The sequence below is a fragment of the Echiichthys vipera genome (genome assembly GCF_963691815.1).
Source record: "Echiichthys vipera genome assembly, chromosome: 19".
NCBI lineage: Eukaryota > Metazoa > Chordata > Actinopteri > Perciformes > Trachinidae > Echiichthys > Echiichthys vipera.
Genome location: NC_139844.1, coordinates 21,142,699 through 21,286,877, shown reverse-complemented (window position 1 = coordinate 21,286,877; position 144,179 = coordinate 21,142,699). Strand labels below are relative to the sequence as shown.

General features: G+C 41.8%; 6 protein-coding genes and 1 pseudogene across 9 annotated transcripts; 4 read left to right on the top strand and 3 right to left on the bottom strand.

The window, feature by feature from the left end:
- Positions 1-15,803: 15,803 nt before the first annotated feature.
- On the bottom strand, positions 15,804-16,930 carry rps29 (ribosomal protein S29). Its single transcript, XM_083933713.1, has 3 exons — positions 16,842-16,930; positions 16,239-16,338; positions 15,804-15,910 (listed from the first exon to the last, which is right to left on the bottom strand). Exons 1-3 carry the CDS (start codon positions 16,901-16,903, stop codon positions 15,902-15,904), a joined length of 171 nt encoding a protein of 56 aa, XP_083789839.1. The 5' UTR covers positions 16,904-16,930; the 3' UTR covers positions 15,804-15,901.
- Positions 16,931-18,585: 1,655 nt separating this feature from the next.
- mgat2 (alpha-1,6-mannosyl-glycoprotein 2-beta-N-acetylglucosaminyltransferase) lies at positions 18,586-22,496 on the top strand. The gene is made up of 2 exons (XM_083934394.1): positions 18,586-18,717; positions 20,456-22,496. Exon 2 carries the CDS (start codon positions 20,715-20,717, stop codon positions 22,125-22,127), a length of 1,413 nt encoding a protein of 470 aa, XP_083790520.1. The 5' UTR covers positions 18,586-18,717; positions 20,456-20,714; the 3' UTR covers positions 22,128-22,496.
- Positions 22,497-27,145: 4,649 nt separating this feature from the next.
- Positions 27,146-35,923, bottom strand: wdr20b (WD repeat domain 20b). Its single transcript, XM_083934352.1, has 5 exons — positions 35,837-35,923; positions 33,840-34,161; positions 30,806-30,988; positions 29,189-30,667; positions 27,146-28,901 (listed from the first exon to the last, which is right to left on the bottom strand). The coding sequence occupies exons 2-5, from the start codon at positions 34,086-34,088 to the stop codon at positions 28,845-28,847; spliced, it is 1,968 nt and encodes a 655-aa protein (XP_083790478.1). The 5' UTR covers positions 34,089-34,161; positions 35,837-35,923; the 3' UTR covers positions 27,146-28,844.
- Positions 35,924-37,150: 1,227 nt separating this feature from the next.
- On the top strand, positions 37,151-41,447 carry hsp90aa1.1 (heat shock protein 90, alpha (cytosolic), class A member 1, tandem duplicate 1). The gene is made up of 11 exons (XM_083934469.1): positions 37,151-37,300; positions 37,968-38,114; positions 38,225-38,591; positions 38,717-38,850; positions 38,955-39,257; positions 39,378-39,543; positions 39,700-39,890; positions 39,996-40,143; positions 40,266-40,534; positions 40,649-40,982; positions 41,077-41,447. Exons 2-11 carry the CDS (start codon positions 37,968-37,970, stop codon positions 41,184-41,186), a joined length of 2,169 nt encoding a protein of 722 aa, XP_083790595.1. The 5' UTR covers positions 37,151-37,300; the 3' UTR covers positions 41,187-41,447.
- A 403-nt stretch (positions 41,448-41,850) lies between these two features.
- Positions 41,851-48,103, top strand: LOC310961975 (heat shock protein HSP 90-alpha-like; annotated as a pseudogene). Its single transcript, XR_014593861.1, has 11 exons — positions 41,851-41,986; positions 43,610-43,759; positions 43,968-44,327; positions 44,432-44,556; positions 44,680-45,011; positions 45,093-45,255; positions 45,352-45,544; positions 45,946-46,093; positions 46,205-46,473; positions 46,588-46,921; positions 47,858-48,103. The product of XR_014593861.1 is annotated as a heat shock protein HSP 90-alpha-like (transcript).
- A 1,761-nt stretch (positions 48,104-49,864) lies between these two features.
- On the top strand, positions 49,865-74,497 carry ppp2r5cb (protein phosphatase 2, regulatory subunit B', gamma b). Of its 3 annotated transcripts, none has more exons than XM_083934212.1 (16): positions 49,865-49,931; positions 50,482-50,541; positions 53,172-53,337; positions 64,542-64,741; positions 67,725-67,835; positions 67,944-68,036; positions 68,211-68,341; positions 68,445-68,504; positions 68,735-68,843; positions 68,960-69,013; positions 69,428-69,598; positions 69,706-69,833; positions 69,942-70,043; positions 70,716-70,788; positions 70,960-71,076; positions 71,601-74,497. In XM_083934212.1, the coding sequence occupies exons 1-16, from the start codon at positions 49,905-49,907 to the stop codon at positions 71,733-71,735; spliced, it is 1,737 nt and encodes a 578-aa protein (XP_083790338.1). In that variant the 5' UTR covers positions 49,865-49,904; the 3' UTR covers positions 71,736-74,497. The 3 variants fall into 3 exon arrangements, with proteins under 3 accessions (XP_083790338.1, XP_083790339.1, XP_083790340.1); XM_083934213.1 differs by having other exon boundaries at positions 49,870-49,931; positions 53,175-53,337; XM_083934214.1 differs by lacking the exons at positions 49,865-49,931; positions 50,482-50,541; positions 53,172-53,337 and adding an exon at positions 59,331-59,497.
- A 20,383-nt stretch (positions 74,498-94,880) lies between these two features.
- dio3b (iodothyronine deiodinase 3b) lies at positions 94,881-95,678 on the bottom strand (the record flags this gene model as incomplete). Its single annotated transcript, XM_083934698.1, has 1 exon — positions 94,881-95,678. The coding sequence occupies one exon, from the start codon at positions 95,676-95,678 to the stop codon at positions 94,881-94,883; it is 798 nt and encodes a 265-aa protein (XP_083790824.1).
- Positions 95,679-144,179: the final 48,501 nt, after the last annotated feature.

Below are 144,179 nucleotides of genomic sequence, written 5' to 3'. Positions count from 1 at the left end.
ATCAATAAACGCAGAGAGGATCCCAGTGCAGCAGCAGCAGCAGCAGCACACGGCCACGGAGTGGGCAGGTCATGCTGCTGCAGGCAAACAGACAAGGAATCTACAGGGAAAGACATCAGCACCAAACAACAAACACAAGATCCCTTTCTGCGTGACTTTCTTAATCCTGTACTTGTCATTGCTGTGGGCAATAAACCATTTTGCTGCAACCAAGTGATTTTAACCTCTCAAGATCCCTGGAGTTGTGGGGGGAAAAAATCTAAAGTAATAGTCAAAGGAACATGATGCGATGGGAATAAAACTATGCAGACTGTGCAGTATACAATGCTACATAAGAACACTGTCTAAAGCGCTTTCCTTCACAAGAACACGTCATCACCACTGAAATTACAGCTGCGAAAGGCTTTTCAGCTGACTGCTGGACAGGAATTCTCTTAGCAAAGGTATCCATAAAGGGAGGCATTCACTTCATAAGAACATAATAAGCAGTGAGTGCTGAGGGGTCAAAATGGCAGTTACATGCGGAGATAGTGCGAGGCAGTCGATGCCGCACGACAAACGCTTGTTGATTTGCATTATAAATGCAGCTTTGAGTGGCGAATGACTGTCAAAAGGCTGCTCAACCACAGGACAAAAATGTGGATCCGGAGAGGCAGTGGTTTGTTATGGTTTTCTGAAAGCAGAAGTGCAGGCGGCAAAAGTTAGACGACTCCAACACTGCATTAGGCCTGTTTGTCAAAAAATATCCGCTCAGCACCATCCTCCATTTCACTCAAGAGGAAAATGGCCCTCTCTGCAATGATGGCATAAGGACTGTGTGTCATATTTAATGCCAGTCATTTTCTGACATGTTGGTTGACGAGTTGTTGCGCATAATAGCCAGAGGCATAATGGTTATGGAAGGAGTGGGGTTAATAAAAAAATAAGTAAGAAGGGCTGGAACCGGTATGAGCAGGAGCGCCTGCTCTCTGTGCCCCCATCTGAGCTGCTGGCTTTTACACCACTCTCTCCCTGATCCTCTCTGGCTGCATCATTCGCACATTCATCCTGAAAAATAGAGCTGCATCTGTCACATTGACGCTCAGTGAATCGTCCTCCGTCTGAATTACCTCCTTCAAATATTCCAAAAAGGGGAGAAGGGGTAAGAAAGAAAAAAAGGTTTGTATGAAAAAGCCTCGACTATTACTCCAAACGCCAACCAGAGGTGTTGTCACGGAAACCGGCAGCCCCCTTTTAAAAATTTAACATGCAAGACAGTTAATTTTCACACCTGCATTAGAAGTGCTTGCGCCTAAATGTGAGCCAGAGAGATAGCGAGGCCGAGCGGCAGCAGAGTACGGTGACTGGGTGGCAAAGACCCAGACATTTCACGACTCCTGCGAAGGCTCAGCGGAGAAAAATAATTAACGGATACTAATAAAATCAGCGGGTGGCAGCTGTTCGCTCACCATCGCGAACATCTGTTTATTATCATATCAAACAATTCATGAGGTTAGAACTCAGGGGGAGCAATTCTGCAGCGTTGCATAACAAATTTTTGCGTTGTGAAAGAAAAAAAAATGGAAATCGCATATCGATCAATCACCCCTGCCTCCGCTCCTCCTGTCATCTCGTCCTGAGACTTTGACGTCGAGCATACTGAAGACGTTCTTAAAATATGCAATAATGCTCATTAAATATTTCCTCTCACTCACTTCCTCTCGGGGCTGTCTCGGGGAGATTCATGAATGGAAAATGTTAGCGCGGGTCATATTCAGGCCAGGCATTGTGAAATCAAAAGGTTAACATCCAAACCGGTGTACAAAAGAGGTTGACAGATGTGGTTACGAGCGGATATTTCCATATTGTATAAAGGAGTTACGGTTATGTCTAGTCTCTGGAGGCCTAGAGTCTGAATACATTCATACCTGTAGCACGGTGAATATACGGCGCTATGCTCCATATGTGCACGGCCGTAATGTGGGGATTATAATAAGAGGCCACCCAGTAAAGTACAGTATATGGTGTGATTGCCCAGCCATGACCTGTGTGAGAAATAAATTACAATGCTGACGGAACATCACATCCTCTTAGCCCCGAGGAGAGCTGAAAGACGGGGTCCTCCGTGACACCATTCCTCTGCGGATTGTTAAATGCCACTATTTGATCTTTTCCATTTATGAGTAATATTTTCCCCAGCTGCCCCTAAGCACTGCTGGGCTAAGCTGCGTATGGCAGGCCACTCAAATACTGAAACCGCAGCTGACCTTCAACCGCCGTATTACGCTTCCTGTGAATTTCCGCTTCAGGTTGTTTAACCTGCTCAGTTGCTTCCTTCAGTCTCATTGTGTGTGTGTGTGGTTTTTTTTATTTTCTTTCAAATCAGGCTCAAAACTATGGCAAAATGGCACTCCTTCACCTTCCACTTAGTTCCTCAAGCCAGCCTTGATGACAGACTCACAGCTTCCTCTGGAGCGTTCCCACGCCGCCACCGACAGCGCGTATATAAAGACAGTGGGAGACGTCGAATGCGGAGCAAAAGATCACGGCTATCTGTTTAAACATCTTCTGTGTTAAGTCTTTGATTTGTCTTTTTGTTCTGCGAAGGTTGCTCTCCCACTGTGCCTGCCTTACCGCTGGGTTCTCTTCTCTACCCCAGCTGTACTCTCCACTTCAAATGGCATGGCGTATTCAATTAGATATGCCCAGAGCCGACAGCCTGATCGAGGCTGCTCCTTACCATTCTGCATTTCTCTTCTTCTTCTTTTTTTCTTTCTTTTTTTTTAACTTTTCTTTCAGCTGGAGAGCTCCTCCCCGGAGAGCAGCACAACACCTCATGTCACCTCATCTTCCAGGGCTTCATGCGTCCCCTCTCTGCCACTTTCAGTTTCAGCTGTGGTGCAACACTGCCCCCACAGGTGTGTGTGTGGCTATTGCAGTATATTTTCCATGGATGATGGAGGGCAGATTGTGATTTACTGACTGCACTTTTTGGCTTGTGTGGGTTGGTGTCCTATCTGATAATGTGAGATGTTAAATCCCAGCCCATATTTATTCATAGAGGCTTGCATGTTTTCTGAAGGGTCGAGTGCAGCTCAGTTTGAATATCAATTTCCTTTTTTTGTGCTTTATAATTGTCATTTTCTTACTCTGATGTGCTACTATGACAAGTGGGTCACGACAGTCACCAGATTAGACTAATGCATTTGGTAATGTTATACTGTAATGTTTGTAATGTACTGTATTTGTATGATTGTTCTGTCCATGGATAACAGCGTGGGGCTACCCCATGGTCGAGATCGCCACAAAACATTAGCTACAGAAGTAGCACATCGTGGGGTCTGACGTGGAAACCTTTTCTGCCTAGAGACAAACAACTAAATCCGATTGGATAACTCTATTTGCTCTATTTTCAAGGTTTTAAGACAGTTACACTGTCATTTCTGAGGCAAACTTGATAAAAAACGAGGCTAAATATAATTAAAAAATTAACTGCAATAAATTAAATATGACATTTAAAATGCTGATATATTGGGCCTTCTCTGATGTCCTCGAAGTCCTTAAGGGTTCCCCTCTGAGCTACAGTGTGTATGTCAACCCATATAATGTATGTTACCAAGTTAGCTAACATTACTTGCAGCTATTTCATTTGAATGAAATGACATAACGGAAATAAATGCATGGTAAATAAAACTTTAATACTTTAAGTTGTCTGTGAACATGTCACACAGCCACATCAGATTGTGGATGAATAGATTTTGACAACAACTCTCTTGAGCCCACTACTAAGCCCTGGTTGAGGATGCAGAGTCCCTCTGGCAACTCAAAAATATATTTTTAAAAGTCCTTTATCCCGAGTGCCATCAATATTCTTAACTCAACAAATGATGGGTACTCCACAAACATGGCAGGTATCGATGTTGCTGCCGCTATCCGGCTGTTCCCTCTGACGTAACACCCTTTCAAAATAGGAATTCTGGGTCCAAACGCTCCGTTGAAACAAAACCGACAACAATAACCTAACGTGAACAATTATGATCACCTCTTTCGTCAGTTTCATCCTCTTTTTCATCGATAAGAAAGAGGTAAAATGACAATTACGTTTTTTTTTCAAAAACTCAGATCGGTTCAAACAAAAGGGAACACTGCACTGAGCCGTTGGCTTGGACCGGCTTGGACCTGGAAATCATATTTTGAAAGGACGTTACGTAGTGGATTGTACAGACGGATTGCCGTATGAATTGTTGTTTTGCTTTTAACTAACTGTCTTACTGACTCTCTTTGTTACGTGGTACAGTTTGTCATTTCTTATGTCCTGTGAGCCGAAGACATATTTCCACCCCGGTGGACGATAAAGATCTATGCTATTCTTTTCTATGTAAGACTCCATCAGAAACTCATTTCCAACCACATTCTTACGTTAATTTTATGTCCCCAAGTTTGGAGAAGCCAGCAGGAGGAAGCAAAAGAACATGCTGCTGAGGATGGAGGTGGCAGAAAAAGGTATTTTAGCCACATGAACCACATAACAAACTCAATATGAGTTTACGTTAACCAAGCTGTTATCTATGCTCTCTTCAATGCTACCAGACAAGAACAGCCATTTTACCTCACAGAACTCAGCAGTTGCTTGTCAACCGCTGCCTTGATCGGTTAGTTTGTTTGTGTTATTGTGACTTTGGTGACTTTCCAAACTATCCCTTTAAAACACCAAAGTCGCACAATACCACAAACAAACTATACATTGAGGCAGCGTAGAACCGCAACTCAAGCCAGTGTTCACCGTGCTAGGACACATAAATGGAATGAGGAGCGGAATTAGCTAGCTAGCCATTCATTTGTTCAATGCCACTAAATGAGTAAAATGAAAATCCTTCCTCCACACACTCTTGTCACGGCGTAGGAAACACAATGTATTCGGTGTAAACACACTTTCCAACATACAGCCGATCATAATGTGCAAGGTCCTCCGTAAATGCAGGAGTTTCCGACTGGCATTTACTATTTACTATAGGTAATACACTGAAGTACCTTTTACAACCCCACTCTAAAGAAATATCCAATCTGTCCCTTTAAAATAGCATCAGTGTCTTTATGATATGACAACCAACAGTCTGAGGATGTATAAGGAGATTTTGCTCCCATGGTAACCCAGCCTGAAGACGCAGAGAGTAGTTCTGCCGTGTTGCCTTGAAATTCGTTGTAAATATTTATGGTTCTCAGCAGCAGAGTTCTAATGCTTTTGCTGAGTCTTTTCTGTAGTAGCACCAGTCAGGTCAAAAATAATTTCCACTTCTTTGAGGTAAGCTTCAACCAAGGTAAGGGATCGTGAGGCGGATAAACATTACATTTATGCTCCCAACTAAAGGAACCATGGGGGTGTAGTGAGGAGCACAACTAAGACTAGGAGGAGGCTGGGTTACCAAAAAAGTGATGGTTTCCTCTCTTTTGTTTCACTCAATTTGTCAGATTTTAAATGGATGCAGATATTTACATATATTTATTTTTCAAACACAATATATTCCGACCCCGAGGCCGACTGCGGATGCCTCAGTGAAATGAATTCAACAACCCCATGCTAATTTATTTTTCTGTTTTTATTCTATTTTTTCCTCAAAGTTTATTGATTCAATATAAACATTACTTTTCTGACATGTTCCATAGTTGTACAGAATGCGGATAACATAAATTAAAATGTACAAAGACAGTAAAACAAAGAAAAGGGAATGAATGAATAACAAAAACAAAAACTTATTCTCGTCCATTGAGTAATTGCAAACCAGATTTTACTGAGCTTGTGTCAAACCCCAAAGCTCAGACATTGTTTTATTTTTTTTGGTGTCCTAGCCTTCTTCTATAGCATGGGTGTCAAACTGATCCAGTAAAGGGCCGTGTGGCTGCAGGTTTTCATCCCAACCAATCAAAAACACACCTGGTCCAACAAATCAGCTGTGTGAAGACAGTTCAGGTGATTGAATAAGTCGAGTCAGGTGTGTTCTTGCTCTGTTGGAATGAAAACCTGCAGCCACACGGCCCTTGACTGGATCACTTTGACAGCCATGTTCTATACCCTTGAACACAACCATGAAACCATTTTGTCCAAATTTCAAACTGGGACATCCTAAAGGTTCATGCCATTTCTCAATCTGCGTTCTCCTCTGTACTTGTGTTCTTGTGGACTTTTGAAACGTCATCAGTCGCAGCCCAAGTACTGTTCCAATTCAATAGTCTGCATCTCGCCAAGTACGGTCCAAATGCCCGGATGTGACTTCCTCTGCCCATTTTATCGAGGATGCATCGGAGGTGACTTGTGTGGACAGCCAGGTATCCCAGAATGCATTTCACTCTAACATCAGCCAAGATGGCGCAGGACAACACAGAACTTTGAGTATTTGTGTCCCGAAAATCAGATTTAAGATTTGTTTAGGCGAGAATATAGTTTGAATCTGTGGTCAATGTATCAAGAGCCTATTTTAAAATTATCTTCGACTATTTCGGAGATGTGTGGTCCTGGGGTAACCCTGACAACCAAGACGAGCTGAGATGGTGACTGTTATGGAATATTTCCTTATCCCTAAACAGCTTGGGTTGTCAGTGATCAATCCTTCTGTATTATGGTATTATGACTGTCTGTTAGATAACTTCTGAGGTCAGTTAGGTCAGTTAGTCTGCCCTGTAAAGTCTCTGGGGCCGGCCAAGGCCATGTTTTTCTCTTGTTAGAACATCTCATCATTCTGTCTCGACCCACGTTCCTAGTATAAGAATCTGACCTTTACTGTTGAGTAGTAGAATTGAGCTGGCTTCACACACTACTTTGTGTTGACAAAACTTCTGTTTCTCCTTGATCAAGAATTATTCAACTTCTTCGGTACCAGACATACAGGACTCTGGCATTTTGTCTTCGTTCTGGCACCACAACAAATTCTCCTCAACAGTGACGTCATCAAGGCCGCTGCTGTTCCACTTGCAGAACGTCCATACTGCTTCCTCCCGTCCCTAGGTGAACTCGCCAAGTCTGAACTACTAAGTCCACAAGTTCCGAACTTGGCGTACTTGGTATTGAGAAACGGCTTCAGTCTTTGGCAGGTGAGTCTTTGATGTCAGCAGCCATTTTGACTTGTTGTAGCATGGGGAGCACTGATGTAACTAATAACACTAACGATGGCTCTGATCCATTCACATGTCCCAGTAAGCCAAGCCGGTGAGCCGTAATGCAGCAGGACCCCCGAACTAGTTAAGCTGAATGGAAGCAGCAATAAATCGTGGTATTAACTTCACCTTTGCGTCTCCTGCTGTGACATGTCAGCCGGGAATGCTCTTACTTTAGCTGTGAGTCCTTCATGTGATAATACTGACAATTTATAATTATATGTAACATCAGCCTTAAGACGGCAGACTGCACATCTCTGCGGTGTAATATGGACTTCATATAAAGCATGCATTGGGCGCGGTGCTAGAGCAATTTCTCAGTTTCCATAATCTCCCCTGAAATCTTTAGAGAAATGAATGTTTGCTGAAGCCACCTAAAGCCTAAATGGAGGCGTTAGAGGAGGAGAATGGTTATTCCATAGTGGTTTGAGTATTAGGCCCTGTTTGACTGGAGCAATTGAGTCAGCCAGGTGCTCCATACTGGACTGTAATAAAGCTCAGCATAGTGCACAGCTCTCCTCTCAAGGGAATACACAGAAACGGGGGGAGAATATCCTAGAAAACACTGTAGTCTGGAGGTGTTTGTGGCTCCAGATATATAACTGTTTTCAAGTAAACTGGAATAAATGTATTATTGATGATTTTCTTAACCTCTCCATTTAGTATTGCCTGAAGAAAATGAGGGTACTGTCAACAAAACATCTGTAATTATCAATACTTAGAGCTGCTTACACCACAGCCTCTTGGTCAATGCATAATTTCACACTGCGCCTGCTTTTGCTGTTGCCTCTTTCGTTTTTTCAATTAAGCGTTCCATTTGTTATTTCTGTCCCCTGCCGTTGCACTCATTTTCCATTTTTTATTTTCTTTTATTTGCCGCCGCTCTGCCAACACCGAAACCCACTCAGTCGAAATTGAGGGAGACTGTGAATGAGCGCCGTGTTTGCTCACCGCTCTTTTGAGGAACCTTGGAGCGAGAAGTGCCTCTCGGTGTAACAATTGAAAGCAGGTAAACCCAGAGGAACCCGGAGGTTTCCATGCCAACCGCGTGCTGTAACATGTTCAATTCACTTATTTTCCCTATAATCTAGGAGATGGATGGAAGGCCTCTGTGATGTGCCGAGCAGTCGGTGAGAGCAGCACCGAGACTCTGAGGCCCCGAGCCATCAGTCGAGCCCTCCCTTCTGATTTACTTGGACAGGTGTTTTAGTAAGGTTTACTTTCAATGTTGTAACCACAAAGTGAGCGCACGATAATATATTTATAAGGGAGCATGTGCGAGGCTGACATGCACACATGGGTGCACTGCGCACTGAGTCTGTTGGAGGAACGATTGATTTTTCGCCTTGTGTACATCTCCATTGCTGCAACACACAAACATCCACTGAGATGCAGTGGCCCAATCGTGTCATTGAAGTGCAGAGGAATTAATAAAGGTTGTTACAAGATGTCAGTCAATGAAACAGGGTGAAATGCCCAAAGGATGCCATTTAATGGGCTTTTTGGCCTCTTTTAGCTAATTGTTTTGGTTTAATGGCCCACACTGCATTTACTGATTGATACTCTATAAACTGGAAGGCTGTGGTTAGAAAGGAGTGGGCATTTAAAAAGCAGCATGAGTCTGAGGAAATAGGCTGTTCTATTGCTGTTACTATTAATGCTATTGAGCGAAATCAATAACAATAAGAGACATAATATAGATGCACTCATTGATGGACTTTAATCAAATATCATGAGTGGACAAAACATGGAACATTGCATTCTGGTTTTATAGTCTTCAACAAACATCCTCCAAATATGTATTGACATTGCATGCTCTCATCTCAAGTGACCCCACGTGCGCACTTCGTTATTCTATCTTAATTAATTATATTTGAGAACTTCCTGGCCTGACAAATGGGTCACGCCACCCTGGTCTATAACATGATTTGTCACGAAGTCAACTATTTTCTGGGAAATGTTTTTAGTCCACTATTTCATGGAATAGATTCTTGAAAACTGAGGTCACACAACTGCTAGATGGCTACAATACGGGATTACTGGTTTATTAGGATATACTATTGGGGACAAGTCGTATACACCATATAATATTGAAAGGTTGTCAGGATTCCTGTTTCTGCCAGTCTTTTCTTTTCCTTTTGTGCTTGTGTTTGTCTCCCTCTGTCTGTTGTTCCCTGCACGTGTCTCTCCTCTTGGTGTGTATCTGTCTCGAGCTGGTAGGCGTGGTTCCACCCAGCTGTATCCAGTTCCACTGATGACCTGCTGCTTAAAAGGTGGGATGTGGGACACATTCGGCGCCAGGCCATTTTTCCCAATTTGGGTAGTAACTTCTCGTCGGTTGGCTCCCGTATTTTGTTTGTTTGAACCTTCACTCTTCGTAGTTTGTTTGTTAACCGTTGTTTCTTTGTTACCTTGTGTTATAGTTTCCCGCGATCCCGTTCCTGTCCACCCTCGACCGTCTCGTCATGTTTTGTTTGTTTCCCCTGTTTTTGGATTCCCTTGTTTCTGTGGTCTTAAATATTCGTTTAAACCGTTCTTTGTGGCCTTGTCTGCACTTGGGTCCGATTCATCGTGTTACTCCCCGCACCGTTCATGACACACAGGACATATACACCATATTAAAAAGTTGTACAATGGGCAATGATCCAGCATTTTTGGAGCTTACCCTGTACTGCAGACTAAAATTCACAATATTTCAACCTCAGCGGCTTCAATTTGATCTTTTTTGTAAAAAAAAAAACGATTTGCCTCTTATGGGAACCCCATTTATATGCAAATGCTATGATAAATTGCATTAAGCCTGTTTCTAGCAGCACGCAGCTGATTTCAGCAAATAAGCTCTGATAAGTTTAACTTTAAAGATATAATCAGTAAGATTCCATCCAGTTAATTATCTGTTAAGTTACTATTTATCAAAGAATGAGTTAAAGCAATGGTGATTGATCATATGACCCACTAATGAAAGCACTTCTTCTTGCCTTTTTGCTGATGGTTACAATATCTGTCTCCGTGGCAACATTCCCTCCCTATATGTGGATATGCTGCCATGTTAGTGACACTGCTGACAGCGGTTAGTCTACCGGCCGAGATGGTCGCTATGCTGCGTTTACTTGTAATCAGATATTGTGAAATTCTAACTTCTGAGTCAAGCTTGTAGTAAGGGCAGAAGTGTATTAGGAACATGTGTGGGTGGATTTAAGAGTGTTACATATAAGCGACAGACGCGGAAGTAGAGATTTGAATGTGTGTCAATAATGTTTACAAAAGAGCAAAAAGAAAAAAGTCAACATACATAGTGACTGTGAACGTAACAAGATGGAGGCTCTGACAGAACAGGCCCGCCTGCAATCACATCTTACCGCCAAGGAGGTCGCTAGAAACAACGTATCTCAATTCTTACGGAGTATGACTTTAACGCTAAAGAAGGTGCCTGGTGAAAAAAGTGTATACAGATCTATCTTTTCAAGCCAGAGCCAAAAAAAACTAATGAAAATTAAACTTAAATTTATCAAGTGGTAAGACACACAACTTCAAATTAATACTAATGTTTGTCTGATAGATGTGTGAACATCTAGAAGACAATAATTATGGTGTTTGCCACCATAATTATTATCATTGTCATGTTCTGTCACTCTGTCACCTTAGCTTTGCCTGTTTCTGGCTGTTCTGCTGTAATAGCTGCCATAACTTGTAGGTCATATTCACATTCAGTGACTGCTATCACTATAGTCGCTGTTACTTTGTGGTTGCTTGCATCTCTGGAAGTGTGTCTGTCTGTCAGTCTGCCTGTCTTTGCCTCACTCTGTCGATCTGTCCATCTTTTCTCTCTTTCTCTCTCCTTTTCTTGCTCCTTATAGGGAAGGTTTTCTTTGCCACCGTACTCAGGAATTGTTGGGTCTATGCAAATCATAAATAAGTCATATAGTGTGGTCTATACCTACTCTGTAAAGTGTCCTGAGATAACTTTTGTTATGATTTGGCACTATAAATAAAATTGAACTGAATTAAACAGGCAAATGTTTGCTAACAGGTCATTAGTTTGTCCAGTGTAGCCAGAAAATAGGATGCTGGTTGGAAGTCACTGAGACCAAGTAAACATTAGGAGATGGAAACCCTGCTATACTACAACTAATTGGGCGTGCTTTACACCTAGCCTCATGTTGTGCCTCTTATTACTGTTGCAACTGAGTCACAGCGTTAAGTATGGACACATCTGCATAGAGACAGGAGGTTGAACAGCTGGCCCTCCGGTGTAGTCAGAACAACCTGGAGCTGAACACGCTCAAAACTGTGAGGCTTACAGCTGACTCCCCCATCTCCACACTGAACAGCACTGTGTTTGCTGTGAAAAGGATGTTCTTCCAGCGCCAACTCAAACGGCCTTAGAAGCTGAAGAACACTGCAATAATCCAGTATCTTCTCTGCACGTCCATCACTGCCTGGATTGGATCAGCCACCAAACTGGACAGCAACTGACTTCAACAGACAGTCAGGACTAGGGATAGACCGTTATGTGTTTTTAGGGGCGATGCCAATACCGAGTTTGTTTTCATCAGCCTTAGCCGATGACCAACACGGACTGCTGATTTTTTTTGAGCCGTTATTTGAAGACGATACTACTTTTGCTCCCTGAATTTACGTCATAGAACTGACACAATGATGATAACAAATGTCACGAGTCTGGATTGTGGTGGTTAGCACTGTCGCCTAACAGCGAGAGGGTTCCAGGTTCGAATCCCAGCTGCGGCCCCCCGTGTCTGCGTGGGTTTTCTCTGGGTTCTCCAGTTTCCTCCCACATTCTAAGACATGCCCATGTTAGGTTAATTGATGACTCTAAATTGCCAGTAGGTGTAAATGGTTGTCTGTCTCTGTCTCTATGTGCCCTGTGATAGACTGCCGTCCTGTCCAGGGTGTACCTCGCCTCACGCCCGATGTCAGCTGGGATCGGCTCCAGCCATCCCGCGACCCAGACAGGGACAAGCGGTCGAAGATGAATGAATGAATGAACGTTTATTGAACTTTAAAAAGGCGTCTCCAGCAACACAAAGCTGAAAAAACTTCCAGCCAACGCAGCACCCCGTATGGGCCAAAGTAAGATACACCTAAAAAATGCAAATATCTGCCGGCCGATGTCTACCAGTAGTCAGGACTGCAGAGAAAAACTCAGTGGTGCCAACCTTCCCTTCATCAGGACTTAATAAATAAATATCAAGAGTCAGGAAACATGCAGGAAACAGACCCTTCACACCTCGTTACCAAAATTACCAGTCACAAGAACAGGTTTTCCTACAGGTGGCACTTCAATCAGCACAACAGTTCAACATCCATTTCCTCCCGTTATAGACTGAATGCAAAATGCACCAACTTTAAACCTATATAGTCACTGTCATTATAAATCCTGCACACTATATAGACATTGTTAAACATAATCAATCATTCAGTATTTCCTTGCACTATTTGCAAAGTTTAAAACTAACAAAGGCACTAGTATATGGAGTTTTTATTGCTTTCTTGCTTTTGGTTACTGGTGCAAAATGGTCCTGTCTATTCTTTGTCCTGCTTTGGTGTCCCCGCTCTCAGCCGTTTCCGTGAATGTACATTTAGAATCGGTGAGATTCCTTCGTGAGATGTGTTCACGGTCGGTAGTTTTGTCAGGGGTGTGCTGAGGGGGCAGCACAACACAAGCATTAATACACCGGTGAGGGGGAAAAACAAAACTGAACATCAAAGACAACACCTTTCACTTTCAACCAGTGGACTGATGCAACATGGAGCACTTGTGTGTTCAGCTCCCTCTGTACACCCAGCTGCAGCCTCTGCCAGCCTGCACACACCCAGTGTCCTCGCACACTCTCCTTAATGCATGACTTAGTGTTATGTAACACACATTTTATGTACATAGACAATGCCCACGTTCGATTCCTCACATTATGTATGAATGGGTTTTGCTCACTTTGTACGTACTTTAGATGTACAGCGCCTTGTTATGAAAAGAGCTACTACTCCAGTTGTGCACACTCTTTTCGTTTCTATGCATCTTATTATTTTTATTGGCTACGGTTTGTTCCTGTGCTGAAATTGTAGGTGGTGTTCATATAACCTTCACTTTGCTGTGCTCTTATTTATTCTTTGCCACATCCCCAATTTCCCCAGTGGGATTGTTAAAGTTTCATCTTAATCCCGCTGAGCACAAAGAGATCTGTTATTTATGATAAACAGGACTTTGGCAGACAGACATTATTCATTCGTTGCCTTAAAATTAAACAGGACCAAACCTCCGGATGATAAATCATCAGAGTTTCAAGGCGTGATCTAAATATACAACGAAGATGAACGTTTGAAATTGTTGTTATTTTTAACAGCATATCTTCCTGGGTAAAAATATTTTTCAATGCTCTTTCAACCTGTCTGGATGAGTCATTTTAATCAACCTGCCTGAATCCTCCCATTAGTCACACATTTAGTTACTGACAAGACCTTCAATTAAGCTTCTCTGACTTCCAAATGACGTGTAAAAATAAGTGATTCTATGTCTGCATGATGTCTGAAGGTATAAATGGCATTTCCCAGTGACATGGCTATTTTCATCGACTCTGGTCTTGAATAATGAACGTGAGGTGCTGCTGCCATCTAGTGCTCCACACTTCACCTTCTGTTTTAAAGACATGAGAAAAAAAGAAAGACTAATGTTGTCAATCCTGACCAAAGTCTATATAAAGATCTGCGTAGAATCCCACCGTGGAGTGCATTAATGAAAACGTGATGGGGGTGCATTAAACTAATTCTGCGCGCTCCTCGGTCTGCATTTGATAGGCATAGGTGCTTGCGCTGAGCTTACTCATATTTAAAGTTTGGAAGCTGAAGATAGACGGCACTAAGCAATTAGCCACACAGCAGGGGACCCATCAAATTTCATTCATTTTGAACAAAAACGATACCTCAGCGTGTTACCAATTCCTGGATGGAAGAGGGGCATGTTGTTTCATGCGAATACACGCTGACTTTTAGAAATGACTCAGCTGCTCTGTATTGCAGTGCCATTTATAATTATGTACAGCTGCAGGAATCAATTGAGCTATTTCAGTCCTTGTTACACAGAACTACACACACTCACCGGCCACTTTATTAGGTGCACCTGTCCAACTGCTCGTTAACGCAAATCTCTAATCAGCCAATCACATGTAGACATGGTGAAGACCAGGGCTGCTCAACCCTACTCTTGGAGGGCCACTGTCCTGCATGTTTTAGGTTTCTCTCTGCTCCAACACACCCGAATCTAATGATGTGCTCGTTATCAAGCAGCTGAAGCTCGTCACAGGTTTGAAAATCTGCAGACTCAAGCTGTTAGAGCAGGGAAAAACCTAAAACATGCAGGAGAGTGGCCCTCCAGGAGCAGGATTGGGCAGCCCTGGTCAAGACGATCTGCAGCAGTTCAAACCAAGCATGAGAATGGGGAAGAAAGGTGATTTAAGTGACTTTGAATGCAGCACGGTTGTTGGTGCCAGACGGGCTGCTCTGAGTATTTCAGAAACTGCCGATCTACTGGGATTTTCATGCACAACCATCTCTAGGGTTACAGAGAATGGTCCCAAAGAGAAAAGATCCAGTGAGTGGCAAATGTCTCTTTAGAGGTCATTGATGAATGTGAACACTTGATCACAAGATAAATAAAGTTAAGTTTCCACCAAGTAATTTGCATCTGAGCCATCTGGTTTAACGGGTATTCTCATGACAATTTAGAGCTTTCTTTTTCTCCTTATTGATCTTGAAACAAGTTTATTCAATAACAATATTTGACAAAAAGACACCATATGGATGTGATGCTACTTAACAGATCTGTGTTACAGCTCTTCCTTAAAATTACCTGACAGGGGATTTAGTTTCAGTACTCAAGTTTAGACTGTACACCGTGCTGGCGTATTGGATTTATCTACATTTTACACACTTGCATGTACCGACTAGTAGATTTCCGCTAATGTGGAAACTACTCAAATGCCACAGCTCCAAAAACTAGCTGAATCAAAAGTCAAGGTTGTTTATTATTGCAGGGATGTTGTGCTCATCTGGACAATAGTGTAAACTGAACAGTTAAGCTGTATCCACCAGTTTTAACTGACCGGTTATGTACAATGGGTACCCCATATGTATAAAAGTAACATATGGTCTAAACCAGGGCTGCCCAACCCTGCTCCTGGAGGGCCACTGTCCTGTAAGCTTTAGGTTTATCTCTGCTCCAACACACCTGAATCCAATGATGTGCTCGTTATCAAGCAGCTGAAGTGTCACAGGTTTGAAAATCGTTAGACTCAATCTTGTTAGAGCAGGGAGCAAAAAACATGCAGGACAGTGGCCCTCTGGGAGCAGGATTGGGCAGCCCTGGTCTGAACCCTTTTTTAATGCATCTATGAATGCGAGAACAAAGGTGAGAGTTTGTAACCAGTTGACAAAGCAATTAACTGATGGACCCTTCATAGAAATTGCTCATGTGCACATATCACACAGCTTTGATAAGCAGGATGCTCTAGTTTGTGCATGAAGACTCTCCCTCAGTTTTAGTGGCTCACCTGCAGTAATTGTTATTTCTAGGATGTGACTTTCATATAGTCATCTACCTTGTGTGTTGCTGACAAATGAACATGCATAAAGAGAAATAATGCAATAATAAACACAAAACATTTAGTTTGGACAAAAGAACACATTTATTTGCAGTGCTAAATCATCCCATCTCGACCAGCCTTCCGGAGATCACTGGACGCATCCGAGGGTGTGACATTTAGTCCAGCTGCATGAAAAACAAAGGTATCAAAGGGTTAATTAAGGTGACATGACAGGATAGTCAGCATTGTTGATTCAAATTCGCCCTAACATCCAGTGACACACAGATCAAGTGAACCATGGGTGCATTACTGACTTAAAGATGCTCAATTCCTGCAAAGATACACAACAAAATCTAACACTTGAGTAGCTTCAAATATAAGTTTAGACAAATGAAATCTCAGAGGCGACATAAGGTTTGTTTACAATGAACATGTACTTGAACTGAAGCCAACAACATGTCGAGTCATACACTGACATATCTGTTAACCACTGCTGAAAATGAGACCACTTGCCTTGACGAAGCCGATGTCTTTAGCGTACTGCCTGAAGCACTGGCGGCACATGTTGAGTCCGTATTTACGGATCAGGCCGTGTCTGTTTGAGCATACCCGGCTGGAAGAAAGGGGAGAAATTTGGTTAGTGAGTTCATCTTAACATGAACGGGTAAAATAAATCAACAGTTCTAATGTATTCAAACTAAGTAAAAGGGTGCGGAAGTTCACTCAAACTCCGCAAAGCCGGTTATCGTTTGCTGTATCTGTGAACCACCACCATCCCTTTACTTTAATTCAACTTCACCAGCGTTGTATAGCAGTTTTACACCGACACAAGTTACTGAAGCCAACTACAAAACTCACATTGTAACCAGTTATTTACTTTCTGGTGGTTCAACTAGAATAGTTTCGTTGGAGAAACGCTGAGCGGCTAAACACAAAGCTAGCGCTACTGAGTTAGCACGGTGCATCCTCCGCCCGCCGCCATATTGGCTCAGCAGCAGCTCCCATGCGGTGAACATTTAGCGGTTAATTCTCTAATATTTGAAGCTGCAAACACATCGAAACTGCCCCGGTTAAGCACACACGTCGATATTTGACACACTCAAAGGCAGGACTGACCAGGATCTGGATCCCTGACCGAATTTTCTGGGGTGACTCCAATAGAGCTGCTGATGGCCCATCTTGTCTCTCTCGCTCGAGTGTCGGAAAGGAAGAAAGAGAGACGCGCATGCGCAGATGAGGGTTCTCAGATGAAGTGTTTCCGGTCGTGGAGTTGTTGTATGGAGCCTCCTAGTGGCAAACATAATAATAAATAACAACATAAAAATAAATAAAATAAAATAAATAATCTGGCAATGCTGTCCAGAATGTTCCTCAATATATAAGAAGTCTTCACGGTTGTTTTTGTCTTTAAATACTTTATACACTTCTCACAGGGAACAGTGGTGATTATCATTGTCTGTTTATTATTTATGTAAGACCCAGGACTAGGTAGAGAGATTATATCTCCATACTGGCCTGGGAACGCCTCGGGATCCCCCAGTTAGAGCTGGTTAATGTGGCCCGGGAAAGGGAAGTTTGGGGTCCCCTGCTAGAGCTGCTGCCCCCGCGACCGATAATGAGATGTATTCCTTTTTTTCTGGCATTGTCATGTGATGTTTTTTTAATTTTTTTATTTTATTTAAATGTGTGTGTGTGTACCTCTCTAACATATTTGGTTGGAAAAATGTTGTAAATTCAAATCAGAGCGTCTTCCGTGTATGGAATGGATGTATTCTTGAGTCTATAAGGTACATAATACAAATTACAATAATGTACGAAAATGTTGGTTTTGTCTATACTAGGTACTTATACTATATTGATGGGGTTAAATATAATAGCATTACTAAAAGAGACAATTTTCTTTGACTAAAACTAGACTTTTTCAAAATAGTCATGGACAAGTTTGACTAAAATAAGACTTAAATGCTCAGACTTTTAGTCGACTGAAACTTGACTAGACTAAAAAGAGCATTAACGTGACTAAAACTAATAAAGACTTAAATGACAGCTTGACACAAAGACAAGTAAAACAGGCCGCCAGACAACACACACAGACAACTACTTCCAGTTAAATATTGACCAAAGGAAATGCTCACACACACACATCCCCCTACACTCACACATCCGTCAAAGGAAAACCAGTTGAACACGACGATTAAATAAAAATGAAAAATATACTCCAGATTTGCTATTTCTATTATTAGTATGAAGGATTTCCATTTTTTAAAAACTCAAGCCATAACCAACCAACTATTGAATCACTTAAAGTAAGCAACTGATTGATTGATTTAAATGTAGAAAACTAAATAGTAATATTATTATATTATTTTGCATATTTTGTTTTGTTGTATATATTATTATTGTTTATTGTTTATAGCACACTGTGCGCTGTATATACACACTATGTATATATTGCATTCTATGTATGTTATGTACAAGGTGTTTTATTTGCTGACCCACTACTGCTGTAACAAAATAATATCCCAGTCTGGGATCATTAAAGTAATTCTATTCTATTTTAGTGATCTATAAATATATAAAATAAATATATAACTAACTTAGATATATTCATATACTGATGCTCTGGTTTCTATCTTTGGTGACAGCTGCTGGAGAAGCATGTAAGACACGTTTATGGGTGGATTTACCATTTATAAGTGTATTTATATAAATGCTAAGTATTTAAATGTATAGTTAATGAAATTAAAGTGAAATGAGCCAGAGACAGACAGCAGCAGGAATGGTATTTAGGGTGTCGTGGGTGCCCCGCTGCTGGACCGGTGCATTGTGGGACAGCGGCAGGCAGCGGTTCCGTATTTGGGTTTTTTTTTTTTTTTAACAGCTAGCTGATAGTTACATTTCCCTGCAGCCTGCATGAAGGAATGGGGGGAGATGGGACGCCACCGTACTGATGTCTCCCGCTGAAAGAACCGCACCGCTTCTCCCGTTTTAGGTGAGTGACGCGGTTGGGAGCACGGCTGTGGTGTTGTTCGCCATGGACGCTGTTGTTGACGAGGTTTGGTCTGTGCGGGCTGACTTAGTTGCTAGCCGAAGCTAACTTACTGTTAGCATGTGCAGGATGCTGCTCGCTGTCATGAAAGAGCGAAGCTGCAACGGGTTTTTTTTTTTTTGAGTTGCTACGAGTGTTTTGATAGCTATCAGTAAAATAACGGGTGCGTTTATCCCGTGTTAAAATGTCTTGGCGTGCCTGACAGCGGCTAATTTAGCCCAGGAATAACTCACGGTTAGTAGGCTTCCAATGAAACATCGCACTGTTACAGTCGGAGGAAGAAAACACGACAAATGAGTGCATTTAAGGGGTTCTTGTAAAACAAATATGGAGGATACATTGTGCTGTACTTCCAGGTGCAGAACAAACGTCTCACTTCATTTGGCAAGCTTCAACTGCACGGAGACCATTGATGGTTGAATATGTGTGCAATGCAAATGTATATTTAGTATATATAGGTTATATCTTTGCCATTTAACCAGCCCCAAACTATTATTCTCAAACATTTGCATGTTAAAGTAACATGTTTACTGCTAGCATTTGGTTTACTTTGAGTTCCACAGTAGCTTCCAGACATGTATTCATTAATATTAGTATTATTTTACAACATTCACTATTTGAAATAATGGCTTTTGTGTGTTTTAAGTCTTTTTAAATCTATTTTTTGCTTGCTCATTTTACTGTTTGGGTCTTATTTCAACTTTTTGTTCATGTGAAGCACTTCCTGACTGACTGAAAAAGGTGCTAAAACCAATAAACTTATTATTATTATTATTATTATCATCTCAGAATAGATATCAAATGCGGACTGCTTTAGAGGTGCACAGTGACCATTCAGCTGAATCTAATCTCCAGGCAAAATAAAGGGGTCAGTTAGAAAGCCTGAGGGATCACTCATTTTCTAATAGAAAAAGACTGTTCAGCAGATCTGAGCAGAAAAGGCTAATCAATATTGATAATGCAGTTAAGAAAAGAGATTTATGCAGGAAGTTAAGGCAGCACAGACCTATCTATACTCAACACTGATGATATAACTATGGTAGATAGCAGGAACAGAGGAATGAGCCCCCAATCAAAGCGAAGCATGTATAAAATCATGTTTGCTTGATCGTTTTCACAGCGACCGTTGTCTTATGTGAAATGAAATCCTCCCTATTGTTGTTAGTGTGCATCCCGCAGGGCTCATAATGATCTGATCTCATCACGTTATCATTTTACAGATTTCTGCTGTCCACATTGAACTCTAACAAAATTAGTTATTGAATTTCTTTCTTCTTCTTTTTGGCCCCTGATGCGTATTTGCCCGTTCCGTAGCTTTCCACTGCATTTCAAGGTCTTCATTAGCAAATGGAGTTTGCTTGTGGAGCTGAAACAAGCAGTTGGTTAGTTTATGCACAGAAAACAAATCATTAATAATTTTGAGACTTGATTAATCATACCATTTGTTTACTCAAGTGCTAGTCCTAGCCCCCGAAAAGAGGATTTTATTATTTTTCTGTTTTATATTGTTCTGTTTGTGATTTGCATACATGTGCCATATTGTGATTTACTGCATAGTGCATACTGATATCGGAAATAGTAATAATTAATATTGTGATAGTGAATGCAGCCATATTGCTCAGCCATAACTGCACGAATAACAATGCACCTGACCTTATTGATTTATTTATATTCCATTCAGGTGGTTCATGCACTCTGCTACCCTGCTGCGTCCCAGCAACCGTCATGCCTTATGGAATATTCATCCGCCATCAATGACTTTCCAGTGGGACTCATGTTTACAACAACAGTTCATTTTGCCAACAATTAGCTTCATATCAGCTTTTTTCTAATCAGGCTCCCTTTGCAAAGCACACCATCACAATTGCAAACCTGTGCTTGTTCCCCCGCCCCCCACTGCAATCAACTTCTCTCCCTTTGCAAGAGGCTGAACCCCTATCATGAGATTCCGAATCTACAAGAGGAAGGTGGTGATATTGACTGTGGTGGTTGTCATCTGTGGCCTAGCTTTCTGGAGCAGCGGAAGGCAGAAGAAGAGCGACAGTGGTTCGTCCCCCAAGGAAGTGGAGACGATAAGGAGGAGCAGCAGCATTGGCAGCAGCAGCAGCAGTAGTAGCATCAACAATCATATCCAGGTGCAAGCCACACCTGCAGTCAGCAGGGCACCAGCTCCACCCCTTGTTGTCATAGCAAATGACACGCACCAAGAAAAAGCAAAGGACAAAGAGAAGATACCCAAACCAGAGGCAGACAACACCACTTTAGTCTACCGTGGCATTGTCTTCCAGCTCAACTTCGACCAGACAATAAGAAATGAGGAAAAGTTTAAGGCAGCGCGGCATAAGGATGACCTGGTTGTGGTGGTTCAGGTCCATAACCGGCCAGAGTACCTTAAGTTATTAGTGGACAGTTTGCGGAAGGCCAGAGGTGTGGAGAGCATACTGCTGATATTCAGCCATGATTTCTGGTCCCCTGAGATCAATAAAGTGGTGGCCTCTGTCGACTTCTGTCAGGTACTTCAGATTTTCTTCCCCTTCAGCATTCAGCTGTACCCCCAAGAGTTCCCCGGAAACGACCCCAAGGATTGCCCCAGAGACATTCCCAAAAAAGATGCCTTAAAGCTGGGTTGCATCAATGCAGAGTACCCTGACTCATTCGGCCACTACCGCGAGGCTAAGTTCTCCCAGACCAAGCACCACTGGTGGTGGAAGCTGCACTTTGTATGGGACAGGGTCCGGATTCTGAAGGATCATAAGGGTGTGGTCCTGTTGATCGAGGAGGACCACTACATGTCCCCGGACTTTATCCATATGTTAAAGCTGATGTCAACCTTCAAAAGGGAGCAGTGTGCTGACTGCGACATCCTCTCGCTGGGGAGCTACAGCCACATCGGCTACTCTAGCAAAGCAAATAAGGTGGAGGTGAAGGCCTGGAAGTCCACCGAGCACAACATGGGGATGGCTCTGAGTAGAGAGACGTACCAGAAGCTCTTTCAGTGCACCGACACATTCTGCACGTACGACGACTACAACTGGGACTGGTCCTTACAACACCTGACTGTGTCCTGCCTGCCCTCCTACTGGAAGGTCATGGTGAGTGAGGCGCCGCGGATTTTCCACGCCGGAGACTGTGGCATGCACCATAAGAAGGCTTCTTGCATGCCGATCACCCAGAAAAACAAGATCGAAACCATCCTACAGAGCAGCGGGAACCAGCTGTTCCCAAAGAGCCTCCTGATAGCAAAGAGACTGCCAGCCAACGGGGCCGGAGGGGTGGCCCCGCATGTGAAAAATGGGGGCTGGGGAGATATCAGGGACCACGAACTCTGCAAGAGTTATGTTCGATTACAGTGACCTTAATTGCTACTATTATATATTACCGTCTCTTTTGCATCCTCTATAAAGAAAAAAAGCCTTTTAAAAGTAAATCTTTCTGGACTATTCTTCATATTGCCTGTTTTATCGGACTGTTCCAAATAAAATTAAAATGTTGGATCTTTGGCTTCTTTAACACAAATATGTCTTTACATCAACTTTATAAGTGATTCCTGCAAGTCTGCTTTGTTTTGTAAGTTGTAATTAACAATACTATACTAAACAATATATTGTTGTGTTTTCTCTAACAGAAGGTTCAGATCGGTTACTTTCAGTTACCAAAAATGTAGAACATCTTGAAGAGCAGGCAAGTGCTCATCGGGGCAGTCATACATTTGGTAAATCTGTGGATTTAGCAATCCCGCTGCACATGCATAATTAATTAGAAGATATTTATATCACATAAATTTGCTGAGATCAAAGGAGATCCTTTGAGACACCTTGTTCCATTTAAATAATCCTCCACTTAGCTCGTCTTCAACAGGTTTCTAAAGCACAGCAAGACTCTCAGTGCTCCTGTGACTGCGGAAGGGATGTCACTTGAGGTACACAGCATTAATGTATGCAAATGATTGATAGTGCATATAACTAGTGTTTTGGGTTTTTTTTTGTAAAGTAAAAGTTTGACAGAGGGAGTTTATGATCAGTGCAGGGCATTTGCTTTTATTCTGATGCAATGCATCACTGTCGGGCTTCTGATGGAATATGCCAATTCAGGCTTCACCTGTGCCTCTGTGCAGAGATTCTGATTTCACAGATGAATGCACACGTTGCATCTGGCGAGATCCCAAGACACTGATACAACTTTCTTGTTCGTGTTGTTGCTGTTGAAGATGCATTTACATTTTAAGTGCTCAGTATCGATGGTTTCCGCTGATGCCCGAGCTCGGTGGCTCTGAAGCTTGCATTGATTTCCCCCCCCCCCCCCCCCCCCCCCTTTGATAATGTTTAACAATCACTTCTGCACACTGTTCAAAATCTGAAATAACTGCAAAGGTATCGCTGACTGGACTCTCCATACAATTCATATTAAATACATCCTGTGGCAGACTCTGCTGGGCTTTTCACTGACTCGGCTCTTAATATAGAGTACTTTAACATTGTAAGGATTCAATATGGAATTCTAATATCCAAGGCACAGTGAGCCAAACGTTCAAGACTGAGCCCCACTGACAAAGCCTGACACAGCCTCCTCAGTGACAAACAAACCTCACGATCTCGGCTCATTTTATTTCATGTGCGTGAACTTTTAATTCCTAATGCAGTGTGATGAAATGTGGCTAGGGACTGCTGAGGTCATGTGACAAACCGCGCAGCTGCTCCCCATGGTGGAGGCCCGATAATTGGGCTCACACCTCAAGGGAAACGGCTCAGAATAGAAGTGAGAATAGGAGGAAGTGGCACTGTGCTCTTGATATTCGGTGACTAATGGTTAACTGATGCTGACGCTTTTGGAAGTGCTCTACTTAGTTTAATATTTGAGGGCAAGTGTGAAAAGTGCATGAAATCTTTTGGTGGTCCGGTTAGCTGCACCGCCCATTAATCAGTAAAACCATTAATTACATAGCACCCTTTAAACCATGGGTGTCAAGTTGATCCAGTAAAGGGCCGTGTGGCTGCAGGTTTTCATTCCAACCAATCAAAAACACACCTGGTCCAACAAATCAACTGTGTGAAGACAGTTCAGGTGATTGAGTAAGTCGAGTCAGGTGTGTTCTTGCTTGGTTGGAATGAAAACCTGCAGCCACACGGCCCTTTACTGGATCAGTTTGACACCCCTGGTTTAAACAGTAGGTAAAATAATGTGTTTTTGGAACATCAAAGCATCTTCAAGTACTAACCTGAAAATGGGAATAATATATCCCCTCTAACTGACAAGTTGCTAGGTAGAAAATGACCCATATACCCGAGTCCAAGCTCCCCAGTTACCAAACACCAATACAACATTCGTTATCCCTGCTTCCTGACACAACTAATTCCTTCATGTCTGAACCGATCTCACCAGTGGTCCAAATAAATATCCCTGTGGAATTTGTAAGAAACTAGGTTAGCCTTCCTTTTTTCATTCCCACATTCTGACTCGACCTGTTTGCTCGGAGGAAATCCAACGCTGACATAACTAAGAAACAAAAAGTCTAATTTTTGCAAACTTAATTGTGTGCATTGCTTTCCTCAGCCCCATTATCTTAAACTGTCAAGTGTTTTGCAACACATCGACTGCTGCTCATTCTTCGGGCTCCTCGCTCTGAGACGCCATATTAATCATTCATAGCCGTTGCACACATTGCAAGGTAAACAAAACTCTGGGTCAATATATAGAGGCATGCAGACGAGGGAATTGCATCACTGGGAAGATGATTAAAGCAGGACCTTACACAAGCAATAGGATTCTCTTTTAATTCATTGAATTCCTATCAAGTGGGACCTATTTCCCCGGGGACGCAAGATAAATGTAGTTGTTTTCCAAGCTCCTAATGTATTCTATAGACCTTTGATTGCCATTCATATGGTCAGTATGTTGACGGGGGTTGGCTGCGTACCTAAGAAAACGAGATTAAAGTGCATATATTATAGTCCGTGTGATGTTTTTATGTAAAACATCTCTCGAAGCGGAAGCACCGATCCTGATTGATGCCTGCTCAGCATTGATGTGTGCAGCTCAGGGGGAGATCAGACAGTCAGTCAGAGCCCGTCATGTGTTGAGGGACACCCTGACAGGATAACCGGGCCTCTCCAGCCTGCTCGTCAAACTCTCCAACCCTTCCCTCCCTCTGATGCAACAGCCCGGCTGCTGCTTTAATGGCTGTGAGTGCTTGTGTTTCTTCTAAAAGTGACTCATAAATTATGGAGGAGCAGTTTTATTCCCCACTTGGAATATCAAATATATATGAGGCAGTAGGCATACATTTGTAAAGCGTGAGAGAGAGAGAGAAGGAGACAACAGGACATACATATGTAGACAACGTTTTCCCCGTTTGATCAAGCTATTGCAGTTAGATTCACTTAATGGTTATGAGGAATTCTCAAGCTCTCATTTGTCTGAGCAATACTGCGCCCCACTGGCCAAGCGTGAGTCAAACATGCCACACACTGGTTGTCAGTCCCATCAGCGCTGTAGAGTATGGACTGGGTACACTGGCTCATCATTCTGGGATAGGAGGAAAAACACGCTGGATTATTTGTACTTCCTTAATCTGATTAAACTTGTTTTGGACTGCACTAAGTCAATGGTGCCCTTGCAAATTACTAGTTAGTGGAAGGGGCCCAACCTCCAGACTGTGGGAGGGCGTGGGATGTCAGGCTTTATCCCAACTACATCTGGTAAGCCATAGGCTACAGGTACAGGAAGTAATGTATGTGGAAGAGTATCAAGAAACAAAGTTAATATCCAGACTAACGGCTGTTTCCTGGTCAATTTAGTAGAATGTAAGTGTTAAACTATACTTGAAGTTCAATAGGACCTCATCCGAAGTTGGTAAATGGAAAATATTGGAATATTATTGCTGGAATAATGGAAAAAAATCCATTACTTGTAAATGTAAAAGCCATATACATGTGTAGTGGGTAGACATCTGCGAGTGTATGTTGCATCCAGCTCCTATTATATAAAAAATATATGCTAATTGTTAGAAGTTAGAGGCAAGAGTTCCTATATTTTATTCTTTATTTTCTATACTTGTCCTTTGGGCTGTTTTCATGTTAGGGGATTGCTGTCGGTGCGGTTTAGCAGACAAGACGAGGCAGAAGTGAAAACTTCTCAGAGACACTAGCTTGTGAAGATGCTACTCAGGCTACCACACAGTTGACACCGTTTCAGCCCATGGACATCCACACTAATGTTTCTCTCCTCTCTAATTTCTGAAAAGCAGCCCTTAAGTGTTTTTATCGTTTTCAACCTCTTAAGCTCACGTCGGGTTAGGACTAGTGTTAAGAGCCTTAACTGTAAACCCCTGGACCAAAGTAGTTTGTTACATTATGTGTTAATAAGACTATATTTAATAAGAGATTATTGTTAATAATAGCATCATAAAAACATTTGTCACATTATGAGACATTTCTAAGCATTTATAAGAATTTTGAAAAGTTAGGAATGCACTTATCAGAACTTAACTCATGTGACATAATAAAGGATTAAACCCTAACAAGGCAATGTTCCTGCTTTATATCCAGTAGCTGGAAAAGCATAGTTAACTGTAAATGAGTGTATAGTTGTGTAGCTAATAAATGCTTAATAGGAAGTTTCTTGCAAGTGCTTATAGCTGTTGTATTGTATAACAATAAACGTGTTTATGATGCTTCTAACACAATCATCTCATAAGGACACATAAGAACCTTATTACCTATAATTAACACTTATTACAAGGACCTTGAATATAAAGTGTTACCCAAATGGGTGATATCAGGTATAAAATCTGGTAAACACCCAAATGAGCTTTATACTATTGCAGTTTTGAAATACAAAATGTTCCCATACACTCAGAACATTCCCCTGGGTGCTCTCAGCATCATCTAAAGTCTAATATCTCTCTCTAAATTTATCGCCAATGGACTGGTTCCGGACTTTTGACTCGATCACCTACCGTAGCACTCTAGTTTTTTGGTTTAGGAGTTTTTCCAAGTTTGAAAATGGGTGTAGTAGCCCTTTAATACCATGTCATGTCAAGCATTTTTGTTGAGTCTCATGCAAAATCTTTCCAATACCTTGTGTAATACGAGGTGTAAAGTGTTCAAGTACTAGCATACAGAGGCTGAGCTAAATGCTACTGTAATGGATTGCTTCTCTTACGCCAGTGGAGTGACATGAATCAGCGTTGTCCATTCTGTCACCTAATAAATTGTGCTGAGCCTGACCTCGGACCTCACGCGGAGGGAGACATGAAGGTATATTCCCAACTAATGAAGATGTTGATTCATGCGGTGAGCACATACACTTAATAAAGTGACACAAATGGAACGTGTAATCTGTCAAAGCTGTTTTAATAGGCGTCACATGGAGGAAAAGGCTCCCACTGTTAATACCCTCAGTCTTCCTATGTGGGTGCTCGAAAAACACGCTCACCTCAAGCACTTACACCATCAAGTGCCGACATTAGTTAGTTGGTATTCAGCACAGTGTCAAAATGTTTGTTCACAAGTTCAGCATCATTTCAGTTATTACTCACAGCACAGGACTCACATATTGCAGCCCTGGTCTGCAGAACACGGTTGTCAGTCTTAGTTGTTAGTTAAAGTGAATTCACACAAATGTTGATGGATGGACCTAGTGAGGGGGGGGGGGGGGGGGACTATGCCGGCGTAAGTCTTCCTGTGGTTTACCTGAGCTCGGAGTGATGGCTGAATTAGACCGCTGCGTCAGCGCCTACCTGCCTATGTTGTAAAAGGAATCTGCAGCGACAGGCTAGCTAGCATTCAGCACTACCTGTTAGATAAGAGGATGCCATAGATGTCTCCTATACCAAACGTTTCATTAATAAAAATACACCTGAATTCTCTTTATGTACAACAGAAAAGAAACATTTTCACCTGCATATTCAAGATTCATTTTTAATATTAGGTATAGATTTTCTGTATTAGAAATATCACTATTTTCTGAAATGAGGATCTTTGAACTAATGTAGTAATGATCATTTCACCCATAAATCATCGAAGTACAATATTTACATATAATACAGAGCCCATTTAATCTGAAACAATATTAAAATAAATGTTCAATAGATACAAAGGTTTTTTTTTTTTTAAATTCTATTTATATTTCAACCTTGTCAAGGAGTCCTTACACACTCCAAAAATGTAAAGCCATTCTCCTCTAACAAACTATTAAGTGCAAACAATTTTTATCCATATAAAAAACTATGATTGCAGCATCCAGCATTGAGACATTGGGCAATAACAAGCTGTTTCCCCAAGTGCTCCCAAAGCTGTCTTCAACATATTTTGCTTCCACCATCATTAAATCAAAATGGGGGAGGGGGGGGGGGGCAATGAAAGAAAGAAAAATGTGTGCAAATACACTTTAAAGTGTGATACCACTGATTAAAATATTTGTAAAGAGAGTCAAAAAAGCTCCACTTTCTCTTGAACAGGTATCGAGGACTGGGGCTGCACAAGAGATCGCCCAGGAAGTGAAAAATGAAAGAGACTTGGCATTGGGGATATGCTGCTGCTCCGAGACAGTCCCTCATCGTATTCCCTTTATCTGTGAATACATTTGAAGAAAGAAAATATGGGAAAGAGTCCAAATTAAACCCATATTAAAAGGTTGGGTTGCGGCATCACCACAATGCTTAAAGCATGTCTAGTCTTTGAAGATCTACAGGCACAAAAGGATTGGGTAGTAGAGTTTGTTATTTTTAGACTCGACACGACTTGATATGACCATAGATGGAATAATGAGCCACTCAATCCCTCCCATAAACCTCCTGGACGATTTAAAGCTTGCCATCTTCCTTCCGATAGCGCCCCTTTTCGACCCGAAACAAAAGGGCGACAGGTTCTCTAACCCTGGCTTGGCCAAACACTGGTTATCTAAACATGAGCAGTAACACAAAGAGAGCATCTGGGTGGTTGTAGTGATGAGAATGAAGGTGACACTGGAGGTCGTGTGGTGTGTGACAGTGTGTGAAGAAGCGCTGCAGGGCCTTGGTCATCCCCCGCCTCTGTTGCATGGAGCTGTCATTAGCAGCACCAGCACTGGGGCTATACTACTGTTCCACTGGGGGAGTTGGCTGGGTTGTTTTGAGATGATAGCAAACCCTGTGGAGAGACAGATAACACACATTGATAACAAACAACAGTGTTACTTGAATGCATTAAAAGAGGCAGAATAGTGAGGCCGTGAGGTTTACTGTCGGAGGAGATGCGCTATTTAATCATCAAAATGCCGAGGGTTTGGTGGTAATCTTGCATGAAATAACCAAAACCTTTGGCTGCACACGGTGGCATTAACAGCTTCTGGATGCAGCGAGAGAAATGCCTGTACTCGAGACAATGTAAGCTAAGAGGTGTCACATGACAGTATCCTCGAGAGGCCTGTCACTCACCACTTTCCCAGGCCTAGCCCATGTGCAAACGAAACCCTCCTGACAGGCTGTTACCAGACAGTCCTCAAGGAAGATTAACACAGTGAGTCTCTCGTGAGCGATCTTCTTGCACACCAGCGGCTCGAGCAGTGGCACGTCCTCCATGCGCGGGCACAGCGTGGTGCCCAGAGTCTTTGCCGCTTCTGCTTTTGCCGTCCGTGTTGAGCTAAGCTGGTTGAGCTTGTCACTACTCTTGCTGCTGATGTGACCCATGCTGTGGTTCCGCTTGTGGTCCTTCTCGTGGCGCTCCTTGCGTGTGTCGTGTAACGACAGGGTTGCAAACTTGCTGACGCCAGTGGCAATGAAAGCACTGTCAATGATGCTGTTGCCCTTGGCGGTGGTGTTGGTGGTTGTGGTGGTGGTGGTGGTTGTGTTGTTGGTGGTGGTGGTGCTGCTGCTGCTGCTGCCGTTGTGACTGTTGGGGGTGCTGCCCCCTGTTGGGTTGGAGGAGTGTGGCAAGCTGTTGGACCGAGGCAGGGTGCTGGGGAGGGAGTTAGCTGGGTTGCCACTGGTGCTACTATTGCTCGCATTGTCTTTACCATTTGTGCCACTGGGATTAGTGGTGGATACAGTAGTAGTAGTTGTAGTAGTAGTCGTTGCAGTAGTCGTACTGGTAGTAGTTTGTCCGGTGGCTGGAGGGCTTGTGGCACTCATAACATTTGTGTGAGTCCTAGTGCGGGACAAAGGGAGGTGAGGGAAGAGAATGTCCTCCGTTAGGTCCCACAGACACATCTGCGTATCCTGGCCCACTGAGCCAAATCTGTAGGTCACACTAACAGGCCTACTGTCCGTAGAGTTTCTCTTAGAAAGCCGAGAATGAGCGCTGTTGGCTCTGTCTCTGCCCGCACCAAAGTGAGTCTGCTCATGGAATTCCTCATCACTACCACTGAACTCAGCAGGGGGGTCACCGTCCTCCACACTTGTTGTAGAGTGGTCAAATGCCACCACACTCACCCACGATTTGTGACCATGCCCCCGTGCAATAACTCTGCAATCTGAAAATGACCAAACAGTCACCAGGTCGTCCTCCCCCCCTGCCACAATATATCGTCCATCTGGGCTCCAGCACACACACAGTAAGCCACCGAAGTAGCTCTTCATTGTTCCATGGAGCTCCGCAGCGTCGAAGCCAAACACCCGCAGGAAGCCATCCTGGCTCGCACAAGCCAGAAACTTGCCGTCCGGGGAGAAGGCGAACTCATTGAGTGCCCCTTCACCCACTGTCCAGCGCAGTAACGGGTTGCGAGCAGACTTGCTCTTGCAGGTATGCACAGCATAGTTTTCACCCTGCTTAAGGAGCTGGTAATGAGGTGCCGTGGTGCCGCAGGTGTTCTCCACGTTGTACAAATACATGCTGCCACTGGAGTGAGCCACCAGAAACAAGCTCTCGGAACCAGGAACCCATCGTACACACGTTACCCGTGACTTGTCTATAAGTCTCTGGGGGGGAAAGGGACAGAGAAAGAAAAGTAAACACAAAGACACTGGTCAGCTAGTTATACCATTCATTTATAATCGAAACAGAATGTTAGCATGATTTAAGTTGTCTTTTGTATATTTCAGCTCACTGGAACCCACCTCTTCATTGAAGAGTTTGCTGGTTTCCTTCTTTATTGGGTCGATGAGCTGCACCTGGCCTGCTGAGAAGCCCACCAGCAGGGAGACGCTCTCTGCTGTAGCTGTGATGGGGTTGAAGTCGTGACATGTAGGCTGTGTTCCTTTGTATATCCTCTTGTCTATGGGCTTACTAAGATCAGCAGCCTAGGGAAAAGGGACATAAACAAATGAGTTTAAAAAACAAAAGCCGTTTTAAGTGTTTTGACACTAATTAGAAAAGACAAGCAGCTGTAATTGTGATGGACACTTACTTGGCTATTATTTACTTTGTTCCTATTAACTATAGTGTATACAATGCCTCTCCTCCAAGGTGACCTCTGACACTTAACCCACAGCCTTTCTTCAAATATTGATTGTATAGGAAGATTGACTTACTTACTTACACACTTCAGTCACAGTAAACAACACCAAACCTATAAATCACTTTTGGTTCCACCAGGGGACATTATCCCAGATCAGAACACAATGAATGGGGTCAATTTAACTTAATAGTCTTCAGAAAAATACCAGCTTTTTAAAAACTAAAGTCTCTCATCAATACTTGCTGGGGACGGATTTCTTAAGAGCATTGTCGGCCGCTATCTTATCATTGTTGGTGTCTGCCTACAAAGTGCCGACTCAATGTTCCTGGTGCATGATACTAAGGAATTGTGACGCATGGAGAGTCATTTTCCAAAAATAGAGAGGCCCGGCCAAATGCTATAGGTTAACCGTTTAGTTTGTCTTCCAACAGGCGATTGACGCATAACTCTATTTAAATCAAACATGACACAGTGGGGATAAATAAAAAAAAGTGATATATATATATATATATATGGCTTTGTCATCTATTTTCCCCATCCCATATGACCCTACTGATAATTTTAGTAGGAAAAAGGAAGACAAGAAAATATGGGCTAAACCAGTAGTAGGTCTAAATCAAAAATGATAACACAGACCTGATGAACAGAACGACACTGGACCAGTGGAATTTGATATTTGTGATGGTGTTGTGCTTAAATGCCACGAGTCTCTTGTGGTCTATTTTATGCATTAAAACAGGGGCAGAGGAAAAGCTTTGGGGATGTAATTAAAAAGCTGTCAGTTTTGTCAAAGTGAGGCTGCTATAAATAAAATAAAATTAGAATATTTGGCAGATTTCCACATTTTAAGTGCGACCATAATGATACACGTCCCCTACTGGGTACCAGAATGTTTTACACAATAATGAGGCTTCATTAAAAAAGTTTATCAAACAAGTTGGGTTAATCAGACCGCTGGCTGTACGTAGAACAGTAGCATTTCGCAGTCAACTCAGTGGGTGGACATGATTGTCTAACAGCAGAATTAGCGACAAGTCACACCATTAAAATAAATATGAGAAGAGATGGGCTGAATGACTAGATCCCCAACTACTGAGATAAGTGGCTGGGCCCGGCACTAATGTTGACTAATTGTCCAATACTCCCCATCTAGTTTTTGCACGCTATCAGATTTGCAATGACATCCTTAGATGTTCGAGATCATGCCAACTCATTATCCAACTTCAACGGACTAATAAGGGTAAAAGAAGAATGATGTAGTCATAGTGACTTAGTTCAATCAAGAGCTGCAGGGAACATGCGCTCATCATCACAGTTTGGGCGGAACGCCAAAATATCACCAAGGCAAACAACGCTGCGCTGTCTCTGTCACATGGGAAAACCAATTGCACCATGCCTGCATCCCAAGAACATGATTGGTTGTAAATAGTACGGCACGATGTAGATATGTATGAGTCTCAGTTAACTGAAAACTATAGTTTCTCCCAAAAATAAATGGATCACACTTTAACTCTCACAATTAACACTTTAACCCACAATTGTCAGTAATGTGGATTGGCTCTATATACGGACGATCAAGTTATCTGTGCTCAATTTGTTTAAAATGGAAAAACGCTTTATTGAAAGATGATACCATATTTATCCACCTATACTGGCTGCTGCCAAAACTCATGATCAATATACAGTGAATCCTGATATAACTAAAAATACTGGTTGTGTTTGAAAGAAGTCAATGCTTAAGTTATTAAAAATGGTCCTAGAAATTAACCATTAAGCCTACATTTTAAATTCATAATCTGGTAACTATTTGCATTAAAACAACACTGGGTTAACACTGACACTGCTTTTTAAAGCTGAACGTGGCTGATACTGAGTCATACTCTGTTGTTTATGCCATCTTTGGCTGGTTGAGTCTACATGTTTTTTTACTGTGCTGTGAGATTGTGAGAAGACTGAGAGCACCTGGAATACAGAATAACAACAGAGTTCTCATATGGAGGCTACGCTGCCATTGTTAGATTGTGTTTTCTGTCGCTGGTTCAGGAACAAGCCCATCATCAGCACGATCACAGTCCCCATCCCTGCTGAACAAGACCAAAACGTGGCCCTCTGCAATGACATCATCACTGTGTGCGACCATTCAGTGGATCATATTACATCACATCCCCAACACTGACAGTAGAGAGTGCACACATCATTACATCACGAATAGGATGTGTTGTTGCTGTAGACTACAACTACCACCCCAACAGCCTACAGTGTTGACACTACTGTGTGTCTATGTCATGGGAACGATCAAATCAAATTTGACCCTGCTGCTGAGCATTGTTGACAACACTGATACAGCTGTAACATGCAAAAGAAGGAGGATAAACAAACGCAAAACAACATATGACATGACACGCTTAGTCACCGTTTACCCCTGACCGAGAGCTCAAAGAAACAGACGGACTCTGAAGCGCACACAAGTCTCATCGTAGCAAAAACAACTACTGTGGCGACGTTAGCTCAGACGGCTAATTAGCTCATAACTTAGCTAGGTCTGCTACATGGCCTTCCCCTGACAGCCTGCGCACTTCACTGACAGAGGCTGGGAGAGCTGACAGCCGCGGTGCAACACGTCTGGAGATGCCAAATCCACGGGCTGCTCCCGGAGAGCGCGGGCTTCGCCGCCGCTAGTTAACATTGTTTACCTTTCTCACGCCTTTGTAGATATAAAAGTACAGTTCCCGGCCCACATTGAAACAGATCCTGTCGCCGTTGCCGGACTGGTCGTTCACATTGACGAAGGAGACCTTGACGGGGTTGGAGCCCTGCGAGTTGAAAGGCACCCTGTTCGGGCGGCTGTATTCGGAGTGAGTGAGGAGTTTGTAGACGCCTTCTCGTGTGGTGAATTGAGTTTTAATTTCGTTCATCTCCTTCCCTCCTCCCTCCGCCGCCATCTTGGAAATTGGCGTTCATCCTTGTCCGAGCCCCGGATGTTACCGACGGCGCATGCGCTGGAGCCTTGAAGTCCTGCAGCCATGCGTAGAGAGAAGCATAAGTCATGTGAGGCTTAACTAGAAAAAGACTAGTGCAATGCTGCTGGACCATATACTGTATGGACCATGGCTGCTCAGTGGGCTTTATTGTAGAAACCAGCTTCAAGCCCCATAACCCGCACCGAATACACTAATAATATAATTTAGAAGAAGAATAAGAATAATAAAATTGATTTATTAAGCACCTTTCAAACAAAAAAGTGCTACACAGTAAAAACATAGAAATTAGAAGACAAATTATGAAATAATTTAGGAACTGAAGTGATGCACCTAATAGACTAATACTATAACTTATAATAAGAATAATACCATTTATTTATAAAGCACCTTTCATACAAATAAGGCAGCTCAAAGTGCTATACATAAAACATATACATTAGAAGACAACTATGAAGAACATTGCTTATAGCATTGAAAAGTAAAGTAATAAAGAAAACAGAAGAACAAATAATGAAATAGTTAAAGAATAAAGGAACTGAAGTGATGCACCTAATAGACTAATAATATAACTTATAATATGAATAATTCAATTTATTTATAAAGCCCCTTTCATACAAATAAGGCAGCTCAAAGTGCTATACATTAAAAGCATATAAGTTAGAAGACAACTATGAAGAACAGTGCTTACAGCTTTGAAAAGTAAAGTAATAAAGAAAACAGAAGAACAAATAATTAAATAGTTAAAGAATGAAGGAACTGAAGTGACAAGCAACTAACCACCAAAACCAATCATAAAACCAGCTTCAAGCCCAATAAGCCGCACCGAATAGACTAATAATTTAATTTATAATAAGAATAAGAATAATAAAATTGATTTATAAAACACCTTTCATACAAAAAAGGCAGCTCAAAGTGCTACACATTAAAAGCGTAAGAAATTAGAAGATAAAATAATAAATAAAAAACAGAAGAACAAATAATGAAATAGTTAAAGAATAAAGGAACTGAAGTGATGCACATAATAGGCTAATAATATAACTTATGATAAGAAAAATACCATTTATTTATAAAGCACCTTTCATACAAAAAAGGCAGCTCAAAGTGCTATACATTAAAAGCAAAGAAACTAGAAGACAACTATGAAGAACGGTGCATATAGCATTGAAAAGTAAAATAATAAATAAAAAAGAAGAACAAATAATTAAATAGTTAAAGAATGAAGGAACTGAAGTGACAAGCAACCAACCACCAAAACCAATCGTAAAAAAAGATTTAAAAATATCATAAAAGGAATAATAAAATAATAAAATGTCTTAAAAATGGTGGCCTTAAAGATGTGTTTTTAACAATTCTTAGAGGTTTTGACTGAGCCTGCCTCCCTGGTGGTTTTAGATAAGGAATTACATCATTTTGAAGCGTAAGTGAAAAAAGGTTCAGTTTTTATTTTCATACACATTACAGACAGTGTACTGACAGTGTAATGTAAGGCCATTTTAAAGACAGTGCATTGCTGTAATGGCTTAGATAATCTCTATAATGCTGATAATGTCTAATGTACATGTAAACTATAGCTAAAGCCAATAATATGGACACAGAAGACACAAAGTTATCACAGAAAAGACCCAGACTAGTACTGAAACCCATGGATCATCATGGACATAAACATCCCTTTCTGTATCATTGCTCAATCCACACATGCATGGACTCACCGTCTTATTCAGGAAACTATTAAGCTATGGGGAAACTGGCCTCTTGATTTGGAAAATATCGCCTTACAGTGATTGCGACAGTTCTCCCTCTTTCTCAGTAACATGGACAGTCAGCTTCTAGTAGGGTCTGCTATAAACGGCAAACATTTGTATTACATAACAGATCTGTAGCAAGTGCAATATAGTGCCATCGTCTGGTCAGCTGGAGTCACTAACACTCACATTGGACCAGAGAATTCTAGTGTGCTAGTTCAAACAAGGTTGGACTTACTTTGTAGTCCCACATTTTGAAATACTGTGTGAGTTTATGGTATATTGCCAGGGTTTATGTACAGGTCATGATGTTAAATTTTCACCACCATTTTTTAAAAACTGTTCTAGTCATAATCATGATTCCTTCAGTTGTGAAATACTGCAACAACGTCAAATCATACCACTGAAAATAATTCATTATAGTGGTTCTCAGTACAGTTAACAACACATTAAAATGCTTTTAATTAGCCCAAAGAACACTTGTCAAAGCCCCAGGGCAGAGTCTACATTGCTGAACTTTTAAACTCCAAACCCACTTAGCGTAATCTTTGGTCGTCACACCTGGGCCTTCTATTCCTTCCAACGAATAATTGTGCAAAATTGTGGGAAATACATTTGGAAACATTGTTTTTCTTCTTCTTCTGTTTGCAAAGGCCACCGGGTGATGAAGGCTGCAAGATGTGGCCTTTCAACTTTGACAAAATTTCCAGTTGGTGGACCTTGTACTAAGATTATTTTTGTCAAGTAGCTATAAGATAGTTTCTTAATATTAATTATGTTTTAAAATATGACATAAACTTATACACTCTCCCAAGGAACAGCTTTCTCTGTGAAACCTTTGAGATTCAGCCCAATCTTGCACGCCAAAAAAAGAAATGAGCCCGTTGTCCATAGGAAGCCTTATGGTATGTGTGTGTGTGTGTGTGTGTGTGTGTGTGTGTGTGTGTGTGTGTATGTGTGTGTGTGTGTGTGCATCCAATGAGACACGGTGACAGCAGCTGATAGCACAGCTGTGACGCTTACTGGGGGGTATGGGGCCTAAAAGCTAGACAAGCTATCAGGAAAGCTCTCAGTTGTGAGTGACAGGCACTCCTTGTGACTCCGCAGCCCTAAAAGGACACATAAACTTTAGGGCTCTGGTGTCTCACTTGCCACCCCCCCTCTCCAGGCCTTTCCCCAACACCCCCATAATGCAGTGAACACGTATCTTCTGGAAGCTTCTGAATGGGAGCTTCGAGAAACCCCACCCTTAAGTATAAAAAGACACCGGCATATCGTGGGGGTCTGCATAGAGTCACTTGAACACACCAAGACTAAACTGCCCACGGGAGGAGCAGCAAACTTGGAGCTTTTCAAGAGCAGAAGGCAAGCTTAGTGATACATTTCACGGCTATCAGCAAGAAGCAACTGTAGGAAAAGATTCTATTCAAGGTAAGACTGAAACACCTAAGTACAGCATTGCTGTTTTAATGGAGAAAATGGTCAAATTTATATTATATGAGGTGCTTAAATGGTAGGAGCAAGTAACAAAGTAACTGATATCAGTTATTTGTAATGTGGCAGAACAGCTCCTTTACCATTACTATTCTAATGAGACTGTAACGTGCAAGGAACACATGGCGAGCAGGGTGACCCTGAGTGTGGGAGCAATGGCGGATGAGCAGGAAAAGCAGTTTCATATCTCAGAACAGAATTTTAAAAAACAAACATTACAGTCGTAGGGGCAGTGATTGAATGCAATGAACTCACATAGATACTTTTGTGCGGCCTTTAATCCTTAATATAAAGCAAAAATATCCTTTAACATAAAGGTTGTAAATGACACATGGTGAACCCTAGGGGGCTGGGACAAGTATCAGAACTCCACCCATTTAGCAAATGGCAAGTCTGTGATTGACATAATGGAACATGTGTTCGTCTCATGCCATGAGGCTAAAAGGGGGAGAAAGAGATTTCAAATGTAACAGGAAATGATTTCCAAGATATCTGACTTTAATTTGAAAGAAAAAAAATATAATTTATAAAATATATTTTATATAATATATATATTACAAAATGCTTAGGGTTTCAGATTAACATCATTTGTGCTTTCCTTCAGATGCCTGCCGCTGGAAACGTCATGGAGGAGGACGTGGAGACCTTTGCCTTCCAGGCTGAGATCGCTCAGCTTATGTCCCTCATCATCAACACCTTCTACTCAAACAAAGAGATCTTCCTTAGGGAGCTCATCTCAAACTCCTCAGATGTAAGTGGAATAAGCACTTTATCACACAAGTTCCCATGATTTTCAAACGTAAGCAGCCCTCACATGAAGGCAAACATCACTATTGTAACAACCGTATCCTTTCCGGACAGGCCTTGGACAAAATCAGATATGAAAGCTTGACAGACCCCAGCAGACTTGAATCCTGCAAGGAGCTGAAGATCGAAATCACGCCCGACCTGCACGCTCGCACCTTGACCTTGATGGACACAGGTATCGGCATGACCAAGGCCGACCTGATCAACAATCTGGGCACAATTGCCAAGTCTGGCACCAAGGCTTTCATGGAGGCTCTGCAGGCTGGAGCCGACATCTCTATGATCGGTCAGTTTGGTGTGGGCTTCTACTCTGCCTACCTGGTGGCTGAGAAGGTGACAGTCATAACCAAGCACAATGATGACGAGCAGTACATTTGGGAGTCTGCAGCTGGAGGCTCGTTCACAGTCAAACCTGACTCTGGTAAGTTCCTTCATCGGTGTATATATACATTGAATTTAATATTCACCAGTATGCCTGATGAATATTATCTGACCCATAAGACACTGCTCTCATCATATCTTTTTTAATTGTATTGCCACTTTTAGGAGAGTCCATTGGCAGAGGCACAAAAGTGATCCTTCACCTCAAAGAAGACCAGACAGAATACTGTGAGGAGAAGCGCGTCAAGGAAGTCGTGAAGAAGCACTCACAGTTCATCGGCTACCCTATCACACTTTATGTAATTAAACGACAATAACACTTTTCAGCCTTAAAAACCATATAATAACCTATGATATTGACATGTACAAATTCCTAAATCGCCCATCTTTCCGTGTATTCAAGGTGGAGAAGACAAGGGAGAAAGAAGTGGATCTTGAAGAAGGAGAAAAGGAAGAGGAAGCAGAGAAAGATGCTGAGGACAAGGACAAACCTAAGATCGAGGACGTGGGCTCTGACGAGGACGAGGACACAAAGGAGGGCAAGAACAAGAGGAAGAAGAAGGTCAAGGAAAAGTACATCGATGCCCAGGAGCTGAACAAGACCAAGCCAATCTGGACCCGTAACCCCGATGACATCACCAATGAAGAGTACGGAGAGTTCTACAAGAGTCTCACCAACGATTGGGAGGACCACCTTGCTGTCAAGGTGAGCCAAGTCTACTGACAATACACGCAGAAGAGTGCCACCTAACTACCTCTATGCAAAACTGAACATCGTTTAACGTGATATTTTTTAAGCTAATAAATTAATTCTTGTATTTTGCAGCATTTCTCAGTGGAGGGTCAGCTGGAGTTTCGTGCATTGCTCTTCGTACCCAGGAGGGCTGCGTTCGACCTCTTTGAGAACAAGAAGAAGAAGAACAACATCAAGCTGTACGTGCGCAGAGTCTTCATCATGGACAACTGCGATGAGCTCATCCCTGAATACCTCAGTGAGTAACATTATATATCACCAATCATTCACCTAATTTTTTTTGTCTGATCTTTCTAATGTTTAAGTCCTAATTGTGAGTGAGATTACTGTGTTTTTTCTACATTAAGTTTGTCTGGCTTTAGAGATCTAAACGGTCTTTCTCTTCTCTATTCAGATTTCATCAAGGGTGTGGTGGACTCTGAGGATCTGCCCCTGAACATCTCCAGAGAGATGCTGCAGCAGAGCAAGATCCTGAAAGTCATCCGCAAGAACCTGGTCAAAAAATGCTTAGAGCTCTTCACTGAACTCACCGAGGACAAGGACAACTACAAAAAGTACTACGAGCAGTTCTCCAAGAACATCAAGGTAGGAGCTCACCTTGCTCAATGAATGCCTTTAACTCTAACCCTTCAGATGGAAAGTCTTAATTTGAAATGTTTACTCTGAGTAACACATCATTTCCGGTTTTAGCTCGGCATCCACGAAGACTCTCAGAACAGAAAGAAGCTGTCTGACATGCTGCGCTACTACACCTCGACCTCTGGAGAGGAGATGGTTTCCCTGAAAGACTATGTGTCACGCATGAAGGACAACCAGAAACACATCTACTACATCACAGGTTTGCTATTCGACTCGCTTCTTTTTCTTTCTTTTTTTTACAAGTTAGCTTCAAAGTTTTCTCAAAAGTGATTAAGCAATTAGCGTTTTGTTTCAGTTCATTTACATTTTTTACTTTTACAGGTGAGACCAAAGACCAGGTGGCTAACTCTGCCTTTGTGGAGCGCCTCCGCAAAGCCGGCCTTGAGGTTATTTACATGATTGAGCCCATCGACGAGTACTGTGTCCAGCAGCTGAAAGAGTATGATGGCAAGAACCTGGTTTCGGTGACCAAGGAAGGCCTGGAGCTGCCTGAGGATGAGGAAGACCTGAAGAAGCAGGAGGAGCTCAAAAATAAGTTTGAAAACCTTTGCAAGATCATGAAGGACATACTCGACAAGAAGATCGAAAAGGTAAAGGAAATGGCTATCTTAATCTATTTTAATCTTGCAGTGTGATTTCCCCTCACATAGTACGGCCGATTTTGTGATCATCCCAATAATACCACATAAATTCCCTATTGACAGGTCACAGTCTCCAACCGCCTGGTCTCTTCCCCCTGCTGCATCGTCACCAGCACCTACGGCTGGACGGCCAACATGGAGAGGATCATGAAGTCCCAGGCCCTAAGGGACAACTCCACCATGGGCTACATGACAGCTAAGAAGCACCTGGAAATCAACCCTATGCATCCAATTGTGGAGACGTTGAGGGTGAAGGCAGAGGCGGACAAGAACGATAAGGCTGTGAAGGACCTGGTCATCCTCCTGTTCGAGACCGCCCTGCTGTCTTCAGGATTCACACTGGAGGACCCACAGACGCACGCCAACCGCATCTACAGAATGATCAAGCTCGGTCTTGGTAAGTGTTTTTCTCATTACATGAATTAGTCTGCTTATTACAGTCTGCGTTAATAAATGGCTTTGGTTGCTAATGAATGCCTCCTCATTCACAGGTATTGATGACGACGATTCTGCAGTTGAGGACCTCATTCAGCCCGCTGATGAAGATATGCCCGTCTTGGAAGGAGACGATGACACATCAAGAATGGAGGAAGTTGACTAAAAATACTGCTTGCTTAATGATTATTTTTTGTAATTATTGCTTCTTCAAATAGGCATGTCACTCCGACACAACTCCCATTTCTTAAACAGTATTAACGAGTCAATAGAAGTTAATTAACGGGATTAATGTAGGCCACAGTGTGGCTTAGACTACATCGTATCAGCTGCTTTAATACTAAACTACTGACAACCATTAAGAGTAATATCAAGTCACTGGGCATTTGAGGGACATACTCTTTTTGTAACTGTTACATTTTTTATGAAATGCATTCACATTTGTAATAAAAATATTTCAATAAGAAGACCTGAAGTCCTGCTTACTGAATCTACCGGATGCAGACTCGTATCCCTTTGTGTGGTGCTTATAAAAGTGATACTACAGGTGAAGCACTCTCATCATCAACTCCATCTCTTATGGTGCTCTCTATCTTCTGGAATTTTCAATGAACACCCCACGGTTCATTCTAGTTCCTCACCCATAAAATATGCTCATCCCCCGGGTCAGCGTCCCCTCCTTTAGTCCCGCCTCCTCCAGCCAAGAGTACATAGAGGGCGGGCGCACACACCATGATTGACAGCCCGCTTCGGCCTGTCAGCGTCCACCGCCGAGCTGTAACTAGGAGGAAGATCCCAGATGGTTCTGGAAGCTCAGGTCAGGATTTCTGGAACAGTCTGAGAGGATAGAAAAGCCGCACACAGCGAACTTGTGCCGGCTTTAGAGGTGTCAGGAGCCGGGGTTCCTACGACGGAAACGACCTCCACACAGTCACACCGGGAGTTTTCGACACTCTGACGACCAAGGTAAATAAATACAATATGTGTATAGAATGATACAATTACAACGAGATACCAGCTGATAAAATAATATAGCACTTTGGCATTCATTTTTAATGTCATCTTACATAAGCTCAGTCAATAACACAACTGTTTTCTATCAAAGCTGATATATTTTTTAAAACATTGCAATAATAAGACATTATTCTGCCATGCCTGGATGCAAATGGTGAAGCCTTTGAGTACACTTTGTCGTCCCGTTACACCGTGTGCCGTTAATCAGCTTATGACACCACTTAACGTTATTTGTGCCATTTGTTTTTTACGTTATTACGGTAAAAAAGCTTATTCCCCTCGGCGTGTCAGCGTTAACTTATGCTTAACTTTCCCAACGTTACGCGGAATGAACTCTCCTGCCGACGTTACCTGTGCGGGGTGACAGCCGCCACATGGACCACACTATGCGGTCAGTGCGGTGCGCCTGTCAGGCAGGAATTATGTTAAGCGGGGCGCACAATTTAATGAACCCTAATCAGATTTTGTCGAGCTGCTGCGAGATCTTTCGCAGAGTTCCTGTGCACGGCACCGGTGATTTCAGTGCGGGCTTACAGTGGAGCTCAGGGCTGCTCATTCACAGCAAAACCTCCTCAGAAGGTTAAGGTCAAAAGATGCGAGAGTTAGATTTCTATGGAAACTGCTAGAGTTTGGTTGCATCCCTGGTACCTTCTAGAAACGTGCAGTTTTCCCGGGAAACCGACAGGTGGAGTCATTTCTAACTGATATATAAGCCTAGCCACGCGCTCCAGGCTGATCAAGCAGTAACCAGCCCTGTTAAAATGAACTGCAGTAGGGGGGGGGGGGTTACAATGCAATTACACGGTCATGATCCACTATCAACTTTCTACATTTTCCACATATTCTTTGTTTTTGCAGGAAATAAAATGTATATTATGTAACATGCGCAGAGGCAGGTGGATTTGATCTCATTTGCCAAAGATGGATTATAGACAGTTGGAGTATTGTGACTGTCTGTCACACCACCTGCCTGGACAAGTTCTAATGCATATGTCACTATTACTTTGGACAACTCACGTCACCTCTACTGATTGTTTGATGGTGCCTTAATAATGGCACTGACAGGTGATGGACAAATCTGAATGGGTTCTCATTAACATAAGTCTTGTAATAAAGACTGGTATTGTGTCAGAGGTATTTATTCACCTGTAGTTATTGAGACGAGTAACTTGTGGTGGTGTTGATTCTGATCTATTATATTGTAAGGTGTAATTACTTGCATATTACCAGAGGGTAACTGGCATTGCTTGTAGGTGTGACAGAGTAGTGACTCACTGCGCTGCAGCTGATCCACAGACCAATGCACATGATTGGTCCATAGCATGCCTGTGTAACTGCAAAAAATGATTTGAGAACAAATATAATTAATTACTGAGTGAGACTCAAAAGTGTACAGTAATGTCAACATTACTCCTTGTGGCAATGCATTCATTGTTCTAATCTAATTAAAACAAATGTGTAGGACTGAGCTTTAGGGAGACAAATGGTGAGAATTTATTTTGTGTGTGTGCATTTGTAATCTATGATACAGCCCATGCATGTTCTAAAAATAGTCATTTCCCCCCCTCTGCTTAGATGCCTGAATCACACGACCAACAAATGGAGGAGGAGGCTGAGACGTTTGCGTTCCAGGCTGAGATCGCTCAGCTGATGTCCCTCATCATCAACACTTTCTATTCCAACAAAGAGATCTTCCTTAGGGAGCTTATCTCTAACTCCTCAGATGTACGTTTGTCATGCTATTAGTCCAAAGCTGTTCCCCTCATGTCATTTTGTGTCAAAGGTGTTTTATTGAGCTTGTTTTAAATGTGAGTTCTGTTATACATTGTGGCTATAAGACATAGAAATATGCAGATAAGGAATAGAGAAATCCTGAACAATTGAAAAAGGAATTGTTTAAATTTGTGTGAACTATCCCTTTTTCCCCTTCCAGGCTCTGGACAAAATTCGCTACGAGAGTCTCACTGACCCAACCAAGCTGGAAAATGGCAAGGACCTCAAAATAGAAGTAATTCCAACAAAGAGGAACGCACCCTGACCCTTATTGACACGGGTATCGGCATTGACCAAGGCCGACCTGATCAACAACCTGGGGCACAATCGCCAAGTCTGGCACCAAGGCTTTCATGGAGGCTCTGCAGCGGAGCGACATCTCTATGATCGGTCAGTTTGGTGGGTTCTACTCTGCCTACCTGGTGGCTGAGAGGGTGACAGTCATAACAAGCACAATGATGACGAGCAGTATGCTGGGAATCCTCTGCTGGAGGCTCATTTACGGTGAAAGTTGACAACTGTAAGTAAAGTGTTCATTTGTCCCATTAACAATGTTGTTCTATTAATAGAGGGGTACCTCTAGGAGGTGAAGGGTTATTTGTCATTTGGATTTTCCCCATATAGCTGAACCCATGGGTCGTGGCACAAGGTAATCTGCACTTGAAAGATTGACCAGATGGAGTACATCGAGGAGAAAAGATCAGGATTGTGAAAAGCATCACAATTCATTGGCTATCACTCACATCTTTGTAAGTTTTTACTTAAGTTGTTTATAAAAACGATTCACGATTCACGTTAGTTAACCCGGGTTAATAGTAATCAGAACATTAGAGTGAACTGGAGTGATGATTCAAATTTTTTTTTTGTTTAAGGATGGAGAAAGAGCGTGACGAAGAGGTGAGGATGAGGAGGAGAGGAGAAAGGAAAGACAAGGATGATGAAGAAGAGGAAAAGGACGAGGACAAGCCTGAGATTGAGGATGTCGGGTCAGATGAAGAGCACGTCCACGACCACGACCACGACAAGTGTTCAGACAAGAAAAAGAAGAAGAAGAAGCGAAGTATGACAGGAGAAGTACATTGACCAGGAAGAGCTGAACAAGACCAAACCCTCTGACTCGTAACCGGACGACATCACTAATGAGGAGTACGGAGAGTTCTACAAGAGTCTCACCAATGACTGGGAAGACCACCTGGCTGTCAAGGTAGATCTCATAAGGATTGTTTTTTTGTCTGTATCGGAATAACAGTCCCTATACTGACCCGATCAACCCGCTTTCTCGCAGCACTTTTCGAGGGTCAGCTGGAATTCCGCGCCCTGCTCTTTGTGCCTCGCCGCGCTCCCTTCGACCTCTTTGAGAACAAGAAGAAGAAGAACAACATCAAGCTGTACGTGCGGCAGAGTCTTCATCATGGACAACTGCGATGAGCTCATCCCTGAATACCTCAGTTAGTAACATTATATATCACCAATCATTCACCTAAAAACTACATTAAGTGTGTCTGGCTTTGGAAGTCTAAGCGGCCTTTCTCTTCTCTATTCAGATTTCATCAAGGGTGTGGTGGACTCTGAGGATCTGCCCCTGAACATCTCCAGAGAGATGCTGCAGCAGAGCAAGATCCTGAAAGTCATCCGCAAGAACCTGGTCAAAAAATGCCTTAGACGCTCTTCACTGAACTCGCCGAGGACAAGGACAACTACAAAAAGTACTACGAGCAGTTCTCCAAGAACATCAAGGTAGGTCCTCACCTTGCACTCTGCAAGCTGGAGTGCTCTTGACAAATGCAGTTTGAGTTTTAGCAGGACAGAGCGTATGTTGGCTGCCTGTTTGAAGCTTAACAAGAACCTCTGTAAGTGTAGTTAATGATTACTGTTTGTCAGGCTTTTACGCAGTAGCCATCTGTCTGATCCTTTGGCCATATTGTCCTAATGAAAAGCTGCTTTGAGTCTGGTTTGGTGCTCGTTAGTGCCATCATCCGTTTAACACTCTCTGGATATCAGTGCTTGCACCTTGCATCTTTTTCATGTTTTTGACATAGTTGTTGTAATGTAATTTAAATCTGGTAGAACATAATTAAAATGATGCAACTTTCTCTTAAACCGCATGTTACTGACATTTAGATCTATTGGTTTTTCAGCTTGGCATCCACGAGGACTCTCAAAACAAAAAGAGACTGTCCGAGCTGCTGCGTTACTACACCTCTGCCTCTGGAGACGAGGTGGTTTCCCTGAAGGACTATGTCACGCGTATGAAGGACAACCAGAAACACATTTACTACATCACTGGTGAGGATGCTCTTCATCAATACACTGCGCGTGTAAATTTAAAAAGTGCTTTTAAAATGATGTGAACAGCGCAAATTAATGTTTTATTGCATACATTGCCATGTATTTCAGGTGAGACCAAAGACCAGGTGGCTAACTCTGCCTTCGTGGAGCGCCTCCGCAAAGCCGGCCTTGAGGTTATTTACATGATTGAGCCCATCGACGAGTACTGTGTCCAGCAGCTGAAAGAGTTTGAGGGCAAGAACCTGGTTTCGGTGACCAAGGAAGGCCTGGAGCTGCCTGAGGATGAGGAAGAGAAGAAGAAGCAGGAGGAGAAGAAGGCTCAGTTTGAGAACTTGTGCAAGATCATGAAGGACATCTTGGAGAAGAAGGTGGAGAAGGTGAGAATTTTCATACAGTTAACAGCTTTCAACCATCCCTGAGGTGTTGTATTACTTTATAGTGTGTATAGTGTGTAATCAGAGCATGGTGTTAATTACTGTTTACCTCCACAGGTCACAGTCTCCAACCGCTTGGTCTCTTCCCCCTGCTGCATCGTCACCAGCACCTACGGCTGGACGGCCAACATGGAGAGGATCATGAAGGCCCAGGCCCTGAGGGACAACTCCACCATGGGCTACATGGCTGCTAAAAAGCACCTTGAGATCAACCCTGAACACCCAATCGTGGAGACCCTGAGGCAGAAGGCAGAGGTTGACAAGAACGACAAATCTGTGAAGGATCTGGTCATCCTGCTCTTTGAGACTGCCCTGCTGTCTTCAGGATTTACCTTGGATGACCCCCAGACCCATTCCAATCGCATCTACAGAATGATCAAGCTGGGTCTTGGTGAGTATCTGTGTTTAATGATACAATGAGCTTTCACGACATTTTTACCAGCCTAAAGAATACCAGCAATAGCAACACTGACATTCTTTTCACTGTGTGTGTGTGTGTGTGTGTGTGTGTGTGTGTGTGTGTGTGTGTGTGTGTGTGTGTGTGTGTGTGTGTGTGTGTGTGTGTGTGTGTGTGTGTGTGTGTGTGTGTGTGTGTGTGTGTGTGTGTGTGTGTGTGTGTGTGTGTGTGTGTGTGTGTGTGTGTCCTGGAAACACCTACTGTATCAGGAACTACCCCAGAGGAGGTTTTGAGTATTATGCTAGGTGTTTATATGTCTGTCTGTGGACAGGTTTTGTTGCCGTGATAGCGTCACAACTGTGCAAGATAGAGTTATGAAACTTTACAGGTGTTTAGTTTAGATCCAAATGAAGGCAAAGCTCGAAAATGGGTGTGATCTGAAGAAGGGGGCTGGAAGAAGGGAAGTGGCTCCTTACTTTATGGCGCTGGCCCAATAACCGTGCAAGATACAGTCACGAAACCTTACAGGATGGCTAGTTGATTTCAAAGTGAAGGTGAGTGACGTTAAAAAGGCCAGGGACGTACAGTAGTGGGGCAATGGCCCCTTCCCTACCTCAGGCCCCCTGGACCACATCTCACTAAGCCTTCATGTTGATCTAAAGTACACACCTGTAAAGTGTCCTGACCGAATCATGTGACCGTTATCACAGTGAAAAACACAGACAGACAGATATATATAATCACCTGGCAAAATACTCAAACTTCCTGTGTTAGTTGCTGCTACAAGAGGTGTCTCCAGGACTACATTTTTTCATGAAGACACAAACACTCACAGACTCACACGGCTGGTAACCTGCGTCACACACACAGCTGATTAAAAACAATAACCTCGCTTCACTGACTTGTAATCTGTTTCCTTCCTGTTTTTAGGTATTGATGAAGATGATCTGACACCAGAAGAAGTCACACCTGCCCCCACTGAAGACATGCCCCCTCTTGAGGGGGACGACGATGACACATCTAGGATGGAGGAGGTGGATTAGGCCGGTTTCCACTGCCTGTTAGGGTTCAGAAGTAGTGTTCAACCAACTTCCAAAGTTTAATGTTGTAAATGAGCCTGGGGTGGTCCTTCCCTCAACTGTTTTTTTGACTATTTTTACTCTATCTCCTCGCATTGACCCCATGCAGTTCAGAGTCATTCCTTTTAGAACAATCTTTTTTTAAGTTGTCACTTTTTGTAACTTGAGTTTCATCAACGAATCGGTTTTTGTATTTATTGACATTCCAATGTCCTGTGTGTTTATTTTAACTGTAAATATATTAAAATGAATACTCTTATTGGAAACGGAGGGACTCATAAATAAAGGTTTTAACATGTTAACAAGTGTGTTATTGCTCATCCTTACTGATTCTCTGATAAGTTTAGGCCACAGGATGGAGAGGGGTACTGTAAAGGCACAGGAAGTAATGGCAAATTACAGGAAGTTACTTAAAATTAAGTTAAATTATTTAAAGCACAGTTGAGTGAATTTAGCAGTGTGTGTTAGTGTACGAACGTAACTCGCATATGATGTACCAGATAGCTATCAGAGCAGCTGGTGCATTGCCATTTAGTTCTGAATTCACAGCATAAACAGGTTCCAGAAATAAATGCATTGGTGGAAGGAATGAAAATAAGAAAAACAAGAATACAAATGATTCTGTCCTCAACCTGTCAGGTAAGATTAACAGGATGGGGACCCTTGCAGTGCAAGCACAGATGTTTCTAATAACCTTAAAAATGGCAATTCTCTATTCAACCCCAGTGCGCCTTGACAGTGTGAGCCAGAATACACACTTGAGGAATTTAGACAAGAAATAGAATTTTTTTTTTTTTTGTAAAATTGTAATTGATTCATATGATTCAGGGGAGGATGCAGACATTGTTAGAGACAGTAAAATTCCAGAAGATGGCAGTAATAAACACCAAGGATGCCAGCTGCTGCATTCAAAGAAGGCTCTTCCAATATTGGCATTATTTTCAAATATTCTCGAAAACTGTGGCATAGGGATGTTTACCAGCCAGGAGAAAATTGAAGTCGGGTAAAAACAGCAAATAGTTTCTTTCCACAGTAAAGTTAGTAGATAAACTCAACATGCTTTAGAAGAATGGGAGCAAACTGTTCTTTGTCGTTCAGTAGAGGACAAAGTACACTCGCAGGAGAATAGGGGGTGCAGGAATTAAATATGGAAGTGACCATTTGCACGGAAAATATCAAATAAAATGCCCACACGGACATATTCAAATTGTTTCTTTTCTGCAGTCCAACAGTCCAACATTCGGTTATCGTTATATTATTTTTAACTGTTCATTCGATTTTTTACTGTTTACGTAGGCTGTTATTATACGGGGGAATGGTTGGGTCTCTGTAAATCATAAATAAGTCATAGAACGTGGTCTTTACCTACTCTGTAAAGTGGCCTGAGATAACGTTTGTTATGATTTGGCACTGTAAATAAAATTGAATTGAATTGAATTAGGACCAGAACAGTTTTGAACTTCTTCCTATCCTTTTTGAATATGAACTATATTATATGAGTCATGTATTTGCATTGCTTAAGATTCTGAGGATCCCATTTGCTTGTTTTTAACATATTGAACAAAGGACAAACGACTCAAATAGAAAAAAAAGGTGATAAAAAATGATTTATAGGAACTAAGTGTTGCACTTTAATGTCAGTCATGAAACAAGGACTTGATGAAGCCTGCTGCTGGCTCGTGTGCTGTAATGGCTGTAATGACCCACCCGGGGAGCCCCCCGCTGTCCTGCAGCGCTCACCATTGGATGGAGCCGCCGGAGTCAGCTGACAGTCAGCAGCCAATCACAGGGCGAGGACGGGCTGAGCCGCCTTTCAGTTTGGTGCCCTGAGAGTTGTCAAGGTTTTGGTTGTGGAGTATCCGAGGAGGGGACGGAACAAGGGCGGCTACGGTTGTACGATGCCGAATAAAGCGAAAAAAGACAAGGTGAGTTTGCAAGAGGTCACAGCGGCTGTTGAGAAAGTTTCCGTATCAGTGTGTGTGTTGATAAACCGGCGTCATGACAAGACATCCAACACAGCGTTAACGTTAGCTCTCAATGCAGTGTCCAATCACGTTAACGTTAGCAAACCTGCAATCATCCCCAGCTAACGGTAGCCGCTATTCTGCCAACATGTTAGCACTTAATAAAGCCGCCTTATCCGGATATGAGATAGTACACTTTTAATGAACATGCTTATGACCGTGTGTGTGTGTTTTTAGGTGTTAAATAAGCACTGTGCATCTTTTTAGAGCCGAAAGCCGGTGTCGTGTAGATGCTATTCACTCTGAAGTAACGTTAGCTGGCTAGCAGCAGACTTGCCAGTGTATTCAAACAGGAGTGTGAGACTGGGTGGGCAGATGTGCTATTTTTAGCTTGTTTTTTTGTTTTTTTCTTTGCATGGCGGCATTCACCGATAGACTGCTTACTGTTGTTGTCAACCTACTTATTTGTTAACGTCAAGTTGGCTTAAATACATCTCTTTTTTCCACCCAGGAGTCCTCTAAGTCTGGTAAAGTGGGCAAGAGTGGAGGACAAGAGAATTCAGATCATGAGGTAAGGTTAATATAACCCAGGATATATTGCTTAAAACTTGTGCAGAAAAACAGTGTCTTACAGGCTTTGAAGTGCCACTGATATTACAGTTTGAAAATGGGCTGCATCATCATCAGTGACATAATGAGTCAACAAGGTCAACCAATCATCAGTGCCCATGCTGTCCTTTGCAGTGATTGCGTTCATTGACAGGATGTGGTTGTATCTGGATAACGGTTGCACTTCACTTGCTGTTTGTTGATGCTCTGGTGCCTGTGGATGAGTCGAGTTCATCAAAGTTCACTATTTGGACTGTTTACTTGTCATAGTATGTTTAAAATGACAAGCTTTCAGTCAATATTAATATATTTAAAATTATTTCTAATACTACAGCCAATTGTTGACAATTGATATTTGGCAATTTGCAGTTAAATGTTGATTAAGTGTTTTAAATGCATGGCTTTGTGCATGCCTTTCATGCCGTTTTACTAGCCCGTAAAGCTAACTACATGAGCAAGTCATTAAGTTGAGCAAGCAGTATGGGCCACCTAGTGGGATCCATTACTTTTATATGCCACTTCCAGCTTAACACGGGGCAATCGGTATAGTTCCAAGGAGACCAATAAGTCCTTGTCATATGTCGATTGGATGCTAATCGACATCGGTGTTCAATGTCGCAACAAATGTAAACAAATTGTTCTGGCAAAAAGGACTGGTAATCTTTAATTCATCAAAACAGAAAGGAAAATGGTGCAGGAGTGAATCAACACCTTTGTCATGAGCTTGTATCAAAAGCTAATGCACCGATCTACATAACCTGTCAAGATGTATGATAAAACATTGAAAAATGTTCCACTTTTTTGCTTACATAAGGATTGTGTCACATCTGGAAAAGTCAATGGGTTCCTTCAGCCCACATTACAAACTGTTAAACATTGTGTTGATCCTGTAATAGTGTAGGCCTTTTGTGTTCTGTCACATTATTACACTGCATGGTCATGTACTTTGTGACATGTACATACTACTTTGTGAAATAGTATGAGAGCATCCAGGTGCACAGTATGGTTTTCGAACACTATTCCCATGATTCTTCCGGGATGAAATGCATCTGTTAACAAATTAACGAACAACAGATTTAAGTCAGACTTCTTCCATCACCTCTGCAATCACCATATCTAAACATCACTGAACCATTTCAGCTTCCTTCATTCTTCAAGAACAGGAGGTTTTCTTTCTCAAATGAATTCAAAAACTTTGTTGCACCCTTTTTAGAGCTGGAATGACAGCAGACATCAGTTTGTACAGCATAATAGGGCCATCCTCTGTACTGGACATTTAATATTCATATTGTGACAACTGTTGACCACCTGTTCTTCTTTTGGTGATTGTAATACACAGTGAAGTTCGTTGTAATATAAAAATGCACACCATGAGGCTTAAATAAGTTATATGTTCCCTATTTTGTAACCCATTTAACACAAAACTTTTTATATTTTTTATTTGAAAGAGACTTTAATGTATAAGCCAAAACATATATTATCTACTCTCTGTCTTAATGCCAATTCATTATGAAGGATTTGAATATGTTCCTCCACCGTTGACCTTCTGGATTCTTCTTTTTTTTTCCCACCCACAAACTGTGTTTTCTGTCTCTTGCTGCAGCAGCAAGCAGGATTGCTGTTGTGTGTCAGCAGCCATGCGACACATCAACCCCTGCCCCAACCTTGTGTTAAATTGAAATTGCTAGGCTGCAAGCTGTTACCCCCGCCCTTCCCTTTTGTCTCATATACTTGGCGTTTGAGGCTGAAAGCAATGCTAATATTATATAGAAAGGCTTTATTTTCTTTCTTGGTAATGGTGATATCAGCGAGGATTCACATTCCCAGCATTAAATTAGCAAAATCCTAGAAGACAGATGTTTTTACTTTGGCTTATTTAACTTAAAAAGCTAGGAATTAACTATTCTACTTGTATTACATGAATATGTAATCTATTTTCTAGTAGAGGGCAGCTCAGCTTTATTTACCACTTTACTAGACAGCTTGCTAGCCAGGCTCTTAAGCTCCTGTCTTGTCGTGCTGCAGACTGTGACCAACTTTAGCAGGGTCTTAACTGAATTTAATAATTCCTCTGTGACTCAGACTGACACAGCTACACAGCGGCATCTGGCGAAGTAAGCTCTGTGCCATCAGGTGTGTGTTGATGAATGGATTCCAGCAGGCAGGTGGGACCAGCTGTGAGAAAATCGTCAAATTCAGCTGATCTCATATCAGGATTATACTCTAACCCTGCTAACAATACTTACCGTTCTAGGTCTTCTGAGATACAGCGTCATGGATTAATGATTGGATTAAAAAAAGCCATAATGGTTTGTTTTTTTAATAAGAACTTGAAGCATCCCCAGATAAATGTACTGTTATGAATAGTATCTGTACATTGGGTAACGTGTGGTTTATGACCTTTGTTACATAATGCAAGACACCGTCTTGTTCAGTAAAAGGTGACATACAGTATATAATTAAATGTTCCATCTAGTGCATGGCAGTCACACCGTTTTATCAGATTCCTTAAGAGGCACTTACTTTTACACCGTGCACCACATGTGCTGCTCCTACCTCAGTGGCACTAATGGGGTTTTTCTCTTGTTTCAGCAGAGCTCTAACAGGAAGGCTAGCAATAGTCTTCCTCCTACCACCCAGCTGCTAAAGGGGAAGCAGCCAGGTTCCCAGACACCTGTCAAAAAGGACAAGAGGCAGAGCTCCTCCCGTTTCAGCTTGAGCAACAACAGGGAGCTGCAGAAATTGCCTGCTTTTAAAGGTATTTTACTGGTCCAATCACTAAGTACTGTCCTCTAGTGACATAATTAACTACCCAGTGCTCTAGATTTTCGAGTTGTGTCACGTACTGTACATATACACATACACGCGCTTTTAGTAAAGTTATTGTTCCCTGACTGGAGAGTTTTTTTACTTGGTTATGGAGTTAATTTGCCTTTACATGGTCAAAAATAATATATTTAAAATGTTTTGAAGCCTGAAAACAAGACACAAATCACCCAGAAGTCAGACTTTTCAGCTGAATCTTCCTTCAGGCAGGTTGGGAAAGCAATCCCTGTGATCTTGACACAGAAAAGTACAGGCTACGCAGATGTGCATACTTACAAGCGCACACTCAGTTATTTTCCTTCCATGCTGAAACATCTATGATCATCCCCTGCTGCATCAACCTTATTGTAATACCAAGCTGAGCATGACATTACGCAATACATGGAAACAGAGGACGTACATGGCATGGACTTTGTGCTGGATTTAACCCAAGCGTCTATATTTAGTGGTAATCCAGAGATAAAGCTTTAATTCCATGGTCCTTGTGTTTCAGGATGTTGCCAGTGACCAGCAATGTCTGCCAGGCATGCTACTATTTCTTTTCTCTTCCTCCCCTTGTAGAAGAGAAATAATTGTTTTTTAGCAGATGTATATTGACGTTTACTTAAATGTCTAAACTCAGTGCCAGCTTGGGACCAGATGGAAAAGTAAGGAGGGGGCACTGCCGTTATGCCTCTGGGCGTACTATCTATGCATGTGTACGCATGCATGAATACACACAACAATGTTGCCCGCTGCCTTCTCCCAGCACAATAATTATGTAACCTGGCAGTGTGCTGAAAACAAACAGCTCTAAATGCATTATACGTTTTGAAGTGTGTATGCAAATAAACAGAACTCGCAGAGGGTAGTGGAAACAGGACAATATAAATAAATAGGTGCAAAATACTAAGCTCTATGTCTGGGAATATCAAAACTCAGAAAATATGGAGAAAAAACAAACCATACAAGGCAGTGTTCTCATTGAAAACCGGTTAAAAGCCTTTGTGAAGCAATTGAAATATCCCCTGATGACTATACATGTTCGTAGACTAAGTAAAGTAGGACATTTTAAAAAGTAGGTGGTGGGCAACTTTTGTCAAAATATGTGTATGTTTTATTTTATCTAGATCTTTGGGGTAATTTTCACATTTTAAGGGGCATTCTGAGATTTCTTGGGGCTATTTCCCAATTGTCTCCTTAATTTCTGAAACTCCCCATTTAAAGATAGAGGCGTTCTCCTGTGAGTTATAGACCTAAGATACCACCACTAAGTTAGCCACTAAAATATAGGCCTTTATATGACATAAGTTACTCTTCAGAAAAAACAGCCTTTCTTTTTCGTTTTGTTTGCCATTGTTTTCATTATTCAATCTTTTGTGTATGACTAAAATTAGTAGACACCCAATGTAGTTGATTCTACCATGAAATATAGCCCATCTTTATCTTGGTTCTCTATTACCCCTGTACTGTGTCAAGAAAACAATTCAGCACAACTTATTTTCTGATAAACACTGCTCACTTCTCACACCCCAATGGGAGCTTTGATAACATTCTGCAAAACATTATCCCACAGTGGTCCGGTAGATGTTATCACTTAGTGCTGTCCAAACAGGCTCCTCGCTTGGCCTGTTTTCATTCCAGGCATGTCCACCACCTCCTGATGGAAACACATGTCCGAGAGCCCGTCCTGCAGAGCCACAAGGTTGAGGCGAGACAGAAAACCCTGACCAGATGCAGGCTTTTCCCATGAACTCGCCTCAAACCAAAGTGTGCTTGTTGTGACTCTAGGATACATTCTTACTGTCCCGGCATTTGCATTCAGTAGCACAGCGGTTAAATTGCTTCCTGTTGAAGACCGGGTATGGTGAGCTTGTTTTATAAGCCCCCCTACAAAAGTTAAAAATATATCAAGAAATATATCTTGTGGATAGAATAAGAAGAATTCCTTTTATTTATCCCGCAAGGGAAATTCATTTTTTCAGTCTGTTATTACCTCACGCCCAATGTCAGCTGGGATCGGCTCCAGCACCCCTGCGACCCCGACCCCGGGATAAGCGGTTGAAGATGAATGAATGAATGTTACACACACACACACACACACACACACACACACACACACACACACACACACACACACACACACACACACACACACACACACACACACACACACACACACACACACACACACACACACACACACACACACAGGCCTGAAATACACACATGCACAAACAGGACATATTTACATGCAATTAATGGAGAGATGATGATCAGAGCGAGGGGGCTGTCAATGGTTCAGGGCACTGCACCTCGGCAGTGCCCAGGAGATGAACTTGCAGATCTCCAGGCACCACCGCTTGAGATCTATCTATCTACAGCTTGTAAACTGAAGATAAATGCTCAAAAGGTGGCTCTTTATATTACTTGTTTCAAGTGTGAACATGCTTGCCAAAAAGCACAGAACAAAAACAGTTGCTGCCTCTGTATGTGTTCTCTGTTAAAGCAGGATTTGCTGCCATCTGCTGGTTAGAGTATCAAATATTTGAGTTAGTAAAATGTTGGTTAAGTGCAACAAACATTTCAATGGTCAGGATGTAATAAAGCCTACCCCTGACATTTTAGCCATGCACAACAAACAAAACCACTGATTCAAATTGATTAATGTTTGTGGTTTTTTGCAGGTAAAGGCATATTGTCTGCGTTAATGTGCCAAGAAATAAATACTATTTCATCCTGGGACATATTTATTTTTAGTCGAGGAAGAACACTCTCCATCCCATCCTACCTAGGACCAGGCTTATGATGTCTCACAAGTTCACCTTTCTTCCCCTTTTCTTTGTATAAACAGTAAATATTTAATCCATGAACTGGTTACACACATCTAGTTTGTGAATCTACTCAGTAATTTGACAGGTACAGAGTGATTTAGGAAGGTGAGTCTGACTTGTAATAGCATGATAAGTAACATGAATATGACACATGTTCCTGTCTTCAGCTGTTGACTTATTCGAAACATGTCCCTCAACAAGGAGAGAAATGAAAATATAGTTTCTTCAATGGTTTTTATTTATACTAAAGGAAACGGTTCCAGTGTAATATCAGTTATGACAGAAGTTACATCACTTTCTCTTGAAACAGAGTAGTGTTTGCTTCACACCGTGCATGTACTATAGTACTGGCTTATGTTTTGCTTACACATATTTCGTTTTACATATTAGCAGTCAAACCTTGGACAAGAATTTTAAATGTAAATCCCTTCTACGCAAACGTCTTTCGGTATGTGTATTTTTTTCACAAGTTATTATCTTGATTGTTTTGATTGACCTTTTTTTTAACATTGTGGGCAGATCCTTAAGGCAGGATGCAAAAGGTCGAGGGAGGTTTCAGGGAAGGGTTTCCTCTAGCACTCCTGCAGGTAGCAGAGGAAAAGACTTATGACCTACACACCTCATCAGAGACACTTCCCTGGTCAAACATAAAAAAACATAACTCACTAGCTGTGATCTGGCTGTTGGAGCTGTAAATATCTTGCAATAGTCTGGCATTACTCTGCTCTCATACAAGGTATTTTAAGGAACTGCCTTGATTAATTGAAGAAATGTTGAAGTAACGTTTAATTACTGCCAAAACATTATCTGCTTGACCTGCAGAGGGAATTAGAGAACGTCATTAGAGTCATTGGTACAACTGTTGTTTTTTATAATTTTATAAAACAATAGTTATGTAAACAATAGTTCTCACTATCGGACGGACTGACCCACTCATCGTCGACTACAACCAACAAAAGTAAATGATCAACTACCGCCTGATGAAATGTTCCTCAGCTACGTACCACAGTTTTAGTGGCAGTGTTTATGTGTATTCATGTTACATCCATGCAGCCACAGGTGTTCCCCCTTATACACAATATAACTAATATATTTCAGCTGAGAATCTGAGCTGTGTCTCACTCATATTTCAGTCTTTTTGTGGAAGTAATACAGACGGCCATCCAGCAACAGACTCGTGGAGACTCACAAGTTCACTTACTTGCCACTGCCAGAAATCAGACAGATACAGCTAAAAGCTCTAGCTCATGAGTGCACATGCCAGAGAAGATTAATTGTAACAAGTGGATGTGTTTGGCTTTGCCTTGTTGAGAACAACAGATCTTCTGATGGGAGGTTGCCCCATGACTAGGGAACTGAATGGCAATAAAGAGCCCTTTATTCACTCAGACTTGACCCTGCTGCTTAAATACTCCGCTATCGTATATATTTAGACCAGCCAGACTTGATGTTAGAGTTCTGTCACACTGCTAAATTGTGTTTGGGGACTGGATCATTAGTACTGGGGATGTATCCATTCCCATTGTTTATAATGATTTTTATTATTATTATTATTTTAACAGCGTAGAGTAGTATAAGACATTAGAGGTTTGCTGACAAACATAGATGGCTGAGACGACAGTGTGCATGCTATTTAGTTGTGTGTCACTTTATATAATCTTGGCTGACAATTACAATCATGAAGAGTATAAAATAATGCTCAATGTCATTTGTGTAGATGTGTTTAGACGTGTAAACCCTGAGACTGTACTTTACAAAAGAATCAAGGTTTATTGTCTTCGCTGGTAGTTATTAAGTGCTAATCCTGGGGTAAGCAAAGTCAGATTGTACAGGAAATTACTTTTTCCTTGGTAGTTTCTCACTTTTCTAATGTGTGATATTTCAGCAATCATTGGAAAATTATATATTTTACGTAATGAATAAGTGTCCTACTCAAAAATGCAAAGAACGGCCCCTGAATTTTCATTTGCCTGGTTATTTACAGTGCTGTTATTTCAGAATGCAAAATTTTGTTTGTGTTTGCATGTACTGTATACCCACCATCCTCGCAACAGGATGACACACACAGTACACATGGGGATCGGTGATAGTATATGTCATGATGGTACAATGGGCGGATGCACACTATGATTTGCCCTTTCTACCTAATAGGGTGCAATTATTACACGATTTTAGAAAGCACTGTCTCACAAGAAAGATGATTGTGCATATTTGAAGGGCTTGTTTATTTGCACTTAGTAAGGGATGATACTTTTAGTACCTGTCTGTCGGTGTCTGTCACCGTCTATGCCCTTTTCCCTACACAGCTTTACGGTGCTGGGTTTTGTCCCCAGAGCTGCTGAGACAGACAGTGCTGCTCTCTGCATAGACACATCCTGTGTTGCTTGCAATGAGACTTCCTGCCTTCCTGTTTCTCTGTCACATACACCTGGGCTCAGGCTGTGCTCCTGGAGAGCCATCTGTCATGCAAAAACTCACACAAATACAGACAAAGATAGCACACACATGAAGAAGGCTTTTATCTGAGGAGTATTAGACTCTTGTCTTGTACAAACCTCAGCTTAAAGTTGATGTTAATTCATGTAGCTGTTTATATAGAAACATCGTGTCTAAACTTGCCCTGTGGCATGCATGCTTGTGGTTTCATGTGCATTGTTTTCAGTGTATTGCAATTTTTGAATTGTACTTTGTTACGTCAGTTGTGGTATTGGGGTTTGTTGTTGAGTGTTTGGCTGGGAATGAGAAATGAGTAGTGACACTTAACTTCTCTTCTCACTCTTACAAATAGCCTACACGTAGAATAGGAATGTGTTTTTCCTGGCCTTATTCTGTTATTTGAATAACAAAATGGGTTAAAGCGATGGCAGATCTCTAGTCTGTGCTTTAAAACTCTTGACAGATGTAGCTGCTATTGTTCCAATCAAGTTAACAGTCCCACCCCTTCCTCCTGGGCCCACCAGCCAATCCCTTACCTCATGTTTATTTATTCTGACAGCCAGCCCATGTGATTGCAGCTAGCCAACCAGGCAGCTGCAGTGGGGGATGACATCACTAACTAGCTGGTTCCCTCCAGCAGCAGGGGAGCTTCATTTTCTGCTCTGAGTGTCGGTGCTAAAATGGAGGCTGGCTCCTCGCCTTAGCCGGGGCTGCTCTCTTCTTCCCCTGTCTCCTGCCTCCGCTCACTGATGTGGGCATGCACTAGAACTGCCAGTGAGATGGTTCTGGATGCACCGAGCTCCAATGGGCCTTACCAGCCTGTGGCCCTCATGCATTTTAGAGGTGAGAATAGGAAATGTGCCTCCTCTGCTGTTCTGTGTTTGTGTGTTTCAAGGGGAGATGGGCAAAAATAGTGTTGCCATTTAGCAACTGCAGCTGCTAACTTGGATTTTTTTTGTAGAAGAAAATAGTTGTGGCAAATAATGACTCTTCCTAAAAGTTGTTGCAAGAGACTGAGAGCATTTATCCCTTTAGTTCTGGTTGTGGAGTGTTTTTGTAAGAGGAAGCGGGGGATTGTTTGTATGTCAACAAGGCAGGGTTTGGCCAAGACATTGCATAGCTTAGCTTCAGTCAGGGAGGTAGGACGAGAGAGTGAGAAGGAGCGCTAGTTTTGAGTCTCCCATCCCCCATCAAGACTGCCGATGTCATAGGAAGTGAGGTCAAAGCTTGTTGTCGGTGTGTGCGTCTGTATTATATTGTATACAAGTATCTGGTGTCAGTTGACACACATGTGAGTTGAAAAGATGAAATGCTCAGCTGATTGTCCGGTGGGTTTCTGAGATACTGTCCCACCAGACTAACACAAAGACCGTCAGCATGTAAACCAGATCCTGACTTGAGATCAATGCTAAGAGTACTTCTGGATAACTGTTTCAGTGTAACAAATTGAAGGCTAAAATTTCTTCATATATTTTATTTGCAATAAATCTTTTTCCAGATACTAACGTGGCAGTTTTCATTTAACATGCAGCCTTTAAATGCACACTTTAGTGCTACTATCGGCAACTGTGACTTGCATGGGTGTGAAAATGCCCTCACAATGTTTAAAATCACAGAGGTGATTGTAGCCACATAATGGCACACAGACACATGCCTTGGCATTGGCTGGACTATGTTGACACAAAGATTATGTACAAAGTGTTTGCCACTGGCAGCATTTTATAAATCAGTTCATTGATTAAATATTCACCAGTAGACTTTGTGGGATTTTTGATACGTACTTGAGTGCAATTTGTGTCCGTGACTGGTCTCCTGTGTGTATGCTGGTGCCTTTAGATGAATAAAGGTTAGTTGCCCATCCATGCAGAGAGCCTGCGTTTGAAGTCTGCAGTCGCACAGCATGTCCCTTAATATTTTAGGCCTGTTTAGAAACCCTAGTGCTGTTGTGTAACAGAAGCTGGTAGACCTTTTGGTACTCAGGGGCTGATGAGATGAGGTGGTCATGGGTGGGCACATGTTCCAAGTTGTTAGTAACAGTCACCAGCCTTTCAGGTACTGATGAATTAAACCTAAAATCACTTGTTAAACTTTGAATAGAAACGGATGATCTACAATGAACTTAAGAACTTTAAAACACTTGGCTGCGCAGGTGGTGATTTTAGGGTGTCATTTGTTAAAGGACCACATTAATGTCATGTCTTTCCCTCCTCAGTGTCGTCAAAGGACGGGATACATTTTTTGAAAGGTATTGCATCTGCGAGAGAGGATGCAGGGAAATAATTCAGTAATGGACAAAGAAGAAGCTTGTTGGAAAGGTAGTCAGAACAAAATGATTCAGCAGTGCCGTACATAAACTTTGAAAGATAAAACAGACCCACTAGGGGTGGAAGCCAAAGCTCAGGGGTGAAGCAAATTGCCAGCTGTTTGACCTTTGATGCAGCCAATTAGATCCTGTTTGTGACCCATAGTTCTCATAGAGGGAATGAAGTTTGATGTTACTGCAGAGCCACTTACAGACTTGTCACTATTCTTCACTGTGTCTGAATATAGACTTCAAAATGTTTTCAAATCAGTTGGCTGGACTGCTTGTTCCAAAGTACGTGTCTGACGCCTCTTGTCAAGATACCTGAGTTTTATTTTTACGAGTGCCCTGTCTGGGGAGAAATGTGACGCACCTACCTACAGAAAATACAACATGGCTTTTACAGATAGCCCACAGGGAGCTGCATTTCGTGTTGCGTGTTGAATACTGGCTGTGACTCAGATACGCGGAGGTGTAGGGAAAGTCCACCGGTTGGTGCTGCCAGTCCCAGGTTCTAGCCTGTGTGGGAGTGTGCACAACGTACAGTATCTGTTCTCTTAGAACTGACTTATTTCACAAAGTAAATTTAATTATCTACTCCGATGTTTGTCCATCGCCACCGTATTCGCTGCTTTGTTATACAAATATACAAAATGTTGTTTGGAGAGATGTGAGCAAGACTAAAGTGATTTCCTGTCTACAGTAGTGTGCATACTTGCAAGTTGTAGGAGTGTATGTGATTCTGCATAGAGAGGTTTTATATATGTTATGTATCGGTTCTGTTGGTAATGGTGGTAAATGTGTATCTTCTAATGTTAGTCGTAGTTGCTTGGGGGAAGGGTGGTGGGACACTTTCAATTCGCATTTTTTTAGCTAGAAAAGCAAAATTAACCACATTGACTTCTCTGAAATCTGAGTTTCTCCTTATTGTGCGGCCTCTTTTGATAAGCCTAAACTGTAAAAATGTTTTCTTCGATTAGTAGTTGTTACAATCTGATGTTAGCTCTGTACATCAGAGTATGAATGATGAACATTATTGAGACTTTTGATAGTCAACCTTATGTTTTGTTTAAGGTTGAACAATAATGTAGTTGCTTAATTAACTCATTTATGCTTCATTCTTTCCCCAGTTGTTTGTGCTTTTGTGGTTTGATTTTATGAAACATTTTTGCGCTGTCCTTTTGGAATTTGTTGTCACGGTGATACAGCTGTGTTTAAGGCTCTACCTATTGAAAACCAAACCCTATCCCCACCACATTTAAAATGTTTGTGAACATAATGGGATTACATTATATTAGTAAGTCTTGTAGAAGGTGCTAATTGGTTGGTATTGGGTATTCTGTTTCCACGATAACAACAATGTCTTTTTAATTATGCAATGCCTGTTATGAATTTTGTGCTATATTCAGTCCCTCTCTTCAGTGTTTCTCCTGTATTTATTCTGCAGCGGTGCAATGACGCACAGTATGCAGATTGTTAATGGAGAGCCAAGACTGACTCATAAATCACAGGCTATGACAAACAAGCTAATGCTGTCCTATGGGTAGGTTTCTGTAAGGTGACATTTTGTTATAAGTCACTAATCCCCATGTGGGATGAAAATGAATGGCACCATTGCACTTCCTTTTGGTTTCAGGGTATTTTTTGTAGCTTGGGAATCAGACCTACTGAGGCTAAATGACTTTAAATGACTTTTAATGAGAAGCTAGCTCTCTATTGTCATTTCTGACAGGCTGCATGTCCCATTGCAATATGTACATCATGGCAGAGTGTATATTATTACTGCTTTCTCAGTGAAATACATTCACCAATAATAGTAACGGTGTCCTGTCTGGTCTTCCCCAAAAGCCACATATCCAGAACACTTGATCCAGAACTGTGCTGCCTTAGTATTGACATAAACCAGAGTATAGAGCATCAAAACGGCAATTTCCAAATCCGTACAATGGTTACCTGTATTTTTAGCATTGTTCTAAAGTTCTTTTACTTGTTTATAACTCACTACACGGCCTTATTCCTTATGTGTCTGAAATAATTATGGTGTACGAGTTGAGAAAAGCCCTTCAGGTCCTCAGGGAGCAGACTTGAAACGGTTCCAAAGTGCAGAACAGAAATCCTGGGTGATTCTGCATTTAGCCCCTGTGCTCTTAGTTTATTGAATAGCCCCAAAGTATTTGGGAGGTAGGGGGAAATTCTTGATATATATATATATAATAACATGAGCCCAAAACATACCTTCTTGTGTAGTTATCATTTTAGTCATTCTCTTATTTCATTGTAATGTTTATCTGATTGCATATTTTGAGTAGGAGTGTTGTGGATGATTTGTGGTAATCATTCATTTACTTGTATGGTGATAATGAACGCACGCTGGAACAGAACGGAGACTGGCTCATTGACAGCGAGTGCGCACTAGCTACAGAAACGTGTAATGATTTTTAAATGGCAAGTTAATGATTTATAATGCACAGACAGGTGTGGCTCAATATTTCTGAGGCAGATTTAGAGCCTCTGCATCATTGATGGAGTTGTGACACTGTCTTTAAAAGGCTGAATTATTGATTTATGAAGTCTCCACATGGACTCCACAGTAGCAACATAGCAAACTGTACTAAGCCTGAACCCGAATACTTCTTGAAGCCTTGGTAAAAATTACACTGATTGAGAGAGACAGGACAGGGGGAGATAAATAGAAACAGAAAAATGTTTAAACAATGATTTTTGGCCATTACCATGGCAACAAGCGAAGCTTTGAAGCATACCAATCATTATCTCCACATGCAACAGGAATTAACATAAGAGCTTATCGCACTGCATATTCTTAGTCCAGGGCTAAATTAGCCCATTTTCACACACACATTCCCAGGGTTAACCCCAGGGCTTTATGATTCACACTGCACTTCTACTACACTGCACACTGAGTTAAATCACAGACCATGGATTTAAGCAAGACGGCACAATTGTAGTAGTTTCCTGTATCTGTGTCACGTGTTTTCCTCCACTGCCCCGCCTCTGTAGTTCTAGCAGACTGGAAGTGTATACCTTTTCATTCCACTGGTGCAGACTGAAGTATAGAGAATCTTTGGTTAAATGCTCGTTGGAACGTGTGACATAGCCCTGGGCTAAAGTTGGAGTTAGCCCACTTGAAATGTAACACGATTGTGACAGAATGGATGCTTTCTCATCCTCTCATCCTCATCTTGCACCTCAAAAACTTTAGATTGACCCACCTGCAGGGAAAACAGTTTATTTTACTGTGTGGTATTAATCAAATATGCATACCTGTCAGAAGAAGCATATTATTACATTATTAGCAGATACTACATTCATACTATTGCGATTATTACAGGTATTCTAGACAGCCCAATCTCACCTGCAGTAGCTTTAAGAGCACTTGCTTCTGCAAGGTGTGTGTTGCGTCCCGCTGGATCGCAATCCCAATGCCGGTGTAGGGACAATTTCTCAGATACAGTATTAACATCTGGAATGAGTAGTTCCTGTTTTCTTCTGTTCAAGATCTTCACACACAATGGCAGATCTGTTAATTCCCACTTTCTTTCCATTTCTGTCTTTTCTGTCTTGTAGATGTTCCCCCAGCAGAGCAGGAGAAGCTTTTCATCCAGAAGTTGCGGCAATGCTGCGTCCTCTTCGATTTTGTCTCAGACCCACTGAGCGACCTGAAATGGAAGGAGGTGAAACGGGCGGCGATCAGCGAGATGGTGGAGTACATCACCCACAACAGGAATGTCATCACAGAACCCATCTACCCAGAGGTGGTTCACATGGTCAGTATTTTAACGGACTTGGGTTTGTCAGTGGCATTCACATAAAGTGTGCAGTAATTAATATTGTTTTATTTTAAGCTGTAAGACGGAATAGTATTGATCGTCCAGCAGTTTGAGCAGCGAACACACACAGGTTAGCTGTCTGAGTACTGTACATTACTCAACTCCAGACTAAAAGTTACTGTGGATAAAACAAAGCAGTTGCTTCTGTTGCAGGCCCGACTGTGGTATTTTCATTTCCTTCACTATGTGGTCTCCTCTGTGCTGATACAGGATGGATGTTGTTTATACGGTATTTGTTGCAGGTTTGTGGGTTTCAGATTAGTGAGTCGAAGTAACAATGAACTTAAAAATGTATATGTGAACTTTTTAGTAGTGCTGTTACTGATGTAAGAGTAACACCATTACTTTTTTCCCACAAATGAAGGCTTCTTCTAATTTGAATTGGTAAATAGGCAGCCACAATTACCTCACATGGATAATATCAGTTTGCCCTACCTTGTGACGCTGCGGCTTCTCAAGACCAGCAGAGTTTACCCGTGTCTCGTTTCCCATCCGCTGTGTGAAATTTCAGGGTAATATCCCTGAGTAATATCAACTCTGGCAAGGCTCTCCACAGTGGGGAAGCTGAAACAGGAAAAGCAGGAAAAGCTAAAACTGAGCTACATATAAGTGTTACCACGACATTTTCTTGAATAAGGCCTCAGCTGTATATTACTAAATGCATGTGACCATGAATAGCCATCTGACATAGATGCCTTTAGCTATTGCTTTCATATTCCATTAACCTCTGTATAAGCATCTGCTATTTGTAAACAACCTAGATTTTTCCAGTTTTTCAAGGGGACTTTATTTCTGTACCATGGGAGGAGAATGTACTGTGGTTTCTATTGCCCTGCCAGCAATACTTACTTGTTTCAGACCCATTTCGCCTTTTTTTTTTTTTCCCGGCCCCTCATTGAGTCAGTATGAGCATCTCTGACCTTCGTTTGCACCAAAACGTCACATAAAACCAACTGTTATCCGTAGAAACACTGCTAAATCATTAAGTGATTCATTTATTTAGTTTCCCTCAAGTGGTCACCATTTGTCTAAAGATGGCCAGGAATGTGAGCCCAGATGAGGTCACAAACCTGGAGCCCCATCCTCTGCAGAGCTGAACCAGTTCATTCACATGGGCTGGAGTCATTGAGCACCTACTGTATATGTATTAGAAATGTGTTCCTCTGGGGTCGTGGCCTGGATGTGTTCACAATGCCACATTTGCTTTCCCAAGCTAAATTTAAAAGCCTTTGATTTGAATCAAAGCCCTGCGTCAATGCCACATTGTAAACTGCAGATGATCAAGGTGCAAATGTATCCCCATCCACCTTGTCGTGGCTTCATTTGATCAGTGCTGTGAAAATGCGAAGAGCTTCCAAAATCTGCATGAAAATATACTCTTATTCCTGACAGGCCTTTCCACCCCTGTCCCCTTAAAGACGAGGACTCTTTGAAGTCCACTGTTGGCTTTCATCATCAAAGTACTGAGATTGACATGACACCTTTTTTTATTATTTTTTTTAAGCCATAAAGAGTGAATTGTTATGTTAAGGCTGTACATATCATTTCCCCCCCAAAAGCCCTTGTTCTTTCAGGGCACGTTTGATGCCTCAGTGTTCAAGCATTAGAACAATATTTTGGCAGACCTTTGGATGACACGACAGTGGTTGTTCCATTAGTACCATTCTCTGGGGGGGAAAAGAAATGGTTTCTGCTAAGAACATAAACATGATGGTGAGTGAGTGTGTTTTGACCTCTGGTCGACTGCACTCTGGAGGGGAGGTGTGCTGCCTCTAAAGAGAGAATAAAGAAAAAGAGAGGAAAATAGATGGATGTTTCCCAGTTTGGGGAATGATATTGCAAGTGAAACTGGCTGCTAAGGCGAACCCATGATCGAAAATTCAACCATCAATACACATTTCCACTCATTATTTTTCATTTTTATCATTGGCTCTCGGAACAGTTTTGGGCAGTAAGTGTAGAGTACTTGTTGGGCTGAGTCAGTATTTTAGTGGACAGCTAAGTTGTTTCTCAATCATGTAAAACAAAACCTGAAGATCAACCAGTTTTCAGAGGCTGTATAAAACTGTACCAGTGTTTGTTTGTTACTGTCATCTGTAAAGTAAAATGGACAGCGTATCTCACTGCTTTAGAATTGGCATGGTTGCAAAATAGGCTTGTTTTCCCCTTCAGTGCTTTGCAGTCACCTGGCCAACAACCTATTGATTATTTGTTGTTATATTATGGCCCATTTTCTGTCTGCTTGTCAAATACTGTAGCTGATAGCTTTCTGAATTTCCCCGTCACGTTCATTATTTCAGCTATCGGATGAGCTTTAGGAGCAAGCGTTTAATCATCGGTTGTCAAAGCGGTAGGTAGAATTGGCAACGAGCGAATGTTTGCTAGGGTTTGGCAAGAGCAACTATTATTTGTGTGCACTGTGGGTAAAAAGTGTTTCCCAAAACACACACTAATGATGCTCACTCATCTGTTGAGCACCCCGTGTAAATGGTGAGAAAAAAAATTCCCGCTGTTCCTAGTGTGTGCATTCATTTTCTATGGTGTTCTTTAGAGCACTGATAGAAAGCCACAATTGCCGGACTTTTAAGTTTGACATGTTTTCTTCAGTGTTAGTTACGCATTTATTCGATCGACAGATCAAAATCTGCATGTTAAATCACGGTGTATTTAAATGTCTTGATTTTTCCAGGCGTACTCAGCCTTTGCGTTCCCAGGGAATTAAATAATAATCCAATAATTTTAAATAATGTTTTATAAAATCAACTGATCGTTCAGATAAATCGACTGATATCTGTGTCTGTACTTAAAGCACGATATCATGAATCCCTGTTGTTAACTGAGTGTTTCATTTTCAGTGGATTGTTGAGCTGTGCTGACCTACCTTTTTCTGTCCCCCCGCCCCCTCTGCCCCGCCCCATAGTTTGCTGTGAATATGTTCAGGACGTTGCCACCATCATCCAATCCCACGGGGGCCGAGTTTGACCCAGAAGAAGATGAGCCCACGTTAGAGGCTGCATGGCCTCATCTACAGGTACTCCACACACGCAACTACACAAACCCAATGCAAACTGATGAATGCATCCACGTGCAGTACAGCTGTAACTTTAATATCTTTTAACCTTGACTCTTCTTTCCGCAGCTTGTCTATGAATTCTTCCTACGGTTCTTGGAGTCACCCGACTTTCAACCAAACATAGCCAAAAAGTATATTGACCAGAAGTTTGTAATGCAGGTGAGAACATAAGGACTCAAGTTTGTGCTTGTGTTATACATGTTTTGAGAGCAAGGGCATTGTATGCATTTCATGATGCTTGAGTGTATTTTTCTCTCTCTTTCATAAGTCTTCTGTATTTGGTGCTCAGTTGAATTTGCTCTCAGTGCCTCAGTAACCTGTTTTTGTGCACAGCTTTTAGACCTATTTGACAGTGAAGACCCAAGGGAAAGAGATTTTTTAAAGACCACTCTTCATCGCATCTACGGCAAGTTCCTGGGCCTGCGAGCGTACATTAGGAAACACATTAATAACATATTTTATAGGTGAGTTGTTGAGTTAGGCACTTGTGACTCTTGTGTTGTGTTTATGACTAATACAGTGTATTTGGTCCCCACCATTAAATATCACTTTGTTGCTTCATTTCAGGTTCATTTATGAGACCGAACATCATAATGGAATAGCAGAATTACTGGAAATATTGGGCAGGTAAGATATTCTTGAGAGGTGAAACTTTTCTTATGTTTATGCTTCAGGGTATAGTATTGTTTTTGGTTTATTTTTCAACAATGGTTTTCAGTTGTAAAATGATTAAATGGGTACATTTGTATTGATACATATACAGGTATTGGCTTTTTCTTATCTCTCTGTTTTGTCTTGACTCCATTAGAGTCTTAAGTATATCTTATTATTCCAATGACCATTTTCTCTCTTTCCAGCATAATCAATGGATTTGCATTACCATTGAAAGAAGAGCACAAGATATTCCTGCTGAAAGTTCTGCTGCCTTTACACAAAGTCAAGTCTCTTAGTGTTTATCACCCACAGGTACCCACGCAGTCTTAAATGTTGTGTTATGATTTGCTCCACCATAAACAAAACCTTGAAACAATAGTGTTTACAATACTACAGTTGTGTCAATTTGTTTTCTCTCTCCCCTTTAGCTGGCCTACTGTGTGGTACAGTTCTTAGAGAAGGATAGCACCCTCACAGAGCCGGTAAGATGTGATTTATTAATGCTGTTATGTTGTTAATATTGTTGATTGTATTATCCTTCAATATCCTGTCTGCACAAGATTAGGTAATGCCTGTATGAAGGCCTCTGTTGTCAAAGTCTAGGTTTGGTATTTCTTTACTATGCTTAGTGGCAGTAATGTGTCTGGCTGTATTATTAAATGTTAGTAAAGATCAAAGGAAATGCATTTGTATCATTTTGATCAAAATAAAGGAATAAAAAGAGAGACATATCTAGGTTATTCCCTTGCTTAGTGATTTCAGTACGATAGATAAGAATCAGATTTTAGGGGATTCAAAGGTCCTCAGTCCTGGACGGCAATAGCAAGTACAATAGCAGATCAGCTGTCCATCATTACATCATTCCTCTTTAATAATCCTGTTGTCCTTGTGTGCAGACGGTAATGGCTTTGTTGAAATATTGGCCAAAGACCCACAGTCCAAAAGAGGTGATGTTCCTCAATGAACTGGAGGAGATCCTTGACGTTATTGAGCCTTCAGAATTTGTCAAAGTCATGGAGCCCCTCTTCAGACAGTTGGCCAAGTGTGTGTCTAGCCCACACTTTCAGGTCTGACATTCAACCCAATACGCTTAAAATGCAATTTCAGTCTGTTTGTTATATATTACATGCACAGAGGTGATCTGATGTGACCCCATTATAACTTGTGTTTTTAGGTGGCAGAACGAGCTCTGTACTACTGGAACAATGAGTACATTATGAGTTTGATCAGTGACAATGCCGCCAAGATCCTGCCCATCATGTTCCCATCCCTCTACCGCAACTCCAAGACCCACTGGAACAAGTAAGTCACCTCACAGGCTTTCCAACGCATCTATGTCTGTGTTCCTCTGCCCGATGATGGGTTTTGATGAGTACGTAAATCAACTGACCCGCGGTAATCTCTCTGCAGGACGATCCATGGGTTGATTTACAATGCTCTGAAACTCTTCATGGAGATGAACCAGAAGCTGTTTGATGACTGCACCCAACAGTTCAGGGCAGAGAAAAGCAAGTAAGTCACAACAAGAGAGGCATCATATCCGAATTGCTAGTGCAGCTACAGTTCTCGTGGTCTCATCACGTCATACAACATAAACGATAGGTTTATTAATTTCTGACCAATTTACTGTGAAGAAAGTAGGCCTATGCAGGTTTTCAGCGTCAACGTAAGTGGTTAATTATCTTTTAGACTGAACATACTGTAGATGTAACAAGACTATTTGTACAGCATTTGTTATCATTTAAGATTTCCTGGAATTTAAGTCCATGTTGTGTAGAAAGATGTTTCAGCATATTGTGGGTGTTTCCACCCTGTTGTCATCTTGAATCGTGTATTGAAGCCGCGCTTTGGGCCGTATCTTCCTCTCCGCCTTGACTCCTTTTTGTTGGGAGTTTTGAGTTTGATGTTTTGCAATGCACTGTCAGAAAAAAAAACATGCCAGCATTGATACGTGATATGCTCAGAAGCGTTCTATTCTGATTCCAATTTGGAGACTGTTCTTGAGTCCCATCCCAATATAACAAAAATCAACAGAAATGGAACAAAAATGTAAACCAGAAGAGTAAACTCAACCACAAACCCCTGACATACTTCCAACATAATAGACTTGTGATGTCTGTATATTTTCAGAACATTCTTCTTTTTGTGTTTCTAAAAATGTGCCTGCTTTGTTTTGTGTCTCAGAGAGAAAGCCAAATGGAAAGAGAGAGAGGAAGCATGGCTGAAGATCGAGAATCTTGCAAAGTCAAACCCACAGGTGAGGGAAGAGATTTCAACCTCCATATACTGTATGTTCATGGTGGCACCTGAGAAAAGGTCACTGAGTCTTTCCAAAAATGAGCCCAACGTCAATTTAATCAAAGATTTAAAGCAGAAATAATTTAGCACAACCCCTCCTCTCCCTCCTCTCCCTCCTCTCCCTGTACAGTTTGTCGTATACATTGACTCGATAGGCTCAGGTAGTCCGATGGACATGGAGACAGACGGGCCGCTGCTAGACGATGTCAACATGCTAAAGAAAGCAGTACAGGAGGAAGCCACACAGGTAAGGGATGGTGTGTACAGTGTAACGTAGCAGGGAATATGAGTGTGTTCTTAGATCTAACATTGCTTACTGCTTTACTTCAGTCATTTTTATCTTTATATTGTAGTATGTTTAGTTTTTACTGGGTGTGTGTATACTGAGTGTATGATTAAATGGAATCCATTGGGCTTGAAAGCATTTACAGTAACTGAAAATACGTACATGTTTGGACGCACTTTGTTACCAGCCACAGCTAAAACACTTGAGGCCATTCCAAGTAATATTACTAACTAAGCTCCTGTCACATTTTTACTTTATGCAGTATAACACTTGCCTGGGTCCAGACCTTTTGAATCTGCCGACTCCAATATCTATGGTCATTTTAATTTATCAAATCTATACTGTTTTAAGCTAAGATTTGATTACTTTTCTACTTGCAGGCAGCCCACTGTAAAGAAGTGAATTGATTGTGAAGTTGAGTTGGAGTGTGTATTAGTGCTGAACGTTACTCATCCCTCTCTGTCCCTCTGTCTTCATCTGTCCAGATCCAAAAAGACCAGCGTAGAGAGCGCCCACTGGTGAGAAGGAAATCGGAACTCCCCAGGGACATCTGCACTGTTACAGCCTTGGAGTTGCACCGGAGGGCCGAGGAAATGCTGACGACGCACGACGGCCACTAAGAGACCACCCCAGATCCACCAATAACCAGCAGCAGCATCCACAGAGGAACCACAGGCCCACAACGGCCCAGCACAACAAAAGAAACTCTGGTATCTCAGTCCAGCCTAGCACAACACAGAACTGAACAGTCCCAGCTCCACCTGACGCAGAAAAATGTCTGAAGCAGCACGTCGAATCCTTTCTCTGCTTTTTTTGGGACAAGCGGTACACTGTCCCTTCTCCTCCCTCTCTTATCCACCTGGTTGTTGTCCAGCAGGGAACGCCAGGTCCTGCATGACCGCGACATGCACTGTGGCCCTGAACTTCACCGGAAAGACTGTAGTGTCATTATCTCTCTTTTCCTCTTCTCCTGTCCTCTCATCTTGTTGTGTTTTTAGGGTGCTGTGCTGCCCCCTTCTGGTCATTTCTCTCAGGTGTTCTGTTCTGTGCGTGAGCCGTCTTCTCTTCTTGCCTCTTCTTTATAGATGTCAGGTGCTTGTACAAATAATGAGCCTTGTTCGGTTACATTTTTTTTTTTTTTAAACGTCAGTTGATGAGAAAATGTCAGTTGTACCTATATATTTAACATTAGCTATTATTCTCATAACATTTAAATTAGACAGCTGTTTATATTTTATTTTTTTTCCTACATAGTATATTAGGAGCTCTTCTCAGAGTAAAACACACTTCCTGTCTGTATAACTGCTCCGTTTGGAGCTTGCTATTTTTTCCATTAGCTGTGAAGATTCATTGATCGCTCTGTTAATCAGGACAGGGTCATCTGGGACTACCAGTAGAGTGTGACTGGATTACAACACAACTCATCAAACGGTGATGGGCTGACAGAGGTCTAGATTTTTAATCGAACAGATCTTTGTACCTTAGTGGAAGCCTAGTTTGGTGCCAACGTTTCCATTCTTAAGAACGATCCTTTTAGTTTTGTAGGCAATACGTTAACACAGGTTTGCAGTGTGTACCAGTGGCTCAAACAATGGTCAGACAGTTAATTACCTGTTTAGATCCATTTGATCGGCCCTTGGGATGAGTCCAGCCCGAGCCTTTTTGCTGCCCCAGTTCCATGAGAGGGGATTGTGGGATTTATTTTTGGTCGCCCGTTCACATTCATCCACGGTAGGAGTGTGTTCAACATGGTCATTAGCATTCAGTACAAGTCGCTGTCATTCATGTGAGGCTTACGAGAGGTCAGAGAGATGTAGTTACTCGTCTGGGATTTACACAATGCTGCTGTGTGTCGAGAGAAGTCAAACGGGCAGAAACTGTGCTGATAGCGATCGCTTTTTGTACTATTCTCAAGCAAGACCCTTCTATTTATAAAACACTTGTTAGAGATCAGAACGCTCCGTAGATGAGGTATGTTTGGTTCGAAGAGGTCAAACATAAGCCTTTCTTTTCACAGTGCCTTTTATAGTCTAAGGGGATATTTGCTCAACCGAGAATTGTGTAGTAGCATGAACTAAAATGTCAGATCAGTAAAAAAAAAAAGGAAAAAGAAACGTTTCCAAAAAGACGATGCGTTCAAGTCCGTACTTGGCACACCTCCAGCCGTGCTCGGACTCCAGCACATGCCTTGTTGAAGCTACAAAGTCGATTTTGTAATTAAAAGCTAGAGAGGAGAAGCAGAGTGGTCGCCCCGAGCCACCTCAGTGACGAAGCACTTCCTGATAAAACTTGAAAGAAACTAGAAACACGACTGAAAAAAAAAAAAAAAAATTAGTACAGATTTGAAATCCGTGATGCTGTCTGTCTTGGTGTGTGGGGTCACCTTCCCTTTAGTGGGGTTCGATAAGCGCTAGCCTCCACAGGAGAGGACATCGCCTCCCATCGTGACTTTCCCGTTCTGTGCCCCCACTGTCCCAATCCGCCTCTGAGTTGTACCATTGTTTGACCCCTTCTGCCCAGACCTGCACACTGACTGTAACCCTCCTCTTTCAGTAAAAAAAACCTACTACCCTGTAGGCTTTGTTGTGTGGACACCTGTTTGATCTGCTTCTGGATGCTTGCAAGTTCTTTTTGTCGTGGTTTTCTCCTTCTTTCGCCTGCAGGACCTCTTGTCAGTGTTTCAACTGAATGTGCAAAGTGTAAATAATACTGCAGTCGTGTTCCGTCATCTCCATGTTTGTCTCGAAGAACAACATTCACCGAAGGCTTTAACCAAAACCCTCATCCCCTCTGCCCCTGGGTATTATAATGGATTTGATGAAAGCGATTCCATCCCTTCCATAATCTGCATCCTCTGATTGTTGGTTGTCTGGGTTGCCATGCAGGAGTGTTGCGTCGGTGACTGTTGTTCTTCTTGAAATGGCTTTAATATTATGGCTTCTTTGGAGCTGTCTTTATTTTACATAAGCTTCGTTTTCTTTGAAAAGAGTGAAGTGTCCTTTTAGTATACGTCTCATACTAAATGGCTTCATTTGACATTGTACATATGTACTCATATTTTATGTTATAACTATTATTAAATGGTAGATTTCATATTTTTAACAAAATTCCCCTTGTACAGAATACAGAGGTTATTAGCAACTGCAGACACTTGGTATGTGGCACAGACTTCAACACGTGTCTATTTACATTTAGAAGCCGTATAGCATTTGGATAGTTTTTTATCTGTTTGTAATCGACATCTTTTCCGTTTTTTGTTTTGTTTTTCATCTTCAGACGTGTGTTGAGATTCTGCATACAGTACATGAGCTTTTTGTGTGTGCTTTTCTCCAAATCTCCAGTGGTGTACATCTATCTATATACAGCAAATAAAGAGAACATGTGAGTTTTATATTTTCATCCTAAGAAAAAAATCCAAACTGTTCTGCGAGTCGTCAATGGTCGCAATCAAGCTGTCTTTTGTTTCCTTGTAGGGCTCTTGATGAACGCTAGCCCACCGCCGGCTCAGAAGGCCTGTTAAGGAGTTTTTAATCAAGCAACCGCAGGTTTATTCCGGGAGAGGTGGCTGGTTTTCTTGCCTTCAGTGTCAGGTTAGCATTTGTGGAGGAGGAGAAATTTGGCACTTACGTTTTACATTCTGAAAAAGCTCGAGATAATTTTTTTTAATGTGTATAAAAAGATCTTGGTATTCTTTCTCTGTAACCGCTTCATGATACTCAGACCTATTTTTAAAGTCCCTGATGTGAAAGGTGAATTAACAAGTCAATTTCAGTGTCAACTGTAGTTTAAAGTGAGATTTCTATGTCTTCTTTATTATAAAGCAGGTCAAGGTGCTATATAAATACTGTGATGGTATCAAAACGCCACGTCCACAGAGAAATACACACAGCTGGTATTCAGAAACTGTCTTTAAAGGAGCCGTTAGGACTTTCATAAGGTTGTGATGTCACAACTCATGGTTGACCAAAGGCGTGTTTCCATTGGGGTAAAACATGGCCTCTTGGAAAGCTGCAGGGCACGCCCTCTCGCTCTCTGTGTTCCTATGACAAAAAAGGCCCCAGAGGGATTTGCGAGACTCTGGAGATGACGTATCGCTCTGAATGGGGTTTGATTGTTGGATGATCAGTGATAAAGCGGTACTCCGTTCTTTCTCCAAATGAGAAATACAGAATAGCAGTTTAATTTAAGGTGGCCCGTATGATTCACAACGTCAACTTATGAACAAGTAACATGAAAGAAAACACTCCACCTTAAGAATTCCAGGTCAGTATCCAACCTGGTCGCTACAGCACTCATTTTATCAAGCCTGTGCAAAGATGCGTGTGCACAGATATTTTTCTGCGCTGTGTTCTACCACACGACAGGATCCAGATTCCCGATAGAGTTGGACATACATTTAAGGCCAGATTCTTAGGATGTCGCCCATACAATAGTTTTTTGAGCCCTTTGCGCTAGTTTAGCTGATTAAAGGCTTGCTACCATGCTGACCACAGAATGGCGAAACTGACACAAGGGGGAGCGCTAACTTAATTCTTCAACAGCCAGCAGTTAAAATCCCTTTGATTGCAGGCATCAGTTGATGCCAGTATTAATTAATGCCGGCATTAATTGTCAAGCTGATTAACTCTACCTGTCTGCAACGACATTGCAAACTTGGAAACAATGACCAATCATAACTGACATTTTTCAGAGTTTTACTTTTTATCCCAAACAAACCAAAACGTTCAAATTGGTCATGCTGGGTCCCAGATAAACAAACCTCTGATTTCAGTTCAGATTATTTGACCGAAGTCTCCCGTTTAAACCATGAAGTAGCAGTGGGTCCTATACGAGAGAAAGGAATATTACTAATGTAAACAGGGAAATGTAAGAGCGGATGCACCTATTTTACATTGAATAAGCGAGTCATGCTCTCGATTTAAAGATACAACATGTATCATGAAGCAGAATATTCTGCAAGGATTCATTATGCTGTAGATCAGGGCTGCCCAACCCTGCTCCTGGAGGGCCACTGTTTCTCTCTGCTCTAACACACCTGAGTCTAACGATTATCTAACCTGTGACGAGCTTCAGCTGCTTGATAACGAGCACATCATTAGACTCGGGTTGGTTAGAGCAGAGAGAAACCTAACACATGCAGGACAGTGGCCCTCCAGGAGCAGGATTGGGCAGCCCTGCTGTAGATAATATATATATATTTTTACTATTTCTATGTACGCAATTTTTATTTAAATTTCCATCACCCAAAAAACAATTGAAAACTTCAAGAAAGGAACCAAATATCTTAATCCTCAAATAATGAATTGTTTTGTAATCACTGTTGAATTTGACTAGTTTAAATGGAAATGTGGTCCTTTGCTGCCACCTGCTGGATAAGATTGGTAAACATTAATCACCTTTAAAGCCTAATGATTCCACTCGAGACTTATCCTGAATCGTAATCATTTCTGACTATTATGGTGTTCGGTTACACTATCACTGTTTTATTGTACCTCAATACTGTACTTTTTAAAGGTTTACATCCAGTGTTTACACGTCGCTGTACAGTCAACACAGACTACTATAGTTCTACCTCACATGGGGACCTTTAAATGCAGGTTTCATGAAGTTTTCTTGGTAGATTTAACACAGTAGTCTGGAATAAACCCGGTTACATTCTCTCAATGATTTGACGTATCTTGTTTATGTATCTGCTTTGGTTAGAAATCCGCCTTGTTAAGCTGCAGTGTTGAATCAGGACACATAACAGTTCATTTGTGCATTACTGAATAAACTGGCATTGATATTCTGGAAGATGTTGCTAGGCACTGCCATCAGCCATTCACAGTTGTCCTAACACTCTAGATTGGCTTGTCTGAGGTCGCTTAAGTTCCTCTATTCATTTGAAGACAACAGTGAGGTTTTGGCATGCGCCCACCCTCTTGTGTCTAGCACCCCTGCTGGGATCTGCACTGAACCCAGATGAACCTGCGGGGAATCGGAAAACAAATAGACTCACACACAATTCGCCTCTAAAACTCAACTAAATGTTGGGCTGCTGTCGTCACAGTGATGATGACACGGGGAATAAGACATTGCAATCATTGATTCGTAAGTATCCACTTTGAGCTTATTAATGTTTTGCCTATTGCATATCTTATCAGATGGATTTACCCTCGGTGCATTCCGCAGATCCTGTTTTTCAGGGCCGAACATTCATTTATGTATTAATTGCAAATGAGCAAAACATAATAGCTTTCATCTCTAAAGGACTGCCCTAATGAGGGTACAAATTGTCTCCTAAGAAAAAACAAAACAATTTGCCTCATTATCAACACATTGTACCCCAATTATCAAAGAGGAAATAATCCTCTGAGTGGGATACGTCATTGGAAATCAAACCACGTCAGTGTTTTTTGTGTGTCGTTAAAAGACTGTGTCTCTCTCTCTCTCTCTCTCTCTCTCTCTCTCTCTCTCTCTCTCTCTCTCTCTCTCTCTCTCTCTCTCTCTCTCTCTCTCTCTCTCTCTCTCTCTCTCTCTCTGTCTCTCTGTCTCTCTGCCCTCAGATGAGGTCACTTGGGTTCATTGTTTCTGCCTGCAGCCTGCAGAGTGTTGTGCTTTTGATCTTGACTTTAAGTACGTTGTGTTTTAAATATAATTTTGTATCAGGATGTTTAGACAGCCTCCGTTGACTGTCAGTGCCCAGAACTTGCTGTGCAATCCTTCCCCTACCTGGTCCCCACAACCAAAATCGCCATGGAAACTGAGCTCAAAAGTTTGGAGCGTCGACCCCCATTGTTACTACATCCAATCAGATTGTTAGAAAAGCTTTAAGCGCTGCATTACTTTACTCTGAAGTGCAGTGTGGGTACATCTGTGTGAAACTGATTCTGGGTCTGTATGTGTGTGTGTGTACGTGTGAGGATTGGGAGCCAGAGAGTGACTCATCACACCACCCAGGGGGTCTGAGATCCGACTGAGCTCCATAGTCTCGTATCCTTCCTCTTCATCTGTCTTTTTCCCCACTCGCACTGAAACTGTGTAGCACATGAAATCCTTTTGAGCAAAGTGACGAGTCACACCTTGCACTTGAACCGCCTCCCTCCAACCCCCCTCCAGGACGGAGGGTTTGGGCGCAGCCCAGTCCCATCCTCTTTGATGCTCGACACTTGGGCTTCAAAGTCCTTGGCTTCAAAGCGGAGGACTTGGGATCGGGCCCAGCAGCGACCCGGCATCCTGCCTAAAAGACAGAGCGAAACCATGAAAGAGCCATCTTCCCTTTAGGTTCCTTCGGCTTTGACAAGGCTAACTCGGTTACAGGGGACACGACACGATATGGGATCTTTAAGTAGAAACAATGTCAACATGACTCCTCTCTAAAATGCAATTCATCGTAAGATAATTGGACCTGAGTCCGTTTGCTGGTGGAAAGAGCATGAACAATCATCCCTATTCCTGACTCAAATATTGGCAGATAATTGTATTAGAAATTAGTTGCAGAATCATTATATTTATGTATAACAATAATGTTCAGTAGTGATGTGAATAGAGTAAAAGTGTAACAGGCAGCAGAGATAAGTTCTATCTTGGAAAAATGCATCACTGCTAATTTGAAGACATCATTTTTTGATGTGCTAATTTCCCACTCTTTATGAAAAAAGGCAGTAAACGATGTAGTTGTAAAGTCCAGTCCTAAGTTTCGACTGCAGAACCACCCATGGATCCAGGAGCTTGCTGTCATCTGGTTATGATGGAGACCTGGGGCTGTGGTTTCAATGAAAATCTCATCTATCATCCAATCCTTAATCCTTACCATCCACTCGTACCTTATATAAAAAATACACAAGTGTGGCGCGTCTGTTCTCAAAAGGAAAAACGTGTGTGTCTGTGTGTGTGTGTGTGCGTGTGCAGGTGCTTTGAAGCATACGTGTGCTCGGGAAGATAAAACTGTGGTGACCTCTTCAGCAGTAATCCTTCTGCCTGTCAGTCCAGGCATAACAGAGCCGCTCTTCCACTGTGTCTGTCTGGAACATACACGCGCAACACAACCTTTATTATCTTCCAGTATCTGGGGCACCTGAGGACAACCCCATTGTCTGAAGCCATGCAGACACATAAGCCATCATCTATACAAGGGACACAGGTAGCGGTCTGATTATATGTAGGGCAGATGAACCGAACGGTGCAGACACAGCAGCCTCACCTGACCGTCTGGAACCCCGCTGCTCTCAGTCAGCACACAAGGTCAGAACCCGCTTGAGGGACACGGAGGGGAGAAAAATGATGCGATCATAGCACTGGCTTGTATTTTCAAATAAGAGACAACAAAGACAGACAGAGACAGACTTGACAGAGAAACTGCAGCAAAGAGAGAAACACAGAATGCTCTTTTTCCCCCGCTTGAGCGATACACGGATGTTCAGAGAGTGTCTTTTCTTTCACACATGGGGATGTTCAGATGAGAGGCTTCATTTAAACAGCACGGGGTGAATGTTCTTTTCTCAGCATGTGCACGGATGCATTGATTAGTGTGGTGTGCTTGCAACGGGTATGCTTATCAGGTTAATTGTTTGCGGACACATTTTCACAAACGATAGTAAGTGTGTTACAATGATTCGTTCATCTAAGCCCCTTCGAGTTCAGACAAGCTGTGAGCGCACATGTACTCCGCAAACAAATCCATTATCATGCTCATTTCTATGGCCTATTTTTATCAGCGTCAGCTCCCACACCTCCCTACCCGTGATTCTTTCTATTGCCTTTTTAATATGAACACATCATAAATGGCATGGAAATTGTACTGGGAAAGACAAGCATGATTATAATGAGCACATTCTGTACTTTAGAAATGATTCTAGTCCATCAGAGTGACGCTGCCACACCAGATCTTTGAATAGATGCACTGCATTGATAGAATCTAGTTGAAATCTAATTGATCTAATTGAAATGTTAGCTTGAGCTAACAGCGGGGTCGAGCTGATTTACTGCATGCTCAGGCTCTCGTCTTATACAAACAGAAGAAAAACATCTGACTTTGTTGATTTTATTGATTTTGTTGTAGGGAGGATAATCTGCTGGGTATCCACAGTGTATGGGAGTGTGTCCTAGTTGCTGCTTGGCCGGTTTATATTTTTGTATCTACGCAATAGGTACACTGTATATGTACACCAAAGCTTGGAGTACATGTCCCCGCAGAACACAGCAACTCTGTTTGCTAGCAAAGTCCATAAGTCTGTAAATATGTACATTTCTTCAACTCGTCTTTGCCACATGGCAGCAATTTCATGTCTCTGAGTGGCCGGACAAGCGCAACAAATTCCCACTCCATCTGCCTCAATTGATTCAATGGTCGTACACACCATCTCCTCCAACGCCTTAACTCTTTTCAGTTGTTTTTTCCTGGCGTAATCCTGGAAAGGAGATCCTGCATTTAATCGTGTGTGTGCGAGAGTGTGTGTATCTGTCCTTCTGAAGCTGATCTTGCATACTTCTGGACCTATCAACCTATATATTTTTTGTGCATATTCATGACTGTGTGCTCAAGGACCTTGTGTGGTTGCAGTATACTCTCCCCACTTCTTTTAACCGTCCGTCAGAGGCCACAAGAGATCAGCAATTAGGCATTAGTTTATGGTCTCAATCGCTAGTTTCAAGTCTTCTTCAATACAGCATGTATTAACGTTCATTTTGTAAATTATGTTCACAGTTAGAGTAAGTAGAGTAAAGTAGGTTTAGCAATATATAAACACAGCAGCGTGTATATAAAAATGGCTGTGGACTTGGTTTTTGGTGTTGTCAATGTTAAATTCTGAGGACTTTGACTTTTTCATAGTGTGTTTTCACTTTGTATGAGTTCATTCGAACATTGTTGACGCCTGAAAACGTCTTGATCATCGTTTGGTTGTACATTGCTAACACAGATATCGTTACCTGGGGAAGTGGGCGAAGTGGCGATTTCCAACTGGCTCTGTGTCACTGCATTGAACGGCGAAAGCGTTGAGCTTAGTGCAGCGCCATATAAATTATATAAGCAGTCTGAAGCTGCTTAGTGCTTCTCCCCCGCTCTGTCCACATGTGATCATGTCCAGTTTCAAAAACTCAAAATCTCCTGGCTTCAAAAAGGTAGTACACAAACCAATGGGGGACGTCACCGTAGCTACATCCATCTCTTTTATACAGTCTATGCCACTTGCATAGGCTACGTCGTAGGCTCTGCATACAGCCCACGCACAAATATAATTCAGTCTTTACTTTCTCCCCTCTCAGAATAATTCAAAGTTCATGGTAGTAAGCCTGTCTCCACGGATTATCTTAAGCATGTTGCCTCCGGTTACCTTAGGAGTCTTGTCAAAGGAGCTGTATATGATGTTTGTATGACTACGTGGCTGATGGTCCTTGAACACGCAGAGCCTAGTTTCAGATCATTCAAAGCCTGCGCTGAACTTACCCTAGGGTCTCTGTTTGTACGGTGCATCTGAGGACAAAAAAATCATTTTTATCGATTGGGTCAGATGAACATTGGTCAGAAAGACATCACAAAGTTCAACTTAAAACCATGTTGGACAAACAACACATGACTCATATGGCACATGCTGTTTACATACAAGCAAACAGCTGTACGCTGTAGCTTATGTACTGCCTGTGTGTGTTCCCTGGGGATTAAAAAGTATGTCCTGTTGGCAGCAGATCAGAACTAAATCATCCAGAATCTTCCTTGACAACCATGTGAATTTTACACAAAGGAAACACAATGGCAACACCCAATGGGGATGCCGTTGTATATTGTTAATATCGAAATCATATTGGTATTGGTTTTTCTCTAATGCTTTCTGCAACTGTGGTTGTGGTTTGTTCAGCCTGTCGGTGACCTTACTTTACCTCCTTATTGGCATCTTGCATAGGGTCATAACCGAGGATGTGCCCAAGAACCCCTCAGGATAGTCATATGGACACAGATTTCCTTTATCGCCCCTAACGTTTGAGACACGGCAGCATTATTTCACAAGGATCTACTAGGTGGAAAGCGAAAAACAATTAACCATGGGGTCAATTTTCATGCTGTTTCCGGGTTCCCTTGCAGAAGAATCTGTGCGCATTGTGCATTTATCGATATGACACAGGCAAGGTTTACAATATTTTTTCCAATCCAGCAAAGCAAGAACTGTGTTACTTTTGTTGGATTTTGTCTAAATTTAGAAATTCAGTAAAATGCTGAAACACCACAGACGTAATTGATTCGTTTTCTTCAAATGCAACACAACAGTGCATCAATTTATCAGATAAATCCATCTGCTGTTGCACTTTAGTCGTTTCACACACTGACTCGACCGAATCAGTTTGTTATGACATGATAAAATGATGGATATCAACACAAAATTAACAATCTCAGAGTTTCTATAGTGTGCTTCGTTAGGTTATTTGCAAATACAACATTTCACTATGTTGAGCATGTATGGACAAGTCTCCTGTTGGCTTCATCAGGGTTTAAATGAATGGTTCAGCTGCTTTTCAAAGGCGGTACACCACAGTCCTGCAGTGTTGTTGAAAATAGGAATCTGTCCACAATAAATAATAAACTTATTTCAAATGGATTTTACTATCCTGTCCGTAGTGATGCAAATTATCATTCCCAGTCATTCCCAATATGTCAACATTGAAAACCAAATATAGGACGAACAACTACTTATTCTCCACAACTGAAACATCTCAAACTGCAAGTCCCACATCCAGTCACATGGTGAACTGACAGTGCTGATGCAGCCACCACATGACTAATCTACTATACATGAACTAATTTGTGGGGTTGCACAATTGCACAGTCTATCAAAAGACGCAAGAGAGTGGACGCAAATATGCTCTGAGCGGCATGAATCGAGGCGAATATGCAACCACAGAAGTTGTGAATGTCTCCGCTTGACTTTAAAAAAAATGTACCCCTGTGTCTAGACTTTATGACTCCAGCTCATAAATGTAGGACAAAACGAAAAAGGACAGAACTTGGAGGAAAATATCTGGAAGAACAGGAGTTTGCAGCTAGCTAAAGCTAATGTTCTTTGGCCGTTTGGGCAAAAACAGTCCAGCAGTACGAGTGAAAATTGGTTTTGTGTTCCGTGTGAACTCAAAATGTAGGATTTTTTCCCCCTACATAACCGTTTCAGCTTGTATATGTGACATGTTTCCCTGAATTGTCCTCATTACTCATACATGCGAGGACATTTTATTGACTTACATCCCCTCCCTGTAGGCTTATGCTAACTTAGACATAACTTCAGCTTCTCTTCAACCCAAACAATTTCTTAATGTAGCCTAATAGTTAATACTGCCTGGACCAGATTTCAGTTCCTAGATAGGACGTTTTTTTTTTTTTTTACCACGTTGTCATGAATACAAAAGAGCAATAGATATACAGTATCCCCACATGCTGCTCTGGGGTATTAACTAATGCGAAGCAAGTAGGAGGTATTCCCAGTCCTGTTCAGACCGCGTCAGAGGTGCAGAGACATGCGTCATGCTGGGGCCGCGCAGCACTGAGGCTCTGAGGTGGAGGAGGATGGGAGAGAATAGAGAGGTTGGAGGGGAGTGACTGTGTGTCAAGCTGCACTTCGATCTTATTGACTGGCATCTTATGGTATTCATCTGATGTCATGAATACTTCACAATGTGCCTTTTGGTTAGTGTTTTTTACAGGATGATCAGAAGAGGCCTAAACTGAAGGATTCATTTACCAAGATCTTTTTCATTCAGATATTTTCTGTCAGTCGGGGTTAGAATAAGGAATCAGTGTGAGCCTTACTGTCTGTAATTTGACCGAGGCTTTGTTATGGAGCAGTACCCAGTGACATCTGCAACTGCCAGATCTCCAGATAAATTGATCTCATAGCAACCGCATTTCCATGGCAACCGAGATACAGGTGCCATGCTGAGGTGATATGCGAGTAACTGGCTGCCAGACTGACACTTTTTCCAAAAGAAAAAAAAAAAACAACTGAATGATTTATCTAGTTTCCATCCTTAAATTATTGTCTGCTCTCTTGGCCTCCTACCACTTCCTGCCTATTCTTCTAATGCTAATTACTTAGCTCGCTCTCACCATGATTGATGTTCCTCTTCAGTGTAGATCAGTGATGTTTGTAAAAGTTGGTATCATTTGGAAGTACTTTATTCCTGTAGTTTTGTGTTGAAAATATCACGTTGTAGTTAGTTGTATAGTACAGCGTGTGTGTGAATTCCACCTACCCATCAAATCTAATGTAGATTTTTTTAAACTGAACTATATGGTGATAAATATTAGATTTTTATACATTTAAATTTTATGACTTTTAACAAGATACACTTTAAGACACTATATATTTCATCTCAGCATTCATAGAAAATGAAACTGTATCAGTATTCTTCATTTATTATATAGAATCAGTAGTTTACCTTAAGTCGCTAACACTAGCTAGCTAGCTTACTTAGCAAGGTGCAACAACTGAATGCTGATCAACATTAAGGGAAAATACACTGTGATAGATTCATTCATTCATTCATTCATCTTCAACCGCTTATCCCTGTCAGGGTCGCGGGGGGCTGGAGCCGATCCCAGCTGACATCGGACGTGAGGCGGGGTACACCCTGGACAGGACGCCAGTCTATCACAGGACACATAGAGACATACAGAGACAGACAACCATTCACACCAACAACACTTACAACACCCAAAAACAAGCTCACAGGTATTTTAAAAAGGTCACAGTGCTGTGGATACACATTGCTAGCCTCTATCCTGATTGACAGGTCACTGTGTAGCCCCACCCTTGAGCATACCCTGTTTTATATTCCATCGTTACTCTAAATGGGACCATAATTAACAAAATGAACAAAATGCTATTTTGAGGAAGACTTGAAACAATATATTGAGACCACAAACTCACCAGGAAAATGTTTACTGAAGTGATAAATCAAGCAAGAAATAGCGTCCTTTTCTTATTGACTTCTATACAATCTGACTTATTTTTGTAGCCAGTGGAGTTGCCCCCTGCTGGACATTAAAGAGGAATGTAGGTCTAAGGCACTTCAGCATAGGCTTCACTTTTGAGGTTCGAAAGGTGCTTCATTATATTTTACAGTCTATACCAAGGAGTCTGGATGAATTAGCTGATGTTTTTTACTCAAGGCAACATTTTGCGATGTCAGATAGCAAGCAATTTGTCTGCATTAGCAAGCAAGCTAACATTAGCTAGCATTAGCCAACTGAAACCACAATAGATTTCACATGTCACATGTTGAGATGAGAGAAAAGCGACCATAAAATGCAGCATAAAGCAGTAAAGACTCACACTGAGCTGAAAAGGAAACACTGTGTTGCAACATGTGTCTCTCAGTTTAATTAAAGGCACCGTTTTTTAAAGATTCGGTTATTTTACAGTTTTATCCTAATCCTAAACCTTCAAACGAACATATACCCAAATGGTGAAATATTCGGATGCAGCCCATAATTAATAAGCTTCATGTAAAAAATTTACCTTTAACCTTTAAACCAATCACAATTGTCTTGGGCAGAGCTAAGCGAATGGTGTCCTTGCAAAAAAGATAGTGGAAGGCCTGACATCCGGCCGTATGCCAGATGTTAGACTTTATCCCGGCACTGTACATTCGGTTAGCCAGACACTTTATACATTTGTTTAAACTTATATGAACTTATATCAAACTCAAATACCACCATACCGTCATCTCCGGTCCCCCCCCCCCCCCCCCCCCCCCCACTGGAAATAACTCCTTCAATAATCATATTATTTGCCTGCATCATATATAAAGCTGACTGCTATTGTCTATGTAGTCAATTCAATGTATCATCAGTATATGTTGTTTTCACAAGTCATATTGTCTGTACATTTCTTTGCACTTTGAGACTTTGCCCACAGGATCTAATATCCACAAGGCTCAGACTTTATTTTATTAAAATGGTGAGCTGTTCATGAAAGGTGTGATCCCACTGCATTCTTTATATCTTCCCCCGTATGCTGTTAAAATATTAGAATAAGGTGAATCTGTCTTTGATACAAAAACAGATTCCTGCCATCAGTCTTACGCCGAGGTTCACCGAGGTCAGGACAGTTCAAATCAAAAATCAAAAGTGAAGTGTCTCACCACATGGATACACTGTCCCATGGTTACAAACCTTGTTTTCGACATCATATGACTTCAAGGACTTGCAGCTAAATGAAGAGTCATGGGATTGCCTGGATGAAAAGACATCATTTCAACAAGGCATTTCATGTCCTGTCAAGCTTGTCTTAAACAGCATAATGTTTATTTAGTTAATGAACTGCACTCACCAGAAGGGCTTTGAGAATGTTTTTTTGAAACGTGCCGGGTCAGCACCTCAGCCTCTGATTCAGATAAGCCTCCATCACCTCTGGATGTGTTTAGCTCAACTATGTCCACGAGCCTGTTGCAAACTTTGTATGGCTGTAGTAAGCAACACTTAGCCCATTGTGGGCAGGAAAACCAAAACAATAGGCTTAATGATGATGAAACTCTTCATAGGACTGAGGGTAACTGCAGTGGGTTTTAATTATCTGCGGGTTTATACAAGTTACCCACTTTCCCATTATATAAAGTAATTTCATAATATAAAAATATTGATTAATGCAGCTTTAAAGGTGCACTAGCAACTTGACTCTGGGCCAAGAATGATTGCGTGAGGCTTTGACATCTGATGTGACAGAAAAACATGCAGGGGACTGAGCCGTAATAGTGGCGGCAATATCAATAGTGCTGGCTAGCTAATTGCACACTACCAGGTCTAGTTGGCCGTGGGCGTCCGGTGCTAATACGGAGGTTACCGCGCACCAGTGGATCAGGATCAAAGAAAACAGGCAACAGGCAACAGTGCTAACAGCGCAATGTTAGCAGGGGTATTGTTAGTTAGCTCCTTCGTTAGCTCACATTCACCAAGGGAACCTGGGCTTTACCGGCGATCAGTGCTCATTGGCGATAGTGTTAGCCTTGACTCTGGGCCAAGAATGATTGCATGAGGCTTTGACATCTGATGTGACAGAAAAACATGAAGGGGACTGAGCCGTAATAGAGGCGGCAATATCAATAGTGCTGGCAAGCTAATTGCACACTACCAGGTCTAGTTGGCCGTGGGCGTCCGGTTACTCATACGGAGGTTACCGCTGACCAGTGGATCAGGATAAAAGAAAACAGGCAATAGTGCTAACAGCGAAATGTTAGCAGCGGTAATGTTAGTTAGCTCTGCCGAGGGAACCTGGGTTTTACCGGCGAGCAGTGCTCATTGGCGATAGTGTTAGCCGTCCTGACTTGGATGCTGTTGTTAACAGCAGGTCACCTTCGTATGAGCCCCGATCTCCTGCGGAAGCTAGGACTGGGCAGCTTGCAGTGCACCAGCGACCCGGGGTCAACATTTTCAGCAAACGGTTCTGATTCCCAGGTCGTCAAAGAGAGGGTCTCGCCTGTGTTAACATGCACACATGGCTGCACTGGCTATTAAAACAAACAAAAAAATACAGATTACAACACACAAAGAGGTAGAGTGACTTCATCCTCTGCTCAGGACACCATTGCTCCACTGAATCTTTACATAGCAAATATTTGTCTACTTCTATGTTAATGTTCTGCTTTCGAAGAAGAGAACTATTAAATAGACATGAAGTGCACTTTTAAAAAATCCAGCGCTGGTGCACAGGATGTAAAGGGATTTTGGTTTAAGACATAGAAGCTTGAAGCTTAGCTCTGGCATTTTGTCATGTATGAGTCGAGACTGTTTTTGTGTGGTATTCAACAGTTAATGACTTTATTTAACCTCACTGGGAGTATACATCGTCTGTGCGCTGGCAAAGACAGCACAGAAATGATTTGGACTAAATCGAATTACATTTTTATAAAACAATAACGCTCTCAACAAGAAAAAGAGTGTTCTTGCTTCTTCTGCCTGGTGCCTGTGTGTCTGGGAGATAAATGTAAAAATTAAGCGGCAATAACAAATAGCCATACTGTCAGACGTCACTTGTTACATATGGATTGAGAAAGAGTTTGAAACACTGTTTGCTGCTTGAGTAGAGCCACATACCTTCCACCTTTAGACCTTTAGGCGGCCTCCAATACAATGTTAACAATGTTTTTGTTTGATAAGGAATATAGAAAGATGTGTTTTTAAAAAATTAGGGATTCAAAGTATGTTTCATCTTCAAAGGCTGATTCATATTTAATTCATAACGACAAAATATGAGTCAAAGCCTGAATTTGATGTTATTTAACTATGCAAATATGTGATATTTACCCCATTAGATGTAATGCAATTGCTTGTCCTCAGTAAATGGAATTAGGTAAAAATCTACTCAACGATCCAAAGTTAAACTCCTCGTTTTCCAGAAGAGGATTAATTCGCTTTGCTCTCAAGAGTAAAACTTGTATCTTGTAGAACATTCATTCAAATCTGTGTATTTTGAGAAAGGACACATGAACCAAACCCCCGAGTTTACTCTGTCATAGCAACACTTGGTCCCATGGAAATAAGAGCTCCTGGTGGAGACTGTTGTCTGATGCAAACAGAGTCATTATCTGATAAAACTCCAAGCTTCGACGTACCGCCTGTTGTTTATCATCAGTTTGTGAACCTTTAGTCTATTGGCTCCTTATGCAAGCCACATTACGTGTCAAAAAAGCTGTTGTGTGAAACTGGAGCGCTTTTCATGGGTCAGTGGCCTGATGAGACACCCTGTTCCAGACGCTTCGCTGCTCTTAAAACAAGTATTTCTATTCTAACGTGATTTTGTTAGCTCGAGAATGTTTCACCTTTTTTATTACAAATCCCCATTTTTCAAGAATGCTCTCAAATCAAGTGTTGTTTTTCCTGATTATTGTGCAACAATCTCAGGTTGATTTTAAAGATACAAAATACATTTTTTTGGAAGTTAGTTACAAAAATCTTTTCAATGTTTAATAATAAAAGAGCTGTCAAGCATGGATGCAGGTTGTTGGGGTGCTGAGGGGGGCGGCAGCTGCTGTTTTTACCAGCCGTGACAGCCACCCTGGTTTTTTTCACCTTGTGAGAATCACGTTCACATTTCACATGAAAATCCATCTTGTCAGTTTCTAAGTAATGTGTTCTTGATTTGGCTAGAAGTCTTCCAGCCAATCAGCATCCCGTGAGGAGCTACTGGCAGTTGAGGTGGTAGGGGGGAGCAGAGGGTGACGACGATACGAGAGACGACCGCTTGTTCAAAACAACAATGTTGAAAGTTAGCTTAGATGATGCAATAGTTCAGTTTTTAGTTTTTCTTCATTGAAAGAAGAAAGTGGCACTGAAGGCTTTTCTCGATGGAAAAGACGTTTTTCTCCTGATCTTTGGTACTCCCATCACCTGCCAGATACGCTTTGAAAGCGCCTGTCCTTCCCAATCAGTTTGCATGATGCCATCTGAGATGGTTCTGTGAAACAAACCGTCTGACCAGTCAAGTTAATACCAGATGGCATGTGAGGCGATGTCAGGGATATCTTATGCATGCGCAAACTTAAGCAGGGCCCAGGTGTTCATGGTGAGACACGGGCCGCAGTAACTAGACTTGAAAAGTTCCAAAGAGTCCACAATTGAGCATTTATGTTTTTAAACCTGCATCCGTATGCGAGGGGACTCTTCAGTGGAGTGGAAACGCTGATTCAGCTGTGTTTGTGTCTCTTTCTCAGGGCTTTGCCAGCTGAAAACTTTGCTCCGTAACGCTCTTACTCAGATGAGATGAACTCATCTGACACTGCCGCATTTCCACAACAGCAGTTTGGGTGATTTTGACATTCAGGTTGTCTTGAGGGAGTTTGGCAGCTCCTTCCCTTAGCGAAAATCTACTTATGTAGTGGAATCTAAAAGATAGCTCTATTTGAATTGCTACAACTGTAAAATAATTGCTTACGATGACTTATTTATTATATCATGGCTTTGATGGCTTATGAATATATTCTGATTGTGCTGCATTATTTTCACCTGGTTTGGTGTCTGTCTGTGCCGGAGGGAGCTTTGCTGACACTGAGGAAGTTTGACTGCTTTTGATTGTGTAAGTCACACTCTATCATGAGTGCCGTTAACAGTGTTCTTGCTGCCGAGGCATCCAGACTGATAAAACACATGAGCATTCACATCATCGAGCGAGTAGGTCACAGATTTAACACCCAACTACAGTCACATTCCAGCTTCTCTGCTGTTAAGACAGATGTTTTCTGCAGACAATTGGATTATTGCTGCTTGTCAGCCCGGATTGTTTGTGTTATCAGTCAATCTCAGGTCACCACTGTTATTTTAAATAGCTCTTTGGTCAGACACCACTAATTGACTAACCCTCTCCCCCCCATCACCGCGTTCGCGCCTGAAGGGCTGTAATTAATTTGAAAAGGGAGGGGTTGAACAGGGACATACTTTTTCCTCTTCCCTTTCAGCATAGAAACAGTGAAAGATTCTTCAAGATGAGGGAGAGGGAGCACGGCAGTTCTCGTGCTCTCAGATCACCCCTCGCAGCGCACTGCATGATGCATAAGGACACGCACATACAGTCCATGCGTGTCGTGATATAATGAGAACCATCTGAGGCGCGAAGGAACCTGAATATATTAAAAGTAAGCTGTAGAGATGTGAGCTACATACAGAGATGTTGGAAGGTGATTGAAGATGGGGGTGTTGAAACTGCTTGATGGGGTCAGGAACATCGCTAATTGCATGCACGGGGGAGAGTGACTTACACAGTCAGATAGCACAACTTAAAGGGGCTCTATTGTGGTACTGAAAAAAAATGTGCTGGCATTGCCTCCACACGGCTCTAAAATGACCGTAAAGCGTAAAATACTGACATTTTTTCTTGGCCACGCGCACTAGCATGCCTATCAAAAGAGAGAGATCTGACTACAACACACACATAGAGGGAGAGTGACATCATCTTCTGCCCAGGACGCCATTATTCCACTATATCTTTACATGGAAAATAGTTGTTTGCGGCTAAATTAACGTTCTGAATAGTATTGAGTAAAGAACCTTTAAAAGTAGTCAGCCTAAGCAATTATTGCACTATTATTGTGGCAGTAATTAAAATAGGACCATGTTTTAAGGATTTCATCTAAGGTCCCATATCATGTTCATTTGAGGTACACAGGTTGGGTTTATACTTAAACATGTTTAAATGCTTTCATGTTCAAAAACAAACTTGTTTTAGCACCAAGCCCCTTTCACAAAAAAAGTCCAGTCTGCTCCGATTTCTTCGGCATTTCCGTGTCTTCCACATCTGCTCTCTCTGCGTCTCTGCGCTGTCATTGCAGCCGGAGAATGACTGTACAGCCCTGTAGCTGCGCTTTCTACCTCTATATAGTAAAGTTGTGACATCACAACCGTACGGGGGTCCTGACACCTCGTCTCTAAATACGGGCTGTGCGCATTTCTCTGTGGATTGAGCATTTTAATTTTCACCGTATCTATACAGCACCTCAGCTCGCTTTATAGTACAAAATGTACATATGGGATCTTTAAACGGAACACCAGCAGTGCCAGATGAGTTCATCTCCGCTGAGTTAGTGTCTTACGGAGCAAAGTTTTCAGCTGACAAAGCCCTGAGAAAGATTTCTGTGAGGATGCAGAGGAGACAGGTAGACACAAACACAGCTGAATCAGCTTTTCCACTCCACTGAAGAGTTCCTCTTGTTTGTGGATACAGGTTTGGCACTAAAGCTCCAATTTCATGGACTGGAACTTTTTTATTTAGTGAGGTTCCTCAGTTGGAAATGCTAAGACACTTGTTAGCCTCAGTTAGAGAAGGCGCCCTTGTGTCAGGTTTCCTAGTGCGTGTATGGGTTCTTTAAGAGCCATCACACATTGAAGCGCACCTGCAGCGGTTGCTTGCTCACTTCGAAGCCCTCTTCAGTCAGCTCTCAGAGAGATACTCTTGTGATGAAAAGCATGTGCAAGGTGTTCTATTATTCACTGGATCATATGTCACACATCCAGTGAGTGGAAACAGTCACGCTCACGTTGGATAGCTAGACTCGAGTCAGCTCTCACTCATCAGGGCTGTTAGTAGGAACAGATTTAATATCACCAAAACAGATTTTTAGGCCGCATTCACACTCGGTTTTTAAATGTGTTTTGGTGATTCGAGCACAAGTGGACAGCTGAGACACATCGCCATTCACACCTGTGTCTGATTACTTGCGTTCAGATTTCGTAACTGCCTACATGACTTTTGCCAGAAGGTCAAAGGGCCTCACGCAGAACAATCATGTCCTCTTTCTCACCAGGCATGTTAGCATTTGTGTCAACACAGCATCATAGGGCAAGATGACGGATGATCATGCAACACTTTGCACACCTCGTTGTAAAATGGACAAGTTCTAGAGTCATGAAAACAACCACAAGTTCCTGCTTTGATGATACATTTTCTGTGTGTCCTTGTCAGGACGTTTATGCAAAAGATAGGTGGGGGAGGTATTCCCAGACCACCGCCACCAGTGGTTCGAGAGATCCGATCGCTTGTATTTAGCACTGTTGACTTCGCCCAAAACACATTTTGAAACGTGTACACGGGGCTTTACAGCTCGGTTTTGCGTGCTGGATCAATATCATCTGTTTTTAACTGGCGCTTGAAAGGGTGTGCCGGAGGAGGAGTCAGAGAACTTTGGTTATTTAACTTTGACGGGACCTGGACTCATGGAAAAAAATCCAAAAATTTTTTCTGAGATGAAAAACATGTTTGCGAACATGAATGTGAGAAGAGCAGAGTAGCCTAAAAAGTGAAAATAATACAGAATTTGTGAAGAAAATTGATTGACCAAATGAAAAGAAATCAAAGTTATATTTGCCACAAACACTCCTATGCACATTTCATCCAAAATACTAAAAAAAAAAAAAAAAAATCTTTTTTTTTTCAGATTTCATAAACCGATTGTGTTACATCACCTGGCCGTAGGGGGTGCTGCCGCCCCCTCAGTACCCGCACTTCCCGCGTCCATGGCTGCATTGGATCCACAGGCACATTGCTCTCTAATCCTAATTACATGTGGCGGTGTGTGAATCCCTTGCTTGTGTGTATGTGTGTGTGTGTGTGTGCATATCATGGAGTCAGATTGAAGAAGAAGAGAAAGATAAACAATAGATGGATTAATAAACCGCTTCTCTTAATTAGCTCTAGTTTCATGCTGAGTTTCAGGCTCTGCATAGGAAACATAAAAGAAACAATTGATCAAACAGGATTCTTTTTTCAAACAAGCATGTTCATGTCGATCTGCTGTTTGTGCTGCTGCTGATTTCCCCCTGACGTGATCCCGTTTTCTTTCCCCCGAGTTTTAAATCCTGCTATTTTCTCACATTCGCCTGATAATAGGTTCCACGATGATTTCTGATTAACTGTGTGTAACATTTATGAGCTCTATAAATACCACTGCCTCTGATTCTGTTTCCTCTTTATTTCTTCTCCCTGGTTTCATGGCTGAAAGTGGGTTAATTAATCAGCGACAAGGACACAGTATTTACACTGTTCGGCTGTGAATTACTACTGTGTGCATGACCTGAATAGGCCTGATTATAGAGCAGGAGTCGGATGAGGAAAGTAACCACATGAAATCACCATTTTGGCACATAAACACCCTGTCAACATCCTGAAAAACCATGCAAGTATGACCAGGGGCGGATTAGGGTGTTCATGGGCCCTTAGGCTACTGTTTGTCCGCAACCTTAAAAAAATCCTGTCAATTTAGGAATCCTCTTTAGTAGATCTTGGTCCCATTGTTCTTTCAGTCATTGAATGACGCCACTATCACCTTTCCTTTCTGACATTTTGCTGCTGTAAGTATAGTAACAGTGAGTGACCTGTCATTTGACAATAAAACTGACTGTATGAACCCCGGCCACATGATGGCAGCTGATTGGGTAAATGGGTCCCATATCAATCCAATTAGTTACTTAATTTTTGTAATGTTTCTAGGGGCCGACAGGAAGTATTTCCCCCCCAGTGAGGAAAAAAAATACAAAAAAAGCCTGGTTGATCCGGGCCCCTGCACACCTGGGGCTCGGCTGCAGCCCAGGCCAGCCTGTGCATTGATCCGCCTCATGATGTCATCGGATGTTGGGGCAAGTTTAAACATGAATTCATCCGATTCCCTTGTGCATCGTGTAGATCGCCACACGAAGTCAACCGTCAGCCATCCATGTGTGATCTGATATTTATTAAAAACATTTGTTCAGTTACATTGTTTCAATATTACATCGTTTGGCGATCGACCGATCATTGAGGAAGGCATCCTGCTAACGTGAGCACACTTCCGGTGTCAGAAACATCAGTGTCGGTTCTCTGGCTTCACCTTTTAAAAACCGAACTTCACAGAAACACCGGAGTGAGACATTAGCCTGGACACACACGCACGCACGAACACGCGCACACGCACACACACACACACGCACGCACATACACACACGCACACACACACACACTGGTATTGTAGAAAAATAGAGTGATCACTAATTGAATACAATTTCAACTGATTCAAGACTTCCTTCCATACAAAAAAAATAAGACAATCGCTATGAGCAATTAATTAAGGTCAAGACGAACACAATAAAACAGCCTACAGCCTGCACGAGGCTTGAACATGACTTTCGGTTATTTGTCAAAGAGTCCTGAATATCTTTATGCCAGAAAAACAACATCATGTGCCATGTGTGAACATTAGATAGCAGCATCTGAATACTTTGCACTGTGAGTTGGACACTTAAGCAGAAATGGGCAGAGCAGCAGGCAGTGAAGCATCTTTAACTACACATGGAGCACCGCTGTTTGGGAATTCACCAGATCATTCCTGTATTGCTCCAACCAGTTTCTAAGCTCGGAAATCCGGTATCCCTCTGGACCTCTGCCCCCCTGGTACACCACTGTCTCATCCCTCACGATGTAAAGTCTCTCAAAGTAAGCTCCGTACGCGGCGTTGGACGAGTTGTCCATAATATCCACCACCACGTTGCTCCCGGGCATCTTGGCGAGCATCAGCTGAGCGGCTCTGAGTCTGTCCTCCAAGCAGCGGTGCTTGGGGATCTGATACGGCGCGTCCGAGCTCACCCAGCCGTCCGACGGATGTGCCTCCTCGATATATACAACTAAAAAGTCCGCAATGTCTGCGTACTGGCTCACAACGCGCTGAAACGCCGTCAGGCGCGTCATGAATGGCGGTCAGGAGCAGCTGCCAAAGTTAAGGATGAGCGGTCTCTTCCCTTTCATGCAGTCCAGGATCCGGACCTGCCGCCGCTCCTGGACCAGCATCACCTCGGTGTTGGGCGCCGCGCGTCCGAGGTGCGCAGATTTAAGAAAGTCCAATTTCTGTCCGTACCACACGGCCCTGAGGGACTCCAAGGTGAACATCTTATTAGAGTCAGAGACGCACACCGGCGGGTCGTCCGGGCTGTCCTGCCTCTCTCCCATTTTAAGCAGCACTTTTTTCCTAATACACAAAAAATCCAGGAGCCACAGCATGACGGCGGCCAGGAGGAACCGGGGCAGCAGCATCAGGCACAGGGCTGCGTGCTTCGCCATTTGGACACCGCCGGAGTCGTGCATCATCTCTGTCCCCCCTGCCGATAGGATGCGACTGGGCCGGCGAAAGAGACAACAAGTATTTAGTCACCTTTACCCATTCGAGAGAAGTATCTGACGCACGAAGGCACTCTTTTTATAGGTACAGCAGCATTTGAATAATGGGGGGTGGGGTGGCGGGGGTGGGGGTGAGGGGGAGAGAGAAAAATAAAGAAGAAGAAGGAAAAAAAAAAACACGCCTACGGTACCCGCACCGCCCACTCACATGGTGGGGATTACCTCCCGTCCACTCTCCGGGTTTCAAAGATCCAGAGAGAGAGAGGGAGAGAGAGAGAGGGAGGAAGAGAGAGAGAGAGAGAGAGGGAGGAAGAGAGAGGTGTTCGACACAGCCTGAGACACTGTGTCTTCAGTCCGCCACATGTGATAGATGAAACATGACAGTGAATGGGTGTTCTTATACCATTGTGAGCCACTTGGATTAGTTTTAATTGGCTGTGGCTGAACGCACGGTTGGTCCTGAAAGTCGGAAAAAGAAAAACCATTTAACTTTCCTTCATTCTGCCTGTGGACTCAGATCCCCCTGTGGCCCAATGGGTGTAGGGGCCTCTTTGACCACTAGACGGCGCTTGATTCATACAGACTGTCAAGGCTGGATGACTCATTCACTGATCTGCCGGTGCTATAGGGCCCCGGAACACCTCACCTCAGGATGCATAGAAAAGGCAGTGTAAACCTGCCACCAGCAAAAGTGAAAGATATTCAGTGGGTATATCAAAGTACTCTGACCGTTTTTGTAAAGAAATGAACAAATTTGCCAAATCCTTCATCATATTTTGGCATTGTAGGCTTGTAAGTCTATACATTTTGAATTTTACACCTTACTTGTATATTTGCACTCCTCCCAACAACTACTGCACAGCGATTTCCCTCAGAATAAATACATTTTTTTATCTTATTTTATCTATTTAGCATCCAAAATCTATATTAAAATGAGCACATATCTCCACAAAGGTGTTTAAGTAGCCTAACATTGACAGCAGGACGAATGTATTGGATAATTAATGCAGCTGTTCAATGAGTGGCAAAGTCAAGTTCATTTGTAAGTAAGTTTTAATCACTGTTTCAGTGCTCACTTGAAAAAACTGTGTGATGTCTCTGGACAAACGCAACAATTTGAAAAACTGTGGTAATGTAATCCTTTGTAATGGTATCTGTCCTTAGCTCAGTCTGTCTCTTTCTGGTGAAGGCCGAGCATTTTCTTATATTATTTTGAATTTCTAATTTCTTTGTTCACAACTTTTATGTCAGCTTAGCCAAGACTCCCTCATAAAAAAACCCCGGGAAATTAAAGATAAAATCAAAGCAAAGTGTTATCTGAACATCAGTCACGTCACCTCACACCCAACCTATCAAAATACGATTATTTTCATTACCCTGGGGTTGCCAGGCAACCGGTGGTGACTGAAGGAATTTAATCCGGCACACAACCCCCTGTAAATCTGCACTGTGTTTTTCTTGCACTTTAGATTTGCTATTAGGATTGTGGATTTGGATTTCACTGATTCCAGTTTTGTAATCTAAGCTAATTGGCTGCTGGCTGTATAGCTTCATACATAACACATGAAACAGCCAATCTTGTGACAACTAACTTAACCGCTGAAACGGCTGCTGCGGTTGTCTGGTGTATGGTGTCCACACTGACAGCACTGATGCAGTGCAGCGCTGCCTGATAATGGCCATAAATAATAGAATGTTTATTGTATTTCATTATAAATGTCGTTTGGAATAACACATTCAGACAGGAAAGGTTAAGATTCTGTCCACAGAAATGAAACAGACGCCAAGAGTCTTGAGTTGAGTAGGCTGCTAATGTCTACATTTTGTTCACGGCCGAGATATTCTACATATGGACATCGAAACTGTAGTGAAAGTGTGTCATGATGTCCCTGCTCAGGTGGACTGTGCGGCTACTCCAATCTGTTAACATGGGAGCTGGAAACAAAAGCAACCGGTCCGACATTGCTTATGCGCTGCTCACGCATATGTCATTCCTGACGTTTAATCACGTTTTTATAGCATCAAATAATCAGGAGACAACCATGAAACGAACTATTGAACAAACATCTGCATGATAAAAACTACCTAAGATTACAGACGCCATCTTTTTTTTAGTCTGTTAACCATAGACTGTATAAAAAAATGGACGTAGCATACCTGTCGGGGTCCGTTCTCTCAACTTGATCCAATCATACTCACCTAAGGGAGAGGAGAAGTGAGGGCCAGCGGCTCGCTGTCACTCAAGAGGCCGTGACGCTAATTATTCATAGACTTTAACTTCCAATAAAATAAAAACTAGCCTGGTAGACAACCCCCCCTCATGGAGATATGACCTAAACATACAGATGAGAATGTTTTTTTGTAACTGGCCTTAAACAGGTTCAATGATGCTGTGAAAACGGCCTGTTTAACATGGGGCTCAATGAGAAACTGCTCTATTTTGCAAACTGCTCCTAGTGGACACTCGGGGAACTGCAGTCTTTGGCACTTCCGTATTGGATCAACCAGGATGATGCTGTGGTGGGGTTTTTTGTGCTAACATGGAGAGGAATAGATTTGTGATCTATACTGCACCAGGGGGTGATTGAGATGTTTTGGTGTTGTTCCCTTTTTGGGCGCTGTCAAGTCTTTGGTCCAGACTAAAACTCAATTCCAGAGTTTACAAACTGAAACAGGGTCAGCAGTGTTTTAGGGGTTAGAAAAGGCAGTGGTTAGAGCAGTTGCCCCATGTAAAGAAGCTGAAGGTCCTTGAGGCAGCAGCCGTGGGTTCGACTCCAACCTGCTGCCCTTTGCTGCATGTCTCCCCCTTTCTCTCACCCCATTTCCTGTCTGTCCTATATAATAAAAAGGCCTGAAAATTGACAAAAAATAATCTTTAAAAACAAAAAAAAGTTACATGTTTTAAAACTTAAACGCATTGTGTGTGGATGTTGCCCTGATTCAGGTTGTGATCCACTAAAATTACACATGTAATCACAGAGTAGACGTCCAGGCTGACAGGAGGCACCTGGGACTGTTTAGCAGCTGTGAAACTAATGTTTTTCTGAGAACTCTAAAGACAACAGCAGACAACCTGGTGAGAAATGACTGTAGCAAACCAGATGTGCAACAGCTACATGTACACGTCTGACGGCTCAGCGTCTTTTACACAAACATCTGTGAGGTTGTTTTGTTTTGTATACAAAGTAGGGCGCCATCTTCTTCAAAATGCCACATTTACTGACACATTTAGTCAGAGAGAGAGATGTGGCATCACAACGTTAGTCACATGTTTCACACATAAGGAGCTGAGATGTTGGTTTTTAGCACCCAGCAATTTAGATTTGCACAAACATTGTGCACCATATTTTTATTCTTTACCTCTATGATATCTTGGCGTGCATGAAAAGTAAAATATTCTTTGTTTTCGCACAAGAAAAAAAACAAGAAAATGTTAACATCCTAACACAAACAACTCGGACATCTGTAAAATTGAAAAATTGGAAAATTGGAAAAAGGCAGACTATAATTGTTCATGATGAAAGATCAGAAAACATAGAGGAACAGAACATTTTGACTCAAATGTTGATTTGCAAACAGAGCACCGGACCACCCTCAGGCACCAAAGATCCAGCATTATTCTTACTCTAACATGCCAACTCCACTCCTTTCAGCATCTCAGTCTTAACATGAGCTGGATTTACAACATGACACACTTTGTGTGTACATAAGCGTTGCATATGGCGGTTATAAGAAAAAGGTTTGATTTGTTGAAACAACTTTTACAGAATGAAGAGGAGAATCTAAGTCCTGTTCGACTGAATGTCAGTCTTGTGTTAGGCTGTTGCCATTGATCATAGACTTAAAGGGGACAACAAAAAATATGTTTTCTATGAGATGATACGGATGACTAAAGGGGGGGCAATTTGGTGTTCAGTGTCTCGCTCAAGAGACGCTTCAACATACAAAGCTGTGAATCGAACCACCAGAGCTCCTGATCCACAGCCACCTTAAACTTGGTTCCACTGATACATCCACTGGATCTTAAGTCCAAGACCTTAACCTCCATCCTGATGCACCTAAAAAACCTCCTACTGATGCACAGTGTGAACAAAAAGTAAAAGAACCCTTTGGAATTCCCTACATTATACACTATGTGAACCCTTTAAGAAATTACCTCCAAACTACAACTCAGATTCTTCCATCTGTTCGTTGAACTTGTAGTTCGGGGTTAGTTGTCCCCTGTTCTTTATAAAAAATAAACATGAAGAATATTGATTACTGAAAATCATCTCTACACAAGCTGATGTGAACCATCCCTCATTTACATGTGCTTTCAGAATACTTGGGATGAAGCAAGATGACAAAAAAGGTTTAAAAGAGTGGAAGAAAACCCTTGGGTTACAGTTGAGGACCTGTCTAAATATCTCAGTATTTAAACGCCTACTCACACGATCCATTTGTACAGTGCCCACGCATGATTAACGGCTAAAGTCTATTTTGTTTGACCAAAGTATAACTGTTCTGTACAACTGTGCGCGCTTCCTTGCTGCGGCCCGATTGAGAGAGGTGGGCTTTAAAGCATGGATGCACATGTACATGCATGAACATGAGCATGAGCACGAGCACGAGCACGAGCACGAGCACGAGCAAGAGCACGAGCGCAAGCATTGATGTCTGTTTATAAACAGCTGTTCCCTGCGACGGACATTTAAAAAGATACCAATGAAGGGTTTGCAGTGGTCTGATGCGGAGGTGGAGTGTTTACAGCAGATTTGGTCAGATGAGAATATTGAAAAGTTGGACAAAACAAAATATCAGAGGGGTGTTGACATTCATAAGCGAGAAGCCATCGAACCAAGGCTTAGATCATTTAAAGTAATGTGAGTGTAAGTGGGCCTGGGCCACGAGGGAAGAGGGAGGGGGGGGGACAATCGCGCTAAAGCACGGTAACGATCATCTGGGCCAAGTGTGAGTGCGCCCAAGCACATTTCACTTGTAAAGTCTAGTTTGTGAGTCCAGTGTGAGTGCAACCGTACCGCGTCTAGGCACGGTATGCTTGCCGGTCACAGCCCGTTTGGGAGAGGTGGGCTTTTGTAAAGCACGTTTGCACATGCACGAGTGTGCGCAAGTGTACGAGCCCGAGCACGAGCACGAGGCCTACGGCGGTTCTCACGTCATTTTGTGTGCACCTGTTTGGACATAGAAAAAAGAAGGACGGACCATGCGCGGACATTTAAAACAATGGCGGCGAAAGGTTCACGTTGGTGTGATGAACTCTGAGGTCTATGGAAAGATTTGTAAACAAAGCAAGGCATCGCGATGACGTCGATCAATGCGTGTGTCGTGTTACGGCGTGATGACAGCAAGAAGCATTCGTGCAGAGGCCCAGGTAGTGTGAGTACAGACGGGCCTGGCCCGCGGGGGGACAGGGAGGGGGGGGACAACTACCCTAAAGCATGGGGCACGGTACGGATGGACAGTGTGAGTGCGCCCTTAGTTAATGAAGTTGCCTCAGCAATATGAAAACATTTGTTGTTTGTGTGTCTTTGCAGTCATTTCATGTTTATTTGTGGTCGTTTTTCATCTCTGTGGTCCGATTTGTCTCTTTTACCCACTCAGTAATAATCCATGTGGAGTAGAGATCACCATGTTTTGTAGTTGTTTTGCTGCCCCTGAGCCTGAACAACCGTTACTTATATAGAAAACAATGCACTCTTTCATACAACAATAAGTTTCACAGTAGCTGTCTGTCATCTGATGCTTAACACAAGTTGGGAGATGTAACATGAAAATGCCCCTAAACCCAGTGACAAATGAACCACAAAATGGCTTAGATGTGGGTAAACGAGTAATAATAAAATCAATCCTTCCCGCAGACATGAACAAAAGAGAACCATTGATAAAAAAAACATTCATGAAAAATCAATATAATTACACCGTTTTGTGTGGAGACATAGTCTAAAATTCCTCCTGGCCAATGTGTAAATGTGATCTGGAAACATTTAGTCGAGGTCACAGCTGTAAATAGAAGGGGTCACTTCATTTTTCCAACCTCACTTCTGAATGTTGAGCAAATATTTCAACAAATACAACACATGCAGTTGTCCTTGTTACTACTTCAGACAGATGTTTGTCCATTATTGTGAATTTGAAGATGATCAGACCACATCTTATGACTAAATTATGCAAAAATGCGGGGAAATCCAAGCTTATTTCTCGCAAATGTAATTTATCTTGAAGGTTACGGAAATGCCGCCAAACAAGGTGTTTACCATAACAAATGCACGTCACCCATCAAGTACAAAGAGCTTCTGATGTTAGCCCGTAATAGATAAACCATCTAAACACTTTGCGCTCTATAATCAGGGTTTCTGTGAATTTCGTTTCTGCAAACCAGTCTGTTAAATTGCTGCTGTGATCTGAATTAAACCACTGGCGTCTTTCGGTTGTTTACACCCGGGCTAAAGGAAGAAAAGAGCATGTGTGCTGGCTTGCGGAGAACTCCTGGCCAGTGTCGGTTACTTGGGCTGAATCAGATTTTCCCAGAATCATTAGGACCTGCTGTATAACGGTTAGCCTCTTGTGACCCAATGCTCCGAGAGGTCACCACAGAAATACTAAGTCTCCTAAGCCCATTAACTCTGGCAACGATTGACAATACCCAAGACATGGGTCCCTTCATTCACGGGCCTCGTCCGCACTCACAGAAAGACCGTACGCACACTTTGACCCGCAATTACCTTCTTAGTACATGATTACAAATGTGATAGGATAAATAGGACACTGTCTTACCAGCCCGTTCACTTCCTTATGCTGGCACCCTTAGGTGTTTCACCCTCCACCCTTACACTAATCACCTTAACCTCTCAGGAACATACAGTCAGTCAGTTTATCAGGGAAGTGTTTTATCAGCAAGTCCAATAAAACATTTAACATCCAAATCAGAATCATGATATTTAAGCGTAGAGGATGTTTTTTTATCGAGTTTGTTTCGTTGCCAGCAGAATAAGGAAAAACTACTGTGGTGTTTTTTTTATTAAACGTGGGGTGTAGGGATGTAGCATGGGACAAGGAAAAATAACGTTTTGGAGCGGATCCGAATCACGAGGCAGATGCCAATATTGCAAAATAGGACATCATCAGACAGCCTTGTTGGAGGTCTGGGCTCTCCGACTTCCCTGATAGTTTACACAGCGTGATTGCGCTTACACACAACAACAACGTATAAATACAACATAACAATGAGAAGAAATAAGCCGCAAGAAACCAAAGATGAATATGATATGTTTTATATCTCATTAGGTTTTCCTGACCGCTGTTGCCACATTATTTCCTAGAATAATCAGAGAATCAAAAGTCTGTTTTGCTTGGAAAACCCCATAAAATCCCTTTTCATTGTGTAAATATCTCTGTTTCCCTCAAACCTCCTCTGCCACCACAATCGGCTACTGCTACTTTTCTCATTCTCCACCGCCGGCTTCACAAGTATTGCTTAATGAAACACGGGCGGCCTGAGACTTGATTCCACGGTTTTTTTTTAGAGATTTTTTTTTTCCTGAAACAAACTGCTGGAACCCTACTTTCATTAGACACAGCCTGGATCTTGGCATGGGAGCGCGGGTCATACGAGGACATCCCAGAATAGGAAAAACAGCCTGGACAGAGCCTGCAGCAAAGTACTAAGAGTGGCAGGGATCCAGCAAAACCACTATTAGTACACTGGCCACTGGAGAGTCATTGAATACACAGGTAGGACACACACACAGTCACACACACACACACACACACACACACACACACATATTGTTGCAAGACTATATGGCCGTCAGGAGATTGCACTAACATAAATCACGTGCATGCCATCTCTTATGTTGCATGTAGTTCAAGGTTAGGTAAGGTTGCAATAAAAAGCACTTTTGACTATTCATGGTCAAAATACAGCCCTGTCCCTTATGTTCGTCATGCATTTCAGTTGGTTTGTAGTTACTAAGCAACCGTCATGTAGACCCTCTCAGGCTAATCCGTCTAGGCGGCTGTGGCTGCATGGAGCCATCGACGCACACTGATACATCACCTTGGATCACCAGCGTCCTTTGTCCACGAGAGCAGTGCTGATACACCGAACCGCACGACTTTCGAGACGGCCGCTTTGTTTCTTTATCGCATCACAGCCCTTGTCATTTAGCCCTGAAAAATGAATCTGTTGTATTGATACAGAGTCAGTGCTGCGAAGATAGGTACGTCCCTCGCTGGGGTTTATCAGTCTGCTGACAAATGAGTCGCGCTGCCTCTTTTGACTTTTCATACAGAAAACACCGCCAACACTAAGTAGATCGAGCGAGAACAAAGTGCGTCAGCTGAGGGCTCATATGATATTGGTCTGAAAGTGAAAGGTTTCAATTCTAAAATGTCATGGCACAAAGTTACGATCCAGAAAAGATTTCCAGTAAGGCTAAGGCTAATGTGATTTTGATTTGGACAGGAATTTCATCAGTCCCCCAAGACAGTGTTTAGTGTGTTTCAAAAATTGCTTATCATTAGGGCATGGCAAAAGAGGCTTTCCTGGAATAGGTCTTCCTGGAATTGTGAAATTGAGTGTTTATTTGACCTTCTTACTATTAATGAGAAAATCCCCAAAACAGAATTCACGTTGTTCCTTTTCATGTTGGACAGTAAACAGGTTTCAATAAAAGAAAAAAACCCATGTGTCAAGTTTAGACAAGGTAATTTGGCCCACTTCTCTATAACATGCAGACATATAGAATCAATTCTGGATTAACTGTTGACATCCTGAGTTTAAAGTGGTTTGGGACATTTACATTCATCCACTCTTTGCACTGTCCAATAAAGAAAATGTGCTGTGTGTCTAGATACGTTGCAGCATTAGTTGCCTTGGCCTACTTGTTTATATAATGTAGTTATGTTATGACATACTAGAAATGTACTAGGAAGCACGTCAAGTTTCAGCTTGAGGAGTAAAAAGGCCATGTTGTGGTTATATGGAGTCTTGACGTCACATGGTTGACAGACAACCAGCAGGAAGTCACTGCTCTTGTCCAAGTTTGGTAGTATAGTTTGGTGTAGGAAAAGATCGTAGTGTGGGTTGTAATACGTACATCTGTTATGTAATTTAAGTTTCACTTTCACACGGGAAAGGAGACAAAGGGGACTTGAACCGCAGTTTGAGGCTCATTAAAGTACGACACCTGGCTAACGGAGGGCTATCTATAAATGTGTAATATTACCGTGGCGGGTTTAACATTGGAGTCAAAGCCTGGTACGTCTCTTACAGATTTAAAAAGGTACTACAAATGTTTCATATCAGCTATCTGTGGTTTGTAGAAACATACAATGCCTAAAATAAAAAGAAGCTAGTGACTGGGCTGGCTGGTTGTTGCTTCATATTCACTGTATGGACCCCAGAGTGGTACCAATGTCTCGTCTAAATCTCAGCCGTAAAGTGTATGTCCAACTATTCCTTCAAATTTTATTCACAACAGATGGATGTATTTGATTTTTATGCAAAGGGGTTAAAGGAATGTAAATATGTTCATTTGACAAATAACTATTCTCTTTAGAGTTCCCCTTTTACGGGCTTTGCCTGTAAAGTGAGCTGATTTATAGATCCGTCTCCATTCTCCACTCCTGAGACTACACTGGAAAACAGTGTTAAGACCATTATAAGTCATACATGAAGTTTTAACTCATCCTCATAGTTTGGGGACTTGTCAGCTTTAGGAGCCTCACTTATCCAAACACAGGATATTAAGGATAGGGAACTATAATTCTGTGTATTCTGTGAAATGAATGTTGAGCCATTGTATATGCAATGCCTTCGACCTTATGCAGCAACTGATTTGTATGCATCTCTGCCAAGGCTGTACATTCCTCTATGTTTGTGAGAGAGAGTCTTTAATTAAATGTACATGCTTCTAACTTTTCCTTTCAATTTGTGCAAATCTTTGCTTAAGTGTGTCCAAGCCATCCAATCGCTTAACTTACAGAGGCCTAACTGCTATCTATCAGGCAACTTACAATAACATGTAATGGACCAAGGGAAAACCCTAACCTGTCAATTAACAACAAGCAAAAGGCTGTATAGTTAAACGTGCTCCCAGGAACCTTTGCACTTTAAAAGCTGATATGAATTTCTTTAAGGAGTGGAGCTGAGCAAAGTTTTGCATAATTTAGAGACCACTTTCCTGTTCCCTCATGAGCTGTTTTCACCTCACACGACCTGAAGTACAGTTTACGTGGCTGAGGGGTCACCGACTCTCACAGAGTCGAAGCTGAACTGAACACAAATATTGTTTCCTGTGCTTGCAGGTTCCAATCAATAGAAGCAATTTTACAATGGTTTCATTACGTGTTACCCTGTCATGGTTTCTAAGGAATGGCTGTCGAAAAATGGTAAAGGTTCTCTGTTACTTTAAGGAAACCCTTGTTAAGAGCAACACCTCATCATGTTGGTATAATGCTGTAAAATCAATTACAATCATATTTACAATAACACTAGCGCTTGTTGCTTGCAAATCACTCAATCAGCCAACGCCACGAAGCAACCGACGGCAGATTAATGCCACACAGCTGAGGTCTCAGTGAGCTAACATTAGTAAGCAAGCTAACGTTAGCCAGCTAGCTGTAACTTGCTCAGCTGCATGGATCTAGCGTTGGTTGCTTTGTATGGTTTGCTGATAAGGTAATTTGGAAGCAGCGAGCCAGGAAGACCAGCCATCGGAGTCTGGGTGAATTAGCTGACGTTATCCACTCAAGGCAGTATTTTGCTACGTCAGCCAGCTAGCAATTCGGCTGCAATAGCAAACCATCCATAATTATCTAGCTAAAACCACAATATATTTCACGTCAGTGTTTTCTCTCAACTGCTGGTTGTTGAAGTTTGCGGACTCTATTTAGCTCTCACATTTGGCTGAAAAGATGGTGAGCTGAAAAGAGGGAAGTTTTTGTTCATAACATAACCAACTAACTCTGTTGCCTAAATCTAACCAAACTCAAAACAACCAAAAAGAATAAGTCAACAATATTTTAAGTTAAATCCCAGGCTGGATTTAAACTATGGTCTTGTGGGTAAAAGTCCAGTGATTAACCCACTCACACACAGTTAACTACAACAATAGGACACTTTGTCGCTCTTTGAGGCGCTGGATGAGGGGTCAGGTGTAAATAGCCTGATCATGCAGCAAAGGTTATTTTCACCACTGTGTAAATAGACACAATTGAAAGCATAATAGAACAACATTGTGTCTTCATCAATATTTAAATTGACTATATACTACATATTGGCTATATATCTAAAAAGTAGATACTACTATTATCACAGCTGAAAATGAATTTCTTTTTAAATATTTTAAAACTTCAGTTCATGCTTCTTGTTTCCATTATCAAATTTACTGACTTTTTTTTTTAAACACAGGGATGGTATTATGACTTGTTTTGTCTTGTTTAAGGCAAAATAGAACAAGAATACTTTGGGACTTTCCCTCTAATTAATACAGTCTTAAATACTCTTTAACCCCAAGCCACAAAAGCAAGAGGGTTTTAACCAACACCGACAAGACTGCTAGCAGATAACCACATAATTACAGTAAACAGAATTTATGTTGAGTCACTTTGTTTTACATAATTCTGATATTAAAAGTTATTATTATAAAGGTCTGCTCAGGAAATTCAAGAGAGTCTGTATGATGACTATGGACAGGGGTATGACAATGCCAATGTTGACCTAATACCAGGTGTCTATCAAACTCCATTGGACGTACTGTAAGGGAGATTCGTTGTGTACAGTAAGCACGAGACACTCGAGGTTAAAGTGTGCCAAAGGAAGAAGGTTCCTATCCCATGAACAAAAGCAATCCCTGATTCAGAGGAAAACCCAAACCAACACTTTCCTGCCGTTACAAATAATCAGGAGAACTCCAAAACCACAGAAAACATACAAACAAACACACAAACAAATGCTACTTCCCCCTGTTTGAGTAACATTTTGCTGAAATAGCCCAGTGGTTATAGGCCCTTTTTAAACGTGAATGTATATATTTGTGATTCTTATTTTTTGTAATATTTAAATGTTCAGTAGGAACACCTGTGCTTGGGGCTGAGTGCCACCTGCAGGGTGGGGAATTTGGGAAATATTGAGCCACTGTCTAACTGGTGGTCTTGGTCGTTTTGATGATATTCTAAAAAATGTAGAATGTCGCCGGCTTTTTCCTTTAAGGTATGGGCGGGGCTGTCAGTAATCCTGTTTCCCAAAAAATCAACGTACAGCCTCGTCACACCAGCAGGGGCAGGGAAGTATTTTGTCTTTGTCTGACAACAAATGTTATCTGCCACTTTTAAAATCATTGCTCCAAATGAAGGAATAACATTTACAACGTTTAACCATAATTTACTGTAAAAAAGCGATATAATTCAATGTTCCCTATACTGTAAGTTACTGTATTTAGCTACACAACACATCATGCATGGTAAACTCGCAGTGAAGTGTACTTTACAACAACAGTTTGAGATTCTCAGAGATCAAAAGGTGCACCTGAATGCACCATTAAGTCCCACTGGAGCTGCTTTACCATTTGTTGTTTGTTTACATGACTCATGGGGATTCAAGGACTTGTTCAGTCAGAAACCTACACTGTGTTGTTGATGTGTGCTGTTTTTTCCCCATTCGTACGCGCACAATCAGGCAAGGGTGGAGAGTCACTGTCAATCCAAAATAATAAGGTTATTCGGCCAACAGCGTTGCTGCGAGCGGCTTGTGTAGCCCTGTCAAACTAGAATTGATTTTAGTCCGTTCACCCTCGATTTAGTTCACTTTTGATCTCTACCAAGTCCTGAGGGAAATATCTGTCTCTTTAGCTGCTAAGTGCTCAAGTACTTTAATTTGGTAGTTGCTAATTTTGTCAGTCGCTAACTCTGTCTGACACTTACTTTGATCGACGCTCACTAAGTCTTTCGCTAACAGCAGCTCCTTTTCACCTCCAATGGCTGCAGGAATTCACCACAGACACTCAAACATTCTATACCTGCACCGTGGAGAGTGTGTTGTTTGGGAACCTCAGCGCCTGAGGGCGGTACGGTTAGGTACCACTCCACAGCCCACAGGACATTTACACCGGGACCAACGCTGGCAGAATCTGAATTTTGAGCCATCTGAACAATGCTGTCTTTGAACTGTTGCGGTCAGGGAATTGCTCGGCCAAAACGGATAGGCTAAAGAGGAGCTACTTTCCTCAGGCCATTCGAGTCCTGAACGGGGAGCCTGACAAGACTCCTGACAGACACTTCGGAAGTTCCTGACAATTACCTGCCTCACTGCATTCCTTTTTTTCTGCCACATCTGATATACTGATGTTTTCTCTTTTGTATATATATTGTACTGGTGCATATTTGCTATTTTCTTTATGTTAAAAGCACAGTATTGGAGACAGGCAGGCAAGCATTTAACTAGAGATATGTTGAGTATGTGACATATATAAACCTTGAACCTTGAACCAGTCATACCAGCGCCTCTGAAGTGCAGTCATGTGGAGCCATTTGTCTCAAACATGGAATGCAATACGACACCAGCACAGTAGAGCTTATTATTTTCCGTACATACTCACACCTGCTTAACTAAATGATTGACATGCTTCCCGACCACTTCTTGCTTTTAGACGCCATCACCCCTCTGAGGTTTTTTTTTTATTGTCCAACTGTTTTTGAATATTTTCATCTGACTAAATCTGCAGTAACCACTCCACCTCCGCATCAGAACACCGCAAACCCTCCATCGGTATGTTTTTAAATGCCCATCGTGAGGACCAGTCATATATAAACAGACATCAGGACCGCCATCAAAGCTCGGGCCCATCCTTGCATGCGCATTCTCGTGCACTTCTGCTCACACTGGTAGACTAACGTGACTTTAGCCGTCATCCGTACTTGGCCACGGTGCGAATGGCAAGTGTGAGTGCGCCCTAAAAGACCTCGCAAGGTCTTACCTCAAGCCACTGTGACTGATTTTTCTTCCAATTACAAAATTCTGTTTTCTGTCTCATCAGATTGTAGTTCTGGGATAACACACAGGTTTTCTTTAATATAGAGTCATGGTAAATCCGTTGTGGCACGGAGTATTATAGCATTTTCTGGCTTGGAATAACTCTCTCTACCTCACTTACTCTAAGCCACTCAGTCAGCACACAGTGACATAACATTCTTAATCTACTGCTCACTGGTTTGTGGAAGAGTTGTTGAAGTTCCTCAATAACGGACAAGGTCACCAGAGTAGCCGTCAGCTACTTGGAGACATCATGACCCTAGGTGCACTCTATATCTGTTACTGGTGATGTGCTCACGTTGTCAGAGTCAGAGTTAGTCTGAACCTGGCTTCCATAAATCACAGCAGCTACAGGCGGTCCTTTGACAGCTTCACATGTTTAAGGTATGTGTCATAGCAACACCTACACAATTAACATTAAAGAAAACTGTTTGACTGTTTTGCTGTCTTCGGCGTTTGTTTCGCTGTCTAGAATCAGCTTAAGAGCACGAAATGATCAGATATTAAATCAGATGAATATGAGGGCCTTTTACCCCCTACTCCCCAGCTATTTCTGGGGTGTGGACATATTATTATGGCATACTGTACATTCAAGAGTCATAGGTCTTGCTTGTGACATGCTCGTACTACATGCAGTGAAATGTACGCTGGCATACTTTTGGGACTGTCCTAAAAATATAATAGTGTGGGTAGCGCATGCAGTGAAATAAAGGAAACATAAGATGAAAAACATGGATTTGTGTAATCTAAGTACTGAAATGCTTAGAGTTTTTCATGTTTGCTTGAACACATTGATCTAGTGAGACGTTTTCAAAACAGTTCACACACACGGACCTCAACTGAAAGATTCTGGCCAAAAAAACACATCGACACTCACAAAATCAAAGCAAACATGTCCATGAAACAACACGACTTGTGTTTAAATGAATACATTATTTATTTAAATGATTCCACAATGGACAACAAAATACAAAACCATCAATATGAACCCTTTCAACCTTAGTTTGGGCTTGTGTTTGTTTATACTTTACGTAGTCATAGTATGTTCCAAGAAAGGCAAGCAATCGATGACAGAGCTAACAAACCCTGCTGCACTCTGCACATGCACCTTTTTTTTTTTTTTTTTTTTTTTACAGTGCTCTGTTGTAATACTGTAAAAAGAAAACATTTCTTAAGACTGTTTTTTCATTCATTTTATTCTAGTGTGCAGGTCTTTCTCGGCCCACGAACTGTGGTTGACATGTAACACCCACAGGAAGCATCTAGACCTGACTACTGCATACTTTCTTCACCAAAGAACCAATAAAGAATTTCACCCAATCTCAAAAAGGCTACTACTACCGCCAATGCCACGAGAAAAGTTTTTATTGTAATGCATCAGATTTTTCCATGTTATTCTTTTTTGGCTGGACCACGCCACCCTTTTAAAACTTAGAAATGCTGAATACTGTAAATAATAATAAAAAAATACTAGGGCAGATGAAACTCATGGGTAGAAATAGCTACAAAACTAAATAAAGAGTTCAAACACTCAGAACTTCATATTTGGTCCATTCATTAAGTAGATCGTTCTTGACTGATTATGGAAGTGATTCCTATCAGTTGTGAATAGCTGTTTGGCTTTTGTTTAACACATAGAGTTTTGAGTTTTTCTATGAGATCCGTGTGAAAAATGCGTGTAACCAATGAAAAAGCAACACTTTTACGAGACTTCTGCTAATTTCCCAGTATATAACAATGTGAAATGTGCACATGTCACAGCTGTAAGGCAAAAACAAACAGAGTTTAAAGTTTAAAATTGGGCAATTCTTATAATGACGCAGGTGGACAGTAAAAAGGACATGTTTTTCGGTTACTTGGTTGGTTATTGGACTTGTACTTATATAGCGCCTTTCTAGTCTTCTGACTACTCAAGGCGCTTTCACAGTGTTTGTCACATTCACCCATTCATTCACACTGATGGCAGTGGACATCTATGTACCATCTAATCTAATCATTCACACCACATTTACACACCCATGCGCAGCACAGGGAGCAATTCGGGTGACATGCCCAAGGACAGTTTGACATGTGGACCTGGGGAGGTGGGGATCAAACCGCCAATCTCTCGAATGGAGGACTCTTCCACTGAACCACACTCGCTTGCTTATTGTGACCGTGTCTGACGTGGGTTGTTGGGAGGGGTAGCAGGATTCATGTTGGGGTTTTTCTGTTTTTGTCTGTGTTTTTTCACCTTAAAGCAGACACACTGTACAACTGTTGTACTCTTTCTTTTGTACTTGTGTGCAGAATTCAATGAATACAATTTTTGGGGGAAAGGACAAAGGTACAGCATGAACACACTGTTCTTGAAAACAATATGTATCATCTATAGCATTCATATGATCTGTTCTGATTTATAAAGCTGTGATTTATGTAATCATTTGGTGTAGTGCGTCCTCTGCCCCCCGCATCCTCTCTCCTTTTGTTCTTTTCATTTCCTGGTCTGCAGTGAAATGTTTTTCTATTTTTAAGGACACTTCCTGGGGTTCTTTTTCCTTTTGAAGTTAGAATTGATTTCTGCAGTTTAAAAAAACTCCATTTTTTTCAACCCGCCCTATTTGTGTTATTTATTCGTGGTAGTTCGCTCCATTGTGCTTTGAGGAACACCGTGTACCTTACATCGGCACATGTTGTCCTAATGCAAAGAGAGATCGATTTCAATTCCTTTCACCAGAAAGTCTTTGACTGAACGTTGTCACATGATCGTCCTGTGTTTCTGACCCTCATGGGGCAGCCCTGACAGGCGTCTGTGTCTTCATGAAACCAGAGGAGAACGGCTGAATGCTCAACAGCTTCAGTTGCAACAACGAGCCAGAGGGTGTTTATACCGCTGTTACTATGGAGATATGCCTCTCGACTCTCCGTTATGTAATAAAGTTTTAAAATTCATTTTTCTGAGGATGAAAGCATGGGGAGCCTCGACCCCTTAGAGAGAGAGAGAGAGAGAGCGAGAGAGATAGAGAGAGAGAGAGAGAGAGAGAGAGAGAGAGAGAGAGAGAGAGAGAGAGAGAGAGAGAGAGAGAGAGAGAGAGAGAGAGATATTCAAAGAGGGTCTTAACAAAAGTGTTCTCGGAGCTATCAAGGTTGCTTATGATCTAAACAACCTTGGGGATTATAATAACTTAGATCCGATTAGATATTCAGTAGCTGCAAACAATATACAACAAGAACTCACCTCTGCCAAGGGGGTTATGTTTCTTGGTTTGGTTTGTGTGTTGATTTGTCTTTTTGGTCTCTCACCGTGATTACAGAAAAAAAACTACTGGCCGGACTTTCATGGAACTTACAATCATAGGGTGGATACACAAATCCTTTTCACTTTCACTGACATGGTGAGATAGGGCGCAGCGTTGGTGAGGCTCTAGGTGCTTCCCCTTCTTGCTGTCGTTTGTTTTCATGTTTGAAATATACTGAATGGATCAACATGAATGAAAGGAGTATGGTGGAGATGTTTGAGAAGGATCTATCGACAGTGTGACTGCAGCTACACAGGGAGCAAGCTACAGACATATCAGAGCCATCTATGAAGCTTATACAGGGGATGAGAAGCTGATATTCGTTGAAAGATTTCTTTGAAAGATGGGGAAAATTGGGGGAAGCAAGAGAGAGGGAGGATGACATGCAACAAAGGCACAGGGACATTGCAATTATGTGATTAGTTCAAGACCCCAAGGTGACGGTGATGCCCCATCGTCTGCCTCTGCCCCATCGTCTGCCTCTGCCCTCCTCTGGTTTCACCACTATGTCATCTTTTTTTGCTCTACTGTCCCACAACAGAGCAGCCTGCGACTTAGCTTAAGTCCATTGCAAACATGCAGCATATCCCTGAAATGTTTGGGAACATTTCATGAGTGGTATCATGTGTGAATAGGAGCAGGGAACTATATTCAGGGACATCTGTACCACCAATTTCCCATCTCAAAACCTATTGACATTTCAGAGAAAATAACGGTACGGCTGTGTTGTGAATGAAAGCAGTAAAGCAAGGCAGGGACAAGCAAGCAAAGGGTTATGAGAGACGCTGATAAAAGACGCTTTATTGTGGAGCAAGCCAACCACTCACAAGACTGACAGTCACTCTGATGCATTCGTGAGTGATTTGATTTGACATCTGATACAGTGTAAGAACATTGGCACTGAACAACAACACGCCCTTGTTCCTCAGAATAATAAGAGACGCCTTCAACCACGTGCATCTTTGCCCCATCTTCTTCTTCTTCGTCAAGTTTTTGGACTGTTGGCATCACCGCCATGTGTTGCATTACCACCATCTGCTGGACTGTCCCTTGCCCCATTTTATTTCATCATTGCTATGGTATGTGTGAAAAGGCACAGGATGGAGCTGCTCCTGAATGTAACTGATGTGAGAATAGTCCAAAACTCTATAGAGTTAAGCACTGTAGGTACGATATCCAAATTTACATATCAAAAACATTCCCGAGTAATATGCTTGACATGTCATATTTGCCTTGTTTGTTTGACATTTGACCGGAGGTTGGATTATAATCAAAACGTGTTGATTACCGAACCAAACTAATGCAACCTCACTGCTGCAGTCTGGTGGTCTAAATCAGTTACACAGAGGAGTGAGTGCTTTCACACATTCAATGACACATGATCACATTTTAAAGAGCGCTCCGGTTTAAAGTCTAGCTGCACAGCTGGGGGAAATGTGTAGAACAGCGGAGCAGTTACCGGGAGACAGCCTTTTTCTTTTTTTTTTTATTATCTAACAGCAGGCTCTCGCTCTGATACTGGTGTGTGTGTGTGTGTGTGTGTGTGTGTGTGTGTGTGTGTGTGTGTGTGTGTGTGTGTGTGTGTGTGCAGGAGGGAAGAGGCATGGAAGTAGAAATTGCGCAGGGGGATGCAGGGTCACTTGAGTCTAAGGCGTCTCCCAGGAACAGGGGCAGGGTACAAGGCACAATGCGGGCGTTTTGAATAGAATGATTGCCAAAGACAAACTGACAGAGATGTGGGTGGAATGAGGTTAAAGGAGGGGGCAGGAGGGGGACAGTCGCAGAATAGGTTAGTCTGCCATGAAGCAGAAATTAGAGTTGTGACTTACAACCCACGACTTTATCTGAGGGAAAGTTCCAACAGTGGTGCCAGTTACAGTGACGTATTTCATACATCTGTCGAGTGTGTTAAGCTCTGAGCACGAGGACTGCACACACACACACGCACGCACGCACATGCGCACGCACATGCACACACACATATACTGTATGCATAGCAGCATGCAGCAGCACAGCAGGGACATTGCTTGATGCTGTGTGGTTATTTATGAGCATTGATAAAGCTAGACCCACGGGACACTTGTCAGAGCGCGGATTCATTTATTTGGCTTATTGCATTGCATTACATAACAATGGTGTTACATTAGCTTAGAGCAATGAAAGAGGATGACTGGAGAATTAACTGAATGATACAAGGAAGATGAAAGAGGCATATACGGATAAATCCTGAGAGCATAGTGAAGAATCAGGGTCGGGGAAAAACAGAACCACTAACGAGCACTGAGTGTCCTTCTGAGCGAGCCTGTATCTAAATACAGACGCAGGTTTATTACTGAGGGCAGGGCTGTTCTTTCATTAAACGATTGCAATGGTGCATTCTGTTTACATACTTCAATGAACATTCAAATAGGGAAGTGGGTCAGAAACAACTTTACAATCTATTTTCCTTGGTTTTCATTGTTAAATGTAATACTATGTGTACTAATATGTAACCACTTTCAGGAACTGTCAACACCTCACATGAGGGGGGATTTATGGCTTACTCTGAAGTGTGTCATTTGTTAATATGACTTTATTAAATGCATGAATGTAGTAGATTTGAATTCATTTGAATGTGTAATTCTATGTGATGATTGATGAGGTTTTCATTATGTTGGTTGGTGGGTAATGTGATCATTTCCCGTCACATAGACCCTGCATCTTTACCATCTTCTTTTTTTTTTGTTTATGCCTCCACTCCAGTGACAGCAGTGGCCGGAGTTGTGTTTTCGGGTTTTCCCTCCGTCCCATTCTTGTAAATGCGATATCTCAGGAACCCCTGGAGAGGATTTCTTCAAATTTGGCACAAATATCCACGTGGACTCAAGGAAGAACTGATTCGATTTTGGAGGTCAGGGTCACAAAATGCATTTTTGGTCATAGCTCACAAGTCTCGATGCTAATTATGATAAATATCTAACTGGCTAAAATGATGAAGTTATGACATTTCATATCAAATAGGTCAAAGGTGAACTTCACTGTGACATCAAAATGTTTTGTAAAAATGCTTTTTTTGGCCATTATTCAACGCAATAACTCATGAACAGAAGATGTGTGTGAAGCATCCACGTTCACCAAAAAATACACTTAATAGTTGTATTAAATTCCTTCAAAGTCTTCAATACATTTATAATGTAAGTTCTGGACATTTTGTATATAAACTTCAATTTGACGGAGGCCGCAAACCAGGGGTTATTTCAAGTTTTTTGTACTTCCAACATGAAACAATTGAGAGAAATGAAAACAAAAAAGAAAAAAACTCAAGTACAAAGATTAACATATGAAAAATGTTATTTATATGTCCTCCTTCTCAAACAAATTAAAGAACAACAACACCACCACATTAAAATATACTTTATCTCCAGCTATAAAGAAGTGATTATATGATATGTTACTCTTACATTTGTATATGTTTTCCTGTAATCAATTTGGCTGCAACTTTTGTCAGTCTTTACATTATTATCTTTACACTATTGGAGACATGTGAGACATGTGATGTTTTATGTGCACATTAACAGACCTGTTCCCCATTGTGTGAATAGCCACACTATTTAAGTTTCTGTTAATATGTAACCGTAACCCAGAAAAGACCACACAGCTAGGACATGAGTGGGCTATCTATACAAGAAAACAAACATTATGGGCAAGCATACAAAGCCAGAGATAAGATCTCTATTGTTTTGTTACTTGTTACAAGTGTGTAGCTAAATACATACTGTAAAATCTGAAACTAGGCCAATATAAATAGATATTGGGAGTGAGGTTGTCACTGATTTGAAGTCTCAGAGCACATCGCAAACTGTTCCACGTAGTTCAATAAAATGTATACAACACAGTACGGAAGCACCCTTTCAAGACCATCACTCTGATGTCTTTTTGTGTTAAATCCTTCGTCGGGTAAACTAATTAAGGAAAGCAAGGCAAACATAACATTAAGTTACTTATAAAACAGTTGGTAACTATAAGCCTGATCAAGGCAGCAGAAATAGCCATGGCAATCCTGCCTACTCCTGCTATAAACACATAATGCTGCCCGGATTTGCAGTTGGTCTCCTTAAATACATGGACAGTGATCAAAAGCTCTTATTTGTATCCGTGGATGAATGAAGAAGCTACCTCTCCACCTATTTTCATGACTGACCATGCTGACATCCGGTGACCTGGATAAATATTTAAAGACAGAGGTATTGCTCCCCAAAATACCTCCGTCTTAAACAGGTCACCTGGTGGAAAGAATCGCAGAGTGACCTTGTGGAGAGATATTCACTCCTCAGAAAACCATGGTTACATATGTAACTTTCCATTCACGCTTGCATATAAGACTTTCTTCCCTAGTTACACAGTCCATATATAGTCTGCCTCTCTCTGGCTCTCTCTCTTAACTCACAGACCAGTGGCAGCAACCTGGGGTTTTGGTTTGGTTGGTTTGGTTTGATTGGATTCATTGCATAATTTACTTTACGTAGTTTTCATTTCATTTAATCTTGTTTTGCTTGGGAAAGATGGGACTGGCATTACTGCTTTCGTGGTTTTGAGAGTAGAATAGATGAGAGTAACTCATAAAACCACGCCTCCATTCCGGTGAAGACAAACTACCGGCTTTGATTGGCGGTAAATAAAAATCCTTCCATAATATGTCCTGATTTTGCCAATTTTACATTAAACAGCCTGAAACCCTTGTGCAATGGCTAACGCTAGTTAGGCAGACAGCTTTATTACATCATTGCTGAGCGATAATCTGCGTTATATGGAAAAAATCAAAGAGTTAGGGAATGTTTGGCCATACAGCTTACTGGAGGAGAAGTGGGTAAAAGAGCCCATCAGTGGTCAGAGGAGATAAACCCACACATTTATTCCTACCTCAATGAATCACCAGATAATTCAGCCCTGTGACAAAGACCCCTCTCTCTGCCGTTAATATACTGTCTAGCTCTGTGAAACAAAACAAACTTTATTTCTCTCTCTTACACACACACACACACACACACTCACTCCCTGCCACCGTTTTGACATCATTTTATCAAAAAATATGGAAATATTACTTGTAATTCTTCAAATATAATCAGATTTATTTTTATGAACTGAGTACTCACTCCTGTCACACGTATTAGGGCCTAAAGAACGATGAGGTCTTCTCCTTTGCTCGGGAGCTGGTCTTTTACGTGACGTAGGGTTACTCTCCTCTGTAGTGTAGTTGGCCAGAGCATGTTCATACTTACTCAGAAATAACAGCAAAGTACCCAATGTCAAAAAGCAACGTTAGATGGATTGCTATACTGCTAGCTATAAAAATGAGTACAGCATGGGCTGACAGAAAGCAAAAATAAGAACAATTCATAATGCCTCACCTCATATCAATGATCCATCAAATATCATTGATCAAATTCTGCAATTTCCCAGCTTGGGATCAATAAAGTATTTCTATTCTATTCTATTCTAAATGAATTCACAGAAAAAAAATCTTTGCAAAGTCATAATTAACCAACCAATTCCTTTGTCCCTTATAATGTCGACTAGAGAAATACACTTATCCCCAGTGCATACTGGGGTAAAAATAGATTAAGATAAAGATTTGATTCTTTTAGTTGTAAGGTGTAAAGTAAATATTGGTCATAGCTAATCACCTTAAATTTTATGCACACTGACCATCGGTGGCCAATGACTTGAATTAGTTATTTGATGATAGGGTTAAGAAATCGTTTGGATAATTTATTTTGACTTTGTTACCCAACACCCCATTCATCGTGGAAATGACAAATACGAGAGAACAAAAACACACAAAACACTCATATTTCATTTGACCTTTTTGGACCTTTGCCAATCACACACCTGCCTGACTGACTGGTCATTCATTTGCAGATCTCAGTGAACACGAAAGCTCATGAAGCTGAAAGGAGTTCAGGTGGGCGGGTCCGTGCTTGTGACTTCACAGAGCCCTATGAAACACACAGCTAAACACTTGCGAGTAACAAGTAACGTTTCATTCATACAGAAATCAGACATTATGAAGTAAACACAATGTAACAACGGATGGCTGCGTTTAACGGGATGAGGTAACACCTAGTTCATCTGAGGTGAATCTTCTTTTTGAAGGGCATTATAAAAGCATTATGCCCCACAGTGCCCTGGATTTCCCTTTTGAAATGCTGCCAACCTGACAGATCCTAAAGTGTGTCATGATACGCTGCATGACCTGGAATGTAATCGTTGTGCGCGGGTTTCCTAACACGAACAGCTGTTGCAAGTGTTTTGATTCATTAACTCTCTTTAACGATAAGGGCGTGTTTGCGCGGGTTCGTGTCTCTACTGTGTTTGCCTAACCCTCCCAGCATCAACGACCTCAGCGGGTACATTCTGTATTTGTTGATGTGTCTTATGCAACCTTTGTTAAACACTAATTCAAAATCATCCGAAGTATCTCCCTTCACTATCTGTGTAAAGTGTCAGCCGAGCCTGCGGTGCTATCATGTCATGCAGTGTCCCGAAGGTTGATTGGAAATGATGTCTGACAAAACTTCTGTCGTGTTTCCCGGCCAACATCTGAGTCATGAGTGTGGGAACTGAGTGAGGCATCTGAAGTGCTTTAATCAGGCAATCTTGCAAAAGCGAGCTTGCTCCATATGGTCTGTTTAAATGAAAGTTTAATTAAAAAGGTTTTCCGGATAAAATGTGCCTCCGAAATCTTTTGTAATTCCCATCTGGCATTGAAAAGCACCTGGAAGCTTTTTTGATTCTCGTTTAACACAGTACCGCTCTCCGTTACGATTCTTCCAAACGTCACTAATGTTAATATGTCTTCAATAGTGAAGACAGTGAGAAATATTTGTTGGAAAAATAAAGCAGTAAGACACAGAGGAAGACAGGGACACAAATGTAGACGCACATACGAATGTTTTACTTGAAGGTGTGTCGTGGTTTTACATTTCTTTCCATAAGCCTGTGTTCTGTCTGTTGGCAGCGTATTCATGTTGTACCACTTAAACAAAGTAAGGAGTGGCAGCCACCTACATATTTCCATTACGCCGTGTACTCAGTACCTTATAGCCTATTTATTTATTTGCTATTGAAACACATAAGTCAGACCTATCTTAAAGGGCAGGTTATTATTATTATTATTATTATTATTTAAGGTTTTTATATCCTTCTGTAGCTTCCCAGTGGTGTCCCTTATGTAGAAAAGGAATAATTACTGTATTAATTTATTATTATTATTCAGTACACACAAGCCCGAAATACAAACACATGCACAAACAGGACCTATATACATGCAATTAATGGAGAGATGACAATGGATTGGCGCCCCGAGCAGTTGGGGGTTCGGTGCCTTGCTCAACAGCACCTCGGCAGTGCCACCAGTCCACACTCCATTCATGGTCCACACAGGGACTTGGACTGGCGACCCTACGGTTGCCAGCCGAGTCAGCTATGGACCGAGCTCATGGATGCCACATTATGTCAAATTTGAAAGTCACACAATAGCACAAACTTTGGTTCACAACAGTCGCACAATGACGCAAACAAAGGAACCAGTGGAGGCAGTGCTAGCGTTCACCTTATTCCTAACCTTATTGATTTGCCCACTGTAGTAACCCGCAGCACTGCTTTTTTGTTGCTAAGGCTGAGTGGGCGTTTCCATTTGAAAAACCTAGAAAAAAAAGCCTTTATCTTTACCTCTCTTATCCTCTTCGCTCAGCCTTTAACATGACATGCCACTGGGTAATAATATATCTTATCAGCCTGCAGCGCATATAGTATACAGCCTCAACATGCAGAGCAGGCAAAACACACATCAAGATTATGACAGGTTCCTAATCCTCAAGAAAGGAAAAATAATGTAGCAAGGGTACATTTGTTAGTCAGAGGTCAACACACAGTTGAAATGAAAGGAAAAGGGTGTGACGTTTGAAGTGTGCTCTGTCAGATTAAAGACAAGTTTGATCCAATTGCAAAAATAATTGACAGGCAGCCTTATCTCCTGAGTTGTACATGTGTTCTTGTGCAATTCCATGTTTCGACATAAACAGACACAAATAGAAAGTTCAAGAAACGTCAGCCACGTCAGCAGCCCTGTTGTACAGGGACATTTTATGGAGATCACATGCTCCTTTAAGAATCTGATGATTTGTCGTTTGTTTGTGACCCATCTGGTCAAGACATACGTAGAGATTGGTGACCATCCCTTTTCAAGGGCTTTAAGCCATGCATCAAAGGAATACTGTGTTAATTTAACACTTACTTGTAATCTGGTTCACACCACACTCAGGTGTGTCTGTTTAATGCATAGCTTGAGCCAACAGACTTGTTTGACATGTTACAGTATACAGTATGTTGTTTGTTTATCCATACTGAAGTGTCACCCTCATGACACACTAGAAGAAGGGGGGTGTATGTGTCTGCACAGAACCTGCCCTCTGCCTTTACATGTTTGGGCTTTGGGCTATACACTCAGTGTCTTTGGGCAACACATACGCAGGCAATGATCCAAGAGGAAGCAACAAAAATGTCAGACACGGTGCCAAAAAACTGTAAAGTGTCAAGGAATGATTGAAATGTGTATTTTTCTTGGGAGTGTCTACTCACTATATATGCAAATACTGTGTTCATGTTGGTAAAGACATGATAGATGAGTGATAGTGGGAACAACCTACACAACAAACATTGACGCTGAATACAGCACGACACGGGATGACACACTGTAAATCTCAGGAATGGCTGGCCTACTTGGTTTTTACTCACCTCAGTGTCTCGCTAAGAATAATGCGTTAAATTAACATATCGTAAGCAGTGTCACTCGATGACGGAAGAGGTAAGAGGACAATGGCCAGACTTCGGAAACCGCTGGGTTAAATGTACGTATGTACTGTTAATAACACACAGTATATTCATAGAATATACAGCCTACTACATCTTTATCTGGGATACTTCTGAGATCAGATAAATGTCTGTCAACCTCCCGTAGCCTATCTTTGTTCTTTCCTGAATCTGTGCCTTGAGGAATTCAGGCTGAAAGGAATCCGGATGTGCAAACTGAACTGCATGTTGCATAATAATAACCATTGGACTTATTTTCAATTGCAAAACAGTCAGATGTAAAACTTTCCCAGCCGTGTTCAAAAAGGTGTTCTAACAAGGCTGCGGATGAGTCATGGCATGCAGCAGCCACCCATTACAACACCCTGTGCCCTCGCTCTGTTGTGATGTTTATGAGAGCAGACTGTCCTGGTTTTCGAGGATGTGAGACGTGCGCTCTTATTCAGGATCATCGCTTGACCTCAGCTCACTTCCATCTGCTCCGAGTAAATCTGTCACCTCCTTTGAACTTTATGGATCCCCTGGGCTCGGGCCCACACCGAACAACTCATCTTCCTCCACAAGACTACAACTGTTAACACTCACTGTGCAATAAATCTCCTCACTAGCTAGAATTAAACAGAACCCTATGGGTTTAAGTAAAAAAAAAAACAAGATAGCCAGTAAATGATTGAGGTCATCCAGGGTGAGCGGAACACTCAATTCATTATTGTTCAGCTATTGTAACAAAGTAATTAACAACACAGTTAGGGCGCATGTGTCATTCTCTGATATTGTGCAGTGGGGCGATGCCAGGTGGTCCGCAAATGCACTGGAAAATTACTCAGCGGCAAAAAACGCGAATCCATGACGACCTTGTGATCATTTAGGAAGAGAACAAGTCGTACTCCGTCCTTCTTTCCCGTCCTCTGTCCTCCTCTCAACTCTCTTCCTCCTCTTCCTCCTCCTCCTTTCATTCTGTGTCCAGTTACATCTTCTCTTACTTTCTTTTTCTGTCCATGCCCCCCCACCTTCTTTTTACTCTTGGCTTCAGCCCCACAGATGGCTAAACCACTTGCTCTGCTTCATGGGGAATCATTTTATACAAAAACACATAAAAGTTGGTCGATGATTCATGGATCCCATATAGGATTTTATTGTAAGACAATATTATATGTACTGTATGTCTGTGCTGCAATAAAACGTTATATGGAGGTATTTTTCTGGGATGTTTAACTTCTCACTGCCTCTGCCAGAACAACTCCCATGTAAACAACAGAGCCATTAAAATATGTGATGGTCCGTTGCAACTGAAAGGAGGACATGCTCTCAAAAACATGTTTGCTCCTGCAGTGTATCCCATCATCGTCATCTGTTGTCTCCCATGCCCCCCCCCCCCCCCCTTTTTATTCCCACAACTGGGAAGGCAACTGTTTGCATGACCCTTTGTTAACTCTTTTTTTGATGATGTCCTTTATTGATGTGGCTTTCAAGCAATGTCATCACAGCGGATGATCAATTCACCTGAACTGGCCCTGAAGGGTACACAAACAACTGCAATTGGAAAACACGATCTCTGACGTCGTACTGTTTGAGGGCAAATACCTCGGTAAAAATGATGCAACACATTTATAAACATTTCTGATTTTGCAGTTTCATATTGTCAAACTCTACAGCATTTTTTGGTTGATTTATTAATCAACATCGGTAACAAATTTACTTTAGGACATTAGTTAGCTAGTAGGTGGTGACTGCCCTCTGTTGGAATCGAAGCAGAGTGCAACGGCTGTGTAAACTGACGCTTCACACAAAGTTGAAGAAGAAGAAGTACTTTATTTATCCCGCACGGGGAAATTGAATTTTTTCACTCTTATTATTATACATGTTACACACACAGGCCCGAAATACACACATGCACAAACAGGACCTATACATGCAATTAAGGAGAGATGTTAGAGCGAGGGCAGTTGGGGGTTAGATGCCTTGCTCAACAGCACCTCTCGCACCCAAAGTGAGAATCATACCCCTAGACCAACGAGCCGCGACTGCATATTGAAGAAGTAGACATGGCCGCTATTGCCCCACCTTCGGTTTGTAGACTACCATTTGTACCATGAAGTAGAGTACCGTTTTTGGTTGTCGCCATTTTGTTTTTTTGGAGCCTGAAGTGTCCATATTTGGGATCATAATTTACAAAAACAACATCATGCTAGATTGAAACTAGCGATTGAGAACATAAACTCATTAGGAATATGTTTACTGAGGTAATGAATCAAGTGAGAACTGAGGTCATTTTCTCATAGACTTCTATACAATCGAACTGTTTGTATCCAGTGGGTTTGCTATCCACTGGACCGAAGGAATGCAGGTTCAAGGCACTTACTCTCATTAAATAATCAGTCAAATTACTACACAGCAAAAGTCGGGGCCAGGTAATTTGTTAATTTGATCAGAGAGTGGGAGGGAGGGCGGTTAATGGGGCCAAATGAACTCACTCTTACCCTGAGGCCTCCTAGCAGGTTGTTCCGGCAATGTCGTTCCCTCATTTATTACTTCCTCCCTATATAATAGACATTCAGTGGTTTACTGTATAGTGAGCAATAAATCGAGATTTAAGACGTTATATGAATCATCATAATGTTGTGTCATCGTCACTAACAGGTGCGATGTTGCATGACTGTAATATCTGCATTTACAAGATGTGATGCATTGCATGGTTGTCAGCAGACTCTGCCACCTAATATGAGAAACCATTTAGGCTGTAATTCATACTTTCGTGGCACTCCCTATAATAATCTCACACAGACAATACTGTTATGTGATCCTTTATTTAAACTGTTATGTGATATTCAGTGAAGGTAATTATGTAATTATGTGAAGATAATAATCCGTGCATTTCATTATATAAAGTAACCGCGCAAATGCCTCATTTCTCAATCTGTAAGAATCCATTGTCATATCATGCCATATAATATTGACACAACTGCATCCACTATACTGCGAACAAATGCTAAACGTTTTCATCTTCACACCACATAAATCTGACCCTCAGGAAACTACCGTAATGCCCAGGATATGGTTTATCGCTGAAATTCCTCACTCAACATGATGCAAACTTTCATGGGAATACGCCATGTGAACACGGCATGTGAATACAACACGTGAATTCGCCATGTGTTACGACTGCAATAAAGAATTTATATGTTGCGAGGAAAAAAAAATCTCGCATGTATGCTTTTCCATAAAATCGTTCAATTTATGTGTGGAAAGCCGCACATAAATTTCTAAGAGTTTATGGGAATGTACAGACTACGTTCATCTGGCAACCCAAACCTATATTTTTCTGTCCTGTTAGTTGGGAAACTAAAATCTGACTGTCTTCATCATTTGCGTCCAAAAAATGTCAATTCAGCCACGGCCACAGTGTTCACTTTCTAATTAATTGTTGATGCAATTAGTAATGGCTGTGTGGCTGGCAAAAAGCCAACTTTGCTGTTGCTGTCCTTCATGACCTCGCTCTCTCTCTCTCTCTCTCTCTCTCTCTCTCTCTCTCTCTCTCTCTCTCACACACACACACACACACACACACACACACACACTCACACATACACACACATACACTAGACCTAGAAAAATGTGACCAATCCTTATAATTTTAGGATGAAATATTGAAACTAAGTATGTCACATAACTAACAGATGGTGAAGATGAGTCTTGGGTCTGGTCTGAGAGTGCAGACAAGTGGTGGCAGAGGACTTATTCAGCTTTTTCTGACCTGATTATTGTAATATTCAGGTCAGTAATATTGTAATATATAATAATTTAAACTGACACAGCATTATTATAAACCTAGTATTCCAAACCAAACATGCAGATTTACAATTCATAACTGACTGCCATCACCCTTTAAAAGGGATTCAAAATCTTTTGTTAAGCCTCTCCCCCTCAGCGTCACATACTGAAACACAGGGCATATGGCAGTGTGTGTGTTATACCAACACACAGTCTAATGCTGTTTTCGATTAGATTAACTTTACAGCTGCATTAAAGGTCCCATATAACGCTAATTTTCAGGTTACCTTCCCATACCTGCCCATTATTTTGTCTGAATTTACCTGTATTCACTCTTGTCTAAAAGACTCCCCCCTCCCCCTCCTGAAAAAGCACACTCTGTTTTGATTGGTCCGTGTTCCCGGGTCTTCTGCATTTGCACTCTTGGTGTCTCTGCACTGTCATTGCAACCGGGGAGTGACTGTAACAGCACTTTGGCATCCCTTTCTACCTACATCGCAACTATAAAGTTGCTAATTTAAAGGCACAGTTTCAGAATACAGTGGATTGAGTGTTTAGATACTTTCACAGTATATATATAGCACCTCCACCTGCTTTATATTGAAAAAGGACATATAAATCTCACCTATTACAATATGGGACCTTGAAGTTGTCAAAATAAATGAAAAATGTTTGACCAGATTTAGATTCTTTCCCATCTGACCTGTTTGAAACATGTGTCTCATAGCAGGTGTGTGTTGTTCGTCTATTTGCCCTAATAAACGGATGAAATGTGGTAATCCTAAAAGAGATTTAAAGATTTGCAGTGTAATGTAAGATATCATTCATCGGTCAGATTACAGTAAAAGTAACATATTAATCCGTGTGGTGAAATGAGAAAATTCATAATTCCAAAGCACATTATTTCCCCAGGAAAGCAGGTATCTGAAGGTAGAGTTTAACCATTAGATTACAGTTTTTTGCTGTATCAGCTCTTTCCCCTTTTATCCAAAGTGGTCCACAAACATTTTAGTGCGCTCCCTAGACATTGCAGCGTGTCCTGCTTTTGTCATGAGCACTTCAAAAGCTTTCTAGTCTGCTTTCACCCTCTGGTCCACTTCTTTTCTGATTTTCTGTCTTTACATTTTCTTTGATCAACAATCAGAAAATCAGAATTAGGAGAGGTTTGGTTTTAAAATATGGAGTTGCAATGTCCATTTAAGCCCTGATTCAAACTTAGTATAAGGGACAGTTTTATAATATGAAAGATGTCCCACCGTACTGATAGTAAAAGACAATGACAAAGAAGGTTTGAAGTTGAACTACAAAACATGTCAGGATATATGAATGTTTTATGTTAAACACAATTATCTGACACATTACTCCTTCTTTTGTTGAGTATGCTGCCCACGGTGGTGCTCTCCAGCTCATCAGTTTGGTGCATCATTAGAACATGAGGCTGCTAAATAATGTGCTCTAAAAACAATGAACACGGGCTACTTTTGACAAAGGACTTTGTTAGCCTCTGAGGTCTTGGAGAGTGAGGACGAGATGATGACTGCCTTTACGGGGACAGCTACTTAGCATAGAATATGGCAAGTTAGATCAGAATTGGCCATACATGCAATTTTTTAGTGTGAATTTACACATGAAAGAGTGGCTTAAGCTATTTAGCCATATAAAAACTAACAAGTATTACACTACCCATATTTCCATTCACATATGTTTATGGTATCACAACAGAAAATCTGTATGAAATGGCAAAATCTAATAAAACTTCCTCAATTCTGCAAAAAGTTTTTTCGTTTGCTTAATGCGTTAAATGTGATACAGAAACAACTTTGCCAAATCGATCGGAAGGAACAAACATCATGACTGATCAGTTGTTTCCACTGTCTTTCCCGATACTGTATTAATAGGTCTTCGTCCCCAAAAAATAAAGGGTCCAATCCAACCAATTGGATGACTTTGTAAAGTGTGTTTCAGAAAAGTAATTGCCCTACTATTCCTATTTGTCCTCCGGGGATATCGCTGTCCTAAAGTAGCAGGCCCTGTGCTCGATACGCTACTATAGATCTAATTCAACAAGCTACATGACACAACGTTATCAAATGTAGTGAAATGTGTGAACATATATTCGTCAAAAAGGAGAAAATTTGGACAGAATGTCAAGTTTTCCAAGAAAAATGGACCACTTTCTATTTCTTCGCAGACGTAAATGGGAATACCAGTGTACATGTGTGTGTTCACTGCACCTGTCAGTGCAATAACGATAAATACAAGAACTTGCATGGACTGAGACCAAAGAAGATTGTTGGCAGGTTTAAGAAAACAGCAGTTGTAGTCGGGAGATTAGAGATGCAGCTGTGAAAGCTAGCTACCATATTGCTAACCAAATAGCACCAACATTAAAGCCGTTCTCTGAGGGTGAGTTTGTCAAAACATTCTGAAAACTGCAGAAATTGTATTCCCTGGCCAACATTAACCTGACGAGAAACTCAGTGGATTTTAGATCTTGCTGGAGTGGTTTTACTGGTCTGGCCTACTTTCAGGTAAAACTGGGCTGTATGTGGCCCTTGAATTAAATTTAGTTTGACCCCCCTGTTTTCTTTGGATTACATTGCATAGCCTGTAGTGTCTTTGGTACTTCGACCAAACAACGCTGTAGCCCAGTTTATTCACTCCAAACCAGCTAATGGAAATGCATCTTATTCGTATTTATTTTTTGAGCTTAAAATCAGCTTAAGCTTTAGTGGAGCTTAGAATATTCTGCAATTTATGGGTTCTGTGTGTTTCATCCCTAATGAGGCCTGGGTTGATGGTCTCCTTATGAAAAAATGTAGAAGGCCTGTTGCTGGCACTGTATGTTCAAATACAGCAGTTGGAGAAACAGGCAAATTGGGCAAAGCAGCAGAGGTTGAAGCGGGTCAGCGAGACAAAGGTTCATTAAGCAAGTCTAATGCATGTGGGTCTAACCCCCAAAACAAATTAGTTAATCAAAGTCAATCAGCGTTGCTATTTGTGTTTGGCCGTGCCAAAACAGAATGACGGTGACAATTAGGAATAACAAGGCCCCTCCATTTGTTCTCACGTCCCTATAACCGTTAAAACTGAATGAATCTCTCAAACTAAAAGGACAGTTGGGTTTCACAGAGGTGAGAAGTGTTAAGTGGAGCAGAGAAGGTTTTGAAGCATTCACTGTCTCTTTTCTGACATGCAAATAACACTCGCATCAGTATGATTCAAGCCTGCTGGGACAAGCCTTTGTATACGTGAAATGTCTGGTTGTGTGACCTCTTTATGCTTTGGTATGTTAACTCCATGAGCCTCATTAAAGGCTAGCCTGGTTCCAGGCATCTGTGACCTTACTTCAACTTTCTCAAGCAGAAAGAACATAGAGCACATTAGTGGTGGTCTTTATTGATTAAAATAAAACCTGTGATTCAAATTAAGTGAATTAAGGGGTCACAGAAACAACACTTAAAAAAACAACAACTATTCGATTGTTTGATGGGATTCAATTCTATAGATTGTCCTTTGAAAATGCACATGTACTCTATGTGGTCTGCTGATTCGAATTAGCTTATTCAGCTGTATTAGGGAACTATGTCACTGATGTCTCTGACTTATGTACGTACAAACCTACTCATTTTAATCCAAACCATGATCTTTTACTAACAAAGCAGTTGTTTCCTAAACTTAACCAAGTAGTTCTGTCTCACAACATTAATCACCATGTTTAAAATTGTGTCAGTTTTACTTTTGTCATATATGTCGTTTTGAGAGCCACTGGTAAACAACTTACTTTTGTTAAGGCGATGTGTTGCCAGGCTACATGTTTGAAAAAGCAGCATTTCTGATGTTTTGGACATGACCCCCATTCTTATGAGACCCGAAATGTGTCCCTTTTCCCCAGCCTGGGCCAGTCAAGTTGCTGTCTCGCTTCTGCTTGGTAAAATAAAACACCTTCTTCATCGTCCTCACAACTTCTTTAGTTCTTTCTTCTTTGATCTCCTTTTCTCAGCCAACCCCTGCTCCTTCCTGAACTCCTCTTCCAGAGCATCACATTTTGTTTGTCACTTGCTTCAGATCAGTCAGCCCGTTTGTGGCTGAGGTCTGCACATGCTCCTCTGTTTCAGGCTTGAGTTCCTTTCTGGCCGCATTGTTTTTTTCCCTTGAGTTGCTCTTTTAGCTGTCTCATCTTCCTCTGACATGTCTCTTCAGCTACATGCTCCTCTGGCTCTCACAGTGCCTTGACCTTCTTTAAATGATTCTCAGCTTTAATTCTGTCTTCGTCCTCCTGCCAGGCCCTACCATCCTTTCATTCTTCAGATCAATTAAGTGTTGGCTTGCTTCAGTGACAACCTAAACATTTAATCAAGTCGAGTTTGGTGTACTATGTTTTACTGTGTATTTTGTCAAACTTTATGCTTTTACATATGTACACATATGACCACGCTCATTCTTCATAATGGACATTTTATTGTTCATGCTTTAAGTGGGCCTACTGGCTCCTTTCAACGCAAAGGAGCAGCAGCTCTACTCCGAGTTCCTCTCGGATGGCTGAACTTCTCATTCTATCTCTAAGGGAGACTCCAGCCACCCTCCTGAGAAAACCCATTTCGGCCGCTTGTACCCCGACCTCGTTATTTCGGTCAGCTTTCATGACCATAGGTGAGGGTAAGAACGAAAATAGACCGGTAGATCCGGAGCTTTGCCTTCCGGCTCAGCTCTCTTTTCAATGGTGCGGTAAAGCGACTGCAGCACCGCCCCCCGCTGCTGATTCTCCGGCCAAACTCATGCTCAATCTTCCCCTCAATGGTGAACAAGATCCCGAGGAACTTGGAACTCCTTCACTTGGGGTAAGGACTTCCCTACATGGACTAAGCAATCCAACGGTTTCCTGCTGAGAGCCATGGCCTCAGATTTAAAGGTGCTGATCCTCATACACGCTGTTTCACACTCGCCTGCGAACCGATCCAGTGAGTGCTGAAGGTCACTGACCGACGATGCCCTCAGGACCACATCATCTGCGAAAAAGCAGAGACGAGATCCTCAGCCCACCAAACTGCAACCCCTCCCCACCTGGACTACGCCTCAATATCCTGTCCATGAAAATCAAACAAACAGGATTGGCGACAAAGCGCAACCCTGGCGGAGGCCAACCCCCACCAGGAATAGTACCTGACTTACTGCCGAGGACGCCGACACAGCTCTCGCTTTGAGTGTAAAGAGATTGGATGGCCCACAGAAGTGACCCCCTTGCTCAATACTCTCACAGCAACTCCCACAGTATCTACTCTGGTCCGTTGTTCCATGTCCAGGATGGAATCCGCATTGTTCCTCTTCAATCTGAGGTTCGACTATAGGACGAACCCTCCTTTCCAGCACCTTGGAGTAGACTTTACCAGGGAGGTGGAGTAGTGTGATACCCCTGTAATTGGCACACACTCACTGATCCCCCTTTTTGAACAGGGGAACCACCACTCCGGTCTGCAACTCCCTTGGCATCGACTTCCACAGAGACGCGTCAACCAAGACAGCCCCTCCGCCCCAAAGCTTTCAGCATTTCAGGATTAATATAATCAATCCCCAGGGCTTTGCCACTGTGGAGTTGTTTGACAACCTCAGTGACTTCCTTCAGATATATTGACAATGAACCGCCATCAGCCTCCAGCTCTGCCTCTACAAAAGAGGGCATGTTAGTTGAATTAAGGACTTCCTCAAAGTGCTCCTTCCACTGCCTGATTACCTCATCAGCGTCATTAGCATTCCGTCCTTACTGTAAACAGCTTGCGAGCATCCTTATGTTCGAACATGGTGTTTGTCATAGACAATCTGTGACTAGCACAGAGCATTATAGGCAGCATAAAAATAGACTTGGTAGAACAATGGTGGATCCAGACAGCTGTACAGAGATTATAGTATAAGATTTGCTTATGGCCGAAATGAATGCATATCAAATAACCCCTTGGGGGCTTGTAGATGTGCAGAATATAACATAGCATTGTATTTATTTACTTTTTAAAAATACACATATTTAAGAGCTTTAAGCCATTTTGTGCCTGAATCTCTGCTGTTTGAAGTTTGATTTGTTCCTGCTCTTAGTGTTATCTAAAAGGTTTTAACATCACTCATTATTCATTAAAAATTACATTTCCATATTATTACTTGTTAAACCGTTTTAGAATAGGCCCCAAAGTTCAAGGAATTAGCATAGAGTGGACATGTTTGTAAAGACATTAGATGGCGGTACTCATTCTACATATTTAACCTTTAACTTACTTAGGTAACGTACATATCACGTAAGTCACGTTAGCTAGCTACATAATAAACATACTTGTTTCAACCCCAAACCACAATCTTTTCCTAAACCTAACCCTACCCTGCATGTTGAAAAAGAGGTACCCAGAGTGTTAAAAAAGGATGCCAAGGGGTCCTGACCAAGCATCTGCAAGTGACAAGTTGGCATGAGAATGAGCAAACATAAACAGACAAAAGCCTGTACAGTGACCAAACATCAGATGCAGCAGCATAAAATCCACCAGCATGTATTAAGCCTCAAAAGAACACCATGTCCATCTGAACACTACTAGACTACAGTCTGGGAACGTATATAGCCTACACCCAGTGATCACGAGAGCTGACCCAGAGTTGGTGTTGAAATAATTTCATTATATATTAAATTACCTTATTATTGACAATCAGTTTTTCCTTTTAAAGGATAACATGGACAAAGGGACAAAGAGTTCAGTCTGCATATTACAACTGATGTTCTGATGCCAGTTTTAATCTGACTGATAGAAGAAAAGAGTCTTTCTACATCATCTGTTGCTTTAAAAAGACGGGCTCGTGTCAGGATGTGACAGAACAAGGTCAAAACATTTATAACATTAGTTCTGTATTACTGATTCTCCATATAATGTCTTCTGTGGTGGCACTTATTAAATGAATGAGAGTAAAGGGGGGGGGGGGTTCAACTGGTTCAACTACAGTGCAGATGATGAATGAAGAGAGGTGAAATGGCGGACAGCGACAAACTAGTGAGAGAGACACACCACAAAGGTAAAACACGTCAAATATGCACAGCTACCTAGTTTGCCATCATCCCATGCTCGTCTCAGAGGAGAAAACTGCTTACGTAAGCACGCCTAGTAGTAAGCTTACACTCGATTTAGTTTTTAAGGCAAAGCTTCCTTTTGCATCCCCCAGGGCTGGGAGTAAGTCCATTGCCGTGTTCATTCGCAAGGACCAGTGTGGAGTGTAGTGGAGAACAAAGGTTGTATGCAGGAATACAGAGCAAAGGTGGAGTATGCAATTCAAAGAGTTGCACTTACCTGTGATGGCTGGACTCCTATGTGACCGTCACTTGAAAGACATGATGACAGGAGTCTCACACCAACTACGCTACAGCAACACTTAACTAGGAAAAGTGGGGTTGGACACATCATAAATGTACTTGCGCCATGCGCTTAGACCATGCGCTTAATATGTTTGAATATAATGTGTATTCATATGTGCTGAAAAAAACCGATATTTTATGTTAGAACATAGAGAGGATCTATAAGTTCATCATGAGTATTATCTTCACCACGCTCACCCTTTGGGTGGATGTAAATAAGCTTCTTTATGTGCACAGGCTACAGTATATAGAACAAGGTACTGGCAACTGTTATTATCTAGCATAAGCTAGCTAACTATGTGGCTAGTGAAAAAGTTAAAAGCAAGATAAGGGTCAGATAATTAGCTTGCTAACTATGTGTAATGTGGCATATATTTGAAGAACTACACACACACACACACACACACACACACACACACACACACACACACACACACACACAAACATATATATATTTAGTGTTACCAGGTTGGTCCTTGTACATCTGGACCTACAGGTATAAAAAAGCAGCCTTTCACTATTTACCAGACCTCTCCGAGAACAGTGACTACAACTAATTTGGAGATTAAAGAGGGAGTTCTACAGTCTGAGGTGATAAACCAGTGGACAGCAGACCCTCCTCAAACTGCGCCCACGCTGCCTGCAAATCTGCTTTAGACACCCACACAGAACAGAGTGAATCACAGAGCTCTGCTGCAACTGCGGGTCATCAGACAGTATTTTGCATACTTATGTACCCCACTACACTAATGTTTATCTGTTTCCCCCAGAATGATAGAAATATTAAGACATTTAAATGAATGCCTACTGGTATACATTATCCTATGAGTTGTACATTTTTAAACATTGTATTTTGTATTGTGAGACAACTATAAATTACATACATGGCATAAATATAATGCTCATAGTTTCACTCACCACAAGACACAAAAAGAGCAAAGGTCTGATTAATAATCAGGGCACCATTATCTCGTAATAAAAGCCATCTCCAGAGGAATGTCACACATCAACCGTGCCAACTTGTTGCCGCCATACGACCAATTCAGTTCTTCATGAGCCATGAGAACTTAGGAACAATGGAATAAAAAACTTGGCTTATTTTCAATCAATTATAAAATGCTTTTCGAGAAATGATTTTAAGGCTTTAAGGGTGAGCATGGGCATTTATCATTTTTGACACTGTTTGAAGAAAGGACATCATTTTAATTCTGAAAAATAGGTAAGAAAATAGGTACTTGTATTGATTAAGATTTTTTTTAATCAAAAAGAGACCGGTTACTAAATCCTAAACGTTTTTAGTCTAGGAAAGAGGTAGATTATAATACGGCTCAGTCTAACAAGAAGACTATTTAACATTACACGGTTGCTCACACCAAAAAAAGTCATGGGAATATGATCCCAGTAAAAAATAATGCTGCCAGTACAAACAATGTTAATTGAGCTTCACAATGAAATGGAAGCATTTGGAGAAGATGTGATATATTTTGTAATTAATTGGGTCCAGAGTGTCATCTTGACATTGAGTGGAGGTCGGCATCAAACAGAAGTTTGAAGCTGAGCCGAGGGAAACAAAAGGTCGTGGCCTCATGTGGTCTTCCAAAAGGATACAAGGCTTCTTTGTCAAGAAGCCCAATGTCCTCCTGAGCTCTGCTGGAACTATGGGGATTATGTGAATGCAGCAAACCCCACATCCCCACACACACCTCCAGGGCTCCCACCAGATCTTGTCCTTTATTCCACCCCAAGCATAACCCTGCACAATGTGTACGGACGTTGTTACCTTTGGCTGAACTGTGGGATATGTATCGCCCAGTCACCAATGCACGATGTACTGTAAACAGCAATGAATGCATGTGAACTGGATTTAACTTTAATCTACTAAAAAGACTTAAAATCTAATAGCATTGGCACCGCATTAAGGATGTTCTCATGCATTTTTGTACATATAACAACAAATTGCGATACACTTATTCCTCGTATTAACAGAAGGAGACTTTCACCTGGGCGAGCGGGGTTCATATCCCATTGCCGTTCGTGTCCCAGACTAAACCAAAAATCCCTCTTTTTGAATCCTAACCAAGCGGGTTTAATGCCCGACCCTAACCTTCACCTTATAGGCTGTGGGCTACAAACTTACGGTAGTTTTGGTGCCTAAACCTAACCAACACCTAAAAGCGGGTGCATCTTTTAATGCAATAGCAAACTCACTGTGGCTTTCAACCACAGGAAGAGCTCTTCTTTCAATGAACGCACTGTCACTGCAAACAGCACGTAGCTACGAATCAATATCATACCTTAAAGCTGCACTTAGTAGCTTTTATAAAAAATAAGTTTGTCATGTTACTCTGCCTCCTCCTAGTGCTCCTAATGGCATCTGCAAGAGTCCACCGTGCTCAAAGGAAAACAACCACTCAGGCCCGAGGGGTCTGTAACTTTCTGGGATATATTTTAGTGTACTGTTTAGCTATAAAATGAGAAAGTTCTCTTCAAGCAGCATACTGTAACAGAACCTTGATATTTAATCTGGCAGATTCCATTACGAGCACCAGATTATCTGTCTGGGTCTGTTACTTGCACCCCTTAACTATAATGATTTACTGTATGCATAGGGTCGTATACATTGACCACAGCAGTCCATATATACTGTATACCAGGCTCTGTCTGTGGCACCTGATCATATAAATGTGCCAGCCATTCATATTTTCTTGCCTTGTCCTCAGGGGACTGTGCTCTTGGAGATAACTCCCAACACACAGTCTGTTTGTATAAGGCTTATTAACGGCATACTTGTTACGATTTTTCCAGTTTGAACAGTTTCCTCAGCCCAAGCGGTAATTAGCCTCCTTCCTAATAAGGGATTGTTTGTTAAATCGTTTTATGTTTGTTTAGTCTCAACTTTCAAATTGTAATTATTGCCAAGGGCACATGTCTGAGCTCCTGTCGCCATGTCAACAAAGTGTGCTGTGTATGTTTTCCGTGCACTTTGAACGGCCTCACCTTATGGGTATGACCTGACCTGTACAGACCTCACAGTTCAACCCAGAGAAACATAAATATAGCCTTTATGAAGAGGTTTGTGCAACACATGTCAGTAATAACCATTGGAGGGTTATTCTTTACCAAGAAGATAATGTTACATTATAACAGGTTTTTCCACTGTTCTACTTTGATGGAACAAAACTGTTTAACAGCTCAGAGCGATCCTGTCTAACATACTGTATGAATAAGAAAAATACCACCTAGACACCAATTCAATATTATTTAAATATGAAATATGTTGTGTAACAGATCACTGACTCATCACAAGTTTATATAACAAAACCGTCTTTATATTTCAAAGTAAAAGAGGAAGAATCGAAGCTTGCAGAGAAAGCATTGTTCTTGAAAACAGATTACATTTGTTTCAGACGTATAACAAGAAACTTTTTCTAATAAAGGTTCTTCGGAATCCACAGAGGGAAGAAGCAGGCGTGGAATGATGTGGCACAAAAACATGAACTGTCATCCACGAGCCATGTGTGACACCAAAAGTCAGTGCTGTTATTTAACAAGCATACTTATACTTTTATTTCCCAATATTTTCCTAAACCTAACCAAATAGTTGTGTTGCCTAAACTTAACAAAGTAGTTCTGTAGCAATTTTCAGTGTTGTTCGATATTCAGGACATCAATTCAGCAGCAAACAATTATTTTCTATGTAAAGACATGGTGGACAAATGGTGTGTTGTGATCCGCGTTTCTCCGTCCTTGCATTTTAGTGCATGTGGCCTAGGAAAAACGTCATTATTTCACATCGTCGCCACCCCAGTATTTCGAATAAAGCACTTAACAGTGACTGTTATCCAGTAGGGAAAACGCTTCCCTCTCGCACTTTGGTTGTATGGGAATTGTAGCAGACAGGGCTGTGATGATCTGTGGTTATAGTGGGTTTAGACACTTGGTCATCGATTATGTGTTTTTAAAAATCGGTTAAGATTAGGACTTGTAGGAAACAATTGTGGTCATGGTTAAAGATTAATGACTTGGTTAAGGTCTGAAAGTCAAAGATGAAAGAAACCAACGCTGACCAAGCCAAATTTCCCTCCAGAGTTCTGTCGGAACCATCCCCCGCCTATTCCCACCAGATCACATCCTGTTTGCCCAGCTATTTGCGAGGTGTGTACGTACAGTAGCCTCCTGCGTCCATGTCACACACATTTTCAGTTTTTCATCCCTCTGACAAAGTTACTTAGTTAAACTGATATTGTAGTGCCCCTTCATACTTATCCTAGCTGTCTTCCCTCAGAGCTGCACACTCATGGTAAAATTCATTGAAACTTTTGTCTAACGATCTTGGTTTTCTTTGAATTCGCTTCAAATGGAATACAAGAAAACAAAAGATCTTCCTTCTTATTTTGATGTTGCCAATTATGCATGTTTCTGTTATTCAGTTTACGAGGTAAATGTACAGTCGAAGTTTTCACTGTGGAGAAGATGTAATATTTACATCATCTTATAAAATTTGAGCACATTTTAATCTGTTGTGTTGTAAAGAATGTCCTGACTAACTAACTAACTAACTGACGGGGGGAATGTGGAATGAAGTTTATATCCGATTCAACACATCGTTTAAATATTTTGGGTTTCCTTCCTCATGCTCTCTTCTGCCAAAGTCTCGCCAGAGTCAAGAATCCCCTGCGTGTTTGTGTGCGACCGACCTGGTCTGAACCCTCCACGACTGCACCCGGCTGTCAGAGTGAGTAGGCGATGAGCGGTGCCAACATCAAGGCCGTTGTAAGGCTCGCTCCCAGGGCTGTGTGACAGCTCCCTCCATTCGCCTCTCTCCCATTCTAATATCTCTGCTTTCTGTTTTTCTTCTGCGTCTTCTCCTCTATCCTTCCCCTCTCTCCCAGTTACACTTGTCCTTCACTTGCCGCTGTTTCTGCTGTTCCTGCCTACTCCGTTCTCTCCATGCCCGCTTGTTATGTTGTCTTGCAAAAGAGAATTCTTCTTTCTCTCTGTTTCACCTTATTTCATTATGGTTAAACTCAGTTCACTTCCTCAAGCACTTCCTGTGGCTTGTTATTGCTCCCTTAAACACAGACTTTTAGACGTCTAAAGCCTGATATACCTGGGCCCTGTTTGGGAGAATTCTCATTCTGAAGAGCTGCTTCTTGGCAGTCACTGGCCCGCTTCCCTGCCTGTGTCCAGCCTGTGCACCATCTGTTATCTTTTATACCAGATCATATGACACAAAAATGTACGTCACCGCCATCGTGACTGGAATTGCCATGCCTTTTTTCCTCCAGAGAATCTAGTGACATGTTCTCGTACTGCATGCAATTTGCATGGAAGTGGTCATACAGCATGTTGTGTGGCCACACGTGTGTTGTGTTGTAGTCCCTATGACTACAATCAAAAGTGGGGCGATAGGGGCTGCCGGTGGCACAGGCAGTGGCCGCGGGTTTGGCTCCGACCTGCGGCCCTTTGCTGCATGCCCCCACCCCATTTCCTGTCTGTCCTTTCTAATGAAGGGCTTAAAAACTGCCAACAAAAAAAAATCTTTAAACAAAAAAAAGCTGGGCGCAAATCCTGCAATCCTAGGCGTGAGACTCCAAAATGAATTAGATACCCGCAGGCAGTCTTTCCTTTGAAAGCATGGTGTTTCATGTATTTAAACATATGAGAAGTGACAGAAGTAATTGTGTGAAGAAGGAAAAAAAGAGAATTCATGAGAAGAGTAGTCCAAGTGCTTTGTTACACCACAAGCCGGGTAGCGAGAGATTGAGTGCCTAAATACAACGATATTCATTAGGAAAACAAGGTTTCTCATGCTTCATTAGCTGTATTACAAAAAACACAGCTGCAGAAGGTAGATACATTCGGTTCATTTGTTTTGTGAATTTGCGGATATGTTAATGAAAAGCATTAATTAACATCAGCATTACGTTGACAAAAACACAATCCCAAAGGCCTTATATTTCTCTTCACATGTATGAGAAAGAATGGACTCTTATACCTACCAGTAATAATCCTCCTCTAACATATTAATCATTGTCACTTGAGTTCAGGAGCCAAGAGCTTGGGCTTCTATCAGAATCTGGATCAGCTTTATTGCCAAGTGGGTTTTCACATAAAATGAATTGGGGTTTTGGTGTATGACAATAAACATAGTAAGAGAAAATAAAAACTGCAGGCAAGCACAGACAAGAAATAGAAAAAGAGACGATAAAAATCAGATTAAAAAAAGAAAGAAGTATGTAAAGTATATTTGTTTTTAAAAGGAATTATTGTCCAAGGAGTGGTGCAAAAGACTTCTCTGTATTGATCCCTTTGGGTCGACTCCCGCAAGGAAATTGAATTAAAGGTCACCGTATAAAGTTTAGACGGAAAGATAAGAAACCAAAATCTTTTATTGGAAACTGTACATAAGTAATGAAGTGAAACTGCACATTATGTCCCTGCAGAAACTTGGCACGGTGCCAGCGTTTCAAACGAAGACATAGCTGCTGTGATTATGAAAGAGAAACGAGGTGTTGTATTGATTGATGCATATTTCACTGTAAGTTTACTTCTCTTCAGACGTGAGAAACTTGAATAGCACGAAGGGATACTTGTGCTGGAGGGAACGCATGCCTCATTGGTATGGGTGTCTGTGATTAGTGAAGGTCTTTCATGGTCAGCTTATAGATCTTCTGAGTTGCTTATTATGGGTAACCTTAACCTTAACTGGTTTTACAGCGTCTCAGACGAGTTGAAATACCCGTTTTGAATTAAATCTGTCTCAGCTGACAGCTAGCACACCAATGAAATGAAGAATCTTGCTGATTCAGTTTCTCACTCTAGGAATTTTAACGAACTACCCTCTGCTTCTGGTGGTTCATTACCAACAGTGAACAACTGACAGTGACCTTGTTGAAGCCTTTAATAACTCTTTCATCTCATTATATGAGCTTTGTGAAAACGTACCTGTACACAACGACACAGCTAACATTTGATTGTGTCAAGACTGATTTGTCTCGTTCTTGGCCGTCCTCCACAGAGCTGGGTCTGTCTGACGTTCCCGTCTGTTATAGGGAAGGTTTTCGTTGCCACCGTACTCTACGGGGGAATTGTTGGGTCTACTTAAATCATAAATAAGTCAGAGTGTGGTCTGTACCTACTCTGTAAAGTGTCCTGAGATAACTTTTGTTATGATTTGGCACTGTAAATAAAATGGAATTGAGATTGAATTGAACACAAATCCACTTAAGACTTGTTACATGCTCAGATAGTACATTTTAACATAGACTTCTACGTTGTATAGCTTTTTCTGTCATATCACAACATTTTTCTTTTTTACGCATTTATAATTAAACTTTCTTCCTGGCAGAATCCCCTCCATATGGAAATCGACTCAGGTGATTTCATTGTATTAAATATTAGAATCACTGTTCAACACAACACATCAGGTTGTTCCTGGAGGTTAGTTACGTCCTCTGATCTCAGCAGTCAGGATTTAGACCTTGCAATGTATGATAGTTCTTCACTACTTTCGTACCTTGTAGCTACTTTTTACTTCTTTTCTTTTTTTCAAATCAAACCCCTAAAATGCTGAGAAAGGTGTTCCTTAGGGATTTATATTGGGTCTCCTGCCATCTGCTGTGGTCTGCAAAAACCCCTATCTGACCAACGAAAGCAATTTTTCCGCACTTTCACAACACTAGTCTGAAATGAGTTTAGTTGTATCGGTTCTCAAACTTAACTTTACAAGTTAATTAGACAGATTTCATTTCACAGCTAATGACTATGGCAGCAGGTCAACGCATGCTGACACTGAACTGTAGAATGCAAATGGCCACTGGAATGAGTTGCAATGGGTCTTGTGATTTCAGTTGCGGGCGGCAGTAGCTCAGTCCATAGGTGACTTGTCTGGGAACTGGAGGGGTGCCAGTTCGAGTCCCTGTGTGGACCATATATGGAGCGTGGACTGGTGGCTGGAGAGGTGCCAGGTCCTGAGGTCCTGAGGTCCTGGGCACTGCCGAGGTGCTGTTAAGCAAGGCACCGAACTCACAACTGCTCGGGGTGCTGGTCACTGGCAGCCCCCTCACTCTGACACCTCTCCATTAATTGCATGTATATAGGTCCTTTCTGTGCATGTGTGTGTATTTCGGGCCTGTGTGTGTGTGTGTGTGTGTGTGTGTGTGTAACATGATTAATAATAAAAGTGACAAAAATAAGTAATTCTTATTCTAATATTTTTAAAGAAATATGTGATTGTATTAAATACTGTAGTGGATGTTTTTTAAAAAAAGAGGAATTACTTTGAAAATACCAGTGATGGACAATGATGATTTCATTGTGTCATTTGTTTTTGCAATCAAATACTCAGAAACATTTCCATTTGAAGTACTTTTATGTGACAGTCAGTATGACAGTCTTTCATGCAAGAAAGTGTTTGTACAAACACTTTAACAAAAATGGCTTTTCAGGCACTGTTTGCACTGAGTGAACATCAGAAGATGTATTCAGTATGTCCTCCCTCGTTCCCTTTGCCACTATTAGTTAGTATAAAGTACAATGGCGCCCCCACTCTTCCACCTACATCATCACCTATCACTCTTCCCTACACTTGTGGCGCGGGGGTGGGGCAGTTCAGGGGTTAGTCATCACTCATTTTTTGTTAAAATGAATGCAGCCTTTGTCTTCCTCCCTCTTCAGATTCACGTAAAAATACAATTTTCTATTAGATGAGTTTATTATTTTGGTTAGCTTCTATTTTGGCCATTTTGAACATCATGTCTTCTTATTCAAACCCAATCGTTTTCCTTCTGTCATCTTTCAAATGGTTGTATTTTTTGTAATGTTTTCTGTCCAGTACCTCCCCCTCTGTTCCTCTCCTTCTAGCATCTTCTCTTTTACCCTTCCTCCTCATCCCTCCCACCCTCCATGTTCTCCCGATTGATGCCATCTGAGGTTGCAGGCCCAGGCCGCCGGAGCTGCAAATTTACCCAGCAGCACACGTCACTAACAGGGGAGCACAGAGCTCCCAAAATAGCCCAAACAGCAATTGGTGAATAGGGGCCCAAGTGGCAGTAACCGAGGACCGATTCTGACAACAAAATGATGCTCTCCCACATAATGTGAACACCCATCATTTAATGAGTCACTCACACAAACCCTCGGTTTATCATGGGTTGCAGCACTTTGTCGGAGAGCCATTGGAAATTCCTAAGATTATGTGTTGAAACAATTATTCTGGGGTAATTCGATTTTTCTTTCACGGCGTTGATAATAATTAGAATATATGGCCTCTTTTTCTTGTGATCCCTGAATATGCAACATAAGAAGACACAGTTAAAAGACACAAAAGGTCGGATGTGATTCATATGCGAGAACTCATCCCACCAATTTGTTTATTAAAATGCCACCAACACAATATTCATGACAATCAGTTGCATGATCTGCTTTGTGTAGCAGAAGTGATCTCGATCTTCTATTTACAGCGACTGGAGATTACCTATGAGATGTAATACTCCAGGTGAGAAACAGATCTTTTTTCACCACTGACAATTACCATAAACAGGTCATGTCTCTTGCCGTTCTTGCTCATCCCCAGAGGCATGTTATGTGAGCAAAAACAGCAATGTGGAAGCATCGCCAATGTGTTGGAAATCAATTTAAATACATCTGTGAAAAGGTATAACTCAATTCTAGTGGTTTCACAATCAACCGGTCTGTAAGGTTATTCAATGTGATCTCTTATACTTGCATAATTGTGGGCTCCTGTTGCATAAGGGGGGAAAGACAGGCAGGGTTTAATTAAAAGTAGCTAACAAAGGCAACATTCAAGGGTTTTCTGGTTCCACAGTAGAGTGCCATTCCTAGAATTTCAGCAAGTATGCCATTGTGGAAAAGCATAGTTTATGAAACTCACTTGGAACTGGAATAAAAGGCGTCCAGAATCAGCTAACTCTGCACCATTTCATGTAAGGCCAAACTGTCAGCCCTTGTAGATCAGAGCCTGATCAAAGGCTGTGAACCACACAGAAATACTCACAGCTGTTCTGTTAGGTCACTTCAACTAATTAGTACCAACCAGTATTTTTACAAGTTATAAAACGTGTTTAAAACACGCCAAAGTGGATTTTTAGACGCACAAAAACAAACAATAAATACTCTAAAAAGACACTAATGTTCTGTTAACAGCGGTTGGCTCTTAACCCAACGGCCCCCGCCGCGGAACCGACTGAAAACCGATCTCCAGGTCTCACCCAATATGACCCATCGTCACTCACCGAGTAAATCTGTAATTCGTAAAGCAATTAAATCATTACAGTTGAGTTCTTTATAATAGGGCTTTATTGCACTCATGGTGGGATAAACATGAACCAATTAAGACATGTAAAACAGACGAAAACATTAATTTAATCTCATGCAGAGTTCATAATTGTCAGTTCACGAGGAGAGAGCACAAAGACAGGAATTACAGGAGATGTAGTTATTGCAGTAATAATGACTGTGTGCTTGTCACTCAGTCGGCTCTTAATATGCGTCCTGGTTTGATATTTGCTTGTAGGATAATCTGAACCAGTTAATTATTTCATTAAACAGTAGGCTGGTTTGTTCTTCCTACTTAGCATTTGGAAAGGGATTATAAGACGCAGCTGCTGCTTTCAAAAAGCTTTTGCGAGGGGGACAATTTGGGGACTTTTGGTATTGATGCCACAACTAGAAATTAGTGCTACAGTGCCGTCACAGCCATGGTGCAGAGATGCAGAAACAGTGACCAACGACAGCAGACTGGACTGTTGCAGCCATTACGCATAATTTGTTTCATAATTGACATTTTTTGTTTTGAATGCTCGGTGAAGTATGAGTGCAAGAGGGCATATAGGTGAGCTCACCACAGGTAGGAGTGACCCGAGAGCACAGACATGATCACTGTAACAGTAATCCTTCAAATCTTTCTAAGGATTTAAGCCAATAATCTATTGGGGTGTCCAAGATTCTACCAGATTTTTTCCCTCATCTTTAAAATACAAATTCCTCAAACGGATTTTTGTACAGTATAATTAAACTATACACACATTAGATTGCAAACATTTCATTAGAGCTCATTGTGAGTCGATAGAAGAGCACTTTTCCCAAATGGAAGCATGGAAATGATCTTGGTTGGTAAAGTAGGTTTGTTGACATCG

Coding starts and splice junctions, on each gene's coding strand:
- mgat2 (XM_083934394.1), top strand. CDS start 20,715: ATGAGATTCCGAATCTACAAGAGGAAGGTGGTGATATTGACTGTGGTG.
- rps29 (XM_083933713.1), bottom strand. CDS start 16,903: ATGGGCCATCAGCAGCTCTATTGGAGTCACCCCAGAAAATTCGGTCAG. Junction 16,339..16,841: donor GGTCAGGGATCCAGATCCTG/GTCAGTCCTGCC, acceptor CCTTTCTTCCAG/CCGGGTATGCTCAAACAGAC.
- hsp90aa1.1 (XM_083934469.1), top strand. CDS start 37,968: ATGCCTGCCGCTGGAAACGTCATGGAGGAGGACGTGGAGACCTTTGCC. Junction 38,592..38,716: donor CACAGTCAAACCTGACTCTG/GTAAGTTCCTTC, acceptor TGCCACTTTTAG/GAGAGTCCATTGGCAGAGGC. Junction 39,891..39,995: donor AGTTCTCCAAGAACATCAAG/GTAGGAGCTCAC, acceptor TTCCGGTTTTAG/CTCGGCATCCACGAAGACTC.
- ppp2r5cb (XM_083934212.1), top strand. CDS start 49,905: ATGCCGAATAAAGCGAAAAAAGACAAG. Junction 50,542..53,171: donor AAGAGAATTCAGATCATGAG/GTAAGGTTAATA, acceptor CTCTTGTTTCAG/CAGAGCTCTAACAGGAAGGC. Junction 68,844..68,959: donor TTAGTGTTTATCACCCACAG/GTACCCACGCAG, acceptor TCTCCCCTTTAG/CTGGCCTACTGTGTGGTACA.
- wdr20b (XM_083934352.1), bottom strand. CDS start 34,088: ATGGCGGCGGAGGGAGGAGGGAAGGAGATGAACGAAATTAAAACTCAA. Junction 30,989..33,839: donor TCTACAAAGGCGTGAGAAAG/GTAAACAATGTT, acceptor CCTTTTCCCTAG/GCTGCTGATCTTAGTAAGCC. Junction 28,902..29,188: donor GGGCTAGGCCTGGGAAAGTG/GTGAGTGACAGG, acceptor GTCTCTCCACAG/GGTTTGCTATCATCTCAAAA.